Source organism: Dendrobates tinctorius, unplaced genomic scaffold (genome assembly GCF_039654945.1).
Source record: "Dendrobates tinctorius isolate UK_male_01 unplaced genomic scaffold, ASM3965494v1 ptg000133l, whole genome shotgun sequence".
NCBI lineage: Eukaryota > Metazoa > Chordata > Amphibia > Anura > Dendrobatidae > Dendrobates > Dendrobates tinctorius.
This window is the reverse complement of record NW_027361801.1, coordinates 14,059,659-14,189,249: the sequence shown is the minus strand read 5'-3', so window position 1 is coordinate 14,189,249 and position 129,591 is coordinate 14,059,659. Positions and strand designations below refer to the sequence as shown.

Here is a 129,591-nt window from a genome sequence, read left to right as displayed (position 1 = left end):
TGGGAAGTTTTTTATTAAATTGGAGTTTCAAAAATATAGTGCACTCAGTAATGGTATCAAATAAGGTTTTTTATTACCATAAACAAACAAAAACATTACACCATTTCATCTTGCCAGTGCACCCGTCCTACATCAGAAATAAAGTAGGCCGCAAATTGGTCCCTCATTTGGCCAACTTCAATGGATGACCTGAGAGTGTGCTGAGTGAATTCAGGCAATGGGTTAGGAGCATCATCGTCCAGTTCAAAGGTCGGGTGCTCTTTAGCCATCACAAAGTTATGTAGAACCACACAGGCCTTCACCACCTCATCCACTGTTTCAAGTTTAAGATTAATGGCCGTGCCCAGAATTCGCCATCTGGAAACAAGAATCCCAAAAGCACACTCGACAGTTCTTCTGGCCCTGGTCAGCCTGTAATTAAATATTTTTTTGGTGTGGTCCAAGTCCCGGCTGGAGTAGGGTTTCAGTAAGTTTCCGCACATTTGAAAAGCCTCATCGCCAACCATTACAAAGGGCAGTTGCGGAGCTTCGGTGTGAGGAAGAGGCCGTGGCATAGGGAAATTAAATTGGTTGCCATACAACCTCCGGCCCATGTCTGAGTTTTTAAAAGCCTGTGAGTCATTACCACGGCCAAATGCTCCAATGTCCACTGCTACAAACATACATCCGGCATCCGCAATCGCAATGAGTACTATTGAAAAGTACTTTTTGTAATTATAGTACTCAGATCCCGTTCTTTGGGGTTTGATGATCCGTATGTGTTTACCATCAACAGCTCCCAAACAGTTGGGAAAATTGCATACTGTCCAGAATTTGTCAGCAATTTCCATCCACTTTTCAGCGGTGGGCAGGGGCATAAATTCTGGGCAAAGAACATTCCAGAGAGCCCGGCAGGTGTCAGCAACAATTCCAGACAAGGTAGAGATTCCAATACGGTACTGGAAGTGTAGTGAAGATAGGGTTTCTCCAGTCGCCAGGAATCTGTGAACAGACAAAGAAGTAAAATTAATATTTATGTATATTATTTTAAAAAACTATAAAATAAAATATTAGTACATTCACGAAAACTAATTACCCACGGTTTTGAATACTAAATTTAAAAAAAAAAACCATCAGACCGCACCCCTTGGTTTTTAAAACATACCGTAATGTCACCAGTAGCCGTTCCTCAGGAGGAATCGCACGACGGAGCTGTGTGTCCTGTCTCCGGATGGATTGTTGGACACGAGCAAGCAAATCCATGAAACTTTCGTGGGACATCCTGATATAATCTGTAAATTTCTCCGGGTTTGCCTGTAGCTCGCTGTAGAGGGTGTGGTATGCCCCACGGCTCTCCCGGAGTTCAACAATCGGATGTATCCACATACGCCGCCGTCTTCGCTGCCTCTCTCTCTTCCTTTGTTCATGGCAAGCAACTGCATACGCCTGAGCCATCGCGATGTCCAAATCCAAGTTGAAGTGAAAACTCTTCCAGCGCAGATCCATGGTCACGAGAAGAATCAAGCAAATGTGAAGAATACTGTAGACAGGGTCTATATATTAACATACCACACCCACAATGAAGTCCCATTGGTCTTGTGTGTTGTTGAATGGTTGTTTTTTCATTTTTGTGGGGTTTTTCCAAAATCTGTAAAAAAACGCAAACGCACAAAAAACGCATACAAACGCGCAAAAACGCTGCGTTTTTTTCCTGCATGCGCATAAAAATGCTTGAAAAAAACGCAGCGTTTGTATGCATTTGTATGCGTTTTTTTAATGCGTTTTTTTGCGGGAAAAACGCGCTGCAAAAAAAAGCAAGTGTGAAACTAGCCTTAGTCTGTAAAAGTAGCAAAACATAAAAAAATATAAATCTGGTATCGCTATAATCGTACCTACCCGACAAATAAATTGGTCTTATCACTTTTACTGCACGGTGAATGTTGCAAAGAATATAATTCAATTGCTGGGTTTTGTTCATTGTGTCTGGAAAATCTGAATAAAAAGCGATCAAAAATTATTATGCTCCCCAAAAATCTGCAACTCTTCCTGCAAAAAAGCCCTCATACAGCTGTTTGCCAAAAACTAAAAAAAAAAGTTACAGCTTTCAATATGGCAATGAAATAAAACTACTTTCTATAATATAGCATTTTTAACCCCTTTACCCCAAGGGTGGTTTGCACATTAATGCCTGGGCAAGTTTTTACAATTCTGACCACTGTCCCTTTATGAGGTAATAACTCCGGAACCCTTCCATGGATCCCAGTGATTCTGACATTGTTTTCTTGTGACATATTGTACTTCATGTTGGTGGTAAAATTTCATTCATATATCTTGCGTTTATTTGTGAAAAAAACGGAAGTTTGGCGAAAATTTCGCAATTTTCCAACTTTGAATATTATGCCCTTAAATCACAGAGATACGGCACACAAAAAACTTAATAAGTAACATTTCCCACATGTTTACTTTACATCAGCACAATTTTGGAACCAAAATTTTTTTTGTTAGGAAGTTATAAGGGTTAAAAGTTGAGCAGTGATTTCTCATTTTTACGACACCATTTTATTTTTAGGGACATCACATTTGAAGGGGTCTATATGATAGAAAATACCCAAAAGTGACACCATTCTAAAAACTGCACCCCTCAAGGTGCTCAAAACCACATTCAAGAAGTTTATTAACCCTTCAGGTGCTTCACAGGAATTTTTGGAATGTTTAAAAAAAATGAACATTTAACTTTTTTTCACAAAAAAAATTAATTCAGGTCAAATTTTTTTTATTTTACCAAGGGTAACAGGAGAAATTGGACAGCAAAAGTTATTGTGCAATTTGTCCTGAGTACGCTGATACCTGACATGTGGGGGTGGACCACTGTTATGGCGCATGGCAGAGCTCAAAAGGGAAGGAACGCCGTTTGACTTTTTCAATGCAAAATTGGCTGGAATTGAGATCTGGGGCCATGTCATGTTTGGAGAGCCCCTGATGTGCCTAAACAGTGGAAACTCCCCACAATTGACCCCATTTTGGAAACTAGACCCCCCAAGGAACTTATCTAGATGTGTGGTGAGAACTTTGAACCCCCAAGGACTTCACAGAAGTTTATAACGTACAGCCGTGCAATTAAAAAAAATCACATTTTTTCCACAAAAATGATTTTTTCACCCACAATTTTTATTTCTAAAAGGGAAACAGGACACCAAAAGCTATTGTACAATTTGTCCTGACTACGCTGATACCCCATATGTGGGGGTAAACCACTATTTGGGCGCATGGCAGAGCTCGGAAGGGAAGCAGCGCCATTTGACCTTTTTGGCTAGAGTTGAGATCAGACGCCATGTTGCGTTTGGAGAGCCCCTGATGTGCCCAAACAGTGGAAACCCCCAAATTCTAACTCCAACCCTAACCCCAACACACCCCTAACCCTAATCTCAGCCCTAGACCCAACCCTTACCCTAGCCCTAACCCTAACGGGAAAATGGAAATACATTTTTTTAAATTTTATCATTTTTCCCTAACTAAGGGGGTGATAAAGGGGGGTTTGATTTACTCTTTATAGCGGATTTTTATGTTTGGAAGCTGTCATACGCTAAAAGATGCTTTTTATTGTAGAAATAGTTTTTGCATCACCACATTTTGAGAGCTATAATTTTTCCGTATTTTGACCCACAGAGTCATGTGAGGTTTTATTTTTTGCGGGACAAGTTGACGGTTTTATTGGTACCATTTACGGGTACGTGACATTTTTTGATCGCTTTTTATTCCGATTTTTGGGACGTAGAATCAACAAAAACCAGCCTTTCATGAATTTCTTTTGGGGGGTGCGTTTACACCATTCCATGTGTGGTAAAATTGATACAGCAGTTTTATTCTTTCGGTCAGTACGATTACAGTGATACCTCATTTAGAATTTAGTGGAATGGGCTGTAAGTTCCTTTGGTGGAGGAAGGTTCTGGACCTGATATGCCTCCAAGATTGCTCTCTTTATCCAGTTGGCGATTGTGGATTTGGAAGTTTTCTTCCCCTTATTCTGGCCTCGAAGGTGAATGAACAAGTTGTGGTCTTTCCTAATTTCTTCCGTTACTTGAAGATAATGGAGTACTATCCTTCGAACGTCCAGAGTATGGAACTGTTCTTCCCTATTTGTCGGCTCTTGATAGAAGGAGGGGAGAATTACCTCCTGAGATCTGTGGAACTCCAAGACGAACTTGGGAAGAAATGACGGATCTAAATGCAGAACGAGTCGGTCCTGTAAGACCTTCATGTAGGGCTCTTTGATTGACAGAGCTTGTATCTCGCCCACTCTCTTGGCTGTAGTTATTGCTACCAGGAAGGTGGTTTTCCAGGTGAGTCTGTCTACGTCTATTGCTAAGGGCTCAAATGGTGGTAGTGTGAGCCCTTTCAGGACCACAATGAGATCCCATGATGAAATTGGATTCCTAGTTCTTGGACATATGCGGGATGCTGCTGTCAAATCTTTTGATCCACCGGTGGATGACTAGTGTTTGGTCAAAATATGAACTTAGGGCCACCACCTGGATCTTGAGGGTGCTAGGCTTGAGATTAGAGTTGAGTGAAACGGGTCGGTCATATTCAAAAGTCGCCGACTTTCGCTGAAGTCGGGTTTCATGAAATGAAACCCGACCATAGCGTGAGGTCGGCCACGAGGTCGGTGACCAGAGCGCCAAAGTCGCGTTTCAAAAGCTACTTCCAGTGCCCTTTTTGAACCAGTGATGGAGGATGCACACTGTGGGCAATGCGATGACATAGGCATCGGTCACCACCATCTTTGAGAAGGGCATGCAAGTGATTGGCTGGCTTTGTGTTGCGTCACAGGGGCTATAAAAGGGAGTTAACGCCAACCGCCATCTTACATATGCCGATCTTAGCATAGGGAGAGCTGCTGCTGATTCTGTAGGGAGAGCGTTAGGCAGGGAAGAACCAAAAAACTGCTTCTGCTGTTAGCGATTTCCACTTACAACACAACACTTTGTGTGCAGTGACAGGGGAGGCTCTATTTTTGTGCATCAGCTCTGTTGGTTATTAGGCTGCCTTATAAGGCTCCCTGATAGCTGCATTGCTGTTTGCACACTGCTGTGCAAACTGCTTTTTTAAAAGCAAAAATACTTTTCTTCCTCTTTTCAGCACAGTTACGAAGGGTTCATTTTTCCACCCTTTTACGTGTGCACTGTGCAGCAGTCCTGCTTATTAGGCTGCCTGCGTCCATACTTGTCAGCGTCCTCAAATCTCTAGTGAGATCCAAAATCTCACCAATCCTTTAGACACCCTATACCTTGTCATACACCATCCAATTTCAGCCTGTTACATTGAGGTGTAATCTCTACTGGGCCAGAGACAATAGTTCTGCGTCCTCAAATCTATAGTGAGATCCAAATTCTCACCAATCCTATAGGCACCCTACCCCTTGTCATACACCATCCAATTTCAGTCTGTTACATTGAGGTGTAATCTCTACTGGGCCAGAGACAATAGTTCTGCGTCCTCAAATCTATAGTGAGATTCGAATTCTCACCAATCCTATAGACACCCTACACCTTGTCATACACCATCCAATTTCAGCCTGTTACATTGAGGTGTAATCTCTCCTGGGCCAGAGAAAATAGTTCTGTGTCCTCAAATCTATAGTGAGATTCAAAATCTCACCAATCCTATAGACACCCTCCACCTTGTCATTCACCATCCAATTTCAGCCTGTTACATTGAGGTGTAATCTCTACTGGGCCAGAGACAATAGTTCTGCGTCCTCAAATCTATAGTGAGATTCAAAATCTCACCTATCCTATAGACACCCTCCACCTTGTCATTCACCATCCAATTTCAGCCTGTTACATTGAGGTGTAATTTCTACTGGGCCAGAGACAATAGTTCTGCGTCCTCAAATCTATAGTGAGATTCAAAATCTCACCAATCCTATAGACACCCTACACCTTGTCATACACCATCCAATTTCAGCCTGTTACATTGAGGTGTAAATTCTCCTGGGCCATAGACAATAGTTCTGCGTCCTCAAATCTATAGTGAGATTCAAAATCTCACCATTCCTATAAGCACCCTCCACCTTGTCATTCACCATCCAATTTCAGCCTGTTACATTGAGGTGTAATCTCTCCTGGGCCAGAGACAATAGTTTGGCGTCCTCAAATCTATAGTGAGATTCAAAATCTCACCAATCCTATAGACACCCTCCACCTTGTCATTCACCATCCAATTTCAGCCTGTTACATTGAGGTGTAATCTCTACTGGGCAAGAGACAATAGTTCTGCGTCCTCAAATCTCTAGTGAGATTCAAATTCTCACCAATAGTAGATACGCCTTCTACCTTCTTTTACAGTACCATATAGCTGGTGGTATTTTGGGTACATTTTCACAAAAATGAGCAACTATGGTGGAAGATGCCATGGAAGTGGGCGGGGTTTGCCAGCTTGCCCCGATGGTGGTGGTGGTGTTGCATCTGTTGGTAGTGGCAAAAGCACAATAGCACCTAAGGCAGGAGGTGTTGAGCCTGCTTCATCGTCTGGCTCCACAAGGCCTCGAAGGCTCTCTTTTCTGGGACTAGGTAAACCACTTTTAAAGCCGAAGCTTCAGGAACAAGTTTTGGCTTACATTGCTGACACAGCCTTTAGCTCTCTCGCCTTCTCTTCTGAAGTTTCAAAAAATAAAAGCACTCAGTCGTCATTGGAGGCTCCTGGTCAGGAACAACACCTTTCCTTGTGTCCTTTACCCCTACCAAAAGTGAAGGATGTGGCAGGCCACACTACCGATTACTCCATGGAGCACTTTTCACATACCATGCCTGGGTTAGCAAGTCAAATCGTGAATTCCCCAGTCCAAGATGAATCTGACATGAAGTGCACTGATGCACAGCCACTGCTAGACTTTTCTGCTGGTACATTCACTCAGAGCACTACAATGTCCTCGCAGTGTACTGAGGCAGAATCAGACCCTGATGAAACTCAGGTGCCCCTTCCCGCATACTATACCACCTTACACGGTGACACAGAGGAAGGTGCACATGAAATTGAAGAAGAGGTGATGGATGACCCAGTTGTTGACCCAGATTGGCATCCATTGGGGGAAGAGGGTGCCGCTGCCAATAGCTCAGAAGAGGAGGAGGAGGATCCGCAGCAGGCAATGACATCGCAACAGCTGTTATCTGGCAGGACCGTAGCAGTCCAAAAACGTGTTACAAAAACCAAAAGGGTTGCAGGACAGCTTGTCAAGACGGTCAAATTAGCACAGCGTGCAAGGTCTCAAAATGTCTTCCATAGTAGGAAGAGTGCAGTGTTGCACTTTTTTGAACAAAATCCTAATGATCAGGCAAAAGTTATCTGTAAGAAGTGCGCAAAGACCTTTAGCCGAGGGAAAAATCTGAGAAATTTGAATACCAGTTGCATGCTTAGAAATTTAACCACCATGCATTTGCAAGCGTGGACGGACTACCAAACCTCACGTACCACATGTGCACCTGCTCCGAATGAAGGTAGTCAGCAACGCTACATCGCTTCCCCCACTGTAAGCCCACAGGTTAGCACACCAACAGCAGCAAATGTCGAGGTGTCGTCGCAAGGGCAAAGCAGTCATGGAATCACAATGCTATTGCTATGAAAGACTGAATCTAGGCCATCAGCAACACCACCAACACCATCACCAACCCTCTCTCAGTCCGCCATGTCCACCGCTAGTTCCACCATATGCAGCTCTCAAGTCCAGCTCACCCTACCAGAGACTCTGAGTAGGACAAGAAAGTACTCATCTCTCATCCGCGTACATTGGCTTTGAACGCCCACATTGCCAAACTAATCTCGTTAGAGATGATGCCCTACCGGTTGGTTGAAAGCAAAGCCTATGCAGTACCACGCTATGACCTACCCAGTCGGCACTTCTTTTCGCGAAAAGCCATCCCAGCCCTCCACGTGCATGTGAAAGACCGCATTGTCCATGCACTCAAGCAATCAGTGAGTGGAAAAGTGTACCTCCCAACAGATGCATGGTCCAGTAGGCATGGCCAGGGCAGTTATGTGTTCATCACTGCGCACTGGGTTAATGTAGTGGATGCAGGGTCCACAGGGAACAGCGGCGGTGGGACAGTGCTGCCTAGCCCACAGTATAGGAAACAGTTGGCTGTAGGCGTTCGACCCTCCTCCTCCAGAAGTGAAAGCTCGTCCACAGAGCGCAGTCGCACGAGCAATCCATCCGCAGCTGCCAGTGTTGCACACGAGGTGTCCCACTATCGAACAGCTAGTGGTAGGCGTCAGCAGGCTGTGTTGAAGATGATGTGTTTGGGCGACAACAGACACTGCGGAGGTACTGGCCGACTACTTGCAGCGACAAACTGAGTCATGGCTGGGCAGTCTACATCTTGAGGCAGGCAAGGTAGTGATAACAGCCGGAATTTTGTGGCAGCCATAGCCCTTTCAAAACTCAGACACATACCTTGCCTGGCTCACACCTTGAAACTGGTGGTGCAGTGCTTCCTCAATAAATATCCGGAGTTAACACCCCTGCTCCATAAGGTGCAAAGACTGTGCTCGCACATCCGCCGGTCACCCGTACACTCCAGTCGTATGCAGAAGCTGCAGCGATTGCTCCACCTTCCTAGCACCGCCTAATTATCGACGTTGCAACAAGGTGGAACTCCACCCTGCACATGATTCAGAGGCTGTGCGAACAGAGGCAGGCTGTAATTCATTTGTGGGAGGATACATGGGCAGGCAGTTTACAAGCAGACATGGAGTTGTCTGGTGTGCAGTGGTCGAAGCTGAAAGACCTCTGTAAAGTCCTTCAGTGTTTTGAGGAATGCACACGGCTGGTAAGCGCAGACGACGCCATCATAAGCATGAGCATCCCACTTATGCGTCTGCTCAGACAAACTTTGACGCTCATTAAGGAGCAGGCGTCTGCAGCCGAGGAGGAAGAGGAGGAGAGAAGCCTTGATGACAGTCAGCCATTGTCTGGTTAGGGAAGTCTCGTGGACGAGGAAGAGGAGGAGGATGATGGGGATGATTATTTTGGGGAGGATGCTTCGCAGCGGGCAAGAAAAAATGTTGGCGTGGCAAGGTCAGGTACAGGGTTTGTGCGTGACTGGAGGGATGTGGATTTGCCAGAAAGCGCTCCTCCACCCATCACTCGCAGTGTATCATTGACACCTGGAACATTGGCCCACATGTCTGATTATGCCTTGCAGATCCTAAAAAGGGACCCCCGCATTGCCAAAATGATGAACGATGACGACTACTGGTTGGCCAGCATCCTGGATCCACGCTATAAAGGCAAATTCCAAAACATCATGCCACAGGAGAACCTAGAGCTAATATTGGCTAACAAACAAGCAACTGGTAAACCGTTTGAGGCATTCCCAGCACACAGCGGCAGTGATGTTTTTCCAACGAGCCGTAGGGGGCAACATGGAGGTGTTCGTGGTGCACACAGCCGAAGTGGCGTTGGACACAGGGGTTTCATGACCATGTTGTGGACTGATTTTTCAAGTACCGCTCACACGACTGGTAATACTGCATCGATCGAAAGTGACAGGAGACAGCAGTTGTCAACTATGGTAACAAACTACTTCTCCCATATCGATGTTCTCTCTCACCGGTCATTCCCCTTTGACTATTGGGCCAGTAAACTTGACACCTGGCCTGAATTGGCACAATATGCCTTACAGGAGCTCGCTTGCCCTGCTGCTAGTGTGTTATCTGAACGAGTCTTCAGTGCTGCTGGATCAACCCTGACAGAAAAAAGGACCCGTCTGTCGACCCAAAATGTTGATGATCTAACCTTCATTAAAATGAACCATGCATGGGTTTCAAAGGATTTTGTCCCACCCTCCCCTGCTGACACATAGGTTGCCAGAAAAATGGCTTGCTTTTGTCCTCTTCTGTGGACTTCTCCAATTACTCCATTTGCAGCTGCTGAATGTCCAACATCAACATATGCCAATTTTTCCACCTCCCTAATTGGGCTGCCTCCCCCCACAGGGCCAGGGTCACCACCTGGCGCACGCACCCGTGCGAGTGCCGTTGCCCTGGGCAGGTGGGTGGGCACACTGTTTGGCAACGGCACTGGCACAAGGTCACTCATAGTAGAATCAAGTGTCTCTGATGGTGGGGGTGCACACCCGCTGTCAGACACACCGGTGTACTATGTGGGGCCCTGTGCCAGTGCTGTCGCCAACGAGTGGGCCCCCCTGCTTGCTCAGGATCACAGCACTTGCAAAGTTGAAATACTTACCTCTCCCTGCTCCACCGCCGTGACGTCTTCCGCGTTTCCTGACAGTGACATTCTGGTCAGAGAGCGCGATGACATCACGTCTGTACGCCCTCTGCCTAAACAGTCCAAGTGCAGTGAGATGGAAGATGGGGAAGACGATGAGTCCAGACTAGTACAGGGATTCCCTAGCGAGGAGACTTATTTGTTTTCAATGTTGGGACAGCTATTTTTGGGGAGCACTATACTCTGGAGAATGATATATGAGGCCCACCATACACTGGAGCATTCCAAAGGTGGACATCAGACACTGGCGCAGCATTTACAGGGCCCATTATATATGGAGCATTATTTGGGCCCATAAAACAGTGGAGCTTCATCCATGGGGACCAACATATACTGTAGCATTATGTGGAGCTCATCATATACTGTTTCAAACATTTTATGGGACCAATGATTCTGTATGGAGAAATATATATAGGCCTCTTTACTCTGTATAGTGCACTTTGCGGTGGCCATAATACTGTATGGAGTAATATACTGTCCGTTTTTGGAGCTATTGGAGAATTTAAATTGGATATCAGTTATGAGATGTAAGAAGTGACGTATTTTTCATTGTACTATACCGCTAGTTCTCTGCCGTATCAGAGGATCATGAATTGTGGCATGTGTTAAAGGAGCCCATTGACACTCTTTGGCCCTGGGCCCATGAAAATCTGGAGACAGCCCTACCCCCCCCCCCAAAACTTTAGCCAAATAACCCCCAATTTTCAATGCCTATTATTATAAAGTAAATTAAGGTTGACAAGCTTAAGTACTAAGAATTGATGTTTTTGGCATTAAAATGGGCACTGTAGGTGTGTTTCCTGTCCTCCACTCCATGCCGACCTTGGTTCCCCATTGCCTTGCATTGGGTTTCGTGTTTCCGTCTGCCATCGACTTTTCACGATAATCGGCCGATTTCGTTCAACCCGACTTTCTCAAAAGTCGGGTTTCATGAAACCCAACTCGACCCGAAAAAAAAGCAGTCGCTCATCTCTAGTCATCTCTAAATGTAACGTTTTGTGAATCACCTGTAGGTTAAAAATGCTCAGTACAGCCTTAGATGAATTCCTTGAGGGGTCTAGTTTCCAAAATGGGTTCACTTTTTGGAGGTTTCTGCTGTTATTGCATGGTAGGGGCTCTCCAAATGTGACATGACGGCTGCAGAACATTCCATCAAAGTCTGCGTTCCAAAACATCTCTCAGTCCTTTCCGAGCCCCGACATATGACCAAGGGGTTTTCCCCCACACAAATGGGGTATTTGCGTACTCAGGAGACATCGCACAACACATTTTGGGGTCCATTTTCTCCTGTTACCCTTGTGAAAGTAAATTTGGGGCTGAAGTATAATTTGTCAAAAGAAAAAAATTGCATTTTTTTTACTTCTACATTGCTTTAGTTCTTGTGGAGCACCAGAAGTGTTCAAAACCATATTCAAGAAGTCTATTATCGCCTTGAGAGGTGCAGTTTTTAGAATGGTGTCACTTTTGGGTATTTTCTGTCACACAGACCTATCAAAGTCACTTCAAGTGTGAGGTGGTCTCTAAAAAAACGGTTTTGTAAATGGAGAAATTGCTCAACTTTTATCACTTACTTCCTATAAAAAAAAAAAATGTTTAGAAAATGATACACATGTAAAGTAGACATGTGGGAAATGTTACTTATTAACTTGTGTGAAAATTTTTATGCCTTTAAATTAAAGTTTGAAAATTGTGAAATTTTCAAAGTTTTCTCCAAATTTCCAATATTTTCACAAATAAATGCAAGTCATATTGAACAAATTTTACCACAATCTCAGAATTACTGGTCTCTGTTACAGCATTCCAGGATTATTACCACATAAAGTGACACTGCTCAGATTAAAGAGTTGGCCTGGTCAGGAAGGTGAAAATTGGCACGATCACTAAGGTCATCAACAGTTGTGGCCAACATTATTGGCATTCTTGGTTACATATTAAACACATTCAATAATTGATGTCTGGGTACAATCAATAAAAAGTTGACCTGTCAACATACACACATTCATTAAAAAAAAAAGAAAACTTAGGGGCCAAGTCATCATTTGTGATTTAAGTAAATTTTCTTTGTCTTGCGATATTCGCTAATGTTTTTTTTCCATTAATAGAAAGTTACAAAAAATGCACTATCATTTTTACACAAAAAAAAAAATCCCAAAATGGTTTGAAAAGCTCTAAAATTGCTCCAAATTGAAAACTTCTAGAATCGTTACTCCAGGCAGCGCCAAATAATTGTAAAACATTTTGTAAAGGTGACATTTCATGAATCTATCGAAGACAGCTGACTAGGCAAAGTTGTCAAGGTGGTAAAAAAAATAAAGTTAAAATTTAAAAAACAAAAAAAATGTAAGAAGTGTAGAGAAAATAAGGTGCAAACACTAAAGCCACTGAAAAGGAACAAATTGCTCACGAAAACTGGAGAAACATCAATAATGAATCAGGGCCATAGTTTAAGGTATGGACAGGAATAAAAGCACCCCTGCCTAATAATTGGTTGTACAACCTTTGGCAACAATGAAACTCTCCAAAGATTTATTTGAAGACATCACTGAGCCTTCTGCATTGGTCTGCTGTAACCACATCATCCTATCGAGCTCTTGAATGTTCGCTGGGTTCCTTTTCATAGTAAATTACATTTCTTGACAAAGATTTTTATGTAGACCTAGATAAAACTTCTCTTTTAGGCAGTTCAAAATAATGCATTTTTCCTTCTAACCATTGCTGAGTCTATATCCTGCTGTAGGACTGACATTTTAATTAAACGTAGCTTTATTCCACTTGGGGAAGCAATTTAGTGCAAAATGTGTTTCCAATTCTTGGATCTTATCGATTCTGTAACACGTTCCAGGTCTCCAGCCTCAGAGGCAGTAAAGCAGCCCCACAAAATCTTTGATCCTTCACCATGCTATACTGTAGGTAGGGTGCGCTGTTTGTTACACGCTCAACAATTTTCCCAAACGTTTGGCAAAATTCAGTCTTTTATAAGGTTTTCTTTACAAGCAAAAACCAAAGACGTGCTACACTACTTAAAGTTTATTTATTCAGTATGTTGTATGATATATAGGATGAGACCCTCAGTACAAACATGTCCCTTCAGCCTGAAATTCTTTGTAAGTTGTATATGATATCTTTGACAACTTTGTAACTATAATAGGGTTTTCTCGTCTATTATACTTTCTACCACATCCTGGAAAGTTCCTGTTAGATCCAAAAGTAGCAAATTTAACATTTCAGTCAGTCAAAGGTGAGATGCAAAGGTCTTTAGACCACTTGGGATATCATTTTTGCTCTGTTCAGACAGTTCTTTTCTCCTTTCCATTGTGAACAAAAACAGGAAATAAAACGGTCCATTCTTCAGCTTCAAGTCCAACATTCATAGGTTGATTAAAGTCAAGTGAGTGCTGGCAACACCAGGACAAGTCTTGACTAGTTTTTTTAATTAAATTCCATCACAAAAGAAAAATCCAGGGCACTCGCCAAACATTGTAAATCCAATCCTAGCTTTATTGGACAGGTGGTTGACCCAGCCTCAGAGACAGGGGAATATTCAGACCAAGGTTATTCTGTGCTCAGTTGGCACTTCCAAATTAATCACAGGTTCGTCCGATTTTGTCCTTTGTTACAAAGTGTGCCGTTAAGTCCTGGCATGGCGTCCAATTTTGTATCCTTTTATCCTGCCAAGTTTTTTTTGTTATTGCCACTTTTCTGTATTAAATATAAGTTTATATATTTAATCTGGATCATTAAAAGCTCTATTTCAAGAGAAATTGTACATGATCTGATTACAATTCAGGAGTGTGAAAAATGATGCCCACAACTGTATTAGGCCAGGCCAACAGCAATAGCAGTCCTTGACCACATATCTGAGCCCCACAATGAATATATTCTGTGCTACGGATCTTGTGCTTACACTGTTCATAACTGTACGTTTTAGCGGCGATGCATGGCCATACACACTCAGTGGGGAGCAGGGACTGGAGTAGCATTTCTGGCATTTAACACTGGCACTTTTGCTGAACTTGACTGGTGGGTGTAGCCAAAATCCCGATTATTCCTATTTGGGTGGAACAGCTTCAGAACTAAAATCCGTAACATTTCTGTGTGATGTGACTGCAGACTTGTGAATCCTCACAAGATTATGTGGTGCTGGGAGTGGGTGGGCGAGTAACCACAAGAATGTGATTTGCATGTAACGTGCGTATTCACAAGTCTATCTGCAGACTAACCCCAAGCCTTGACAACCCCTTTAAGTCAACATGGTGCAGGAGCAGAGAAGTGTAAATGTGTCAAGTAAATCTAAGAACATTTTTGAAGAGCTGAAAACAAATCAGTCATAGCAATAACAAGTGTCAGATGAAAATGTGTGGTATTAGGCATGCAGTAAAATCCATAGCATATACCCTCAGATGAGATGGGGACTGTACTAGGAATTTGCAAAGAAACATCTGCTTGGTGTGAATGTAGCCCAATCGTTAAACAATTAGAAAAAAAAAAATACAGACAAGTGGATCAGAATTTAAATATTTATTCTTAAACCATTTAAAATCCCCTGAAATATTGAAATAAGCTTACTCTATTAACAGATTTACAAGAGTAATAACTACGAAGGATATATGGGTACCACTTTTTTCTCTTTTTTTTTTTCATTTTTTTTATTTCTATCTGTGAAGTTCTTATAAAGCTTTCTGATTGACCATATTTACAACTTTTAATGTTTATATATTTATAAAAATATTTTATTTTTTTAACGATAACATTGTTTTCAAAAACTATTTTCAGACTTCTCAAGATATAAATTTGAAGTGAGTTGAGTTAGAGAGCAAAAAAAAAAAAAAAAAAAAAAATACAGAAATGGTTCTTTAAAATTAAAAACAAGAAAAAAAGAAAGTGAACTCATTTGTGTAGGCACCACTGAAAATGTTGCTCATTCCTTGGCATTAGCCAGTAATATGTTTTCAAGTGTCCCCTTTAAAGCAGGAATTATGTTGGGGGGCAGGGTGGGGGGGGTTGGGGCATCGATCTACCCTGCAGTGGAAATAAGCATGCTGCAATTTGAAGCAATTTAACTCTCTATATTATGTATATTACATTTATGAGGGCTTTAAATTCTGCAAAGATCATCTGATCGTCTGGGTTTGTGATAGACATACACCAGTAGTACGGCGCTGTAATCTTCGCAGCCCGCCATAGTTTTTTGTCTTTGTGGGCGAATCTCACAACAAAGTCTCAGAACAAAGCTCACTGGCTGCTACAGAACAAGCAACCGCTCCTTTACACACCATTATATATGCACCCAGAAGTTTGTGGATCAACACTGCATATTGCAGTCTAACCCGATATATATGTACAAGGCAAAGGTCACAGCACCTGATCAGTATAAGGCTTACGCTACACGGTTGAAAATGCTGGACAAGGCCGCATGGCATAACTGGCTAAAAAAAAAAAAAAAAAAGCTTTCCGAGTAGCTATTAAGACATTGTGCTGCCAGTTCTTCACAGCAAAAAAGCAGTATGTATGCTGCCAGGTGAATCATCCCTATGGGTGGCTATAAAACAATTACTTGACAATGCAGCATGCTCATTTGCATCAGATACTGGCGGTCACATCCTTTTTAACATCTATCATCATTATAAAATCCCCCAAAAAAAACAAACACTGCAATGGCAATTGGAGTAAAATGTGTGTCGGTCACGCACCGGATACATTTTTTTTTATAGATTTGGCAGATAGTTTGTACGGTGCGTGAGAGACTGGTGGCCGTACACCACAGAGGAGGATCGTGCCGGCAAACGTCTCTGGCACAAGTGGGTATGAGCCCCTTTAACATTTAAAAAAAAAAAAAATTGGGCTCAAATCATAAATGCACACTAACAGATCATAATATTATAATATAGCCATATAACCACATATTATAATATTATAATTACACCACCTTCAAGGAAACAGAAACGTTGAAGTACATGCGGAAGCAATATATATATATATATATGTATATATGTACATGGGACGTCTTGAGACAGAACATCCCATCAAGCAGTACCATAATCTTCCATTTACAGTTCTGCCGGTTGTTTGGAAAGTATTTTTTTTTTTTATATTTTATACTGCCAACCATCAAGACTTTCCCTGGTCGTGTCGGAGACAATCTCTATAATTTAGTTACTTGTATATTAAATGGTAAATACAGGTTTAAAACACATTCACAGGAGTATAAATACATCATGGTGCTGTTCTGCATGAAAAGTCTGGAAAAAACAAAGCGGAATATATTACATGGGACATCTGATGTTAGGGGGATGCTGGTGCAAACCATTGTCTCTGTCCTCTGCCTGTGCAGGTGGAGCGGGCCTCTTTTAGGTTTTTCATGTGATACGTAAAGGCCCGAGCCTTTACCGCGGTAGCATTTAATTTACATTATTTTTATCAAACCAACCATAAAAAAAACAAAAAAAAAAACCTACATCACATTGCTGCAATGCAAAGCAGGCAAAATCTAGAAGCAATACATTAGACATCCTCTGTCTACTCTCGCAAAAAAAAAAATGAAAATAAATATATATTGCTTTAATTCTTCTTAAAGAAAAATAAAGACCCTACACATAGGAGAGCGTTATGTCAAATCTGCGAGACGGCTGCCACATTGCTATTCAGATTAAGTGTCCATTAAGGGCTCAGTAGAGGGTAACCCCTTTAAGTATATTAAAAGGAAGGTGGATGAATACTGAGCAACAGATTCACTTCCACCTATTTAGCTTTTCCAGCAAGTATAGAAAAAGATACATGCGACCCAAGTCTCAGCAGTGCGGTGATATGTCTTTCCATTTTATTACCTGCAACCTGTGAAACCTGTCAGTGAATATCCATTTTTTTTTTTTTATTAACAGGCTCAATTCAGTGCAGAATATTTCTTTGACAGAGCTCCAAATTTCTGCCATTGTACACTGCTGTCTGCAGCCGCCACTAGAGGGAGTTGAGGAGCAAACTGATTAACTGAATTAAGAACACTATGCAGTAAACTTTTAAAGCTCCCTCTAGTGGTGGCAGAAGGTAACCAATCTTTAAAACGCATGTCTTTGCAGGGAAAGTAGCTCTGTATCAGAAAAAAAGCTCCAGCTTCTACAAAGCTGTATTAATCAAAGACTTTTGGATAAAACAAAAAGGACATGTAAAGGAGAGATTCACTATGAAGCTAAAGCCAAAACCTATGGAAAATACAGCCTAAATATAAATTATAGACCAGTGACATAGCACTCATTGGCAAGGTCTCTGGTCCATACCCAAGACTGCACTGTTCACTTTAAAAAAAAAAAAAAAAAAAAAAGCGGCTTTCAACATTTTTAGAAGTATTCTCTAAGTGCCACTTGTCCTGACATTTCTGTTGAAGGCTGGAATGCAGACGTAGCACGGACCACGTCATGTTTCTCTATGGAGCTCCAAGGCCCGATGGTCATTTTTTTTACTTTCATGAACTAGTGCTCAATCACAGAAACTGTGCTGTCATTAGCAAATGCTTGCTGCGCAGAAGCTCCATTGTGCCTCCATGATACAGAACTGCTCTATTTCACATAACTTAGCAATTTCTCATCCTATATCTTATCAAAACATGGCAGAAATCAAATCATACAAGAAAAAAAAAAAAAAAAAAGGACCAGTAGATTTCATCAGTGTACAGTGCAACACAACCACCACAAACATACTGTCGTCACTTGCACGGGTTACTAACTTAGCAACAGCAAGAACAGCGTATCAACATGGAGAATTCAACAAAGGATTAAAGTAGTAAAAGTCTTCAGTCTTTACAAAATAATTTCCAGAAAATATAAAAACCATTTACACCATCACAAAACAAAAATATATATAACAAAAAAAAGGGAGGAAGAAAAAAAAAAAAAGTTTTTGTTTTCCTTCCAAACTTTCAATTATGGTCATGGATGTGTTTTGCAAAGACCCAAAAGGCACAAGGAGCTGAAAATGCTAAGCACGGCCAGGCATGAAGATCTTCTGGTGGGTGTCCCTCTTTTTTTTCCATTTTTCTCTTTTTTTTTTTTTACAGCCATGTCATGGTCATAACATGATACTTAGGAGTCACTGACTGGAAACCTGAAAAACAAATCAAAGAATTATGTAAAAAATTTTTATAACATTACTTTATAAAAAGTTTGAGGAGACTGGAACACACAAGTGGTGTAATATTAGAAATTAGCTGGCATCAAAATGGAGAATATATTTGTGACATTGAAGCCAACAAGAGTAAGGCAGGATTACACATATATCTCCCCCTACGGTGGGTGACCCAAGACAGGGGGAAGAGATGGCAGTGATGGAAACCAGGCCGATCATATCTGCATATTTTGGACGTGACTGGCTCATTCTGCTCATGCCCTTACATTACATGCATTATTTTGGTCCTTGTCTCGGATCTGGAGAGAGCCCAAGGTGTTTTTACTTTTTCCAAGAGGACTAACGGGTCCACTTGGAGAATTGGAAATTGTGGCACGTCAGCTACAGTAGATCAATGCGCTCATAGCATGCAGACCCAAGGGCCTGTGAACACCAGCGATATGTCGCACAGACCAGAATAGTGCATGCAATAGAAAGCAGCTCCTGCACCAGTTTGCCACAAGGAAGCAATTTTGCAGGCATGACTGACTTATGTATTTATGGCTATTTAGGTGTGAACCTGGCCATGGCGTAATTTTTCTGGCTTTCTGCTTTTAATATATGCAAAGTAAATGCAATGTAAAGTGCTGTGGAACATGTTGGCGCTATATAAATAAAATGATCACTACTTATCTAACATCTCAATAATTCCACATTCCTCCACTAGAGGGAGCAAAACACACACAAACCTTCAGTATACAGTGAGGTACTCACCTAATGTGTCCTATACATTAAAGGGGTTGTCTTAATTGATGACCTAGCCTTAGAGCAGCACTCCCACTGATTGGGCAGACATAAGCCATGAACAGGCTGGATGACAGCAGCTCAGTGCCTTGCTTTGTATCCACTGCCCAATATTGTGCTATATCTCAATAAGACCAGAGCCAAAGTACTCCATAGCGGCTACTAAACAATTTACGGAGCTACTGTGGACTGTCGGAGCAGATGTCATCAGATCAGTTGCGGTGCTGGGTATCAGGACCACCACTGATCTCATACTGATGCCCCATCATCTTGCGAATGGGTCATAAATTGTTAAATGGAGTGTTCCCAGCTCCAAAATCCTATTGCAGTATGTAATAGGTGTAATTAGCAAATACCACCAATTAGAAATGTATAGTTTTTCTGATTCGCTTTGTCTCTTTCCTCATGTGCAGCTATTTGAGGACCTTGAGGTATCCATGTTTACGACCACTGAAAGAGAGTTAGCTACTTGCTAGCCGTCGTAACCTTGAATATCCAAGGTCCTGCAATGCCTGCAGATGAGGAGACATAGTGAATCAGAAAAATTATACTACATTTCTAATTGTATGTATTTGCTATTATACCTCAAATATTGGGTTACAATAGAGATGGGAATACCCCTTTAAGTCTTTGACAACTATTTTAAGGAGTTAGGCTAGTTCCACACTAGCGTATCTACACGCAGCGCACGGCGCCGCTAAGCCCCGCCCCCTCCGGTCATCTCCTCCTACTAGCGCACATCGCTGCACGCGATCTGCGCACCATCTCTATAGCATAGGGTGCGCAGACGGTGCGCTAGTAGAATTTTGCGTGCACTGCGTCCTTTTGAGGGTGCGCCGAGCACACCAAAATGCAACATGGTGCGTTCGGCTCACCGTCAAAAGGGCGCAGCGCAAGCAAAATTCTACTAGCGCATGGTCTGCGCACCCTATGCTAAAGATAGGGTGCGGCAGGGGGCGGGGCTTAGCGTCGCCGTGCGCTGCGTGTAGATACACTAGTGTGAAACTAGCCTTAGAATTATTGTTTGTTTTGTTTTTCACTTGGCGCTAAAAAAAAAAAAAAAAAAAAAACAAGTAGGCTTTTACTTAGTAGCTAGCAACTACCTGCCTATCCTACCCGCCTCAGAGTGGTCACTGACCGCGCCTGCCGGCGATTCAGATGCTCCGTATCAACAGAGCAGCTCTTCTTCCGGGCTGCAACTGATGACATTAAAGGGAATCTGTCACCCATTTTTAGCGATATCATGTAAAGATATCACCCAATTTTGCGTCCCATAAGGATTCTATTAGGACTTTTGATTCCCCCCGACCCCGCACCTTTGATACATAAAAACCTTTATTATCTTGGTGGAGAAGTATGGAAACCGCCACGGTCCGGTCCAATGGGCGGAGCTTATTCACCTCCCCCCCCCCCCTCCTCGGTTTGCTGAACGTAATCTTCATCTGTGAATATCACAGACGCCGTAGTTTTCCGCGATTGCGCATTGAAAAGGCCTCCGGCGCCTGCGCAGTATGCTTTGTCCAACTGTGGGTAAAGCATACAATCGGTACTGCGCATGCGCTGGTATTTTTCAGCATGGCCTATGCCCCGGAAGTGTGTCCTGCATGTGAAGACTTCCGGGGCATAGACCGCGCTGAAAAATACCGGCGCAATGGCAGTACCGATTATATGCTTTGCCCACAGTTGGGCAAAGCATACTGCGCAGGCGCCGGAGGCCTTTACAATGCGCAAGCACGGAAACCAACGGCATTTGTGATATTCACAGATGAAGATTACGTTCAGCAAGCCGAGGGGGGGGGGGGAGGAGACTAAGCCACGCCCATCGGACCGGACCGCGGCGATTTGCATACATCTCCAACAAGATAAAAAAAGGTATTTACGCCTCAAAGGTGCAGGGTCGGGGGAGTCAAAAGCCCTAATAGAATCCTTATGGGACGCACAATTGGGTGATATCTTTACATGATATCACTAAATATGGGTGACAGATTCCCTTTAAACTGACTGACAGCTGGGTTCCCAAACAGAAGCTTCTGCTCAGTCGACATGACATCAGATGACAGGAACTGTCTGTGATCAATCTGTGCCAACAGAGATTGGCGCCAGGCAGAACATGCAGTTAGTTAAACAAATACCTGCTGTTTGTTAGCTCTTAGGCCTGCAGTAAAAAAAAATGTATATATTGTTCCGGACAGCCCCTTAAAAGGCTTTTAAAAAAAAAAAAAAAAAAACTTGACATGACATAATAACTCTACTCACTTTTGGAATTTTTCCATGAGCTTCTTTACCATCTTGTCAGTAATTCCAGGATAAGTCTCTTCTGCCAGGTTCATACTCTTTTCAAGTTCTTCAATTGCATTTTTCCTCACGGTGTTGTTCCTGTCTTGCTGTTTAAGCTGCAAAAAAGAAAAATACATTTCAAGGCTTCAAAGAATTTTACAAAATTAGAACTGTATGTTTCTTCTTTACTAAACCCGAAGCACCATCATCTGGAGAGGCTTGTAACCTTTCCATAAGGCGGACAGATTGTGAGGGTATGTTCCCACGTAGTTTTTAGTCTCTGCGGATTTTGTAGAGAAAACCGCAGGAAATCCGCAGGACAAAGTGCTGCGGTTTTTCTGCGGATTATCTGCGTTTTTTCTGCGGTTTTGCCCTGCTGTTTTACACCTCATAATGGATGAGGTGTAAAACCGCAGCGTTTCTGCACCAAACAATTGACATGCTGCGGATTGTAAACCGCAGCAAAACCGCGCGGAAAAAAACGCAGCATGTGCACAGCTTTTTTTTATTTCCATAGGAAATAAAGGTACTGTACAACGCAGCAAAATCTGCTGCGTTTCTGCAGAGCCAAAAACGCTGCGGAAACGCAGCAGAATCCGCAGCATGTGCACATACCCTGATTGAGGTAGGCCTCCGCCAATGTCGCCTATTTAATGAAAACAGAACAATGGCAGAGATTGTTGAAGAGGGGAAGATATCAGAAGTTCAACGGCACAAATTTGTTTCCATGGTCCTGATGATGCTGTAGAAGTTTGATGAAGTTACAGAACTGGAGTGGAGAATTTTTGGCCATTTTTGCGTACACAAGTTTGCATTTAATTATAGGACATTATTATTTTCCCTTATATATCACACATTACTACAAGTTATATATTGTAGCTGAATGCAATTTTTTTTTCAAACTATTAATACGAACAGGGAGTCATACAGGATCCCTTCTCTTGACACCCCACAAGTATATACGGTGCATGTACAGGACTGCATGGTATATAGAGGTCTACCTAGGCCATTATGCGAAAATGAGCATTACTCAAATTATGCTTGTACTAAATGCAATATGAAGTGATAAATGTACACTCTGGGCTAATAAAATCTAGTAGGATGGGTCAAAAAGCTTCCAGGATACACTGTTTGACCCTCTCTGTAGCCGTTCGTGCCCATGAAACAGCAGAGCGATGGCCATATTTCAATCATTTGCATCCAGATGGCAAAATTGTACTAACCGAGAATCCTCCATTTTTCAATTGAACTTAAGTGGGAAGAGGACTAAAGGCACATTCACAAAGCATAATCATCATTCCTAGGAACGACCTTTTCATGATTATTGTGCAGTGTAAACAGGCTGCCGATTACTCGAATGATTCTTGGTTTCTCGGCAGCGCATAGTCCTGTGTAAACAGGACGTGTGCTGCCAAGAGCGATGGCAGCCTACGTGCACTGAATGTATCGATCGCTTAGTGCGCATATGAAGTGTAAACAGAGTGGCCCACCTTGCAAGAGACTATAGAAAAAAGGTGTAATAGTGGTGTCACTGAAACCTACAATATGAGAACCAGAGTACCTATAAAACACCTACAACTTGGAGACCATACCTCAGAAAAAACAGGGGCTATTATTGCCGATATAGAGCTCAGCGTTTTTACAAGGTCTTGATCCTGTAACAAAAAGCACACAATTTGGTTAGTAACGCTACATAGACACATGTGGCTTGTGAATATACTAACAGACCAGACTCTTCCAGGAATATGCACATTACAGATGTGAGGGGGAACACAAAAAAAGAAAAACCGCTGTAAAAAAGTTTGTCACCAGCACTGGTAATGAGAGCAGACAGGATATCTGTAAGTAGGTAAGGCACCAGAATACAAACTGCAGCGTGATGAACTTGGAGCATTTTGTACTGGAAAATGTATTTCCAAACCACAGGAACTTAAAAAGAAAAAAAAAAAAAAAAAAAAAAAAAAGGAGTGACCATATAGGGCTGAAGTTTGACACCAGACTCCTATGGGCACTTACTGTTCCATTTTGCAATTTTTTTGCATCCGGTTTCTTCCGAACTGTGGTGAAATTCCACTCTGGATGTGTATTGTTCTCCTTATTGCTGGGCTCCCTGTGAGTGAGGACATTATATAAGGTTCAGTCTTCTTGCATACTATTCTGCTTTACATTTTGACCGTAACCCTCAAGGCGGCCATACATGATAGCTGACGGGTAATTGAGCTCTTGGACACCCCCACCCCCCATGTACAAACATTTAGCCAAGGGCCCTTTAGATTGGACCTTCTGTATCTGTCTAGTAAAATAAATTCCTGAATATAACCATACATCTGTAAGCCGACAGCGTGCAGCAGAAAATTTACTGCAAAATAGGCTATAAAACTTAATCAGTGAGTGAGTACTTACGTATCGGAGTCGTCAGATTCGGAGTCGCTGTGCCCTTCTGCCTTCCATCGTTTATACCTGTCGATCAACTCTGTTAGGTAAGATGTCCGCTTGGCATTTTTCACAATAAACTTGTGCTTGAGAAGTTCTTTGGCTGTGGGTCGCTAGGAAACATAACAGGTTTTATTTTACCTTTTCGCAACTCATAGGCAGGTGATTAACAGCATTACACAACTGCAGTGATTGGGGACACAAGCCACAATACAGACATCGTAAATCACCGTCACTGTTTATACAAAGTACATACGCCCGTGGATCTCCCAGAGAATGGTAATAAGTCGTAGTAGTCAAATATTACTAGTTATGACATCTTTTAGATATTAGCATTTCTCTGTTTTGGCCGTGGTGCATAAATGTCTTTTTGTCATTGTACTGATGATGCAAATCTTTCTGAGAAGCCAATTCAAGACTCACAATATATAGGACTGCACTTTCTATTGCAACTTCTGCCAAAAAGGCTGCCTAAGGCCTGTTTCACACTTGCTTTTTTTTGCAGCGCGTTTTTCCCGCAAAAAAACGCATTGAAAAACGCATACAAAAGCATACAACTGCTGCGTTTTTTTCAAGCATTTTTATGAGCATGCATGAAAAAAATGCAGCGTTTTTAAGCGTTTGTATGCGTTTTTAGTGCGTTTTTACCGCGTTTGCGTTTTTTTCCAACATTAGGTGGCCCCTCACACTAACCCAAACCATGACTTTACTAACCCTAACCCTGACCCTAACCCTTAACCAAACCATACTTAACCCTAACCCTTAACCAAACCATACTTAACCCTAACCCTAACCCTGTCCCTAACCAAACCATACTTAACCCTAACCCTGACCCTTAACCAAACCATACTTAACCCTAACCCTAACCCTGACCCTAACCCTTAACCAAACCATACTTAACCCTGACCCTTAACCAAACCATACTTAACCCTAACCCTGACCCTAACCCTTAACCAAACCATACTTAACCCTAACCCTGACCCTAACCCTGACCCTTAACCAAACCATACTTAACCCTAACCCTGACCCTAACCCTTAACCAAACCATACTTAACCCTAACCCTGACCCTAACCCTAACCCTTAACCAAACCATACTTAACCCTAACCCTGACCCTAACCCTGACCCTAACCCCCTTAACTAACCCTAACTTTACCCAAACCCCTAAATTCCATTGTCTAAACTAATGGTAAAAAAAAAAAACGCATGTGCAAAAAAACGCATACATAAGCATGCCAATGCGCACATATGCTCACCATAGACTTATAATGGGTGTCTTGCTGTAAAAAAACGCATTGCGCGCGCATGCGTTTTTTTGAGGCAAATCGGACGCACAAAAAATGCAACAGGTTGCATTTTGTGCGCCCGAGCGCATACCGCAAAAAAACGCATGCACGGTAAAACGCGTACAAACGCATTTGTATGCGCACATAAGCGCATCCCATGCAAAGTATAGGAAAAAAAACCGCATGCACTAATTAGCGCTAAATTACCGCGAAAAAAAAACGCAAATGTGAAACCAGCCTTACATCGTGATACCCTAGGCATATCAGCCTCTGTATATAATGGAATCCCCCGATGCTCTACCGGTGTCCGGCAGAGGATTTATCAGAGGGATCCTTTGCTACGAAGATGAGTATTTTCTTCCCCTGTGTGTGTGTGTGTGTGTGTGTGTGTGTGTGTGTGTGTGTGTGTGTGTGTGTGTGTCAACAGAAATTTTAGATCTCAACACACAGTTAAGGTGCCACACAATGACCACCCATGATCCAGGTCTGATGAGTAATGTCTCCGGTACACCCCCACCACATTTCCATCAGTCGGGCAACTTCTGTTTGGCTTCCACAGACTTGTTACAGGCATGAACATTCGCTATAGAAAGTTTGGGTGATCTGGCTTTTCAGTAAAATCAAAAAAGGGCTAAACTATTAATACATTTTATATAATAAAACACAATCAAGTAAATAAGATAGATTGACGAGTTCTCGCGGCATACATGCAAACAGGCACCAACATCTCGTAGGTTACCTCCTACACCTAGGAATACTTACAAAGGAGGGGTCTTTGTTTAAACAGGCATCTATGAACTCTTTGAAAGGTTTACCAAAGTCCCCTGTTAACGTGGGTGGGTTATTTTTAGGAATGAGAAATAGGACCCTCATCGGATGCATGTCAGAGTTGGGTGGTTCACCTTTAGCTAATTCGATAGCAGTGATTCCCAAAGACCAGATGTCAGCCTGAAATACAAAGAGGAACACGTCCAATTTAACCAAAATGCAATGAATGATAGGAACAATAGGCAAAAAAAGAAAAACACCATCCATGATAAAAGGGCAACACCAATAAGATTCAGCATTAACCTTAAAAAGTCACAGTACCAACCAAACCTCTACTCTGAAAAAGGAAGTCCATCTGGTGATCAGATGATGGCAGATTTAGGATCCAGGTCACATTGTCAAGAGACTTTCCATCAGTAAGTGAAACTTTCAGGCCTGAATTCATTGAGTTTTAAGCAATGTGCTTTTCTTTTGCCTTTCTTACATTACATTCTTCAAAATGGTACACAAAGTTTATGTATTTTGTCCAACATCACCAAAAGGTTATTTTTCATTTAACTTTATTGTGGCTTTTTAATACACAAAAAAAAAAGGTTTCAAATTCTGCAAAATAGTGTCAATATCTATCATACATCAAATAACTCCAAAAGGGAGTGCATGTGACAACTTTAACTTTAAAAAGTAACTATTGGTGAAACAGCCAAAAACATCAGGAAACCTTAAACCCAGCCCACATCATCAAAACACAGGAAAAAAACTCTACCCAAAGGCTGTAAAAAATAGTCAAAGGTTAAGAGAGGAAGTAAATGTTCCCAGGTCTGCATTTTTGCTGCAAAATAACACTGTACCAGAAACGTGAATAAGATTTCTGAAATCACAAGCAGCTTATTTTTTCCTTGCAGGTATAAATTTTTCACCTCTTCAAATGAATTGGAGAAACAAATACAAGCAAAAACAAATGCATTTTAAGCAGCGTTTTCTCCAGCCAACACTCCAGAATTTGCTAAAGTTTCTGCTGCAAATACTGAACATACAAAGAAAAGAAAATTAACTAAAATACAAATCAAGCAAAATACTTCTGCCACCTAGGGTATTTGGAATAACCTCCGAATCGCTGGCGGCTCTTCACTGATCCTGAGAACCAGGACTCTGGAGAGTCGTGGCTGAACAGATTAAAGGTCAACCCGTTAATCCTAATAGGAGTGCTGCTCATCATCCATGCACTGTGCTCAGCAAACTCCAGCACTCCAAGAATGAATGAAGGAGCGGCAGAGCGCATGATCCACCTCTGCTCCATTCAGCCGGGACTCTCCAGAGCCCAGTTGCTGGGATCCATGAGCACCAAAGAAATACAATCTTCAGCAATTGGTAACATTTAGCTTGTTCATCGGGTGACTGTCAGCCTGTTTGCACTGCACGATTATCGGGAAACACGAGAATCATGCAGTGTAAATACACAATAAGTTTTTGATCAATAACTTCACACCATCCTGATTTAGACCAAGCTGCCATTTGCTGCATATAATCAATCGGTTCACTACAAGAGTTAGCACTTTCTTAATTTCCACCATCATCGAATGGGCTGTCTTTTAAAATACACAACCTGTGCTATTGCAGAATTGCAACTCCCAGCATGGCCGGTCACAGCATGCTGAGAGTAGTAATGTCACAGCTGGTTAAGCGCTGCGTCAGAAAGGGTTATTATGTACCAGTTACAGGCCCCTTTAATACTTTATCCTACTATTGCTTTCTGATAGGTTAAAAGCTGTACATTTCTTTCACCAGATACTTGTATTTCTCTTTCGAGCTATTTTGTCGTGCATTTTTATCACCTGCTGAGCTCTTTATTGCCTTGGGACAAAACACAATGCTGCGCTCTAGATAAAAGATCTAACATCCAGCCAGCACAGCAGAACACGGTCTTACAATACAATGAATACATAAAAAAATAAATCCTACATGAAAAGGCTCAGCAGGAAGCTAGGCAGTAAAATCAATGCATGAAAGGAAATGTAACCTATTCTTTCGTACATAAAAACCGATGGGTTTCAGAATGTGTACTTAACGCTCCTGTCATGTCTATTTTACTACACACTTGTATTAGTGGTGATGTTCCTCTGTTACTCCCCTTGGAACAACCGTGTGTTGGTGTGACCCCACACTGTGCAATCAGTACTGACAATATGACACTGGGGGGGACATTGCTGACAAGAGGAACTGTACGACTCCGTATAAAATGGACTCAATATCCAGCAGGAAAAACACAGGATTCCGCCGCGGAAAAAAGCGCAGCATTAGCACAGCATGTGCGGAATTCCATAGGAATGCATGGGGGGCGTTCTGTACACGATTTTTAAACGTTTTCGCGCCGAAAATCGCGGCAAAAACGCTTAAAAATCGCTACGTGGGCACACAGCCTAAAGTCATCCATTTGCCCATTATATCTTGTTATGGCCTCCATAGTCGTTGTAGAAAAACAAAAAAAGCTTTTGGAAAAATATATTCCACCCCCCCCCCTTCCACTCCCCCTCTTGGCAGAAAATGTAGTGGAAATTCCATGCTTTTCTGTGCGGATTTCATGCAGATTTATTAGCTAAATAAAGATTTATTATTTGAAAAGTCATTTTCAAGTCCAACCTCCATTGTTGATGTGCTTCAACCAAGATAGGTTCTATTCTAGGTTCTCTGCCCACAAACTCTTCCTTCTTCTGACATCATGTCCTTTTAACATATCTGCTGCGTTTTTGGCACTGAATCCATATGAAATCCGCACTATATCAGCAAACCTTTTTTCATCTGCGTTTCTGCTGCAGATTTCAGAGACTCAATGGAAGTCAATGGGTGAAAAACGCTGAAGATGCGCAGAAAGAACATACTGCGGAAAATAAAACACTGCGAATAAGGATGGAATTTCCCGCATCATATGCGCAACAATTCTGGATTCTCATTGATTAATCTTGCTTTAGTAATCCTTTGTGTTTTTGGTGCATTTCTGGGCAGAAAAAAGACTTTCGGAAACACAACAAATCCGCAACATGTGCACATAGCCTAAAAGTAGTGTCACCCTTGGACGGCCAGTGGTAATCATGTTCATATACATTTATACTCAGAATGACTTATCCTACGTCTACAAATGCTCACTATACAAGTTATGTAAAATAAGCAGACACAATGTATCACAATTATTTACCAGTTACTGTATGTCGGCAATCACCCTGGCCTGGCTTACAGTGATAGCACATAGGGACACGGAACAGCAAGGATCAAAACAAGTGGGGACGCTACTCAGCAATTACTAGAATGCTCAGTGCATCATTTCCAGCGTCCAAAGGGAAAACAAAGACTTTATTTTAAAAATGCCTGGAGCAAATTTACCAAGTCTCCTGCTGAAGGACACACTGTTTCCAGATTGCCTTTCCTTTTTTTTTTTTGCTATGCAACAATATATGTATAATGTATCAAAGAAACGCGTAGAGTCAAGTCGTCACAGCAGAGTTCAGATATGAACTGACCGGGATATGTACATAGCAGATGGCAAAACTGCGACTACTGATTCTAGAGGATTATAACAAAAAGTTGTCCAAAAAGCAGTAAAACGCAGCACACGCGCCTCTCGCCACATACAGGGATTCCCAATATGGTCCTTTATGTCACTGCAGCAAACATACTTCGTCCTCTTTAAGTCAAGATCGCACTGCACAGAAATCGGCCTACATACACCCACCAATTTCAGTGGCAGTGGACCAGTCGACCATATGATGTGCACATGGGTCAGATGCTGAGGCGGCCGAAGGCTATGTGCGGAGCACTGTAGAGTGCCGAAGGGGCAAAATCCAGGAAAAGTCTGAACTGGTCTTTAACGCAAAACAGATCCAATTAGGGGCTCAGAGTATAAGACTTCGCTGAACAGTGTACGACACAGGAATAAACCTTTTTCCTTCATACCCATAGACGTTCATTGCGAACAGATGAAAATTTGCTTTCTCACCTTTGAGTCGTAAGCAGACTGTTGTATGACTTCAGGCGCCATCCAGAAAGGAGTCCCTACAAATGTATTTCTTTTAATCTGTGTATCCGTCAGCTGTCCGGCCACACCAAAGTCAGCAAGTTTGACATCACCTTGTTCTGAGAGCAGGACATTGGCAGCTGTAAGACATACGACAACGTGAGATGGATGGCAGTCAGCCCAGCTGCAGTCAGGGGGTAAACTTCACAAAAACCTGTCATGGGCCTACCTTTGATGTCCCTGTGAATTTTATTCTCTGAGTGCAGATAATCAAGACCTTTCAAGATTTCTTTCAACATAGTCGCAATCTGGAACTCATCAAAAGGTCCCACTCGTAGCTAAAAAGAAAATAGTATAACAAAACTTAAGAAAAAAAGTTTAAGGACAGACGGGACGTTCCAAGTTACAATACGTCCAGTTTTATACAGCAAATTATGCTATACCAAAAAAAGCAGCACTGGATTCAGCCAACACTTTATGCTCAGTCAAAATATAAATGCTTTCAGCTCATCCAATTTTTGTCTATGATATACAGCAAATGGCACTTCAAACAAACGAATCTACTCCATTTCAGACTAACACCATCACAGCCGAATGAAGAGCACCATAAGTGTAAAAAATATATATATATATATATATATATATATATATATATATATATATATATACATATACACACACACACTCACTGGCCACTTTATTAGGTACACCTGTCCAACTGTGTGTTAAGACTTAATTTCTAATCAGCCAATCACATGGCGGCAACTCAGTGCATTTAGGCATGTAGACATGGTCAAGACAATCGCCTGCAGTTCAAACCGAGCATCAGTATGGGAAAGAAAGGTGATTTGAGTGCCTTTGAACGTGGCATGATTGTTGGTGCCAGAAGGGCTGGTCTGAGAATTTCAGAAACTGCTGATCTACTGGGATTTTCACGCACAACCATCTCTAGGGTTTACAGAGAATGGTCCGAAAAAGTAAAAAAATCCAGTGAGCGGCAGTTCTGTGGCCGGAAATGCCATGTTGATGCCAGAGGTCAGAGGAGAATGGGCAGACTGGTTCGAGCTGATAGAAAGGCAACAGTGACTCAAATTGCCACCCGTTACAACCAAGGTAGGCAGAAGAGCATCTCTGAACGCACAGTGCGTCGAACTTTGAGGCAGATGGGCTACAGCAGCAGAAGACCACACTGGGTACCACTCCTCTCAGCTAAGAACAGGAAACTGAGGCTACAATTTGCACAAGCTCATCGAAATTGGACAGTAGAAGATTGGAAAAACGTTGCCTGGTCTGATGAGTCTCGATTTCTGCTGCGACATTCGGATGGTAGGGTCAGAATTTGGCGTAAACAACATGAAAGCATGGATCCATCCTGCCTTTTATCAACGGTTCAGGCTGGTGGTGGTGGTGTCATGGTGTGGGGAATTTTTCCTGGGCACTCTTTGGGCCCCTTGGTACCAATTGAGCATCGTTGCAACGCCACAGCCTACCTGAGTATTTGTTGCTGACCATGTCCATCCCTTTATGACCACAATGTACCCAACATCTGATGGCTACTTTCAGCAGGATAATGCGCCATGTCATAAAGCTCGAATCATCTCAGATTGGTTTCTTGAACATGACAATGAGTTCACTGTACTCAAATGGCCTCCTCAGTCACCAGATCTCAATCCAATAGAGCATCTTTGGGATGTGGTGGAACGGGAGATTCGCATCAGGGATGTGCAGCCGACAAATCTGCGCCAACTGTGTGATGCCATCATGTCAATATGGTCCAAAATCTCTGAGGAATGCTTCCAGCACCTTGTTGAATCTCTGCCACGAAGAATTGAGGCAGTTCTGAAGGCAAAAGGGGGTCCAACCCCTTACTAGCATGGTGTACCTAATAAAGTGGCCAGTGAGTGTATATATATATATTAATCCAGATCTAATGACATCACATAAGATAATGTACCAAAGCATATATAAGGTACAAGGATTTAATCATAAGCAGCATCAGAATATCATTGTATATATCAATCACAGGAGTATAGTGGGTTTTTTTTTTAGTAAAGAACACAATCCAAAGTAAAGCTGCTAGGATGAAAAAAAAAAAAAAAAAACACATTGCAAGCTGCCCAACAATTATAGCTAGAAGATTTTTCATGTAAATTGCTAAATTACAGACAGTTAAGCTAAGTTAGCGAAAGTATTAGCATAGGCCTCTTTCACACTTCAGTTTTTTGCATCAGTTCAAGTCCGCCAAAAAGTCAGACAAGCGGATCCGTTCTCAACTGATGTGAACGGATGCCACAGGATCCGTTTTTAGACGGATCCTGAAAATGAGGAAATTTAAAGGAAAAGAAAGAAAGAAAGAAAGAAAGAAAGAAAGAAAGAAAGAAAGAAAGAAAGAAAGAAAGAAAGAAAGAGAGAGAGAGCGCGCACACCCAGAAAGAATTTGGGGTTAAATTTGTGTTTGGAGGATCCGCCAGAGGAAAAAACGTTACAAGCTCCGTTGTGAAATCTGTGAGGATGTTGACGGACAGAAACTTTTGGCGGATCCTCAAAAAAAACGGATACAACGGACAGCAATCCGTCACAATCCGCCATTAATGAAAGTCAATGGGGAAAAAAACGGATCCTCAAAAGAAAAATGGGGGTCCGTTTTTTTTTTCAAAACCTGGCGGATTGTGACTGATTGTAAAAAACTGAAGTGTGAAAGAGGCCTTAGCAAATTGAGGCACACAGGATGGACGAAGCATCACCCCGAGGCACGTTTCGTAATCAGCTTATTCCGGGGGCGTCGGGGAAGTAGCAGATTGCAAAACGTGTGTCGGGGTGAGGGGGCATGCCTAGTCCATCCTGTATGACAGACCTCCATTTGCTAACTAAGGTAATACTTAAAAATTGTGTTGGGCAGCCTGCGATGTGTTTTTTTATCCAAGCAGCTTTAGGGTACCGTTACACAACGATGTCCCAGCGATCCCACCAATGATCCGACGTGGATGGGATCGCTGGGACATTGTTAGCTGATCTCTGGTGAGCCGTCACATAGACAGCCCCTCCAGCGATCAGGACCAGCGGGCACGCTGGTTACCAACATATAAACATCGGGTTTCTAAGGGCTGCAGGGCCCTTAGAAACCCGATGTTTACGTTGGTAACCAGCGTGCAGCGTCGCTCATCGCTGGCTCCTGCTGCTACACGCAGTGATGCGCGGTGGCCAGCGGGAGACCAGCGATGAAAAAACGGGCCAGGACGATCAAGCACGATCAGCGATACACCGTGGGGGTGTGATCGCTGCTGGATGTCACACACAGGCCCTTTACTAACGGGCCCTTTACTTTGCATTGTGTTCTTTACTAAAAACACTATACTCCTGTGATTGATACATATATACAATGCCAATATGATGCTGCTTATATATCTATAACTCAGGACCCATCAGTAACACCCCACACCCATTCCCACTGGGTACTCTGCTACTACATGAATCTAGCCTTTGTTACTTTGGTTTCATCTAAGACTTATTAAAGATTGTTTCTTACATTTATGGTTCGCTTCACTCGATGATTACATGGTAGTCCGAAATTGAGTAGATTCAAAATAGAAAACACTGCAGTTTATGAGTGATTTATTGATTGGGGGGGGGGGTTATCAGAGGGGAGAAACTCGTCAAGGTTCTGCTCAGTTTACTTTAACAAAAATAACCCACAGCAAAAAGACTATGTGCACGTGGCCATTACAGGGCCTGTAACAGATGTGGGGGATTTCTTCAATGAATTTTATAAATTGCAACATGTGAAATATATGGCTAAATCATCAACAAAAATCCATAATGAAATTGTGTGACACAGGTTTTTTAATTTTTTTTTTTACTGATTTCCAGCCTGCTTTAATAGTTTAGCCAGATATAGGATTTGCAACTGGTGTTCAAGCTTTATATTGATCCATAGAGAAGTCCTAACTTCTGAATTTGAAAATTATCATTTTTCCTTCAAAATACACCATATTACAGTACAATTCAGCTGCTGTGAGGTCCAACGGGTTAAGCAGGAAATGATGTGCACAGAAATACATCATAGGTTCGCACATGAAGAGCGGCATTAATACAAAGTGCGTTGGACTTTAGTCCGATCTTTAGATATCTGCAGGGCTGTTTTATGAGGCAACTGGTTAGTCCTCCCAGACAATAAAACCACAAATAGAAACCATTTAAATACTTGTTTTTCTAGGAGGAGCTAAACAGAGAAACAGTGGGGAAACTGAATCATGCATCATGGGAGCGGTGTCTTAAAGGGGATCTGTCACCCTTTTTTTTTTTGACTATTAGCTGCCGGCATTGACATCAGGGGCATCTACAGAATTCTGTAATGCTGTAGATAAGCCCCCGGTGTAACCTGAAAGATAAGAAAAGAAAGTTAGATTATACTCACGGGGAGGGGGGGGGGTCTTGCGGTCCGGGTCCGGTTTTGGTCCAATGGGTTTTGCGGTCCAGCGCCACCCATCTTCATACGATGCCATCCTCTTCTTTCCTTCCGGTCGTGGCTCTGGCGCAGGCGCACTGCTCTGCCCTGTTAAGGGCAGAGCAGAATACTGCAGTGCGCAGGCGCTGGACCTCTCTCGGCACCTGCGCACTGCAAGACTCTGCTCTCAACAGGGCAGAAGAATGCACCTGCGCCAGAGCCACGACAGGAAGGGAAGAAGAGGATGGCATCGTATGAAGATGGGAGGCGCCGGGCCCGACTGCGACACCCATCGGAACTAAACCGGCCCCGGAACAACCCCCCCACACGGTGAGTATAATCTTTTTCTTCTCTTTTAGGTTACATCGGGGGCTTATCTACAGCATTACTGTTGTAGATGAGATAAGCCCCTGATGTCGGTCCCGGCAGCAAATAGTCGAAGAAAAGGGTGACAGATTCCCTTTAATGAAGCAATGGCAAGGAAATTGTGTCATCCATTTTTTTTTTTTTTTTTTTACTGTTTCCCCCAAGATGAGAGCCAGGTTCTACAAGCTGCCAGTCATGATACTTGGTTTTCACAAGTCTCACTAAATGTTGGGCACATGTATAAAGGGAATTTGTGCTCAGAGAGAGTAAATGCAAAATCAATGACTTTTGGGTAATGCAGGAAATTGCAGCCTAGCCCATAGGAAAAAAAAAAAAAAAAAAACTACAAGAGAAACGCTGAAGCACCCGTTGGAGAGACCAGTCATAGCGTGAAAGAGTCTTTATTTCTTCAGGTATGGTGAGCCAGGCACATGGAAATAAGCTCACAGTAAACAAAACTATAAACCTAATTTTGATTCCTTTCCAGTCTTAAAAAAAAAAAAAATGCAATTGGCAAGATCTGGATGGAAGAATGGTGTAAGGCGACCTCCACTGCCTCACACCAAACAAGTCCACTTGTGTTCAGTGCCTGGAAGGTCTCTAGGTATGGAAATCACAGGCCGATGAAAGGCAGCTTTGTGACATCTTCCATGTGCTCAGTGTTTCCTATGCAGAAGAGATCAGAGTGCTGCCCCAGACTGAAAGGAAACGCGCCCTGATTCAGCCCAACACCAGGAACATACCGTATGTATTTTGGCATAACAAGAATACGGACGTTCATATACGTGTCGGCTGTGTTAGTCAGGGTTCTGGTATAGACGTGCACTATAAATATAGGAGGCGGCCTTACCTATGTAACACACAGTTCACTTAGTTTAAAGGGATCCTGTCACCTCCAAAAAGGATACTTACCTGCAGATGTACAGGTAATCTGCAAGCACGTACCATTTACATCATATATGATTGGCCGGTTTACAAGGAGAAATGAGGCTATACCTTCTTGCAGCAGCTTGCTAGTAGTCATAGGGGCAGAGAGTGGTTACAGTCACTGCTCACTGTGCAGCGAGTGAGCTGTAATCACTCCCCGCAACACTCATTGGCAGCCGGTTCCACACACACACACACACGTGCTGCAAAGCAGGCTGTCAATCACTGTGCCTGGCAGGGATTACAGCGCACTAACTGGATTGAAGCGGCTGCAGGGAAACTAAAACCTAAACTTTCTCCCCGTAGCTGCATTTCCGTCAGCCTGCCAGGTCATGAAGTAAACAGTATTTGATTGCAACTATCTGCAGATAAACATTTTGGGGGGGCGGTGACAGGCTCCCTCTAAAGTATGTTTTGTAAACTACTGCACAGGGGAATGCTAATTCAGTTCTGTCTTCTGTTGCATCCCTATATTGATGCAAAAAAAGACAGTTTTACAATTCAGGAGTCTAAAAAGCTGGGTGATTAATAGGAGAACTATGAGGCTGTGTGCACACGCTGCAGATTTTTCCACGCGGATTTTGCAAAATCCGCAGGTAAATCTGCAGGTCAAAAAGCCTGCGTTTTACCTGCGGATAAGCCTGCGGTTTGACACCTCTACAATGGAGCAGGTGTGAGACTGCTGCGGATTCCACACAAAGTAGTGACATGCTGCGGTATTGAAACCGCAGCAAATCCACGCAGAAAAATCCGCACCATGGGCACTGCGGTTTTTGTTTACCATAGAATATAAAGGTACTGTACACCACAGCAAAAACTGCTGAGGATCCGCAGGGCCAAATCCGCTGCAGATCCGCAGCGTGTGTACACACCCTTAGAGAGGACACATGCTGCTTCCCACCCAGCTTTATAGGCCCCATTATGCCACAAGGATGCCCTTGAGGAGGGGGTCCTTGGCTGGAGACTAGTAAGAGCTGTTCTGACTCTGAAGGACCTGGTCTATTCGCACATTAAATGGTCACCCATTTTATTTTAGAGGCTGACATTTCACTGCCATCGGCTTGCTTTCCATGACCATAACTGGCTAGGTTCTGATTTAAAGGCAGCATTTAGGATTGAAGAGTGCAGCCTTGCAGCGCTGCGGTCCAAAGTTCAAATCCCACCAAGGACAACATCTGCAGGGAGTTTGTATGTTCTCCCTGTGTTTGCATGGGTTTTATCCAAGGTCTCCGGTTTCCTCTCTCACTCTAAAGACTTACTGATAGGGAATTTAGATTGTGAACCCCAATGGGGACAGTGCCGATAATGTGTGTAAAGCGCTGTGGAATTAATGGCGCTATATAAATGAGTAAAATAAGTCTGCAATATTTGTAACTTCTCTCACCAAGAGATAAGGATCTTTAAATGTGGACCACCCGCCTCACATCCCCAAATACCACAGAATTATTCAGTAAATGAGCTGTACTTGTGCTCCTCCATATATGAAGGAGCTATGAAGAAAATTACGAAGCAGAAAATGAGCTCCCTACAGCTCCGGCAGCGCTGCATGCCAGCAGCCGATGACCGGCGTCTCCATTTATTTCACTGCGTATCAGCAAAGAACTGCTGTTCCAAGCTGCTCCATACACTACCGAACCCAACTAAAGTTGTCCGTGAGATCATGTATCCAGTGAAGCATGGCAAATGTATATTACCAGTGAGATTTTTTTCATCTGGTCTTCTATAAGCTAGCATTTGCTTCTAGCAAAAAAAAAACCAGCATTTGTTATTTGGCTTTATACCTTAAGGTGACCTTCTCCAAAATATTTAACTCCTTTTAAGACCTACTGACAAAGTATTAGGAAGTTTTCTGTACACAAATCTCTTTATCTGCAGTCTCTAATCTGAACTGCAGAAGTGATAATATATGTAGATACCAGTAAAAGAGGATCGGAATATTCCTTTCGTTTCTTATTATCCGCCATGCATTTACAGAAGTTTTATTTTTCTTATTTGATGCAAATGTTTATGGTCTTTACCAAGTGGGAGGTGCTTACAGAGTACAGAGTAGTTTAAACACCACCCCCAGAGAATCCTGTGAGCCACAACCTCTTGCACAGATCATAAAAATTAACAGTAATTAGAAAGTCCCAGACATATGAAACAGTATGGAGGATGGAAAAATAAAATAAAAATAAAAATCCCAGGAGCAGCTGGAATAAAATCAGAGCAAAAACTGACCACTTTAGACCGGGTGACCGATCCTCTTTAAAGCCCCCACTCCCTCCCACTTTATAACTGTAGTCACGGGTCCCAAATACCCTCAAAGACGTTAAAAGAGATAATTATTTAGAAAAAGTCAAGTGCCTTTCTGCAACTCACCAGGTCCAACGCTGAGCCTCCTCCTAGGTATTCCATAATAATCCATAGTTTTGTGCCCTGGAAAGAAAAATTAATAAAGTCAAATATGTACTCTATGCAGCACCTACACCCATTACCTGCCAGCAAATTAATGCAATTCCTTTAAACTGCAATGTACAAGTAGACATAAGAGTATGAGTTTATTTTCCATATGTGAATCCAGAAAAAGGGTTAAAAACAGTAACGTGCAGCCCTACCATGCACCGTGGCGTGCAGCCCTACCAGCCACCGTGGCGTGCAGCCCTACCAGCCACCGTGGCGTGCAGCCCTACCAGCCACCGTGGCGTGCAGCCCTACCAGCCACCGTGGCGTGCAGCCCTACCAGCCACCGTGGCGTGCAGCCCTACCAGCCACCGTGGCGTGCAGCCCTACCAGCCACCGTGGCGTGCAGCCCTACCAGCCACCGTGGCGTGCAGCCCTACCAGCCACCGTGGCGTGCAGCCCTACCAGCCACCGTGGCGTGCAGCCCTACCAGCCACAGTGGCGTGCAGCCCTACCAGCCACAGTGGCGTGCAGCCCTACCAGCCACAGTGGCGTGCAGCCCTACCAGCCACAGTGGCGTGCAGCCCTACCAGCCACAGTGGCGTGCAGCCCTACCAGCCACAGTGGCGTGCAGCCCTACCAGCCACAGTGGCGTGCAGCCCTACCAGCCACAGTGGCGTGCAGCCCTACCAGCCACAGTCGCGTGCAGCCCTACCAGCCACAGTCGCGTGCAGCCCTACCATACACAGTCGCGTGCAGCCCTACCATACACAGTCGCGTGCAGCCCTACCATGCACAGTCGCGTGCAGCCCTACCATGCACAGTCGCGTGCAACCCTACCATACACAGTCGCGTGCAGCCCTACCATGCACAGTCGCGTGCAGCCCTACCATGCACAGTCGCGTGCAGCCCTACCATGCACAGTCGCGTGCAGCCCTACCATGCACAGTCGCGTGCAGCCCTACCATGCACAGTCGCGTGCAGCCCTACCATGCACAGTCGCGTGCAGCCCTACTATGCACAGTCACGTGCAGCCCAACCATGCACAGTCACGTGCAGCCCTACCATGCACAGTCACGTGCAGCCCTACCATGCACAGTCACGTGCAGCCCTACCATGCACAGTCACGTGCAGCCCTACCACACAGTAACATACAGTTAGGTCCATATATATTTGGACAGAACATTTTTCTAGTTTTGGTTCTAGACAATACCACAATGAATTTTAAACAATTCAGATGCAGTTGAAGTTCAGACTTTCCGCTTTCATTTGAGGGTATCCACATTAAAATTGGATGAAAGGTTTAGGCGTTTCCGCTCTTTAACATGTGCCACCCTGTTTTTAATGGGACCAAAAGTAATTGGACAATTAACTCCAAGGCTATTTCATGGACAGGTGTGGGTAATCCCTTCGTTATGTCATTCTCAATTAAGCAGATAAAAGGCCTGGCGTTGATCTGAGGTGCTTGCATTTGGAAGGTTTTACTGTGAAGGAAACATGCGGTCAAAGGAGCTCTCCATGCATGTGAAACAAGCCATCCTTAAGCTGCAAAAACAGAAAAAACCCATCCGAGAAATTGCTACAACATTAGGAGTGGCAAAATCTACAGTTTGGTACATCCTGAGAAAGAAAGAAAGCAAGCACTGGTGAACTCATCAATGCAAAAAGACCTGGGTGCCCACGGAAGACAACAGTGGTGGATGATCGCAGAATAATCTCTATGGTGAAGAGAAACCCCTTCACAACAGCCAGCCAAGTGAACAACACTCTCCAGGAGGTAGGCGTATCAATATCCAAATCTACCAGAAAGAGAAGACTGCATGAAAGTAAATACAGAGGGTTACTGCACGGTGCAAGCCACTCATAAGCATCAAGAATAAAAAGGCTAGCCTTCACTTTGCTAAAAAAAACATCTAAAAAAGCCAGCACAGTTCTGAAAGAACATTCTTTGGACAGATGAAACCAAAATCAACCTCTACCAGAATGATGGAAAGAGAAAAGTATGGCGAAGGCGTGGTACAGCTCATGATCCAAAGCATACCACATCATCTGTAAAACACGGTGGAGGCAGTGTGATGGCTTGGGCATGCATGGCTGCCAGTGGCATCGGGTCACTAGTGTTTATTGATGATGTGACACAGGACAGAAGCAGCCGAATGAATTCTGAGGTATTCAGAGCCATACTGTGTGCTCAGATCCAGACAAACGCAGCCAAACTGATTGTCCATCTGTAGTATGAAACGACGACCAATGACCCAAAACATAAAGCCAAAGCAACCCAGGAGTTTATTAAAGCAAAGAAGTGGAATATTCTTGAATGGCCAAGTCAGTTACCTGATCTCATCCCAATTGAGCATGCATTTCACTTGTTAAAGACTAAACTTCAGACAGAAAGGCCCACAAACAGCAACTGAAAACCATCGCAGTGAAGGCCTGGCAGAGCATCAAAAAGGAGGAAACAGCATCTGGTGATGTCCATGAGTTCAAGACTTCAGGCAGTCATTGCCAACAAAGGGTTTTCAACCAAGTACTAGAAATGAACATTTACAATTATTTAATCTGTCCAATTACTTTTGGTCTCTTTAAAAACAGGGTGGCACATGTTAAGGAGCTGAAACTCCTAAACCCTTCATCCAATTTTAATGTGGATACCCTCAAATGAAAGCTAAAAGTCTGAACTTCAACTGCATCGAAATGGTTTTGTTTAAAATTCATTGTGGTAATGTCTAGAACCAAAATTAGAAAAATGTTGTCTCTGTCCAACTATATATGGACCTAACTGTGCATACACTACATGGAATATTTGAAGTTCGCAAGCTTCTAGAACCTTTCTTTTAATATGTAAAATCTGTAAAGTGAAAGCCAAATGCCCCACTATGCGTATTGGGCTTGAGCCATATAGCAAAGTGTTCTGTGAAGTCATGTTGTGACAGTCAAAAAGGTTTCAAAATGAGTTGGATTTTCTGTTGCTAGTTGAAAATCACATGCAACACACTTGCCATAGAAAGCAAGTCAAAGACAATTTACTCAAATGTTTGTTACTCAACAGGGCAGAGCAGTGTGCCTGCGCAGGAGCCATGACGGGAAGGAAAGAAGACGTCACCGTTAGAAGATGGGAGGTGCCGGACCAGACCATGACACCCATCGGACCGAAACTGGACTGCCCCTGGGTGAGTATAATGTAACTCATTTTTTTTTTATCTTTCAGGTTACATCAGGGGCTTATCTACAGCATTACAGAAAGCTGTAGATAAGCCCCTGATGGCGGTGCCGGCAGCTGATACTCGAAAAATGGGGTGACAGATTCCCTTTAAGAGATTTTCCAACCCTATATATTATTTTTAGTATGGTGTAAATGGCAATATCAGTGTGGAACCGCTGCACTGCAGCCAATTAACGACTGGATGCAGTGCTCACATAAAGACAAGACTAGCGGAGAAGGAAAGTGTTAGGAGACCCAGTCAATGATATATATTAAATAAGATGGACAGAACTATTTGAAGTCGGAGTTGGGGGTCTAAATCTGCAGTCTAGTCTAGATACTAATAAAAAACCATTTATTGAATACCCCTTTAACTATAACATAAGTGGCTAAAACAGCTGATGGTAATATAAGAGTGTGAACGCACTCCCGATTATAGAGCATGGGAGACCAGTTAACCCGAGACCCCTGCTATCAGCTCTGGGATAGTGGGCCTCATGAACTAAATGGTACCAGATGGAAATTCTGATGCCTGGATTACACAATCTAAGATAAACTGTACCATTTGTGCTCCACAACACACCAGCACAGCAGTGCATCCTTTCATGGCATCTCACAGGCTGATCGCATACAAATCAACTTCTTACACAAAAAGGAAATTAAAAAAAAAAAAATTACCTTCAAATAAGATCCATAGTACTTTGTCACATAGGGGCTGTCGCACTGGCTGAGGACTGTTATTTCTTGCTGTATATCTTCTATTTCATCCTCCGCTTCTTCCAGGTCAATGATTTTAATAGCAACCACATGTTGAGTCCGGTTATCAATGCCTTTGAAAACTTCTCCGAAGGAGCCCTTTCCAATACGCTCTAGTTTTGTGAATAATTCTTCAGGATCAGCCCGATGGTTCTAAGAACAAAAAAAAAAAAAAAGGGGGGGGGGTGTAAGTCTTCTTCATACAATAAGTAATGATTTTGGTTGATGCAGACAGCACACGTTACCAGTAAACATGGCAGTGTAGCACATGCTCCTAGTATTGAGAGCCATTCCTTCTAACATTTCTGCGACTTCAGGTGACTGCGCAGAATAAGCTGTCCTGAGTGTACAGGGGCATGACACTATTTGTGCAGTATGACTTACAGCCTGTATCTCACCAGTATTCCCCTACGCAGAATCCAACTATCAGTTTTCTCTGAACTAGTGAGTGAAAACTATCTGAAGTCTCCAGTACAGAGCACAGATATGAAGACTTCCTACCCTCCTGTCTCTAGGTAGTGTCCTTAGGCTTACAGGAAGCTTTATATGACCCCGTAAAACTTCTGGAAACAACTGTGACCACTTTACTCTAAGTAGTCAGGGGAAGAAAGCCAGAGTGAGTTTGTACATTTCTTTTGGCGGCTGCAGCTTCTCTCAGCTGAGGGGATGCCGAGAACATCAGCCCATCAGCATGGTGATTGCATTGGGAAATCGGGTTGCCTTCAATAAGAATCTAAGTAAAAGAACATTTTGGGAAACTTTTGCACTCCTTGTTGGACACTATAGCCATGATCATAAACCACTGCAATTTCAATTTACTACAATGGAGAGATGGCTGCTTTTATTTCTGTCAGTAAAGCGCATAGACTTCAAGGGAGCGGTAACAGCCAACCTCCTAACTAAATTGTATGGAGTGTAGGGACCTGGAAATCAGCAGACCCCCATTTCCCCAACAGTCTGAAAAGTCAAAAGTGGGAATAAAAAAAAAACAAAAAAAAAACCCACACCCGTATAATTCGAGGAGAAGCTAAAATAAAAGTGCACAAACTGGCCACTTTTGATTTAGTGGTCGGTGCTCTTGGAGTACCTAAATAATTCATTTTTCATGCACCACATTTTTACCAAATCAGAAGGGCTCAAATGACCAGTGAGAAGTGTGCTGCTCAGGAGGCAGGAGTGCATTGCTCTCTATTGAACGACTACACAAAGCACAATATGGATGCAATAAAAAATCATATGCCTTCTACTGAATCTGCACGCCTCTGTGCTCGCTCAGGCAGGAGCTATGTGATCGCGGCTCTCAAGCAACACACTTCTGTGGTCTTTTGAGCGATTAGTGGGGATCTTTAGACCTGGACCTCCACGGATCTGCAGGCATAAACATGTTTTAGTGAATCTTTAAGGGGCAGATTTAACACAGTAAACAGCTTAAACATTCTACAAATGCCATTAGCTTTTTGACTGTTGGGACACCCATCCCGCACCAACCCAAGGTAAGAAGGTATTACTAATTTTCCCTACCTATGGACCTGCAGCCAGCTGTTTACTTGAATGGGGTCACTGTGTGATTCCCAACATAAGTGGGTGGCAGGGGGCCAGCATGCAGGGTACAGGGGGCCACGGTACTACATCAGTTCCATGCTCCCTTCATTCTACAGAAAAACACTTAAAGCAACGTTCACACATTCAGTATTTGGTATTTTGCACCAGTTTTTATAAGCTAAAACCAGGAGCGGAACAATCGGAGGAAAAGTATAAGGCCGGTTTCACATTTGCGTTAAAGGCCGCAGCGTCGGCAGCGCTAGCCTCCGGGCGCATGACGCTGCATGCGTCATGCGTCCCCTATCACTGAGGACGCAGGCCGTACACAGTACGCGTTTTAGCGGCGCCTGCGTCCTTTTGACGGTGTGCCGACCAGCGCCAAACGCAACCTTTTGCAATTTGGTTGTGCTCGGCGCACCCTCAAAAGGACGCAGGCGCCGCCAAATGCATACTGTGCACGGCCTGCATCCTCAGTGATAAAGATAGAGGACGCATGCAGCGTCATGCGCCCGGAGGCGGAGCTACCGGTGGAGGCGACAGGGGGCGGGGCTTATCGGCGCCCGTGCGAAGGCCGACGCTGCGGCCTTTAACGCAAATGTGAAACCGGCTAAGGGTGTGTGCACACGCTGCAGATTTGGCCCTGTGGATCCGCAGCAGTTCCTGCACGTTGTACACTACCTTTATTTTCTATGCAAAATGAAAACCGCAGTGCGCATGCTGCAGAATTTTCCGCGGTTTCAAATCCGCAGAACGAATAGCCATCTGCTCCATTGTAGAGATGGAAAACCGCAGGGCAAAACCGCAGGCTAATCGGCAGATAAAACGCAGGACTTCTGACCTGCGGATGTTACAAAATCCGCAGAGCATTCCGCAGCGTGTGCACGTTCCCTTATAGAAACACGTCACCACTTCTGCGTTTATCTCCCAGTCCTGGTTTTGGATTACAAACACTGATGTAAAATACTGAACAGACACTGAACGTGTGACCGTGGCTTAATAGAAACAATGTTTCCACTACAAAAAGAATCAAGAAATCTGTGCAGAGCTGTGAATCTATTCCAATACAAGGGTGGACTTAAGAATAGCAGAAAAGTGTACGTTGTTCTGCTGACGTATCAGATACCGCTGCCATAATGAACTAATGTGGGCATTTACGCCTCCAGGGAAATACATTATAAAATAAAAACGAAACAAAGAAACTACGCAGATACCGATGAAACCTGAGAAACGAGAGAGTACGGAGTACGTAATGCTACAGAATTAATAGCTTGGAGGCTTTTTTCAAAGCCAATATTTGAGCACAATAACCAAGTAAAACACTATGTAAAAGGGGACAAGCTGGCACTGTTTTACAAATGGAAGTAGTGGAATGGGTTACATAGGTTTGGTTTTTCTACAAAAATGATATTTTTTTGGAGAGATCTGTTGTGTCAGTCATGAGAAATGTAGTGTAAAAGTGATAAGCAAATGAGGCTGGAAATGCACTGGGGGGCGTGTCAAAGCACTTGCAGGACTTTTAACCGACACGCCCATAGCCTGATTTGCATATGGCTTCTACACTAGTTGTCATGACTGGCACAATGAAGCTTTACATAAAAGGAATTACCAGACTTTCTACAGGGTTTTGGTCACACTTCTATACAATGACTTTCACATATAAAAACATGCAGACAGGTTCACGAACTACTTGCTGTCTGCATAAACCAGCACACTTAACCCCTCATTTTTTGACAAACTTTTTCTTCCCTATAGCATGAGATGTGATAAGCAACTCTGAAATTGCAAGAAATATGTCTAATTCCATTAAACGCGCACATCGAATTCTGATGAGTTAGCATGTTAAATATTAAGCATTTATGTCCACTTTGCTGGACAGCGAGAAGAAAAAAAGCCCGCATTCCATATACGCAAACAGCCAAATCCCATAATCCTTAGCAACTCATGTTAAAGTGACTGCAGACCAGAAGCCCTGAAAATCGACCCTCGTATCAAATGCCAGGGAATAAGAATTTAAAAAAAAAAAATTAGAAAAAAAAAAAAAGGAAAAATGTACTCGAGTGCTAGTAGACTGGTGAATCAGTGCCATGCGGATCGCTGCCCCCACAGTCAGACGCAGAGACAAAACAGTTTTAAAGCTGCAGCAGGTCAAGAGAGGTCAGAAGTAAAGGTGCTGGGATGGAAGCTGGTTCAGCAGCTAATGACTGCCTTTCAAAAAGGCTCAGAAAAACTATGTGTAGTGAAATGTCAAAAAAGGAAGGGGAAAAAAAAGTACACGTTCCATAAATTAAAGCCTTAGACGTGTCGCCATCAGCAGCTTTGTCTATTCAGAAGAACATTTCCACCCATAGGAAGGAGAATCACTAGTGTAGAGAAATCATTGACTGTTCTTGTTAAATCTAGCAGACAACCAACATATCCACCATTATTGCTGTGGTCGCTCAGATTATCGACCAAGACATATCTACTTCCCTAATGACATTTCCCAGAGGAAAACGCTTGCCACTGTTGTCAAAGAGGTTAAACCCACGGAAGCAGTTCAGTCCTATTGGGCTACGTCCCCACAGTCAGTAATTGGCAGTGCTATGGATGCGGCACATGTCTGCTCCGTTCAATGCGCTGACAGCTTTTGAGCGCAGGTGATTCCGCATGTGTTCATTGAACCGTGCGGAATCACCGCGTCCAATACATTGTATGAGTAACTATCTTGTGGAGACTCGCATTTCCGCAAGATAAACTGACATGCTGCGGTAGGGGAAGACGTGCCGCATGTCCGTCTCTGCAGGGACATGTGTCAGAGCACATAGTGGATATGGGATTTCTTGAAATCCAATCCACCCGCAGCATTTACTGACTGTGGGAACATACCCTTACTGATTCTGAGAAATACTGGACTCACGCATTTTATACAAGCAGTTTTTTTTTTATTACTGTGACTTAGAGTATACAGCAACATACGCATGGCAATATAAAATCATCCCGCAAGTGTCTGTCCAGAAAATGCCAACCCCCGGATTATACGGCCCTCTATATAAAGAGATTATGGTCTGAAAAATGTGTTCTCTGTCCCAATCACTGTGTACTGCTCAGCTATTTATAGTGGATTATTCATGTAAAAATGTAATACTGTATTATTGTTCTTATATCTGATTTATGCTCCTTTCAACAATTTCTTCCAGTGTAAATAAACCCTCATCTTTAGGTGGGGTTCACACAGACGAGTTTTAGGGTATGTGCCCATGATCAGGATTTGCTGCAAATTTGATGCTGTGTATTTAAGCAGCATCAAACCAGCAGCGGCCAGATGTTACACCATAGTGGATGCGATATCTGGAAATCCCATGTTTACTATGAGTGTATGTGCGCCAGCGGATCACCCGCGGAGACAGACATGCAGCGCGACTATCAAGAACGCAGCATACCAATTTCTCTAGCGACTAGCGTATCTGCAAAAGAAATTTCATCAACAGAATGTGTTGGATGCGGTAAATCTGCATAGTTCAGTGATCAAATTGCTTCTACTTCCAGATAATAGCCTAATGGTTCAATCGTTGTCCCATAAGCCAATAAAGGCAAGTATGAGGCTGGTGAATTGTCAGGAGCAGGGCTGTGGAGTTGGAGTCGGAGCTCATTTTGGTGGAGTCGGTATAAAATGGTCTGACTCCTAAAATATATAATAAATTGGGTACAGTAGTACAATGCACAATGTGCTGAATATTTTTTCATAGGAATTTGGGAAAGTTATGAAATGCACTATAAATGGCTGTTCTATTCCTGATCTAAGGCTACATTCACACACACAGCGTTTTTCCTGCGTTTTTTGAGGATACGTTTTTCAGTTGCAAAAGCAGATCAGCTTTTTAAAAACCGCATCACCTGAAAGGTTTTTGAGCTCATAGATAATGTTTTCAATAGCAAAAGCAGATTAGAAATCTGCTCTATCCATTTATCCATATCTGTCTATCCATATCATATCTGTACCAAAAAGAATGAAAGCCAGATAGCACACAGACTAACACTCCTTTTTTTTTTAGCACCAGTCAGGTACACCTCATAGCTGCCCAAAAGGACGCCCAGGACAGGCATTGCTCGTCTTCAGTAACACATCAACATCAATTGATAGCTGGAATAAATAGACTGCATTCATCACCACATCTTCTTAAGGTGCAGGCTTTATTTTCAAGTGTAGGGGTGTGCAGTATGAGGTTCTGCAGCAGCTGAGGTGTGCAGTATGAAATTCTGCAGAACATTATGAGGCTCTGCACCCCCCCCCCAGGTTTGATCCTGGCTACGCCCATAGTGTCAATGTAGCCTGAGGAGCTAGGCTTTGTCTTAGCAGAGATAGGTCATAGTGTGTGTGAGAGTGTGTGTGTGTGTATGTGTGTGTATGTGTGTATATATGTGTGTGTGTGTATATGTGTGTGTGTGTGTGTGTATGTGTGTGTGTGTGTGTGTGTGTGTGTGTGTGTGTGTGTGTGTGTGTGTGTGTGTGTGTGTGTGTGTGTGTGTGTGTGTGTATGTATGTGTGTGTGTGTGTATGTATGTATGTGTGTGTGTGTGTATGTGTGTATATATATATATATATATATATATACACATATATACACACACACTAATTTTTTATATATATATATATATATATATATATATATATATATATATACACACACATACACACACTATAATTTATATATATATATATATATATTTATATATATATATATATATATATATATATATATATATATATATATATATATACACACACACATACATACACACAGTACAGACCATAAGTTTGGACACACCTTCTCAATCAAAGCGTTTTCTTTACTTTCATGACTATGAATATTGTAGATTCACTCTGAAGGCATCAAAATAACATATGGAATTATATAATTAACAAAAAAGTGTGAAACAACTGAAAATACTGTATGTCTTATATTCTAGGTTCTTCAAAGTAGCCACCTTTTGCTTTGATTACTGCTTTGCACACTCTTGGCATTCTCTTGATGAGCTTCAAGATGTAGTTACCGGAAATGGTTTTCACTTCACAGGTGTGCCCGGTCAGGTTTAATAAGTGTGATTTCTTGCCTTATAAATGAGGTTGGGACCATCAGTTGTGTTGTGCAGAAGTCTGGTGGATACACAGCTGATAGTCCTACTGAATAGACTGTTAGAATTTGTATTATGGCAAGAAAAAAAGCAGCTGAGTAAAGAAAAACGAGTGGCCATCATTACGTTAAGAAATGAAGGTCAGTCAGTCTGAAAAATTGGGAGAACTTTGAAAGTGTCCCCAAGTGCATTGACAAAAACCATCAAGCGCTACAAAGAACCTGGCTCACATGAGGACTGCCCCAGGAAAGGAAGACCAAGAGTCACCTCTGCTGCAGAGGATAAGTTCATCCGAGTCACCAGCCTCAGAAATCGCAGGTTAACAGCAGCTCAGATTAGAGACCAGGTCAATGCCACACAGAGTTCTAGCAGCAAACATCTCTACAACAACCGTTAAGAGGAGACTTTGTGCAGCAGGCCTTCATGGTAAAATAGCTGCTAGGAAACCAATGCTAAGGAAAGGCAACAAGCAGAAGAGACTTGTTTGGGCTAAAGAACACAAGGAATGGACATTAGACCAGTGGAAATCTGTGCTTTGGTCTGATAAGTCCAAATTTGAGATCTTTGGCTCCAACCACCATGTCTTTGTGCGACCTACAAAAGGTGAACGGATGGACTCTACATGCCTGGTTCCCACCGTGAACCATGGAGGAAGAGGTGTGATGGTGTGGGGGTGCTTTGCTGATGACACTGTTGGGGATTTATTCAAAACTGAAGGCATACTGAACCAGCATGGCTACCACAGCATCTTGCAGCGGCATGCTATTCCATCCGGTTTGTGTTTAGTTGGACCATCATTTATTTTTCAACAGGACAATGACCTCAAACACCTCCAGGCTGTGTAAGGGCTATTTTACCAAGAAGGAGAGTGATGGGGTGCTACACCAGATGACCTGGCCTCCACAGTCACCAGACCTGAACCCAATCGAGATGGTTTGGGGTGAGCTAGACTGCATAGTGAAGGCAAAAGGGCCATCAAGTGCTAAGCATCTCTGGGAACTCCTTCAAGACTGTTGGAAGACCATTTCTAGTGACTACCTCTTGAAGCTCATCAAGAGAATGCCAAGAGTGTGCAAAGCAGTAATCAAAGCAAAAGGTGGCTACTTTGAAGAACCTAGAATATAAGACATATTTTCAGTTGTTTCACACTTTTTTGTTAATTATATAATTCCACATGTGTTAATTCATTGTTTTGATGCCTTCAGAGTGAATCTACAATTTTCAGTCATGAAAATAAAGAAAACTCTTTGAATGAGAAGGTGTGTCCAAACTTTGGACTGTACTGCATATATGTAATCGATATTACATAGTGTATTACATATTTACAATTTATTACAGTTTTTTGTGTTGTAAAGTTGTATTCCAATAAATAGATATGTTCTATCTAAATATCTTGATTATTCTATCATAGAAATGATTACATGTCTGATGTTCACATTGTACTACAATAAATTTTTCACTTAAATATAAGGAATATATGTGGGAGTCGGAGTCATGGAGTCGGAGTAAGGGAAATTGAGGAGTCGGAGTCGCAGGTTTGGCTTACCGACTCTCCACAGCCCTGGTCAGGAGACCATGAAACTGATGTGTGAAGCTGATTTAAGACCCCAACAGTGATTTCCACCATTACTGCTGCAGGGGGAAGTCATTTTGAAGCTTGATGTTGGAACAGGAAAAAGTATTTTATTTGCAAGCCATATTTGAGGCCAAATTAGTTTGCATTTCCAACTGAAAGTGATCGCCCTTGTTGCCAAAGTGTGGAAAACCCTAGATTAGGGGCACAAGGAGATCTGATTGGCAAACAGCTCTAGAAAACTACAACTACCTACACTAAACAAAGTATCATGTACAGCGCACTGGAGAAACTGTGTACACACTGATAACGTAATGATTACTAAAAACAGAACTCAGTGAAAAGCAGAACGCCATCAGGCTCTGAAGCCATTAATAAAAGGCAGCATTTCAAAAAGCAGGACCATGTAAAAACAGGCAGCCACCTGTGGCCAGTTCCATCTAGAGGCTCAAAGCAAATTTCTACATGGAAAAAACAAATGACAGTAACATATTCCAGAGAGACAATGATGTAGCAGGTGGCACCGGGGTCTGGATTATAGAGCGGTTATAGGACCAGGGTGTCACGCCAATATCAGAGAGGGGAAGATAAACGCCATCTTGATGAGCACTGAACAGAGGAGACCAAGGATGAGAACAGACTCTTTATTTAGACTGTGCGTTTTGGGACCATTCTGGCTGCTTCATTAGTAACCTGATAAATGAATCAGATCGGCCCTGAAACGCATAGTCTGAAAGCATCCGTTCTGGCAGCACTCATTAAGACTGTTTTTTATCTTCATCTATGTCTTCTGTGTCCTGGTGTTTGACTCCAGGGCTTTTCGGACAGAGCTTCAGCCGTTAGGAGGGAGAGCAATCACGCTATTTTCAGTGTTGTGGTTCCCACACAACACTCCCAGGTGAGTTTAACCATTCACAATTTATTTTACTCATTTATCTAGCACCATTAATTCCACAGCGCTTTACATAATTTCCACCCACCTTCGCCCTTGTTGATCGCACAAGGCGCGCTAATCCATATTTTCTTACATGCCAATGACAGTGTAACCAAAAATTAAATAAGTTTCATGTGTACCTCCAGCAATGTTGACACATTACATAAATCCACAACTGCTGCGCCCAAGCAATCACTGCACCACTCGTCAGATGGAGTGTCTGAAGGAAGTTTCATCAGAACCCACACCAATTGTGTATTTTACTGACACATGTTGGCACAGCGTTGCACATGGCCATCTTATCACTTAAAGGCGTTAACTAAATATTGCTCCCTTGTTTCCTGGTATCCAGCTTGCCAAGGGATGATGAACTAACTATCCAGACCAGCGGCATGGCTAACGCCTCTCGACGAAAGAGTGAACTCTGCAGCAAGCAGGGAAAGTTTTGCCTCTGCAGCAACACAGCAGTGCAACAACCCTGAAGCTGATCCAATCAGAGAGCCTACAAACTACCAAAGAGCTGCTAAGAGCTGAGCACACTGCCCACGAGTCCAGCCAATGCTGGCAGACTGCAGAATTGGCCGGTAACCCAAGCAACAAGCAGTGACATTAAGGCTGAGTTCACACGTGGCGTTTTTTTTCGCGTTTCCGCGGCGGTTTTAACCGCGCGATTTTGCCGCGAAAACGCGAAAAATAAGCATCCCATGCATTCCTATGGGATTCCGCAATGCTGTGCTAATGCTGCGGTTTTTACCGCGGCGGAATCGCTTCGCGGTAAAAACCGCAGCATGCTGATTAATTTGCGGAATCGCGGCGATCCCGCACCCATAGGAATGCATTGTTCCGCTTATTTCCCGCATGTGGCTGTGCACACCATGCGGAAAGTAAGCAGAACAATTGCGGATGGTACCCACGGTCCGGAGGAGAGAAGACTGTCCTCCGGGCTCTGGGTACCATATCCCTGTAAAAAATAGAATTTAAAATAAAAAATATTGTTATTCTCACCCTCCGACGTCCCGCGCAGCCTTCCCGCTTCTCTCCATGCTCTCGTTCCCAGTAGTCCTTTGCGAAAATGCTCGCGATGACGTCCCTTCTCGCGGGATCGCGAAGTCTCGCGGTCATTCGCGCGACGTCATCACGAATGACCGCGAGACGTCGCGATCCCGCGAGAACTGACGTCATCGCGAGCATTTTCACAAAGGATTACTGGGAACGGATGCGCGGGACGTCGGAGGGTGAGAATAACACAGTTTTTTATTTTTTTTTTACATTCTTTTACTACTGATGCCGCATAGGCGGCCTCAGTAGTAAAAAGTTGGTCACAATCGTCAAACACTATGTTTGACGAGTGTGACCAACCTGTCAATCAGTTCTCCAAGCGATGCTACAGATCGCTTGGAAAACGCTAGCATTTTGCAAGCTAATTACGCTTGCAAAATGCTAGTTTTTCCGCGGGAAAATCGCGGGAATTTAAAATGCGATTTTCCCGCAGACTGGAATTCCGGAATTCTCGCGGTAATTTCAGCGAGAGTTCCGGTACGTGTGCACTTAGCCTAAAAGTCACACTGACAGTGAAGGTAAATTTCTAATAAGTAAATGGCAGAGTTACTTTTTTTTTCAGAGTAATTTTAACAATTTCTCAGAACGAGAATAAACTTAACTAAAGCTGGGTTCAAGCCAGGCCTGCACTCATTCACAACTCTGCCGTCCCAAATTCTCAAAAAAGTCACAAAAAACTGTTGCCAAAGATTTGCACCAAAACATGAAGCTTTGCACTCCGCTTGGCAAAAGCCACCTTTTTAGCCAAACACAATAAAATAATCTGAACTCTTCCTACATATTTATAAAGCGCCATTAATTCCATGGTGCTGTACATGAGACGGGGGTTACATACAAAGTTATAGATATCGTTACCAGTAAACAAATTTACAATGACAGACTGGTACAGAGGGGAGAGGACCCTGTCCTTGCGGACTTACATTCTACATCTGAGTGTAAATTATATCTACAAAAGACAAGATCCACTCAAAAAAGGAAAGAACAATATAGATCAATGGTGATGAGTGAACTTGATTGTTACTCGAGTTTGCCGAAGGTCATCAGGTATGCACAGAGTATCACGGGTACTTGAGCGACATGTCCACGTCCCTGCAAGTTTTGCAGTTGCTAAACAGATTGCTTTGTGGCTATCTAAAAGCCGCAAAACATGCGGATGCGGGGGTCGTGAACACGTCACTTGAGCACTCGCGATACTTTTACATCACAAAAATACAAGACCAGCTTCTTGGAAAACCTTAATATATATAACGTATGTATTGAAGAGAATTGTGGATCCTTAACCAACACAGGAAAAAGTTCTCAAAAATCTCAATGTCACACCATACCAATGTAAAATAGCATGGAAAAAGCTCAGAATAAAATTATAAAACAAAAACCTGAGCAAGTATTTATGTTGGTAGAGATAAAGTAAAACTGGCTGTTATCTCCTCAATGCAAACATCTCCACCATGTCCCACCCAACAGCAAGTGGAGCAACACAAAATCCAGGCCTACTGCCAATCCGCAGCTTTGGGAGCCGGACTGCACGGTGCGCTGACATAACAGTCATCTTGAAGACAAATGCACGCGCTTCAGTGAGGTTTTGTCGTCACTTTAGGATTGGGACATGCAAACTTCTTGGAAATAGTTTGAGCTCTTAGAAGTAAAAAAAAAAAAAAAAACCTTCAGTCTATTAAAATATGTAATATAAAAGTACAATATATGGTTATTAGGTTTATAACCATTTACATCACAGCCTGGGCCAAGCAGGCATCTAGCAGTCCAATTCTGAGTGACTGACTGTGGTCTGCATCTGGCTATCCACAGGGGTCTGAAGATCTAAAGAGGACGGTACACCATAGAAATGGTTGCCTCTGTGCACCCCATGATACATTGGGATTAAAAGCAGGAAAAGGTGACATAGCAACAAGAATATAATCAGCTATACACAAGACAATTTCAGATGTAGTAGCATGCTTCCACGGCACATTTGGACATGGGTTATGAAACCAGTTAGGGTAGACCTTGAAAATTGGCAAAAAAAAAAAACACACTAAAATTTAAAGGACAGATGAAACATGTGAATACAGTATTTTAATAGCTTATTTCCATGTAAAAAGTTAATGTGACCGGCTGAGTGTACTCTATAGTGAATGGGATGAAGGACTTGCACACCACAAGGCACATGGATAGGCTTAATTAGGATTTACTCAGAATCCACCGATTACACTGCCATCAGTATAGCAAAAAGGTACAGATTCAGGTAAATAACCTTCATCCGATGTGTCTGTTGCGACAAATGCTCTCAAAATTGCAAAGGTTCAGGGTTTGGGGTGGGCTTCCCCAAAGCAAAAAGGCAAACCAGAACCAAGTATTGTCTCCTCGTTGGCCTTTTTTCTCTAGGAAAACCCAACCCAAAACCTGGACCTTTCTAATTTTGAACGCATTTACTGCAACAGACACATCTGATGAAGGCTATTTACCCAAAAAGTTACATTTTTACATTCACTTCCATCTACAGGAGATCAGTGGTTGGCTCCATACCCTATACTATAGCACCCTATACTAATTCACACATGCATTAAAGAAGCACTCCTCCTGCCAAAGTTTTTATCCTCTTTACATATTGCAATCATATTATTCAGCACTTTGTACTTACAATTGCTCATTTTGCCTTTCTACTCAGCCAATTCTTCTATTTTCTCTGCTCTATGTAGAAACAGGAATTGTCTTGTCCCTGCATGAATCTTTCCCTTCACCTCCTGACCCAGTTGCTCCCTCCTGCCAGGGATTATGTCAGAGTTATGTCTCAAGCAAGAAAAATATACCTCCCGTTTCTACATAGAGCTTAGGAGGATTCACCTACTTGGTTATTAATCACATGATGGACAAGAGAAGAATTAGCTGGGTAGAAAGGCAAAATGAGCAATTTTAAGTACACAGTGATACATAATATGACGACTGCAATAAAGTAAGAGGATAAAAACTGATGGAACGCATCTTCAAGGATGGGCCACCTACCCTATTTGTGGCTCAGTCTTCTCGTCAGCATACCAGATTAGTAAGCACTGTAGATCGGCCACATTTCAGGCACTAGTCTGGTCCATAAATTGAGAGTATGCTGCCATTTTTCCCCACACAGACCTGAGGTCCATGTGGGAAATAGTGCGCTTGACAAAACATTGGTCCTGCTACTGTCGGTATTCGGTATGACCAAAATTAAGCTGATGAGAACTAATAATGTATTGAAGTGTCCTTTCTACCTTTTATCTCACACAGCTTTGTAATGAGACCTTGTGTGGCCGTGATGTTGAATGAGAAATCATGGTAGAGTCACCAGAATAGCTCATTGCTGCAGCCTAAGAGCCCAGTCACATATAGCGACTCACCAGCGATCCCAACAACTATATGAACTTGTCAGGATCGCTGGGGTGTCGCTACATGATCGCTGGTGAGCTGACAAACAGGCAGCTTCACCTGCGACACGCGGGTAACAAGCGACGCACGTCACTTAGTTACCCACTGTGTATGTTAGAAACCAGCACGCTGGTGCAGGGAGCTGGTAACCAAGGTAAACATCGGGTCTCTAAGTGCTGCGCGGCGCTTAGAAACCTGATGTTTACCTTGGTTACCAGGTCGCTGATCGCTGGTCTCCCGCCTGCCACACGCAGGGAGACCAACGATCAAAAAAATGTCCAGGCCATTCGAGCACGATCAGCGATACCCGGCAGGGGGGGGGGGGGGGTCGGTCGCTGATAAGTGTCACACACAGCGATATCGCTGGTGAGATCGCTGTTGTGTCACAAAACTTGTGACTCAGCAGTGATCTCGCTAGCGATCCCGCTGTGTATGACGGGGGCTTAAAGCCATCATGCTCGAATGGCCTGGACATTTTTTTGATCGTTGGTCTCCCACTGGCCAGCACGCATCGCTGCGTGTGGCAGGCGGGAGACCAGCGATCAGGTAACCAAGGTAAATATCGGGTTTCTAAGTGCCGCGCGGCGCTTAGAAACCCGATGTGTACGTTAGACACCAGCGCGCTGGTGCAGGGAGCTGGTAACAAAGGTTAACATCGAGTTTCAAAGCGTCACGCGGCGCTTAGAAACCCGATGTTTACCTTGTTACCAGCGCGCTGGTATCTTAACGTACACTGCGGGCAACTAAGCAACTTGAGTCGCTTGTTACCCACGTGTCGCTGTCCTGATCGCTGCTGAGATCTTCCTGTTTGGCAGCTCACCAGCGATCCTGACACGTTCATATCGTTATTGGGATCGCTGGTGAGTCGCTATGTGTGACGGGGCCCTAAGTTTTGGGTCTCTTCATTGTTTTAATACAACCATTTAAGCAATAGATTTTTAGGCTGCACAAGGAACATTACAAAAAATGCCTTTCTTTTTGGAGAGGACACCGTGTACGCCTGCAAATAAGTACAGACCAAAGACAAAGTTACGCAGGGTTTAGTGGAAAGCAAAATCTATAAGCCAAATGTCCTGAGAGCAGCCGTAACATACGGCAGGGGTGATGAAGCACATACTTTACTATAAGGAGATTGGACTAGATGCACTTATTACTTTAATGGAAGGTAGCAGGATCAGACAATGGCGTCAGTGAAATCACATATTAGTCATGCAAGCTGCTGAGTGGGTGAAATGGGAAGGCTCTTGGTTTAATTGTAGTACAGGATAAACCCATGAGAGAGAAGGAAAAAAAAAAAAAAAAAATCACATACATGTATACAGTGCATGAAAGGCAGCTTCCATTCACAAAATTCCAACCACACAAAGTAGTTTTCCGTACGGAAAACAAAAAGGAAAGTTGTAAATATAGAAACAATTTACACCTAACTTTTTAAAAACGCAGTTTCAGCACCGATTATCCAGTCTTCCTCGGTCAGTCTGAGTTTTCATTGCGGGAGACCCAACATATGGCACACGACAACTGCGGCATATGGCTGCTCCTGTGATAAAAACACAGGTGGATGTGCAGCAGTGCCATATATCAGCTCATGATCAATTCTGCTGCACTCAGATGTGGAGACCACGTTCACCTGGAATTGATGGGGACTTTCCTTAGATTTCAGACTAGAATCAGTGATGAAGTCCAGATCCAACAAGTGGAAACGGGGCTTAAAATATTGAAAAAAAAAAAAAAGCCTAAACCCCCCCCATTTTAATGAAAGCAAATAGTCTAATCTTTTATACACATTTATACAGTTGTGGCCAAAAGTATTGACACCCCTGCAACTTTGTCAGATAATATTCAGTTTCTTCCTGAAAATGATTGCAAACACAAATTCTTTGGTATTATTATCTTCATTTAATTTGTCTTAAATTTAAAAACACAAAAAGAATTGTCCTAAAGCCAAAATGGATATAATTCCACACCAAACATAAAAGAGGGAACAAAAGTATTGGCACTGATCGAAAAATCATGTGATGCTTCTCTAATTTGTGTAATTAACAGCACCTGTAACTTACCTGTGGCACCTAACAGGTGTTGGCAATAACTAAATCACACTTGCAGCCAGATGACAAGGATTAAAGTTGACTCAACCTCTGTCCTGTGTCCTTGTGTGTACCACATTGAGCATGGACAAAAGAAAGAAGACCAAAGAACTGTCTGAGAACTTGAGAAACCAAAGGCTACAAGTCCATCCCCAAAGACCTGAATGTTCCTGTGTCTACCGTGCGCAGTGTCATCAGAAGTTTAAAGCCCATGGCACTGTGGCTAACCTCCCTAGATGTGGACGGAAAAGAAAAATTGACAAGAGATTTCAACGCAAGATTGTGCGGATGTTGGATAAAGAACCTCAACTAACATCCAAACAAGTTCAAGCTGCCCTGCAGTCCGAGGGTACAACAGTGTCAACCAGTACTATACGTCGGCATCTGAATGAAAAGGGACTGTATGGTAGGAGACCTAGGAAGACCCCACTTCTTACCCCGAGACACAAAAAAGCCAGGCTGGAGTTTGCCAAAACTTACCTGAAAAAGCCTAAAACGTTTTGGAAGAATGTTCTCTGGTCAGATGAGACAAAAGTAGAGGTTTTTGGGCAAAGGCATCAACATAGAGTTTACAGGAGAAAAAAAGAGGCATTCAAAGTAAAAAAACACGGTCCCTACAGTCAAACATGGCAGAGGTTCCCTGATGTTTTGGGGGTTGCTTTGCTGCCTCTGGCACTGGACTGCTTGACCGTGTGCATGGCTTTATGAAGTCTGAAGACTACCAACAAATTTTGCAGCATAATGTAGGGCCCAGTGTGAGAAAGCTGGGTCTCCCTCAGAGGTCATGGGTCTTCCAGCAGGACAATGACCCAAAACACACTTCAAAAAGCACTAGAAAATGGTTTGAGAGAAAGCACTGGAGACTTCTAAGGTGGCCAGCAATGAGTCCAGACCTGAATCCCAAAGAACACCTGTGGAGAGATCTAAAAATGGCAGTTTGGAGAAGGCACCCTTCAAATATCAGGGACCTGGAGCAGTTTGCCAAAGAAGAATGGTCTAAAATTCCAGCAGAGCATTGTAAGAAACTCACTGATGGTTACCGAAAGCGGTTGGTCGCAGTTATTTTGGCTAAAGGTTGTGCAACCAAGTATTAGGCTGAGGGTGCCAATACTTTTGTCTGGCCCATTTTTGGAGTTGTGTGTGAAATGATCAATGTTTTGCTTCATTCTCTTTTGTGTTTTTTCATTTAAGACAAATTAAATGAAGATAATACCAAAGAATGTGATGGCAATCATTTTCAGGAAAAAACTGAGTATTATCTGACAAAATTGCAGGGGTGTCAATACTTTTGGCCACAACTGTACATGGGAGGGGGAACTGTGTCCATGAGCGAGAATTTTACATGACCGTGCATACCAAACACTTGCCAGACATTACGTCTGTGAAGACAGGTCAGTGGTCTGCCTGAACAAGACTCATGAGGACCACTATTTTATATATACATATTTAAGAGATGAGAGAATAAGGTTTACACACACTATGTGTTCATACGTACACACACACACACACAATATATATATATATATATATATATATATATATATATATATATATTATATATATATATATATATATATTATACATTATACATACATATATACAAACACACAGCACTCTGGCAAAAGTTAAGAGACCACTTTCAAATGTTCAGTTTGTCTGATTTTTCTCTTTGTAGGTATATTTTTGAGAAAAATGTAAATTGCTCTTTTATTCTATAAATTACTGACATGTCCGCAAATTAACAAGCACTAAATTTTGTATTTATTTTCAGAAAATGAGAAATGGTCAAAATTAATTAAAAGAACCAGTGCTTGCAAACCTCAAATAATGCTAAGAAAACAAGTTCATAATCACTTAGAAGCAACAATACTAATGATGTTTTAACTCAGGAAGAGTTCAGAAATCAATATTTTGTGGCATAACCATGATTTTTAAACACAGCTTTCGTGCATCTTGGCATGCTTACCACCAGTCTTTCACACTGCTTTTGGGTGACCTTATGTCACTCCTGGTACAAAAATGTAAGCAGTTCTTTTTTGCTTGATGGCCTGTGACTATCCATCTTCCTCTTGATTACATTCCAGAGGTTTTCAACAGGGTTCAGAGGTCTGGAGACTGGGCTGGCCATGACAGGGATTTGATGTGGTGGTCCTTTATCCACACAATGATTGACCTAGCTGTGTTGCATGGCGCATTGTCCTGCTGGAAAACAGTCCTCAGAGTTGAGGAACATTGCCTGAGCAGAAGGAATCCATTGTTTTTCCAGGATAACCTTGTATGCGGCTTGATTCATACGTCCTTCGCAAAGATTAATCTGCCCAATTCCTGCCTTGCTGAAGCATCCCCAGATATCGCAGTGGGTGCAGGACACTGTGGCTTGTACGGCTCTCCAGGTCTCTGTCTAACCATTAGACGACCAGATGTTGGGCAAAGCTGAAAATTAGACTCAGAAGATTACCTTACCCCAGTCCTCTATGGTCCAATCCTTATGTTCTTTGGCAAACTTCAGCCAGGCTCTCCTTTGCTTCTCATTGATGAAAGGCTTTTTTCTAGCTTTACATGACTTGAGCCCTGCCTCTAGGAGCCTGTTACAAACTGTTCTTGCTGTGCACTTCACCTCAGCTGCCATTTGCCATTCCTTTTGTAGGTCACTTGATGTCATCCTGCGGTTGCTGCGTGACATTCGAATAAGATGACGGTCATCCCGGTCAGTGGGAAGTCGTTTTCACCCTTTCTCGGTCTGTAGCTTTGTTGTCCTCAATGTCTGCTGCTTGACCTTGCTGTAATGGACTGGAAATTTTAAGGATGGAGGCAACATGATGCTCACTGTATCCCTCTGCTAGTAAAGCCAGAATTGAGCCCTTCTTTTCCTCACTCAAGACTGTTCTTTTCAACTCCTTTGGAATGGTTAAAGTTATTTTTTTTCATTCCTATTACTTTTGGGATGTTACTAGCACTTGTTTTGCCATCCAGCTTGTCCTATTGCAAGAGGATTGTGAACACCACAGCAGGGTTTTTTATACTTTACTTCGTTAAATAAGATTTGGTTCAGGTGATCACCTAATCAGAAGCACATTAAGTAGAATGTGGTGTCCTCTGGTTGGAATTCAACTGACACTGGAATGGAATGGCTGTCAGACATGTAGAGAAGCTGATTTTTATAAAACTATGCAGTGCAGTGGTCTCTTAATTTTTGCCAGAGCTGTGTATACATTCAATATCTCTTTTTGGGACATGTCCCAACCTCCAGAGACCCTTCCAAATCTCAGTGCTGGAGCAGTCGCAGCGATCAGGGTTGTAGATCTTGTCTAGGTGCGCAGTATCTGACGCTATGGAGCCTAAGTGGCGGTTTATACAGCTATACATTTCATTTACTTACCCTTTTAACAATATGGTACATACCAAAACTACTGATGAGGCAGCCTCACCTTACTAAGGGTGCGCCTGCAAACGTACTGTACAATTTCGAAGGATCAGTATACTGAAGTAATATTAATCTGAGAATTTATTAAGCGACTAAAGTTGGATCCGTTAAAAAAGACTGAGTCAGAAAATCACAGAAGAACGCTATTTATGCCGGCAACAACTTCATACGCGATGTTGCTCTTCTCTTCATGAAATAATCTCACTCATGTCACACTTATTGTAGGCTGGTTATTTAACATAAGTTTCTAGTAAACTTTTATATTAGACATTAAAGACCTGTCAGACTTCATAAACTGCATATATTAAAAAAATGCTCTTACACCTGATGTATTTACTTTGGAAAATCTGCATTAGAAAGACTGTATAAGCCAGATATAAAGATGAGCATGTTAAGTAGAGCTATAGGAGGAAATGTCTCATGAATGAAAATGTATTGTCTACGCTTATCCAGCCTGACAGCGGCAGCTTCTACTGAGCTGTGCAAGATCTCAGCAGCAGCAGGGAGGAAGGACTTTGAGGTGTTATTAATCAGGCTAGGTGGGTAGACACTTTCCCATGGTGCTGAGGTCACAGGATTTCATGCCAGCAGGGAACACAGACTCAGTGACGTCACCGCTCGTCACCAAACCATGTGCGCGCTGTTTCCCATTTATTCTCCAGTAGTTTACAGCCCAAGTGGTCGCATTAGCACCGCTCTGGCTGTAAACTGATTATCCCCAGATATGAATTGCGCAGGGGGAATGACTGTACGCCGGACACATATGGTATATATATATTTTTTTTTTTTTACACACAGGAGAACGAGGGACTCGAGATGGAATTAGCAGTGTAATAAAGAAGGAAAAAATGTGTGGTATTATTTAATTAAAAGACTTCTTACTGTGTTTATTTAACCCTTTACTTACTGTAGGATTAGTAATTGATAGGTCTCTTATTGACACCTCTCCATTACCAAGCTGGGCTTAATGTCTACCTTACAATAGAAAGGTGACATTAACCCCTTATTACCCCACTTGCCACCACTACAGGGCAAGTGGGAAGAACCAGACAAAGCTCCAGAATAGGCGCATCTAATAGATGTGCCTTTTCTTGGCAGCTGTGGGCTGCTGTTTTTAGGCTGGGGGGGGGGGGGGGGGGAACCTATTCATGGCCCCTTACCAGCGTAAGAATAGCAGCCCACACCTGTTATTTTTTTAATCAACCCGGCAAAACTAAGGGGGACCCCATGTCTTTTTTTCATTCATTCTTCCCAGCTCGTGCTGTTGCAATACAAAGTCTCTGAAAACTATGCCAGGTTAGGAAGTATCACCAATGGCCAGCATCTACACAGCCAGCCAAGACTATTCAACAAGATTCATGTGTTTTTCAATGGCTCCTACATTATCAGCGCAGCATACTCATTACATGTAACATTCAGCCATCGTTGTGCAATGAAAAGTATGTGAATTACCAAAGACATAATAATGTTGATAGGTAATACAGCAGCAATGTGTATCAGTCACGGTAAGCCTTCCACTAAGGTAACCAGCACAGGTGTGGTCATGTCAAAGGGCAACCAGGATTAGTGCACCGCAACTGGATAGACTGCATTCTCTTCTATTGTGTCACTTGGCCTTTAATCACAGGCTCAGCAGAGACTTCCTAGTGGCGACCAACTGTGAGACCATGCAGCAGGACAATAAAAGGAAAGGCTCTGTTTAGAAAGACACCCTGGGCTCAACTTTCAGATTTTTTTGGAGGGTCTTTAGAGCACAAAGCCAGCATCAAGACTGGATGGCTAGTGTCTGATATATTTACATGCTTTGCGACATTTCTAAAGCGCATTTATACTGCAAGATAATAGTGAATGAGCATTGCAGGGGAAAAAAAAAAAAAAAAACTTGATTCAAAATTATGTTAAGGCCCCGTTACATTTAGCGATGCACCAGCAATCCCAACCACGATACGATCCGGTCAGGATCGCTGGTGCATCGCTAAATGGTCCCTAGTGAGCTGCCACACAGGCAGATCTCACCAGCGATGCAGCAGCGGTCGGCGGTCGATACTTACCGATGATGTCTTCTTCCGCCCGTGTCCATGGCTCGCTCGTCGGTGCCAGCAGGAAGCCGGCGATGAGAAAATGGACCATCCCGTTCTCACGCGATCAGCGATAACCAGCGGGGGAGCCAGTCGGAGGTAAGTGTCACATGTAGCGTGATCGCTAGTGATATCGCTGCTGAGTCACAAAATCGGTGACGCTTTAGCAATATTGCTAGCGATATCGCTATGTGTAAAGGGCCCTTTAGAGTGTAAACAGGCTTCTGATTAACGAGTAAAACACTTGTTCATCAGATGAAGTGATATTTTCTGCTGCTCAAGACAAATGTTTTCGTCAGGCATATTCCTATGTAAATAGGACTCACACTGCCGAAAACAAAGGCAGCCTAGGTGCAATGATCCACCTGATATAGTCTAGTAACTGTATTGGGCTGTGATATGAAGCGATTTTTCAGCCATGCGACCTCTGTAGCCAGAGCCTTAAGGCTATGGGCCCACGTAGCGTTTTAAAACGCACAGTGAAAACCGGACTCCTTCCCAGAAATCGCGCGATTTTTCCGTGCGATTTCACCGCGATTTTCTCAAGCACTTTCCAAGCGATTTGAAGCATCGCATGGAAAGTGATTGACAGGTTGGTCACACTCGTCAAACATAGTGTTTGACAAGTGTGACCAGGTTTTTACTATTGAGGCCGCTTATGCGGCATCAATAGTAAAAGATAAAATGTTAAAAATGATAAAAAAAAAAAAATAAATAAATTAAAAAAAAAAAAAAAAAAAAATCGGGGTACATTTACCTTCCGGCGTCCCGCTCTGCCATCCCGGGCCTCAGTGTTCCCAGTAATGCCTTGCGAGACCTGTGATGACGTTGGTCTCGCGTTACTATAGCGATCTTGCGAGACCGCTAGAGTCACGCGAGATTACGTCATCACAGGACCTTGCCGCAAGGCATTACTGGGAACGCTGAGGCCTGGGACGCCGGAAGGTAAATATACCCCGATTTCTTATTTTTTATTTTACTGGGGTATGGTACCCAGGGCCTGGAGGACAGTCTCCTCTCCTCCACACCGTGGGTACCAACCGCACATGAGACGCTTAACTTCCCGCATGGTGGGCATAGCCACATGCTGGAACTAAGCGATTCTCATGCTTTCCTATGGGTGCGGAATCGCGGCAATTCTTTGCGATTCCGCACAAAAGAATGAGCATGCTGCGATTTTTTCCGCGATGCGATTCCGCAGCGGAAAAAAGCGCAGCATTAGCACAGCATGTGCGGAATGCCATAGGAATGCATGGGGGGCGTTCTGTACTCGATTTTTAAACGTTTTCGCGCCGAAAATCGCGGCAAAACCGCTTAAAAATCGCATCGTGGGCACAAAAGCCTAAAAGGATCAATTCACACATGAAGCATTTGCTGCAGAAAATTTCAGCAGCAAATCCATGAAAAAAAAAAAAACAAAAAAAAAAAACACTACATTCACCTTTTTGACTCTGAAATATTCCATGTCTCTCTCTTCCATAGGAATCACTGCAGGCTCTTAGGGTCTGCTGCGATCACATAAGACCACCATCGTCACAGGAGAGAGGTTTATATAGGGACTGTCCAGGGAATAAATCAATGGAGCCACAACCATGTGGAAAACGATTTTTCTGTGTTGCTGTGGATCTTTATGTAATCAGCATCAAAATCATCCTCAACTGTGGATTGTTGAGGATTTTGATCAGAAGTTGATGAGAGGCTTTCACAAAAAAAAATAAAAAGTTATGGTACATGCAGCATGTGGATGAGATTTGTCACAGTTTCATGCACTTACGGTAACTGGCAAAAATGCAGACTGTAAAAAATGCTTAAAGTATCAGAAAATTTAAATATTTCCAAAATCTTGGGCACAGTTTTTTTTTCTTTTACTTGTGGACTTGAACCAGTGTTTTTTTTTCCCCCAAATCTGCAGCAAAATAAAAAAATTCTATCAGCGTTCTTGCAATGTTTTTCACCCAAATGAATAGAAAAAAAAAAAAAAAAAACACGCTTATTTTAAGCTGCATTTTCACTTCAGAAAAATCTGCTGCCAATACTCAAAGTGTGCTCATACCCTTACTTTATGAATTTTGCCCCATAAATAGACAGGCTACACACATAAAAAGTTGAAATTCTCACACCCAAACACATTACAGTAACACTTTGAGGCCAGTAAGGATGATCAGGAACACGTCCCTCCTTACAAGTTGCCGACACGTCCGTCATGGTGATGGCGGAGAGTAAAGACAATCTGCAGAGTTTCTGGATAACCACCAGTTTTTACGACACAGTTAAACCGATCATTTGTCAGTAATACAAGTCTCTACAAGGTCATGTGTGAAGTGCGTCACATCATAAACTGCGCGCTCAGCTGCTTGCTGACTAAAGTCCCCTTTACATTTAGCGATGCACCAGTGATCCCGACCACGATACGACCCGGTCAGGATCGCTGGTGCATCGCTAAATGGTCGCTAGTGAGCTGCCAAACCAGGCAGATCTCACAGCGAAGTAGCGACGGTCGTTACTTACCTTTCAGTGTCGAATATATTCAGCTCACCTTTTTTATTTGTCACGTTGGAGGCAGTTCTTTGCTGAAGGTGCTAGGAAATGTCACAAGCTGACAAATACAAGGATCCAAATATTCCAGCACATCTTCTTACTTGAAAACAGAATCTTTATTGAGAAATCTTCATTAAAAATCCAAAAGCAGGATACAGGTTAAAAAACCATGGTGAAGACAGACATTTACAGGTCTTACTCATAATGACCACATACTAAAAATTCCCAACCATATACTGTATCCTGCACTTGGAACTGAAGACAAATCAGTATGCATAAAAATAAAGGATCTAAGTTTTTTTATATTGAAATTTTTTTTTTTTTTTTTCCTCTTTGTTTGGGTCTCATACGTTACAATTCTGTTTATAATATATACTGGGTTGGTTGCCTTTATATATAGATGGTTTGATGGTACTCTTTGCAAGCATATGATCTCGAGTTTATTAGCGGTTCACATGGAGTTAATTCATCAGGTGCATACTGATTTGTCTTCAGTTCCTAGCGCAGGATATATGGTTGGGAATTTTTAGTATGTGGTCATTATGAGTAAGACTGTCGAGTCGAAATGCGTAAATGTCTGTCTTCACCATGGTTTTTTAACCTGTATCCTCCTTTTGGATTTCTAATGAAGATTTCTCAATAAAGTTTCTATTTTCAAGTAAGAAGATGTGCTGGAATATTTGGATCCACTTACCTTTCAGACGCAGCGATCCTGACGTCCTCCCGCCTGTGTCCACGCGTCGCTCATCGGCGCCAGCAGGAGGCGCCCGACGAGAAATGGAGCTGCGCGATCAGCGACAGACAGCGGGGGAGCCGGTCGGAGGTATCACACGTAGCGATATCGCTAGCAATATCGCTGCTGCGTCACAAAATCGGTGACGCTTTAGCGATATTGCTATGTGTAAAACCCCCTTTAGGGTCCTATTAAGGGAATATGTGTTTTGTAAAATGCTTATGGAGGAAATTCCTAATCAAGATAGAAAGAAAGCAAATTCCCTCCATAAACGAGACTATCCATACGACTATGGGCATGTACCACCCTGTATACTCTCTAACCTGAGGACTACCCAGCAGGAGCACCAGCCCAATGACACATTTGATAATGCATATGTGCATATGAATCTTCACTTTTGTGTCATGAGGATCCACATGTGAAAACGAGGCTGACAAGCTGCATTTCGACAGGTCAATTGCAATGCACCATTAACGAGATCAAAAAGACTATATACATGGCAATCGGGGCTTGTTTACACAACCCAAAGGACAATAATGGGGACAGAATGATTGGCAATAATACACATACGGTATAACAGGATCGGCAATCTTTCTGTTCTCCCTGTGTTGGCATAGGTTTCCTCCCACACTCCAAAGACAGACTGATGGGTCATTTAGACTGTGAGCCCAGCCCTAATGGGGCAGTGATGGTGATGTCTCGACAGCACCATATAAGTAAAATAAATGTGCTGCATATATATATTTGGCATAACATGCGTTCCAATCATCCAACGAATAAGTGTATTACTGGTACATACTGCAATCCGCCATGTTTACGTAGGCTGGTAATCTGGGATGAACGTTCCTACATACCAGTGTTTGCCGATTATGTACTGGCCTAAATCTACCATTAGATTGCTGATGTAGATGTGCCAGTAGATGCAAACGAGGACTAGCTAATCTCTTTTTTTCACATTGAATTCACACAAAAAATGAATGTGCTCATTTCTCTAGCAAATAATGATTTTCTGTGCGTGGACAAAACAAAAAAATACAAAATAAACCTGCTTGCACTGATGGCAAATTATAAGCAGATTTGCTGTTAACATGGGCAATGGGAACTGTGCCGATACCCTTATTTAATAAGACAAGTGCGAACATGCCCTTATTGACGTGCTATTAAAGGATTCGGTCTCCAGTCATCTATAAGCTGCTCATATGAGGTTTTCGTTGTACTACCAGCGTCATATTAATCCTCCACCATAAAGTTCAATGTGAAACCTGCTTAGGTCTGATCCATATCAGACAAACCGCAAGTACAGCGGCTCTGTACACACAATGCCGTATCACGCATGCAGATAGCAATATCCCTTTACAGCTGCACATATGCAAGGCTTGCCTGCAATAAATATAGATCACAAGCTGGAAAACTGATGGTTCCTTGTCGGACACCATTCTGGCTCATCGTTCGCACTGGCTTGTCATAGGATCTCTTTGGATTGGTTGCACAGAGGGAGCAGTAATGAGTGAAAACAGCCGGGGCAGACTATGACTGGGCTCTAGGAAGCATACACCTTGGCTGGAGAATCGAGATAAGGCGTTCTCTTAAAGTGGTTTTCCATTTACTTATTAACAGAGAGCGATATAGAGTTACAATTACTGTGTTACCGAGCAGGAGATATGAGGCCTGGCCTTGTCATGACAGTTCGCTAAAGAATGTCAATGGAACCATAAAAGGAAACAGATTTGCAGTCCACAAATAGCACAGGTCAGGCCGCAGCGAACGGCGCACACCACTTATTGCCAAGCCTCGCAATCACCAGCTGCACTGCGATCAACTGTGACCTCCAGATACATGGTGCTCCCACTAAACTAAGGGAGTAAGGGTGTAATATGTAAGGAGGGGGTCCACTTCTGTCCCCATTTACTATCTGTATCTTTGTGCAAAGAAAGCACGGTTATGGCACATCAGTGTAACCACAGGACGGCACACAATCCTTATGGCTCTGTATTAAAGCGCTAATGTGTGAGGCTTCTGTATGGTACCTTATTTCCCCTAAAAATCCAATATTTCTATAGAAAACCACCATTGTAATATACAGTAACAAGCACAGACTTGGATCAGGGCTCTCCTTGCAGGCTAAACCTGAAATTGGCATTTCCATGTGTGGTTTTACCATAATTCCCAAGCTATCCCACCACTCCCCACATCGGATCACTAGCTCATGCCACCTGCACCTTGAAAACCAGCTCTAAAATTCAACATTTTCTTACCTTTGACTTACTGTATCTGTTATTTATTGTCGTCTGGACTATTGCAACACCCTACTGATCAGTCTCTTCCTCTTTCTACACTCTCCCCTCTCCAATCCAAATTGGAAGTGTCAGCCAGGATCATATTCCTGTCCAACTGCTACACCGATGCCTCTGCCCTGTGCCAGCCATTGCACTGGTAACCCACATAGAATACAATATAACCATATCACTCTTAGGCACTAAGCTCTCCAGAGTTTTGCACCACCCTACATCGCATCACTCATCTCCTTCACCCTACCCGTGCCTTCTATTGCGCTAATTACGGTACCCAAGACTTAAATCTTCAATAATCCAAACCTCACACTCCTATCTCTAGGACTCTCATGCTGTATCAGTTCTCTAGTATGTGCAGAGTTGTGCGTTACCTTGTAATGTCTGATATTGTCTGTAAATGTCCTCTGATTTGTAAAGTGCTGTGGAATATATATTAAATGTGTAGTTTAAAGACAAAAAAGCACTTTCTCCCATCCATATAAAATTACAGGCATAGTGGATACAATATGGGTTCAAATTTTTCTTTGACATTATTGATCCATCATACAGTGTGTAACCCTGCATAAACCTATCTGGACATGAGGTTTTAAAAACTGGATTTCATTAAAACTTGAGCCTTCAGTAGCCTATGTGTTGCACAGTCTACTGCTGGCTGCTGAATGAGTATACTGAGAATCCGTCAGTGAACTCATTCTGACAGTCCAATGGGACAGTTTTGTTTTAGCTCTCATCTGATTTATGATCACGTCAAAGATGACTGTGCAGGGAAAGAGCCTAACAGCGAAACTTTAAAGAAACCAAATAAATAGATATACCATGATAAGTCTCAAATACATGCAGTTAAGTAAAAAAAAAAAAAAAAAAATCCTTAAGGTGGACAACCCCTATAAAAATAGAGTCAAATCCTGATACCCGTTAAGCATAGTGGCAAAGTGTCACTACCCGAACTCCTGTGCATGAAAACTTACATGACTCGGGGAACAATAGCAGTGTGCCCTGGCATCTGCCCAACCATGCCAAGTGCAAAAAACCCAAACCAAATTTGGTTATGTGCCTACGATTAGGAACTGCTGTGGATTTAAGGCTGCGTATTCATGCATTATCAAACCCGCAGCGTCCAGATGTTACATAGCTTAGTGGATGTGATGCCAAGAAATCCCATTACCACTATGCATCCAGACTCCTGTGGATCACCCGTAGAGAATGACATGCGGCGCGTCTTTCCAGACAGCAGCATGTCAATTACATCAATAGAATGTATTGAATGAAGTAAATCTGCACGGTTCAGTGATCACATGCGAATTCACTGTTCAATAAACAGCAGCAAACATGAGCTGCGTCCAAAGCTATCCTACGCACGGATCGTGAGCACCCGGGCCTTGTAGTTTTCGCAAGTAATATTTTGGAGGTAAAAAAAGGACTTACACGAGTCATACGGCATTGTTTAGATTGTTATGGTACCCCTGGTGTGTATTTTAAGAACAGTTGCTTCTGGTTTAAACTACCAAATACCCATTTTACCTAGATGTTTACATAAAATATCTTAGAAGTGTAAAATTAGCTTTTCTTAGGTGGATTTTTTTTTTTTATATCTTTGTACACTTTTTTTTTTTTTTTTTTTTTTATAGTCCCACAATGGGGCATGTGACTCTTCGATCACTGCCTTCTGCTTGTCAGACTGGCTTCTAGGAGGGAATACACAAAGCACACCGTGCACGATATGGCGGCACAGAGCACCTCCAGCCTCCTAGAATGTATCTGCCTGCACCCAGCTTACAGAACCCTTTGTCTTGCATAGCATTACTTGCGTACCAGTTGGCTTCATACGAATTATTTTTTTCTCTTTAATCACATGGCGTGTATGTACAAGTCCTCTATTTTGCCAAAGTCAGCAGACATGTCTAGTCAGAGAACTGGCCCAACTCCACGATTGTGAGTGAATTTCAGATTTCAGGACAAGACACAAAATTGCCGCCAGTTTTGTGAATGCCATCAGTGTGGCCATCAGAAGACGACTCTGCACATGTCCTTGGAGCCCTAAAAGCCGTAAGTGCACATCCTATGTACAGGTGGAACACTCCACAGTCTAATATTTCACTGGAGAAACTCTGGCTTATTTTTATGTTTGGGGAGGATTAAGATTTCCAAAACAAAATATCCAAGTCACACAATGTTCATGTTAGCAATAAATATTGCAAAACCGCCTGGGAAATGTAAATTGGGACGGCTCCCACACGATTCAGCAAGACACCTCTCTGGCCGGTACTTCACTACAAAACTAATCCAGTAATACGGGAGAGCAGATTCATAATCTTGTTATGCGCTTGTCTTTACAGCCGCACAGATCTCACGTCTTATTCTTCATTTACGTTAAGCAAATAAAAATCTGCGTGATATGACCCCGGTGTCTACAATATGCCCACGAGCAAAGCCGTACAAAGCAAACGAGTGGTTCTAGTAGTGATGTAAAAAAAATGAAATGCTCCTACTCTTGTCCATGGGCTGGTTTTGGTATATTTTCTTTCAAATCTGATGAATCCATCCATCTGTATGTCTAATCCTAGTCATCTGCATTTGTGCTACAATATAAGAGTCTATTGGCGCTTGTTTACTGGCACAAATACCTATAGAAACCGAACAATTGTTAAAACATGTTGTATGGGGATTAAACATTTACACGTGCCGACGGTGATTACTTTTATGTGGCTATGGAACATCTGATCCCCTAAGAACAAACGTTTTGCTCATCTATTGGGTGGCCGTCAATACATTTGTATGGTTTGAAGGTCAGGAACAAGCTTTCTTGGCCACGTTACGCATTTGCAGCAGGAATTTCTTCACCATTTCTGTATCTCTTGGCATGAAAAACTGCGTAAAACAGGAGTGTTTGTGCCTAGTTTTTTTTTTTTTAACAAGCATTTTGTTGCAGATATTTCCGCACTCATTAGTATGAGTGAAATCTGCAGCACAAATGCTGAATGAATTGATATGTTGCAGACTTACATCTGCAATAAAAAATAGGGAATGTGTCCATGAGACTTCAGAATTCCTATTCACTGCTGGCACTAAAATACTTCAGGTATTGACAAATCTGCAGAAGAAAACGCAACAAAACCAAAACACATGTATAGACCCTAGAAGCGGCAAAAAAGCATTTATTTTACACCGTGCTTTTCCTGCCAAGAGATACAGAAATAATGCAGAAATTTCTGCTGCAAATACTTAAAGTGTGCACATACCATAAAGAAAACAAGACTGAATTCAGAAAAGGTCAATTCTTGCATTACAAACTCACTGTAAACAGGAAGACACATCTGTGTCTCCATATACTACATGAAATTATTTAAACTATTGTATTTGACAGTCAAAGAGACCAATGGTGGGAGCAGCAATCTGACTAAAGCCCCCGTCACACATAGCGATCTCGCTAGCGAGATCGCTGCCAAGTCACAAGTTTGGTGACGCAACAGCGATCTCACCAGCGAAATCGCTGTGTGTGAGACTTCTCAGCGACCGGCCCCCCAGCCGGGTATCGCTGATTGTCCTGGAATGGCCAGGACATTTTTTTTGATCGCTGGTCTCCCGCTGGTAACTAAGGTAAACATCAGGTTTCTAACCAGCGCTTAGAAACCCGATGTGTACCTTAGTTACCAGCGTGCTGATGCAGGGAGCTGGTAACCAAGGTACGCATCGGGTTTCTAAGTGCCGCGCGCCGCTTAGAAACCCGATGTGTACCTTGGTTACCAGCTCCCTGCACCAGCGCGCTTGTAACTAAGGTACACAGTGGGTAACTAAGCAACGTGCGTCACTTGTTACCCCGTGTCGCTGGTGTTGATCGCTGCTGAGATCTGCCTGTATGGCAGCTCACCAGCGATCATGTAGCGACACACCAGCGATCCTGACAAGGTAATATCGTTGTCGGGATCGCTGGTGCGTCGCTATGTGTGACAGGGCCCTAAGACATACTAAAGGAAATGCATACAATTGTAGGCAACCAGGGCTGTGGAGTCAGGAGTAATAAGCAGACTCCTAAAATATAGAATAAATTGGGTACAGTGCAGGATGTTCTGTAAATTTTTGTCATAAGAGTTTTGGAAACCTATAAAATGTCCTATAAATGTCTGTTCTATTCCTGATCTAAGGATCTCTTTATGTACATGCTCAGTAGTGACCAGTGCTGTGGAGTCATAGATGAGATGAATCTGTGCTGCACTTTATGTACATGCTCAGTAGTGAGGTAGGGCTGTGGAGTCATAGATGAGATGAATCTGTGCTGCACTTTATGTACATGCTCAGTAGTGACCAGGGCTGTGGAGTCGTAGTGGAGATGAATCTGTCCTGCACTTTATGCACATGATCAGTAGTGACCAGTGCTGTGGGGTTGTAGATGAGATGTAACTGTGCTGCACTTTATGTACATGCTCAGTAGTGACCAGTGCTGTGTGGTTGTAGATGAGAAGAATCTGTGCTGCACTTTATGTACATACTCAGTAGTGAGGCAGGGCTGTGGGGTCATAGTGGAGATGAATCTGTGCTGCACTTTATGCGCATGCTCAGTAGTGAGGCAGTGCTTTTCAAGTGACAGATCATTCCCCATACAAAGACACAAAATAGACCTGTCACTCAATGGGAGCGAGGTGGGCGAAGCAACTGAGGACCAGCCATTTGGACTAGTCAGTGCAGCATGGCTCCTGTCGGGCTGGTAAATGTAAGTGCTTCTAAGATACAATGAGGTTTTTCAGAGTAAAAGATTTGTGATTGTAGAGATTCACTCGTTGCAGTCCCTTGGGATACCAGATAGTCCATTTCTCACTATGCTTCAGCGTTTTCCTTGGCTTTTTTCAATTGCTTGATGTTCATTCATGTGTCATTCTTTAAGGTATCCAGTCATAGGGCCTTTGGTCTGAGTAGCATCTCCTTTTATAATAAACTAGCTGAAGAGCCCGGCGTTGCCTGGGCATAGTAACCAACTGTGGTTAGTTATAACAAATTATAATGATTATATTGCACAAAAAACGTGTATCTAATCCTATCCTGTGTGATACCGTCTGCTGAGCTGTGTATCTAATACTATTCTGTGTGATACTGACTGCTGAGCCGTGTATCTAATCCTATTCTGTGTGATACTGACTGCTGAGCCGTGTATCTAATCCTATGTGATACTGACTGCTGAGCTGTGTATCTAATCCTATTCTGTGTGATACTGTGTGCTGAGCCGTGTATCTAATCCTATACTGTGTGATACTGACTGCTGAGCCGTGTATCTATTCCTATCCTGTGTGATACTGACTGCTGACTGTGTATCTAATCCTATCCTGTGTGATACTGGGCACCCCCTGCAGTCTGTGTCAGAGGGTGGTCTGTGTTGGCACGGTAATAAATTGTGTTATTTCCAGCTTTACAGAAGGACGATAACACCATAGAAATGATGAGAATAATAGGCCTCAGTTACCACAACTGTCTACAAAGAAAACTGTTGCTGATAGCAACCAATCACAGCTCATTTTTCATCTTTTAAACAGCTCTGGGACAGCGTGGCGAGTTTTGAGTGGCGACTTTTGTGTTTCGACTTTTATGTGGCGAGGTTGGTGTATGTGTGGTGAAATGTGTGCTGATGGTGGTATATGTGTTGAAGCACGTGGTAGTGTGTGGCACATTTTGTGTGTGTTAATAACCCCGTGTGTGGTGAGTATCCAATGTCAGGGCCCCACATTAGTAACTGTACGGTATATACTCTTTGGTGCCATCGCTCTCATTCTTTAAGTCTCCCTTGTTCACATCTGGCAGCTGTCAATTTGCCTCCAACACTTTTCCTTTCACATTTTCCCCCATTATGTAGATAGGGGCAAAATTGTTTGGTGAATTGGAACGCGCGGGGTTAAAATTTCGCCTCACAACATAGCCTATGACGCCCTCGTGGTCCAGAAGTGTGACTGTGCCAAATTTTGTGGCTGTAGCTGTGACGGTGCAGATGCCAATCCCGGACATACACACCCACATTGAGCTTTTTATATCAGATTTGACCAAATCACATGTCCAAAATAGGTCAGTTTGTCTGGTGACCTTGCTTTCAAGGAACATCTTTGGGTTTATTTGATCAGCATATTTGTTGGTGCTGCAAGCTGTCCAGGGGATACTACAAATCTTTAGCTGTCATTGCAGCTCTTGGGACTGGTTTGAGCAAGTCTGTAGAGATAGCAACAACGCCAGGTGCTCTGATATTTGGCAGAGGACATAGTCCAATTGGCAGTCCATTGGCCAAATCCAGGTGTAGAGATGCAGCTTCCGCTGGGTGAAGGCCATGAACAGACTTGGATGATTCAGAGGTTTCCTTCAGGTGCCCCCAGTCATTGCTATACTGGAGGGCTATGTACGCATCATGGGATCCTTTTGATGGCCAAAATAACTCCGTTTCTACTTCATTTCTGAGAAATAAATATTGTGGTTGTCAGAGCCGAAGGCCCCAGATCCAGTGCAGTTAACAAACTCCCCACTTCATTTCTGTCTTGATACTGTCCAAGTCTTCTAATGTTCATCTTTCTTACGGTTTGATGGAGAGTAAAAACACACTTGGCTGAAATGATAGAGCCAGAACAAAAAACAATTCTGCAAAAACTCGGACAATTTGTCAGCATGGTGTATCCCAGAGGAACAACAACTTCTCACACTAATGCAGAGACAAGCCAATAGCTCTTACAAAAGACAGATCCAGAAGCCGCATATTGTTTTGGTTAGGAATGATGACTAAAAGTGAATAGGATAAACCACTTCACAGGCAAACAATCTGCGAACAGAACAGCTAATAGAGGAGGAACGCTTCTGGAGGTGGGAAAATACTACTCAGTCACACATATACAGGCAACCCACGAGTTTAGTTTCCAACTACAGCATTAGCACAGCTACCGGGCAATAGAGGCCTATGGTAATTATAGAAATGGAAAAAGCTTGGACTAGATTTGTATAACAGCCCTGCGCCTGTGCTATGAATAGATCCACCTTACCCTAATAGCACTTCCTCATTCACTCAAGTGCACTGATGTTCCTGCCATCATGAAAAGTACAAGAAAACCATTGACTTGGACTACACGGCAGGCCAAGCAGGCGGTCTCGCTGGGACCCGCGTCATGGGTTATGTCAAAGCCACAGAAACAGACACAAGTCTTCTATGCAGCTTCATAATGTAATATTCACACCGAGGTGCAGAACAAAATCTGCTCTGAAGGACTTTATGTTTATAAAGCTGGAATAGAAAAATAAATAGAACAAAAAGTAACTGGAAGTGTGTGATTTCTATCCACTCAGGAAGTGGGAAAAAAAGAAAAAAAAAAAAAATACCTTGTCGAACATTTAAAGAGACAAAGAACAGCAGCATGGGATGGTTACTTGTGTCCTGCAATATATCTGCTCTCTCAAAAGCGGAGACCTTCAATACAAATTATAATATTTATTCCATGCCCAAGGTATACAACGATTTGACTAAGGCCGGAGTCACACTAGCGAGAAAAACAGATAAGTGCTGTGTGATAAAAAAAAAAAAAAATAAAAACACATTGCACTCGTTGCAGTGTTAATCTATGGGGCAGCTCCCATCATCCGATTTTTTCTCACCCGTTTTAAACGGGCTGAGGAAATCGCAGCATGCTGTGATTGCCACCGATTATCGGAAATGACTCGCCAACGCAAGTCTATGGGTACGAGAAAAAAAAAAAAACGCATTACACACGGACCACAAGGGTGACTTGTGAGAAATACGCACCGGTGTCCTTTAAGCCAGCAATTCAGTGCGCGAACACCTACATGTCCAAAATTTTACACACATACCCTAATCCAGGGGTGGGGAATATTTTTACCATCCTTCGGGGGCCGTACAAACTCCGCCCACAAAGTACATCCTGACTGACACTGGTGTCAGGACGTAATCTTTCATTGCATGCCCTTCAGTGTTCATTAGTGAACACTGTGTGCTAAGAGAGCAAGAAGAAATTATTGAGCTGGTCAAAATACAGCTCCCTGCCCAAGAATTCGTTCCCTGAGAATCTGCTTGAGGGACGGATAAAAGGTCATCGAGGGCCGTAAATGGCCCTGGGGCCTGAGGTTCCCCACCCCTGCCCTAATCTATTAGTCAAAGACATAAAAAAAAAAATAAATGAAATGGTTTACTGTATATAAACCATGTGTCATTTCATTTCGGGTTTTGTATTGATTTTACAGAAGCCGGCAATTGATTTAGCGGCTATTCTGCTATGTAGAACTCTATGAAATATGTATTCTATGTGTATATGTATATATATATATCTATTCTTTCGTTTGTGTTTTAACCTGTCATTGGGAACCTTTCTGACCTTGAGAGCCACATACAGCTTAGAGAGAGGGTCACGAGCCACATTCAGCACAGAGAGGGTTGCGAGCCACATCCAGCTCCCACCCCCTTCAAAGTAGTGTCAACCAAGGCCCCCATTCCCCCATTACAGGTATAATGATAACTAGAGATGAGTGACTGCCTTTTTTAGGGTTGAGTCGGGTTTCATGAAACCAGACTTTCATAAAAGTTGAGTTGAACGATATCGGCCGACTATCGGGAAAAGTCGAAGGCCGACTGAAACACGAAACCCAATGCAAATCAATGGGGAGGCAAAGTCGGCAGGGAGTGGAGGACAGTAAACACCTACATGCCGGACCGCTTTTTTAAAGTGCGCGAAATCGCTCTCCCTCTCTCTACGCTGCACATGTCATCTCATTGCCCACAGTGTATGTCCTTGCTCAGTGGCTGAAAAAAGTCACGTGCAAGCAGTCTGGGAAATCCGACTTTGGCGCTCGTTTTGCCGACTGCATGGCCGACTTCACGCTGTGGTCGGGTTTCAGTCGGCGACTTATAAATCTGGCTGACCTGTTTCGCTCAACTCTAATGAAACCAAAGCTTTTCCACAGAAATCACTCCAAAGCAGTACACTGAGATCCAGGGGTTCCCACAATACCCCCATTCAGTATTCTCCCTTCAAGGACTCCGAACACACTGTCACATCCAGCTTTGAGCACCTCCTCTAGCAGGTAGTACCATCCCCCAGCGTACCATACCTAAAACATCTCTAAACCCCTAAGACCAGTATATGTGCATCCACATCTGTTCTTCTGTGCAGGGCTACTCACAAAATTCACTATTTTGAGATGTGCTCTTCATACCGGTTTGCTAGACCTGGAGCTAATGCACCAAGCTGGCAGACAGTCACGAGCCGCAATCCATGGAACCGCGAGCCACATGTGGCTCCAGAGCTACAGGTTGGGGACCCCTGCACTACAAGAAGGGAGGAAATCACTGGATACTGGAGTTTGAGCCAATATTCAGATCGCACCAAGCCATGCAAGCTAATGAGTGATGTCATCCGACTGCTGTCAGATTTCCGCAGACTCACAGAATGAAGATGACATTTTTTTTCTCTATCTTCTCATCTGTGAGAATTGGAGCACAATGATATCTCTGATCAGAGTGTCATTTGCATAATTGGCCCATTTCTCTAGAATGAGAGAATGCACGGTCATCTGCCCTAATGCTCCACCTGCCCCTCTTAAAGATAAGCAATAGCCGGCTTCTGGGGACCCGCATACACAGCAGCCATCAATTCCTGATGAAGGAGGTTGTGTAAGGGCCCCGTTACACATAACGATGTCCCAGGGATCCCACCAACGATCCGACATGGATGGGACCGCTGGAACATCATTAGACAGCCCCTCCAGCGATCAGGACCAGCGAGCAAGCTGGTTTCCAGGGTAAACAGCAGGTATCCAAGAGCTGCGCGGCTCTTAGATACCTGTTTACATTGGAAACCAGCATCACTGGTCTCTCGCTGCCACACGCAACGATGCGTGCTGACCAGCGGGAGACCAACGATCAAAAGACGGCCCAGGACGATGGAGCGCGATCAGCGATGCCCGGCAGGGGGGCCGGTCACTGATCCATGTCACACACAGCGATATGGCTGGCGAGATTGCGGTGGCGTCACAAAATCAGTGATCTCGCTGGCGATATCGCTGTGTGTGACGGGGCCTTTAGTGTTCTTATGTATGTATACACTCCATTCATCAACTTTAATCTTGGATCACTCCCATTAGCCAAATGACAATATTCTACCGTTAAACTAAAAAAGCATTGGAGCAGTGCCCATATGTACAGAGGGCAGCACAGTCTTTTATGAACGGTGGCTTTAAAGAGAATCTGTCACCAGGTTTTAGCCACCTAATCTGAGTGCAGCATAATGAAGAGACAGACTAATTTCAGTGTTGCGTCACTTACTGAGCTGCTTGACGTTTTGATAAACAGTAGATTACTACTAGAGGACTAGTAAATCTGCTGCCAGGTAGTCCTATGCCTGAATAACCCCACCAGCAATTGTCCACTTACTGCCTATGCACAGTGCATACAAAAAGCTGAAAATCAGTGGTGGGGGGGTATAGAGCTCCGCATAGTACTAGTTGTTGATCCGCAGCAGATAAAACAGTGATTTTAGCAAAACCACATTAAGAAACAGCATAGAAATGGCACAAAAAGTGACATATCGCTGGAATCGGGGTCTCTGGTGTAGCAAACTGGTGGCAGATTCCCCTTAGCAGTTTCAAGGACACCATTATATGATGCAGATAGACTGGCACATGAGCAAGGACAGGTAAAAAACTTAAAAGGCCCAGTCTGCACAATAGCGCAGGAGAGCTCACCAAGGACATTGTCCAGCATTAGGAGTGAGAATATGTTATGTCAGGACTCCAGGAAATCACAAGAAATGCTCTTATAAATGGCCAGGAGAGGGTCCACAGTGGCCACAGGAGAATGCTAGACCTTCCTGAAGTTCACCTTATTCTTTGATGCCTTGCAGCAGCAGGCGGTGACCTGCGTGTTTCCTCCCAGTTACATGTGTGGCTCTGTGGACTTTGGTTATGTCCTCCGTGTCGTCATGGCAAAACACATCCTAGGCCGACAGGAATGCTAGAGATAAGGGAATTATGAGCAGCAACACCAAGGAATGGGCTCCTATTTACTATAAACTAGAGTCACCTATGAGTATGCAGAAAGATTACTAAGGGATAGAAAAGAGGAAAAAAAAAAGTTGCTAAAAACTATCGGTTGGCTTCGGCTTCGATAGCCAGTTAAGATCCGCTGTGGCCATGAGAGAAGATTTACAAGTTGAGACAATGACAATTAGGCCTCATTCAAACACCGGTGAATAACATACGTGTTTATAACTAGGGATGAGAGAATAGCTTCATCATGAACCTGGATACCTGGAGCGATCCCGATAATCAGCTGTTCGGTGCCACAGCTGCACGTATCGCGGCTGTGTGACAGTCACACCACATGCATGTGCAGCTATTCGGTAAGCACTTATCCAATGAAGCTATTCCATCATCCCTATTTATGACGTATATTGCACGCAACCAGTACAGAGTAACTAAATACAATTCTAGCTGTTTTTTCCTCTTTTTTACAGATTAGGTTAATTTTATATATCAGACTTTTACAGATGCCGATTCCAAATATTTGCAATTTTTTCAATTTTTTTTTTACTTTATTTTTAGTAGTGAAAAAGGAGAGAGGGTTAGATTTTCCTTTTCTTCATTTTTTTTTTTTTTTTTTTTTTTTTTAACAACAATTTTTCAGTTCTTTAAGGGAAAATGATCTTGCGATTTTCCAATCACATATATATTGGAATACCACAGCATTAGGGCAGAATCAAACAGCTGTATAAATCGTAGCAAGATCGGATCGCAGTGCATGGACTGGTCGGCAACTCTCCAGACCCAAATGTGACAGCTTCATGTATATCTATGCAGCCGTGCATTATTTTTGGACATACTGTGTATGCATATTACAGGTGGACACTCAGATGCAGTCCACTATGGCTGTGTCCGGCTGCAGTAGGTGTAAACGCTCAAGAAGGAGGCACGGCAGAGTGCACGGCTGCTCTCCCGGCACCATTCAAGTCTATGGCACAATTGGCACATACGTTCGAATCCCATTTTGCGGGGGGTGGCGGCGGCTCAGACGTAAGCCTCAACGGGGCCATCATACTGGTGCTGGAACGCAATGTGAAAACACCCTTAGAGGAAGATGAATGATGGCTGTGTAATACAGCCAGAGTCTGCAGGCAATGATGCAATCTCACCTACTGACCTGGGAAAAAAAGAATAGGACATGATATATGATGTAATGGTACATCATATGTCAAGATGAGGCTAAAGAGGACCCATTACCAGATCAATAGTGTGGTCTTTATCTACCAAAATATATGTTTTTTTTTTTTGTTTTTTTTTTTAAATTCTCCCATACAGTCCCACAGATGGTTTTTTCTATTTAGTGTTATTTTGTTTAGAGTCTTTACCAAGCTAGCACTGTAGGTGGATTATAGCAGGAAGTTACCGTAAGTGGAAGGAGAGACTTGTCTATGAAGGAGGCAGATTTCTGTGTGTATACCATTTAACGGGAATATTTTGCACAATTATACAAAGTGTTAAGGCCCAGTACAGGCAATGGGACATCACTGACAAAAGTGAAGCAAATTCCCAAGAGAAGCAATGTTCCCTGTTGCAGGCCAATCATGATAAGGATTACAATGGAGGACATGAAGCTGTGCTGAATTCAGAGTAGAGAGGATCCAGACAGCAGGCCAAGGACACTGCTGACTTCTATGGGAATGTCAGGGTCCCAACAAGGGTCCATATTAATCACAAGGAACAGAAATTAACAGAAGTAGCAATGGAGGCCCAAAGCATCTTCTCTCCATAGCCTCATCTGAAGGCAGAACATCCAGACAATCTAATCTCCTTCACCTAACCATTTTAGAACAAGAACAAAATACAGGACTGTGCAATGACAGTAGAACAGGTCAGATATAAAAAAATTCACTTTCCAAAAATGCAAAACAATCAAAAGCCTTTTAAAATAAATACCAAGTAATACAAGTCAGACATTGAGACATTAAAGGGCATCGGTGGGTGAGGGTTTCTTATTTGGGTTTCTTAGCCTCCATTGGCCATAGAAGATAGCTGCTATGAGGATCCGGCATAGCAAAGTACTATATTTTCAACCATTTATACCACCATGATATTTCATTTTTCCTGCGGCAAAATGTAGGCAGCCACAGCAACTAGAATGCCACCATGCTATTGAAACAGGAATCGTTGTAGTCAACCAAGGGCCAGGTTGTAAGGGTCACTCCATTAAAAGGGTTTTTCCACCATGTGAAGCAATTAGAGTTGAGTAAAAAGATTTGAAAGACCCTGGCTCAGCAGCAATGACAGCTCATCCTCACATGAACACACCCTCTCCTCTACTACTCAGAAGAGTCCCTGGGGATGGCGGAAAGTGAGAGACAGTTCTCATGGCGCTTGTCCGGTGGCCACGGACTATATCGGATCATAAGTCTTCATGCTGAACTCTAGAAGTGATATCTTTCTAGTACATGTCAATCTTATGCTCAGTGGTCTTCAACCTCTTCAGTTCTCCAGGTCCATAGGAATCCCAGGGGAAAGACCCCCATCGGCCGATCATAAAGCAAACACCATCAGTTTATAAGATAATACCACTTACCGTAGTTATACATTTCACACCTGCAAATACCACTTTAATGCCGCTCTTGCTCTTCTCCTAAAATCTTCACTACGATGTATGATTGCAACATACAAGAGCAAGACGACAATGTCTGAGGCAGTTGCCGGACACAGATTTACCAAGGCTAGCTGAACCATTAAATGTGAGGATAAACCGCTGTTCTGCAGAACTGTAATGCTGCAGTGCTCGGAATTTGCCAAGTTAGGAGGACACGAAGCAAGCTTTGGGGAATTGTACAATGCTCGCAGTCATGATAGCGCCCTCATAAGGAAAAAAATAATGTTTAATTAGTAAGAAAACATGAACAGCAGGGACTTCTGCATCTCCCCACAGCAGCAGAGGGAAGCTGCACATTTTGCTGACTTCATTACACTTTTGACAGCTCATGAATTCTGAACTTAAAAAAAAAAATAAATAAAAAAAAAAAAAAAAAATTAAATAATCGAAAAGCAAGTGACTAAAGTCACAAACACTAAGTGCACCAGGTGTAAAAAAAAACCCACAAAAAATACAACTCCTTTGCGGCAAAAAAAAAAAAACAAAAAAAAAAAAAACAGAAACTCACATTCTTCTGTTCTGGCTGAGTTGGAAGATGACCAAGCCAACTAGCTGATATTGCTCTTACTGTATATGTCATTTCAGAATTGTGACCTTGGAAAAACCAAAGAATTGAGGAAATATATCAGGTAATCAACACGGCTCAACATTTTCCAATGCCTAAGCAGTTTCACTAATACGCCGTAGTCTTTGCCATCACCTCTGTTTGCAGGCTTGAAGCTTGTACAAGCTGAACCTGCAGGAAGACATTGCATTGCTGACCAATAATCGTCACTTACAGGTGCATCACTTAAGGTTCATCCTGGGCCTCCTGGTTCACAAGTACAATGCAAGATCTAAAGAGTTCCAAAAACTATTGTAACACTTCTAAGGGTTTGTGAACACATTATATATTCTTTGCTTTTTTTTCCTGAGCAGAGGTCACAAAAACGGAAGTATTTCCTAGTACCAGCAAAGTGAATTAGATTCCTGAAGCCTCATACACACGTTGCTTATTTTTAGTTTGCAAAATTAACGTTTCAAATCTGCAGCATGTCAATTCGTTCAGAGTTTTTAGCAGTATTTTTCACCCATTCCACAAGGGCTGCAGTAGGAAGATGTGAATAGTTAATACAGATGTCGTGGCCATTCTGGAAAGCTGGATCTCAGGTCCTCCTTTTGAAAGGCTGTCAGGAAAAAGTAGCAAAGTTCTCAAAACATTGCGGATTTTTCCGCGCAGATTTGTCTAAATCCGCAGGTCAAAAGATCTGTGGTTTATCTGCGGATTTGCCTGCGGTTTTCCCCTGCTGTTTGACACCTGTCATGGAGCAGGTGCCAAACTGCTGCGGAATCCGCACAAAATAGTGACATGCTGCGGATTTAAAACGGCAGCAAATCCACGCAGAAAAATCCGCAACGTGTGCACTGCGTTTTTCATTTTGCATAGACTTAAATGGTACTTACAATTTGAGACATAAAGGGATTGTGTACTTAAATCCAGCAAACGCTTTAAACCTAGAGCTTGTGTGGGGAGAAGAAAAAAAAAAATATCACAAAGACCAGTATATTGCACCCCCTTCTTGCCAATAAATCCCCCATGCACAGACACAAAATGTGTCCTATGTTTCACAGATGTAGGCAGTAGAATACACATGCTTAGCGCATGCACTGAAAGTGGGATGAGAGTCAAAGTATCATGTGACCACCACCATTTGCATCGTATGGATGCAAAAAGCTCCACGTCCATTGCATATACAGCAGAAAGATGGGCAGCCAGGTGCCTTTATTGAGAAGGCAACGGTGAGGAATGCAGGAACTTCTGTCTTTTGCAGAAAGGTTTAAGATGAATGCATTTGCTAAAGTTTGCCCATAAAGTGGACAAGCCCCATAAAGGAGTTTACTGCTTTGGACAATTACGACTTGTAAGAAGAATCTACTGTCAAAAAGCAGTAAAGGGTCCTGGGACTCCTGGAGATCAACTAATCTGTAGAGGAACCTGTCAGTGCTCAATGTCCTTGAAGCTGCATTACATCCAAAACAGTGGTTGAAGCTGGAAATGCAATGAGTCATAAGTCATCCAAAACGCATTGCATTTCGGGGCTTTTGTGCCTTGCCCGTTTTTTATGATTTAGATAAAGACGATATTAAAAATCACATTGGATAGTGGCAGCTGAAAATGTTTTGTCCTTTCATTTGCTGCACACAGACTCATCTGTGCACCTAGTGTTGTGGTAGTTGGATTTTATTCTTATTAGTTTTTGAAACTTGGTTACAGGAGCAAAAAAAAAAAAAAAAAAATCAACTCCTGCAACAGGGTCCAACAGACTAGAATGACTTTAATTGACTACAATGTGTCCATCCTTTTAATACTGCTCTTTTTTCCAGGTAAAAGTAACGGCACTTGCAATGGAGCCTCCTAATGAAAGCTTCAGTGCAAGTGTGAACTTGGCCTTGAAATGATGGTAATTTATAATAACCTCTTTTAAATATGGTGCCCCAATAATAAGTTATCTGGGACTTCGCTTAATTTTTTCGCAGGTGGTGAACTACCTGGACATCTCTGTTGGCTCAGAGGAGTCACCTGGCCATTCTGCCCGGTGACAATCTCTGTTGGCTCAGATCAGTCATGGACCACTCGGCCAGAGATTCTCCTGCTTCCGGTGAGGTCACGTCTACAGAGCAGCAACTTCTCTTGCACTCTGTTCTGTCAATGGATTGTCACTTCCAATGTCATGCTGATTGACAGCCTGCTCCCTGATGACTCACTGCAGGGAGCTTGCGGTCAGTCACTATAACGTTAGCAGTGACGCCCCATTCATAGAGTAAAGCGGAAGAGAAAAAGCGGCTCTGTTGACGCACGATGGCATCAATGGAGAGCACGCAGACTGGATCAGCTGCACGACCATGTCACTGGTCTGAACTGTCAGTCATCAAGAGATGAGAAGAACCCGAACTCTAGATCTTATCAGGTAGGCGCTAATTGGCAGGATTTTGTGGGAACAGTATGGTGGCACCACTATTATGGAAGTATAACTGAATTTACACCATCAAAGAATTAAAAAAAACTCTGTCAAAGACATTTGAAAAGGGGATACAGTTAAGCCCCCATCACACATAGCGATCTCGCTAGCGAGATCGCTGCTGAGTCACAAGTTTTGTGACACAACAGTGATCTCACCAGCGAGATCGCTATGTGTGACAGCGATCAGTGCCCGGCCCCCCTGCCAGTATTGCTGATCGCTCTGGGAAGCCTCTGGACTTTTCTTTGGTCGCTGGTCTCCCGCACACATCGGGTATCCAAGGGACGCACGTCCCTTCGATACCCGATGTGTACGTTAGGTACCAGCTCCCTGCATCAGCGTGCTGGTAACTAACGAACACAGCGACGCCGCGCGCTCGGCGTCCCTGTGCTGATCGCTGGTGAAGCTGTCTGACAGCTCACCAGCGATCCTGACACGTTGATATCGTTGTCGGGATGGCTTGTGAGTCGCCATGTGTGACGGGGCCCTTACACTAAGGGTAAGTGGTGTGAAAGTAATATAATATTGTGACAAGGCTCCAGGGGACAAGCATTTACCTTACACTGGAGAAATTACTACATTAATGATACCTTGTACGCATGCCGTATTACAGGAGATAACAGATCCATCGCAATATACCGTACATAGTGACAAACGGTATTAAATACAGCTCCAACCAGACTCCATGCAAAATATTTCAAGACACAAACCTCAAACAATGACGAAGCAAAAACGCTAAATATAACAAGCCCCATAAACACACAGATCCTGATAAGGCGTGTGTGACCAGGAATGAGTGACCACAGAGAGGCACGGCCCCCCCGCAGGAGATATGTGCACACAAGGACACCACCACAATTCACAAGACACAATCCAGACCTGCGCAACACAAAAACTGGACACTAAGGAACCAGTCAGAAGCCATAAAGTATCTACAAACATTTGAGGTCATTAGACTACAGGTGAACTCAGGAGGGATCTACATGCAAGCACGGTCTTCAGTGACACGTCTGTGCGTTCATATACCATGATGACACAGTTCCAGCACTCGAACGGATCTTCAGTGCCCCATGGCAACAAAATAATACTTCCTAACAATGGAAATATGAGCCAGAGGTTAGAAACGCCAGCACAGAAGCTTCAAAACTTTTTTTTTCTGTTGTTGCTGCTCCCCAGTCATTGATGTCAGTCTGAGATCATTTCCACTTCTCTAGATATTATTTTACAACAGGGCTTGTCCACGGACAAAGAAAATCAGAGCCCGGCCTGGGGCAAGACAGAAAGAAAGTGTCTATGAGCCATGAAAAGTAATCGTTACATTGCGCCTCTCCTCCCTCCATTGATAGCATGACAGAAGAACACCCCATACCTCTGACAACCCCTACTAAACTTTCCCAGCGCTTTATGCAACTTAGCGCTTAGGAGTCAGTTGGGCCTTAACGGCACAAGAAGTTTGGGAGGGAACTATGCCTCATCTACCCACAAAAAACATGCACCAGGTGAAGGTGTATAACAGCACCAAGGCCAGCACCTGGCGCACCCAAGAAAGCATTGGCCTCCACCGTGCCCGGTGGCCCCCTTTACCCAGGTTTCAATTGGCAACATCCACCATACATCTACACCGGATGGGTGCACTGGGCGTATGGCATTGGCTCCGGAGCCGACGCCGCTCCATACCACGAAGGTGGTGCCTGTGTTTTACAGCTGGCACCAGAGTCTAACTGCAGTGATCTGAGACCGCAGGAAGTTAACCTGTTAGATGCCGCCACGAATAACGACAGCGGCAGTTAACGGGTAGGAAATGGGGAAAATTTGTGACCGTCAGCGCTAATAATGTAACTTTTTATCACATCTAGTAAATGCAAAAATATATATATCTCGTCATCGGGATTCCAAGCAATAAAAGCCACTGCTTGTACCAAAAAAATAAAGCTTCATACAAATCAGCCAAGAAAAAACCTAAAACAATGAGGAACCCTGTGACAACGGAAGTCTCGCATGGGCCTGGCGCCGGCCCTGACCAGCCCAGGTCCAATGTGCACCAACCACACAGCCGAGGAGGAAAAGCGGATGGAAACGCGGTGATGCCGGTATACTAGCGCGTCTGCTTCTAAAGAATTACAAAAATAGGGGGCAGAGATATTAAAAATCGTTTTGAGAGTAAACTAATGCGACAGGTTCCGTAAGTGATGCCCCCCTCGCTGACAGATCAGAGGACGGAGCGGATCCTGGAGCCCGATGACTACAAGGACCAGACTGGGGACCATAAGCCCGGACCCATCTGTCAGGGGTCATTACTGGGTGCTCGCCTTTACATCCCATGACATGTACCAACAACAAGCCAGAAGAATACTGGGAGAGTGGAACTCCCCTTTAAGGCCAGGTCTGCCAACACGGAAGCCTAATAGCAGTAAGAACGCGGGCGCTGGTGTGTGCACAGTCACACTGCGTTACACAGCCGCTCCGGCCCTCTCACCTGCATCCCAGGCACTTGCACGGCTACCGGGGAATGAGCCATGGCGGCGTTGAGGCCTCCTGCTCCGTCTACAGCCGAGAGGAGGGCAGTCTCCGGGGGCTCCGGGCCCGCGCTGCTTCCGAGAAACCGCTGCGCTGCTAGCTGCTGCCGCTATCCGGCTGTGAGCATGTCTCGGTGACCGGCGGGGACGGGAGGAACTGGGAGAGCTCAGCAGGCGAGCGGCGCCATATTGGGAGAGGACGGGAGGTTGCGGCAGTTTCTTGTGCGCAGGGTGGAGCCCGACGGCTAAAGCCGGTCACGTGTTGCGCCGGTGACGTCAGCCGCGCCCCGCCCTTCCCATGGTACGTCGTCCTCCAGCATAGGAGGTAAAGGTGACAGTGCCGGGAGGCGGCGGCCGTGTTTGCTCCAGGTGCGGTCAGTGGCCGGCCCTCACCCACACTGCATACGTTCAGACCAGCACGTCACCGCACACAGAAAGCGCACGGACCCGTTATTAAAGCCTGTGTGCAGTACACATGGCTAATGTTCGTGGGAGATAACTCAGTGTGCACATGGACCAGACTGAGACGGCCAGGCTGCACTCTAACGCCACGTTCACACGCTCAGTATTTGGTCAGTATTTTACCTCAGTATTTATAAGTCAAAACCAGGAGTGGAACAATCAGAGGGAAAGTATAATAGAAACACGTCACCACTTCTAGATTTATCACCCACTCCTGAAATACAAATACTGATGTATGTACTGACCAAGTACTGATATAAATACTGATGTAAGTACTGACCAAACACTGATGTAAGTACTGACCATATACTGATGTATGTACTGACCATATACTGATGTAAGTACTGACCATATACTGATGTATGTACTGACCATATACTGATGTAAGTACTGACCATATACTGATGTAAGTACTGACCAAACACTGATGTAAGTACTGACCATATACTGATGTATGTACTGACCATATACTGATGTAAGTACTGACCAAATACTGATGTATGTACTGACCATATACTGATGTAAGTACTGACCAAATACTGATGTAAGTACTGACCATATACTGATGTATGTACTGACCATATACTGATGTAAGTACTGACCAAATACTGATGTAAGTACTGACCATATACTGATGTATGTACTGACCATATACTGATGTATGTACTGACCATATACTGATGTAAGTACTGACCAAATACTAATGTAAATACTGACCATATACTGATGTAAGTACTGACCATATACTGATGTAAATACTGACCATATACTGATGTAAATACTGACCATATACTGATGTAAATACTGACCATATACTGATGTATGTACTGACCATATACTGATGTATGTACTGACCATATACTAATGTAAATACTGACCATATACTGATGTAAGTACTGACCATATACTGATGTAAATACTGACCATATACTGATGTAAATACTGACCAAATACTGATGTATGTACTGACCATATACTGATGTATGTACTGACCATATACTGATGTAAGTACTGACCATATACTGATGTAAATACTGACCAAATACTGATGTAATTACTGACCAAACACTAAGGCTAAGTGCACACGTACCGGAACTCTCGCGGAAATTCCCGCGAGAATTCCGGAATTCCAGTCCGCGGGAAAATCGCATTTTAAATTCCCGTGATTTTCCCGCGGAAAAACTAGCATTTTGCAAGCGTAATTAGCTTGCAGAATGCTAGCGTTCTCCAAGCGATCTGTAGCATCGCTTAGAGAACTGATTGACAGGTTGGTCACACTCGTCAAACATAGTGTTTGACAAGTGTGACCAACTTTTTACTACTGAGGCCGCCTATGCAGCCTCAGTAGTAAAAGATAAAATGTAAAAAAAAAAAAAAAATGGTGTTATTCTCACCCTCCGACGTCCCGCGCATCCGTTCCCAGTAATCCTTTGCGAAAATGCCCGCGATGACGTCAGTTCTCGCGGGATCGCGACGTCTCGCTGTCATTCGCGATGACGTCGCGCGAATGACCGCGAGACTTCACGATCCCGCGAGAACGGACGTCATCGCGAGCATTTTCGCAAAGGACTACTGGGACCGGAGCGTGAAGAGAAGCGGGAAGGCTGCGCGGGACGCCGGAGGGTGAGAATAACAATATTTTTTATTTTAAATTCTATTTTTTACAGGGATATGGTACCCACAGCCCGGAGGACAGTCTTCTCTCCTCCGGACCGTGGGTACCATCCGCAATTGTTCTGCTTACTTTCCGCATGGTGTGCACAGCCACATGCGGGAAATAAGCGGAACAATGCATTCCTATGGGTGCGGGATCGCCGCGATTCCGCAAATTAATGAGCATGCTGCGGCTTTTACCGCGAAGCGATTCCGCCGCGGTAAAAACCGCAGCATTAGCACAGCATTGCGGAATCCCATAGGAATGCATGGGATGCTTATTTTTCGCGGCAAAATCACGCGGTTAAAACCGCCGCGGAAACGCGAAAAAAATGCAACGTGTGTACAAAGCCTAAGTACTGACCATATACTGATGTAAGTACTGACCAAATACTGATGTAAGTACTGACCAAATAGTGATGTAAGTACTGACCATATACTGATGTAAATACTGACCAAACACTGATGTAAGTACTGACCAAATACTGATCTAAGTACTGACCATATACTGATGTAAATACTGACCATATACTGATGTAAGTTCTGACCAAATACTGATATAAATACTGACCAAATACTGATGTAAGTTCTGACCAAATACTGATGTAAGTACTGACCAAACACTGATGTAAGTACTGACCATATACTGATGTAAATACTGACCATATACTGATGTAAGTACTGACCAAACACTGATGTAAGTACTGACCATATATTGATGTAAAAACTGACCATATACTGATGTAAGTACTGACCATATGCTGATGTAAGTACTGACCAAATACTAATGTAAGTACTGACCATATACTGATGTAAGTACTGACCATATACTGATGTAAATACTGACCATATACTGATGTAAGTTCTGACCAAATACTGATGTAAATACTGACCAAATAGTGATGTAAGTACTGACCATATACTGATGTAAATACTGACCAAACACTGATGTAAGTACTGACCAAATACTGATGTAAGTACTGACCATATACTGATGTAAGTACTGACCATATACTGATGTAAATACTGACCATATACTGATGTAAGTACTGACCATATACTGATGTAAGTACTGACCAAATACTAATGTAAGTACTGACCATATACTGATGTAAGTACTGACCATATACTGATGTAAGTACTGACCAAATACTGATGTAAGTACTGACCAAATACTGATGTAAATACTGACCAAACACTGATGTAAGTACTGACCATATACTGATATAAGTACTGACCAAATAGTGATGTAAGTACTGACCAAATACTGATGTAAGTTCTGACCATATACTGATGTAAGTACTGACCAAACACTGATGTAAGTACTGACCAAATAGTGATGTAAGTACTGACCATATACTGATGTAAATACTGACCAAACACTGATGTAAGTACTGACCATATACTGATGTAAATACTGACCAAACACTGATGTAAGTACTGACCATATACTGATGTAAATACTGACCAAATACTGATGTAAGTACTGACCATATACTGATGTAAATACTGACCAAATAGTGATGTAAGTACTGGCCATATACTGATGTAAATACTGACCAAACACTGATGTAAGTACTGACCATATACTGATATAAGTACTTACCAAATAGTGATGTAAGTACTGACCATATACTGATGTAAGTACTGACCAAATAGTGATGTAAGTACTGACCAAATACTGATGTAAATACTGACCAAATACTGATGTAAGTACTGACCATATACTGATGTAAGTACTGACCAAATAGTGATGTAAGTACTGACCAAATACTGATGTAATTACTGACCAAATACTGATGTAAGTACTGACCAAATACTGATGTAAATACTGACCAAATACTGATGTAAATACTGACCAAACACTGATGTAAGTACTGACCAAACACTGATGTAAGTACTGACCAAACACTGATGTAAGTACTGACCAAATACTGATGTAAGTACTGACCAAATAGTGATGTAAGTACTGACCATATACTGATGTAATTACTGACCAAATACTGATGTAAGTACTGACCAAATACTGATGTAAATACTGACCAAATAGTGATGTAAGTACTGACCAAATACTGATGTAATTACTGACCAAATACTGATGTAAGTACTGACCAAATACTGATGTAATTACTGACCAAATACTGATGTAAGTACTGACCATATACTGATGTAAATACTGACCAAATACTGATGTAAGTACTGACCATATACTGATGTAAGTACTGACCAAATAGTGATGTAAGTACTGACCAAATACTGATGTAATTACTGACCAAATAGTGATGTAAGTACTGGCCAAATACTGATGTAAATACTGACCAAATACTGATGTAAATACTGACCAAATACTGATGGAAGTACTGACCAAACACTGATGTAAGTACTGACCAAACACTGATGTAACTACTGACCAAATACTGATGTAAATACTGACCAAATACTGATATAAGTACTGACCAAATAGTGATGTAAGTACTGACCAAATACTGATGTAAGTACTGACCAAATAGTGATGTAAGTACTGACCAAATACTGATGTAAGTACTGACCAAATACTGATGTAAGTACTGACCAAATACTGATGTAAGTACTGACCATATACTGATGTAAGTACTGACCAAACACTGATGTAAGTACTGACCAAACACTGATGTAAGTACTGACCAAACACTGATATAAGTACTGACCAAATACTGATGTAAGTACTGACCAAATACTGATGTAATTACTGACCAAATACTGATGTAAGTACTGACCATATACTGATGTAAATACTGACCAAATACTGATGTAAGTACTGACCATATACTGATGTAAGTACTGACCAAATAGTGATGTAAGTACTGACCAAATACTGATGTAAATACTGGCCAAATACTGATGTAAGTACTGACCAAATACTGATGTAAGTACTGACCATATACTGATGTAAGTACTGACCAAATACTGATGTAAGTACTGACCAAATACTGATGTAAGTACTGACCAAATACTGATGTAAGTACTGACAAAACACTGATGTAAGTACTGACCAAACACTGATGTAAGTACTGACCAAATACTGATGTAAATACTGACCAAATACTGATGTAAGTACTGACCATATACTGATGTAAGTACTGGCCAAATAGTGATGTAAGTACTGACCATATACTGATGTAAGTACTGACCAAACACTGATGTAAGTACTGACCAAATACTGATGTAAGTACTGACCAAATACTGATGTAAATACTGACCAAACACTGATGTAAGTACTGACCAAATACTGATGTAAGTACTGACCAAATACTGATGTAAGTACCGACCAAACACTGATGTAAGTACTGACCAAATTCTGATGTAAGTACTGACCAAACACTGATGTAAATACTGACCAAATACTGATGTAAGTACTGACCAAACACTGATGTAAATACTGACCAAACACTGATGTAAATACTGACCAAACAGTGATGTAAGTACTGACCAAATACTGATGTAATTACTGACCAAATACTGATGTAATTACTGACCAAATACTGATGTAAGTTCTGACCAAATACTGATGTAAGTACTGACCAAATACTGATGTAAATACTGACCAAATACTGATGTAATTACTGACCAAATAGTGATGTAAATACTGACCAAATACTGATGTAAGTACTGACCATATACTGATGTAAGTACTGACCAAATAGTGATGTAAATACTGACCAAATACTGATGTAAATACTGACCAAATACTGAACGCTGCGCTTTACCTGTTTTTCAATATAAAAAAACTAACTGATGATGGTGAAAAAATACCTGGTAGTGGACATGTGTATAAATCAAGAAAAGTAAAAAGGCAATAAATTGCTTTAATAAAAGGCCTTTATTATTGGATTAAATTTGGCCAAACAACAACACACAAATATAAATTATTAAAATTAGTACTAGAGGCAAAAAAAACGCTGTAATGTATAAGTTTAACAATATATGGAATCAATCCAAATTATAATCAGATAATAATCATCTCCCTACCACATGGGTCAAAAGATAGAATAAGCCCATGTTAAGGATCCATGTAATAGTAGCAAAAGTGCAAAAATAGTGCTAAAAAATAGTGCAAAAAATTACCACAACAATATAGAAAGATAATAATAAATAATAATATGTGTAGATTATGCACAAATGACCAATGATGATATTAAGGATATACAAAATGTGTACCAAGAATAAAATGTGCAAAAAAAGTTCCACAGTGAGAAAGTGTGCACTATTTAAAAAGAAAAAGAAAAAATGCATGAAATGTGCCAAAAGATATCACAATGGTGAAATATGCGCTGCCTAGAAAACATGAGTCAAGAAATGAAGCCACAGAGCGCAATGATATGCACTGCTAAGAAAACATGGGCCAAAAAATCATGATGTAAAATAGGGCTAAATACCTGAAGGTCTGACCCGAGTAGAAGAAGCGGTGCGAGAAGCGGTATGCCAATAGAACGCGCCCCGACGCGCGTTTCGGAAAGCTCCTTCGTCAGGTATTTTTTCACCATCATCAGTTAGTTTTTTTTATTTTATACCGGATGGTCTGCCATCCATTTTTTTTGAAAGGGGCACATTGCCTTCTTAGGCATTTTATTATATTTTATTAAAGTACATAGATATCTTTTATTGTGTTCCCCTTTCCTTTCCCTTCCTGTTTTTCAATATGGCCGACATCAAGAACGGACCTCTGGAATTCACATGTGAAAGTTACCCTCTGTCCCCGGGAGCAGATTGATATTGCCGGGTCGGTCTGTTTTCTTGTTTTTTTTTTTATAATGGAAGTACGCTCAGGTTTCAGCACAGGTCTGACGACATCCGTCTGAGCAATGGGATTCATTTGTGCCATTTATTAGTCGTCATTCAGACATCAGTTTTTCATGGACAGAACCGTTACCTATCCTAGTCTGTAGAGCTGATCACATGTCTGTATATTTTTGTGGACCAAGTGATCAGCTCAAAATCACCGAGACGTGTCCTGTTTTTGTCAGAGTCACTCATCAAAATTACCCATGGAAGTCTATGCAGGCCCGGATTGGTAATCTGCCCAACCGGGCATTTTCCCGGTGGGCCGCTATTAGCACATTGTGGGCCGCAGACTAATGTGGCGGCCGCCAGCCTCTTTTACCCGCCGCCGGCCCTTTAAATTTGCAGGCACGGCGGCGGTTTCAAAGGAGATTTTGGGGTGGCACTGGCACCCTAGGGGTTAAGAACGCGCGGCGACATGAAACTGCACGTCGTGGCGCGTTCTTTGAGGGCGGAGCCGGAGAGAGCGCACTGTGCCGTCAATGGTTGCCTGCAGGGCAGGCAACGCCTACTCACATCTCACTGTGTCGCGTCCTATCATCGATGACGGCGTCCAGGGCGGCAGCAGGAATCCAGGAGCGGCTGCTGTTGCGAGTCTCCTACCCCCGCACGCTGGTTCAGGGCAGGCTTCAGGACACGTCCAGACTCCAGTAAGTTGGCCGGGGTGGGGGTGAGTTTAGTTATAAAGAGGGCCTGGGGGTGGGGAGGTCGGAAGGCGGGCGCCATCTGCCTGAGGCTGGCTGGGGGTCCGCAATCTGCCTGAGGCCCTGAGCTGAGGCTGGCTGGGGGGCCGCAATCTGCCTGAGGCCCTGAGCTGAGGCTGGCTGGGGGGTCGCAATCTGCCTGAGGCCCTGAGCTGAGGCTGGCTGGGGGGGCCGCAATCTGCCTGAGGCCCTGAGCTGAGGCTGGCTGGGGGGCCGCAATCTGCCTGAGGCCCTAAGCTGAGGCTGGCTGGGGGGCTGCAATGTGCCTGATATGTGTGGGGTCAGGAGGGGTTTACAGGATAGATGTAGCAGAGTTGTGTGTGTATGAGGTGTACGGAGCGGAGCCGCGTGTGTACGAGGTGTACGGAGCGGAGCCACATGTGTACGAGGTGTACGGAACGGAGCCGTGTGTGTATGAGGTGTACGGAACGTAGCCGCGTGTACGAGGTGTACGGAACTGAGCCGCGTGTACGAGGTGTACGGAGCGGAGCCGTGTGTGTACGAGGTGTACGGAACGGAGCCACGTGTACGAGGTGTACGGAACTGAGCCGCGTGTACGAGGTGTACGGAGCGGAGCCGTGTGTGTACGAGGTGTACGGAACGGAGCCGCGTGTACGAGGTGTACGGAGCGGAGCCGCGTGTGTATGGAGTGGAGCCATATGTGTACGGGATGTATGGAGCGGAGCCAAGTGTGTACGAAGCATACAAAGCGGGCTTTTCCCATGGACACAGGAGTACACGGCGGAGCCCCGAGGAGCATTTTAAAACTCACACATGACGTTCCACCGGAAGTGATATGCTGGAAGCTGACTGGAAATTAGATAATTTCATGAGGAGATTGTGACGGAACTAGGAATGCTTCAGTTCCATCACCATGTCCTCCTCCGACAGCGCAGACAGCAGGATTGCCTTGGAATCGGGGATGCCGGCCATGTGAGCGGATCATGATGTGTCCTGCACCGGGAGGCTCAGGTGGGCACTACAATGGGAGCCGGGCTGCTATAGTATCTTTATGGAATCTTTATTTCATTCTCTCTTTTTCTTTCTTTCTCTGTTATTTCTTTCTCATTCTCTGTTCTGTCTTTCCCTCATTTTCTTTCTCTCTCTCTGTTCTTTCTTTCTCTCTCTAATCTTTCCTTTTTCTTCCTCTCTCTCGCTCTCTCTGTTCTTTCTTTCCCCTCTTTCTTTTTCTTTCCTCTCTTTCTCTCTGTTCTTTCTTTCTTTTCTTTACTTCTTTCTTTCTCTCTGTGTTCTTTCTCTGTCTCTCTCTGTTCTTTCTTTCTTTCCCCTCTTTCTTTCTCTCTCTGTTCTTTCTTTCTCTCTCGCTCTCCTTTCTTTCTCTCTGTTTTCTTTTTTCTCTCTCTCTCTGTTTTCTCTCTTCCTTAGTGCCAGTAAGTATACCCATAATGCCAGCCACTGTGCCCTCAGTACCAGTCAGTGTGATCAGCAGTGCTAAATGGGTGCGGTTGGGCGTGGACATGGGTGTGACTAGTTGTGAAATGGATGTGGCCGGCGCGTGGCCTAAAATTTGCAGCGGCACACTGTGCGCGCCGCTGTCTTTCTCCCTCTTTCCCATCTTCAAAAGTTGGGAGGTATGATAGAGGCAGCTATGACCAGGGGGTCTGGTTGCCCAATGGATAGCAGTTCTGCCAGGAATTTTGTCACCGTGCGTACAAAAGGGGACAGAGCTTTGGGAAGAGTACTGTACCTAAAAGCAATAAATAGGACTGAGCTGAAATACTGGGCACAGCTGTGACTACATGTTATATAGTGTTAATCTCCTCTCACTTCTTGTAACCTACAAGTGTACAAAGATATTATATAGTCACCATGTGACTAGTGGGCCTGTGTAACTTCAAATGCCAGGGCTGAATTCTATTTAATATGAAAGTTGCCTTTTGGTATGCACCTATTCAGACTAGTTCTAGATGTGCCGTCAGTTTGTTTTATTACTTGTATACTATTTTTCTGACTGAGCACTCCGCCCTTCATCCAGTGGTGATTTTAATCGCATTCAATCACATGTTTGGTTCCTATCGTCCTATATATACAGGCTTTATCATGTTACTAGCCAGAGGTCAGTTCACACCAGGCAGTCAGTATAGGGACCCATTCAATCTGAGATCACCTTGTCGCTGGTGAATGGGCTCACATCTTTTGGCCAAATTTTGTGCTAAGTATCTCATATGTTTTTCAAGATTGCAAAAGCCATTATGCTATTCATATTTCACTTATTTCATATTTGATATGCCTTATAAAAGCCATTATGAAATGTATTACTAAAGCCATTTTGCTATTCGTATTTCACATATTTCATATTTGGTGTGCTGCCATTTTCTATTTAATAGGGCTGAATTTTAGTCCCAGTCCGGTCCTGAAGTCTATGGGTCTGTAAGGAGGTGGCAGAGACCCTCGTTTGCCCCTCCCCTGCACGGGACCTATGCGACCCCTTTTTATGTTATGTCTCGTACATTTACTGTGCATGACAACATATATACTGTATATGACAATATATGTTACATATTCTTATTGTATTATGCTGTGCTCGTACATTATAGAGACAGGGACAGTAAGGTGTTAAAGAGTGGGCTGGACTAACAATTTCAGGAGGACAGGAGTTCCTGTGGTGAGCTCAGTAGCCCCGGGCACATTTGCCCTGGGCAGGTGTGCAGACACAGCCTGGGCATTGCCAGACCCGGTAGTGGGATAGACTCTGTTGCCTCAGATTTAAGGACGGCAACACAGGCATTGCCAGACCCCAGGAGGGGGATAGAATCTGTTACCCAGGACTCCGTAAGGGCCCGCCGAAGGGACTTTAAGAGGCCAGATTTCGGCCGCCGTGGCAGTTGTGGGTACGGCTATGGATGAAGCTGGGGAGAGCAGGAAGCCAGTGTTTATACTTTATTCATCTCTGTTATTAAAATTGTTCTCCTTGTTGGATTGCAAGCCATGCCTGGGATTGTGTCTGACCTGCCTATTTCTATACAAGGTGCCGGGGTGCATAGTGACTGTGACTTAATTGACTCGGCTGGGACTACCACCCAGGGCCACCTTGTTACAGGTCCATGAAAAAAAAGTGTATCAAATAGGGATGAGCGGGCCCGTAGATGTCCAGGGTCGTCAGGTTCGACCGAACTTTAGTCCAAAGTTTGGTTTAAGTATCAGACCTCTACCTGAACCCGAGCCCCATAGCAGTCAATGGGGACCCAGACTTTGGTGCTTTAAAATGGTTGTAGCAGGGGCAAGGGGGCTGCCAGAGGAAGCAGAGCGCCCCACAGAGTCTCTCTATAATAAAACGGCCCACAGTTCTCTTGTCAAATTGAGCAGGAAGAGGAAGTCAGGGATCAGCTGCAGTGACTTCCTCTTCATGTTCGATTTTCCTTAAGGCGGAGAGAGTGATGCCAGCGCTGATTGGGTGCTGACGTCACGTGTCACAACAACCACACGAGAACCCCAGGACCGCAAGTGCCAACACCGCGGGAACAGCCCCGACACAGGAAGTGAGTGTAGGCTTAATTATTTTATGGAGGCCAAACATTTTGATCAAAAAGGGGTGGTCCTAGTAGTAGAAAAACCCTTTAAGTCTATGTTAACACATCCCTTTCACTTATTCCTGTGCTGTCGTTTAAGACGGACACTCCACTGACACTTAGAACTTAGTGGAATTCTTCTTGGTAATTTACCTCTTTAACCAAAAAACAACAACAATAGTCTCCTCTTTTTCCCCTTGTTCATTCAGCGCAGGTGGTGTACCTATCCTGCCGATCAGTGGCTGCAGTGCTCGTGTGCTGTGTTTTACTGACTTCACTGCTCAGTGCTGGACTATCATTTATTTTTCTTGGATATGATAATGCATATTGCAATTTCATTTTATGTTGCACATTTTTATAGTACAACTTGGAACACACAAAAAAAAAAATAACGCATCTACTATATAATTGTCTAATTCTGTCTGTGTGTCTGTAATGGAAAACCCACCTCGCTGATTGGTGCGGCAGTTAGGCCACGACCAATCAGCGACAGTTGCTTAGTGGTCATGGCAACACGGCCGCATTGCTTATTGTACAGGCACATTACAGCCGTTAAAGGCATCAGTGCTGCATTGCTCATTACACAGGCACAGTCCTGTACATATTTAGGAGTACAATACATTAGGTAACAGCAGAACAGTGATTGCAGCTCTGGGTGTAACTTGCGTACAATACATTAGGTGACAGAAAAGTGAAGGCAGCTCTGGGTGTAAGTGGAGTATAATACATTAGGTAAGAACAGAACAGTGACTGCAGATCTGGGTGTAACTGGACTACAATACATTAGGTAACAGCAGAACAGTGACTGCAGCTCTGGGAGTAACTGGAGTACAATACATTAGATAACAGCAGAATAGTGACTGCAGATCTGGGTGTAACTGAAGTACACTACATTAGGTAACAGCAGAACGGTGACTGCAGCTCTGGGTGTAACTGGAGTACACTACATTAGGCAACAGCAGAACAGTGACTGCAGATCTGGGTGTAACTGGACTACAATACATTAGGTAAAAGCAGAACAGTGACTGCAGCTCTGGGAGTAACTGGAGTACAATACATTAGATAACAGCAGAAAAGTGACTGCAGATCTGGGTATAACTGGAGTACACTACATTAGGTAACAGCAGAACCGTGACTGCAGCTCTGGGTGTAACTGGAGTACACTACATAAGGTAACAGCAGAACAGTGACTGCAGATCTGGGTGTAACTGGAGTACAATACATTTGGTAAAAGCAGAACAGTGACTGCAGCTCTGGGATTAACTGGAGTACAATATATTAGATAACAGCAGAACAGTGACAGCAGCTCTGGGTGTAACTGTAGTACAATACATTAGGTAACAGCAGAACAGTGACTGCAGCCCTGGCTGTAACTGGAGTACAATACATTAGGTAACAGCAGAACAGTGACAGCAGCTCCGGGTGTAACAGAAGTATAATACACTAGATGGTGGCCCAATTCTATTGCATCGGGTATTCTAGAGTCCCTGTTAAAATAAAAAATAGTTATATACTCACCTTCCGACTACCCCCGGACTCTGTCCCTCCTCTCACCACGCTCCCGGCATCTTCCGGTCCCAGTAATGCTTAGCGAGAAGGGCCGGAGATGACGTCACCCTCGCGAGAGTGCGACGTCATCAGCGGTGTTTTGCACAAAGCATTACTGGGACCAGAAGATGCCGGGAGCGTGGCGAGAGGAGAGAAAGTCCGGGGGCCGTCGGGAGGTGAGCATTTTTTTTTTTATCTTAACAGAGACTCTAGAATACCCGATGCGATAGAATCGGGCCACCATCTAGTAACTTTATAAAGAAGACAAGTAAACAAAAAAAAAATCAAAACCCAGGGTTTTTAAAACTCAAGGAAAAAATGTAGCAAAAAATACAAGGCCATCTTTTTAAAAGAGTGTTTATTATTTTTAAGTAGGGTCCAAGGGGTAGCGTTACTCCTTGTGGAGGGGGACATGCCAGGCCTAGGAAGTCAGAGTGAGGAGACTTAGGGTATGTGCACACTTTGCGGATTCTTGTGCGGATTTTTCTGCGCGGACTCTGCAGAATCCACAGGTCAAAATGCCTGCGTTTTACCTGCGGATTTAGTGCGGATTTCGCCTGCGTTATTACACCTGCGGATTCCTATAATGGAATAGGTGTAAAAATGCTGCGGAATCCGCACAAAGAATTGACATGCTGCAGAAAATAAACCGCTGCGTTTCCGTGCAAAATTTTCCGCAGCATGTGCACAGCGGTTTTTGTTTTCCATAGGGTTACATGGTACTGTACACCACAGTGCCAAATCCGTTGCTGATACGCAGGTGAATCCGCAGTGTGTGCACTAGGGTGACCGCAAAAAATCGATGTCGGAATTTTGTCCGTCTGGACCCCACAAAACGATTCCCCTTTCCAGATATTGAGATAGCCCAAATTTGAGCTCGATCAAACGACGTTAACCCGTGCCGCTCGTCGCTCAAAGTTTGAAAAAATCCAAATTGAGGTATTTTAAGATTTAGGTATTTTGCATAGTCTGTTAGACTATAAAGAATGTGACAACAACATTGCAGAAATAGCCCTGACCACATTTTCGAACCATTTGTGGTATTTGAATGCAGAGTTGGTGGGATTATCGTTTTTTGATCCCACCATTACAGACAATGAAAAGTTGTTAATGGCTAATAAATTGCTCAGTAGCACAGATGAACCATCAGAGCACGCTAGGGTTGTAAACCCAAAAGTTAGGAAAGAAAAATTAAAAGAGGTAGGAAGTAACCGACTTTAACGACCTTCTGACAAAAGATGAAGAACAAAAGCAATATGTCCTGCAAGTTGTAAGCAAATGCCGAGCATTATATTCTGACGTTTCAAAAACTACTTTAACAAAAGCTCTAGAATAGATTAGATAACTATGTAAAATTATCAACTCATGTAGGTTAGCGTGCTCTGATGGTTCATCTGTGCTACTGAGCAATTTATTAGCCATTAACAACTTTTCATTGTCTGTAATGGTGGGATCAAAAAACGATAATCCCACCCACTCTGCATTCAAATACCACAAATGGTTTGAAAATTTGGTCAGGGCTATTTCTGCAATGTTGTTGTCACATTCTTTATAGTCTAACAGACTATGCAAAATACCTAAATCTTAAAATACCTCAATTTGGATTTTTTCAAACTTTGAGCGACGAGCGGCACGGGTTAACGTCGTTTGATCGAGCTTAAATTTTGGCTCTCTCAATATCTGGAAAGGGTAATCGTTTTGTGGGGTCCAGACGAACAAGATTCTGACATTTTTTCCCCCCCATATGAGATCCGGTCACCCTAGTGTGCACATAGCCTTACACTCCATGCAATGCTCCACTGGGAAATTAAATATGCAAATTGTCTCTTCAGAGAGGAAGAGGACTAGAATTCTAGTGCCACCTATTGGAAATAGCAATCCTAAAAGTCAATATCAACCCTTTACCAAGCTTGTCACTCTCCACAAGGAGATCTGTAAGGTTAGCTTCACATTGCGTTATGGGCATCCGTTTATTGCAATTTATTTGTTAGTAAGAAGCCTCTGTTGTCTGCTAGGCAAAGAGCTCTGCCCTTACAAGCTGCTGTACATAGGGCTGTAGTCACTGCTCTGACATTGGACAAATCGCTGGATCGCGACAGTTTCAGTGCCCTTTCTCTCCTCCAATTCAGCAGAGGCAAAGCCTCATATAGTATGGAAGAGTGCACAGTTTGGGCTAGCCTTCTCCCTAAACTGTCATTCATGAGGATCACTCCATCACACAGTATATACAGTCATGGCTGAAAGTATTGGCACCCTATAAATTGTTCCAGAAAATGAAGTATTTCTCCTAGAAAATTATTGCAATTACATGTGTTTTGTTGTACACGTTTATTTCCTTTGTGTGTATTGGAACAACACAAAAATTGACAATCCAGAAAAATAAAAGGCAAATTGGACATAATTTCACACAAAACCCCCAAAAATGGGCAAGACAAAATTGTTGACATCTTTCCAAAATTGTGGGTAAGCAACTTTATTTCAAGCATGTGGTGTCACGATCCATTTTTTGGATCCGTGGCAAATCTAGATTCTCACATTAAAACTTTTTTTCCTTTCAGGCCATCGGGGGTTAATATAAGTTTTTTCCCCCCTGGTGGCCGCTTGTGTAACTACATTGCTGTTGAATTTGCTGATGCAGATGGTGATCACTCCCACCATCCTTTAAAAGGTCACCTGATGCATCAGCTGACCGTCGGTGTTAGAGGTCATTCTTGTCACGCCGTTCCGACATACTCACCCGGTCTCCGCTCCCACGCCATCTCTGCATACTCACCCAGCCATCGCTCCCACGCCGCAGCCCCTCGCCGCCCGACAGCCACGGTGGTCACCTCTGACAGGCACGCGGCCGACTGCGTCTTTGCATGCAATACGCATGCGCCATATGCCGCGGCCGCCCCTCCCTTCTGCTTCTTGTGCTCCAGCTATGCCCTGACCCGGAAGCATGCCCTGACCAATGGCAGACCAGACAGGGGCATATCAGGCCGCTTCCCCCTGAGGGAGGTGCCTGATCGTTGTGTTTCCTAGCACACTGGGCCTCGCTTCTTCGTGTGCTCTCTGCAGTCTCACAGTCCCGTTCTCATGTGCTCCCTGCAGCAGCCTCGCAGTCCAGCTATCCCTGTTCCCTCCTGCTCCAGTCCTGCCGTCCTACTCCAGTCCTGCCTCCGGTGATCCTGTTCCATCCTGCTCCAGTCCTTCCATCCTACTCCAGTCCTGCTTCCAGTGTTCCTGTTCCATCCTGCTCCAGTCCTTCCGTCCTACTCCAGTCCTGCCTCCGTTGTTCCTGTTCCATCCTGCTCCAGTCCTTCCATCCTACTCCAGTCCTGCCTCCATTGTTCCTGTTCCATCCTGCTCCAGTCCTTCCATCCTACTCCAGTCCTGCCTCCGGTTTTCCTGTTCCATCCTGCTCCAGTCCTTCTGTCCTACTCCAGTCCTGCCTCCGGTGTTCCAGTTCCATCCTGCTCCAGTCCTTCCGTCCTCCTCTAATCCTGTCTCCTGTGTTCCTGCTCCAGCCATCCCTCCACGTTCCAGTCTACTGTCTTACTTTACGCCTGTCTCCAGTGTTCCAGCCCTGTTCTGTCATCTACACTTCAGCCCCACACTCCTACTCCAGTCCATCCTGAGCTGCCCCTCTCGGTGCCGGCTACCGTGGTACTCGAACCCCTGGGCCTGCTCCTAACAGTCCCTGTATAGGGGTCGGTTCCACCTGGCAGCTCGCCCGGGGCCCCTCGGTGCCACGGCCCAGAGGGTCCACTCCTGGAGATTCCGGCTCAAGACCAGCCACGCTAACAATTCTGCAGTGATCACTCTGGGAGAAGGAGCTTGCTGGGAGCGGTGGTACCACAGCTGTTCATGGTGAATCTGGTGTCGTGATCATGTTGTGTGGTGGTGCTTTACAGCAGAAAGCTAAGTATTGCATTTTTGTTACCCTGTTCCTTTTACTGTCTGTCTATCCTTATCTTGTGTTGTATTAGTGCAGCTGTGGGACCAGTGTCCTCACTTGCCAATTCCCTACTTAGGGATAGGTGCAGGGCAAGCGAGGGCTAAGGTAACCTGCTCGGCGACAAGTTGAAAGAACCTATATAGGGACGCTAGTATGGGCAGGGCACATCCTTAGGAGAATGCAGGAGGTGTCCATTTCTCCGTTCCCTATCGCAGTGCCCACTGTTGTAATTTTGCCCCTGGTGTTCCCTTTTTTTTGCTGTTTGGTGACCAACCAATTATTGGGTCGTGTCGCACTGGTCAGTCACTCCGTGACATGTGGTTCTTGTTCAAATTCACCTGTGGCAAGTAACAGGTGTGGGCAGTATGAAAATTATACTTGAAACCAGATAAAAACATGAGAAGTTGACTCAGTCTTTGCATTGTGTGTTTGTGTGCCACACTAAGCATGGAGAATAGCAAGAGGTGAAGAGAACTGCCTGAGGACTGGCTTGGAGAACAGCAAGAGGAGAAGAGAACTGTCTGAGGACTGACATGGAGAACAGCAAGAGAAGAGAACTGTTTGAGGACTAGAGAACCAAAATTGTTGAAAAATATCAAGAATCTCAAGGTTACAAGTCCATCTCCAGAGATCATGATGTTCCTTTGCCCACGGTTCACAAGATAATCAATAAGTTTACAACCCATGGCACTGTAGCTAATCTCTGGACGTGGACAGCAGAGAAAAATTGATGAAAGATTGCAACGCAGAATGGTTTGGTTGGTGGATAAACATCCCCAATCAAGTTCCAAAGAAATTCAAGCTGCCCTGCAGGCTCAGGGTGTATCTGTGTCAGTGCAAACTATCAGTCGACGTTTGAATAAAATGAAACGCTATGGCAGGAGACCCAGGAGGAGTTCACTGCTGACACAGAGACATAAAAAAGCTAGATTGCAGTGTGACAAAATGTATATGAGTAAGCCAAAATCCTTCTAGGAAAGCATCTTGTGGACAGATAAGACCAAATTAAAGATGTTTGCAGCGCTGGAGTCCTGGGTTCAAATCCCACCAAGGACAACATCTACAAGGAGTTTGTATGTTCTCCCTGTGATTGTATGGGTTTCCTCTGGTTTCCTCCCACACTCCAAACTCATACTGATAGGCAATCTAGTGTGGGGACGGTGATGACAAAGCACTGCGGAATATAATGGTGCTGAATAAATAAGTCAAATAAATATTTTGTGCCACTTTTATAAAAAAATGTTATACACATATAATAATATTGTAAAACAATGTTTTCTACAGTGCAGGGGTATCATATCCAAGATTCTACATCCTGACCACACTTTGCTGAGTGTATGTGATGCAGCAGTATAACAACTGGGAATGCTGATAAGCTGCCATTTCTTTTCAGGTCTTTTGGGTACATTTGGATAAAAATACCACATGCTGAATTACCAGCCAGCAGACTGTGCTCCAGCAGATTCAGTACTGCACCACACAAGGATCTATCTGCATCCAAAAGCATTTCACATGGTTTAAATATGAAGACTTTAGAGGAACGTGACAGCTCATTTATATTTCCAATTGAACTTATATGCCCAAAGTTTTGGGATGATCTGGATGGGCCAAATGCGCACAGATAAGGCAGTGCCGTAAGGAACAAGATGGGGGTTAGGGTGATGGCGGCGCTGGCCTGTAAAGTTTGTATAAGGAAACAACACCTGTCAACGCTTGATGTGCTGTAGCTGCAGCCTCGTGGCTGGAGGAGAATATCATCCACTTAACAGTGTGTGAAAATGAATATTATCACGATGTGTGGGCTGCGCTCACAGAATAGTGGGATCCGGACAGTAAAAGCAAGGTTTTTTATTCATACCAACACATTTTAGCGCCATACCTGCACTTTTCCTGAGGCACGCTTGTTTTTTTTAAATTAAAAAAGGTGCCAGTTCAGCACCGAAATGCGTTGGCGTGAATAAAAAACCTTGCTTCTACTCTCCGGATCACATCCTTTCCATGAGCTCAGCCCACACATTGTGATAATCTTTGCTTTGCCAAAACAAAGTTTTTTAATGTTTTTTTTCATATTTTATGAAATTTACTAACCATCTATTTTGTACTCCTTTTTTTCTTTACATGATTATGGGGTCAGCCATCTTGCCTGAGCTTATCCATAGACTTATTTTAAACTATTGAATGAAATAACGCTCAGTCATAAAACTGCTTGTTTCACTCTTTCCATAAGTCCCAACAGCGCTGGAACATTTTTTTCTTATATCTCTGTGTTGTTTAGTTCCTCTGTTATTCTTTCTAGAAATTTATGGACAAATTGTCAACTGGGCGTTACCATTTCTGATGTTGAAGGGGCGTGTCTCTACATCGCCCGACACTCTCCGCAATGATTGGACAATGCTTCTCTGGACAGAGACACCCCGCCAACTGATAACACCTAGTTGTCAGTTTCTTTAGAAATGTCTTAGGGCCCTGTCACACATAGCGACGCACCAGCGATCCCAACAATGATATGACCTTGTCAGGATCGCTGGTGTGTCGCTACATGATCGCTGGAGAGCTGCCAAACAGGAAGATCTCAGCAGCAATGAGGCCCTGCGACAACGCGAGTAACAAGCGCGCACGTCGCTTAGTTATCCGCTGTGTACCTTAGATACCAGCGTGCTGGTGCAGGGAGCTGGTAACCAAGGTAAACAGCGGGTTTCTAAGCGCCATGCGGCGCTTAGAAACCCGCTGTTTACATTGGTTACCAGCTCCCTGCACCAGCACGCTGGTATGTAAGGTACACAGCGGGTAACTAAGTGACGCGCATGCTTAGGAACCTGCGGTTTACCTTGGATACCAGCTCCAGCTCGCTGATCACTGGTCTCCCACCTGCCACACGCAGCAATGCGTGCTGGCCAGCGGGAGACCAACGATCAAAAAAATGTCCAGGGCTTTTGAGAACGATCAGCGATATCCGGTGGGGGGGGCGGTCGCTGATAGGTGTCACACACAGCAATATCGCTGGTGAGATAGCTGTTGCATCACAAAACTTGTGACTCAGCAACAATCTCGCTAACGATCTCGCTGTGTGACACATACATTAGGCTACTTTCACACATCAGGTTTTTTCCGACAGGCAGGATCCGGCTATTAAAAAACCGGATCCGGCGTAAATTTTGAAGAACTGAAGAAACGGATCCGTTTTTCTGCCGGATCCGTCTAACAGGTTTATATCTGTTTCCTGGGGGCTGGCCAATTGGATCTGAGCATGCGCAGACTTAAAAAAACCGGAAGTGCTGTCCGGTTTTTCGCCGCAGACAAAAAACCTTACTAGAGATGTTTTTTCCAGAAGCCGGAATGAAACATTTAGCCGGATCCGGCGAAAACCGGAAGAAACGGAAGGCCATGTGGCACGATCCAGTTCTAATACAATTCAATGAGAGAAAACTGAATCTGGCAGCAGCTTTCGCCGGATCCGGTTTTTTAACAAATAGCTGGATCCTGCCTGTCGGAAAAAACCTGATGTGTGAAACTAGCCTTAGAGAAGTAACAGAAGAACGGAAGTCCAAGAAAAGATCCTAGAGAATTAGTTCTATTATGGCAAATAAATATTTACTGTGCAACAAATATTCTGTTCTTGTTTTGCAGTCCTAGGTGTCATTTGGTGCGTCTGGTCCTGGGTATTTCAGCTCACACAGTCATTCAGAGGTGATAGAATGTGTATTTCATCAGCAGTTATTTCATCATACCATTAGCACAAAAACAAAAGCCGCGGCATGCTCTAGGCCAGTAGGAAATAGCAGCTTCCTCTGCCACTCACTGAAGCTTGCGGAGGAAAACCTCAGAAAACATCTGTTCTTCTAGTTATGAGCCACCTGATAAAGTCCTGTATTCTTCCCCAGCAGCCCCGTAGCTGTCTGTTCTCTGTTACTGGCAATCGCTCTATGGGTTTTGTTGCAGAGCAGTAGAACCATTACATATAGTGCAGGAGAACTTAAAGGGATATTCGAGCTTTAATTCATATTAGTGTAAAGGCTTGCAATTGGCACAAGACCACTGATCCCCTTGATTGGCTGCAGTGGTCACTTTGGTTGTGACGTCATTGCTGCAGTCTTGTCCCTAATGTCACAGGGTAGTGTACAGACACAGTGCTGGAGTGGTAGGGATTAATTGATGCTGATTTTAACTCAGACCACACTTTCACACTAAAAAAAAATAAAGCTGGAAAAGTTCTTTAACTGATCTTTAAGCTCTCCTGAAGGGTCATATTTTCGGTCCAAGTACGATACGACAAAACATCCGATCACAGTCAGACCAATGTTATTCTATGTATGATTTTTCTCCTTGGACGGAATCTGTCCAAGGAAAAAAAATTGCAGCATGCACAATTTGCATCCGATATTCGGATTGCACTCGGCCATGCAAGTCAATGGAAACAATTGGAGTTTACTTGGATGACATCTGAGTGCAATCCGGTTTTCATGGACTGGAAGAATGGAGGAGATGGAGAAAAAAAATGTTCCCATCTTCTCCTAACCCAGTAAAATTGGATCACACTATGATCAGAGGGTGATCACAGTGTGGTTAGCATAATCGGAACAATTTTCTTATATATAAATGTGTGCTGTTGTGACCATAGCCTTATAGTAAATTCATTTCACAAAATAACAATGCTTTTCTTTAATATTCTCAGCGTGCCATTCCTCTGTTACTCCTTTGGAAATTTATTAATACATTAACAAATACTTTACCATGCTTATCAATTATTTGTGTCTATGCATTATCTGAGTAATAATAGGGCAACGGCATATAAGAGCTTGCAAAAAGGGTGTTTCACGCTTGTTACTTCTGGGTATTCAAGAATTCATAAAAATGGACATGTCAAGAGAGGTGATAGGTCGACTCTAAAGGATTTTCCTGTAAAAAAAGAAAATTAATGAAAATAATACATTACTGCAAATGAATTGACAAATACGCTAGGGAAGCGATTATCTGAGTAATTTATTACAACTAGAAGGAAAAATAGCAGCACAGTCCTAGGTTGTGGGTGCAAGACGTCCGCGAGAAACCAGCCAAGAGGCCTCCAAATGTGGAAAAAATGGATTGGAAGTAGCACGCCAATGGAAATCAGTGAAAAAAGTGGCCTTTTTTCCACAGATACATATGACGTATTTCTCAAGCATTACTTTATTTATTATTTAATTCAAACAGCAAAATACAGAAAGAAAAATTTGTAAGATTACCACGTTTCTTAGAGTATCCACAACTAAGATCGCACTTAGAACCAAAAACAGGTCAGGTTGTTCTACCACATGGGAATACTTGTTTAATGTATCCAAAACAACTATTCATTATTCTACCAGGGGAAGTACCGACTTTTCTCACTTTTCTTCTAGGAAAATACAGGATTTAAGTATTGGACCATCCCCGGGAGAGGTCCAGCGCCTGCGCACTGCACTGCAGTAATCTGCTCTGCCCTCATCAGGGCAGAGCAGTGCGCATGCGCCAGAGCCGCGACGGGAAGCAAGGAAGAGGACGTCATTGCTAGAAGATGGGAGGTACTGGATCGGACCGCGACACCCTCCGGACCCGGACCGCCCCGGGTGAGTATAATCTAACTCTTTTTTTCTTATCTTTCAGGTTACATCGGGAGCTTATCTACAGCATTACAGAATGCTGTAGATAAGCCCCTGATGGCGGTGGCAGCATCTTATAGTCGAAAAAATAGGTGACAGATTCCTTTTAGTGACCACTCATTAGATGGCTGATTGACAGCTAATTTTCACGAGCCCCTTTATGAACGCTCATTTGCCAATTGTTGAGACCCTACAGAACACACAAATCCTAGAGATGGACAAACACAAGTTTATTTCCTCTTTAATACTATCTTTCATTTCTAGGATTTGTGATTCGTTCAGATAATTGGATGATATTTTACCCAAACAGTAGCGAGGACCATCAGTTCTTCCTGTCTTCTATTGATTGCTGTTTCACACTCTGTATTATTTGCTGAGCTAATCTTCTAATTTACCAGCATCAACCGGCTTTATGTCTTTAACCTCAAGATTAAGTGCTAACCTCAGTCTTTGATGCAGAGACAGATCCACTCCTACTTAATAGTTTCATTTCCTTGTGATTGTCCTCCTCCTCCTAAGCAGACCAATGTTGGTAAGCAACCATTGCTTAGAAAGTCACATCTTCACCAGCGAAATCTAAAGGAGCAATTAAGTATTCTTTAGGGGCCTGCCATGTTTTACAGTTGAGCCACCAGTAATGGAAAGGTATTAAATATTTAGAGTTGCATGTTAAAGCAAAAATGAATAATCAGGGCACAAATGAATGTAATTTCTTTCTGAGACAGACTACGAGAAAGACTAGTGTGAGAGGTCAAGGAGGTAACTGTGCAGGCGATATGTCATCTATGAAGCACCCATGTATATGGCTTACAATATGCCGCACCTACAGGCTGGCAGATTTAATGTACTATAACAGCAATGGTTTTATAGTTGTAGGGACGTAATACTTGCAGGATGCAAACCCCTTTTTACAATCACCACGCACAGAGGGAGTATAGCAGCCTCTCTCATCTTCTGCCAGCGTGGTTTGAGTGATTTACGTCGTTGCCAATGTAGCCAGGAACTTTGCGGCAATAATGTGTAGCCCAGAATGCTAAATTTGGGACGTTTAAAGGGAACCTGTCAGCATATTTGTTGCTATGTAATCCGATAGCAGCATTGTGTAGGGCCAGAGACCCTAATACCAGTAATGTATCACTTAGTAACATAGTAACATAGTTATTAAGGTTGAAGGGAGACTTTAAGTCCATCTAGTTCAACCCATATCCTATCCTAACTTGCCCTAACATGTTGATCCAGAGGAAGGCAAAAAAAACCCATGTGGCAACAGTAAGCTTCACATTGGGGAAAAAAATTCCTTCCCGACTCCACATACGGCAATCAGACTAGCTCCCTGGATCAACGCAATATTAAGGAAACTAGTGTATATACCCTGTAATATTATACTTTTCAAGAAAGGCATCCAGTCCCTTCTTAAATTTTAGTAGTGAATCACTCATTACAACATCATATGGCAGAGAGTTCCATAGTCTCACTGCTCTTACAGTAAAGAATCCGTGTCTGTGAGTATGCTTAAACCTTCTTTCCTCCAGACGTAGAGGATGCCCCCTTGTCCCCGTCACAGGTCTAAGAGTAAAAAGATCATTAGAAAGGTCTTTGTATTGTCCCCGCATATATTTATACATTGTAATAAGATCACCCCTAAGCCTTCGATTCTCCAAACTAAATAACCCCAAGTGTAATAACCTGTCTTGGTATTGCAGACCCCCTAGTTCCCTAATAACCTTGGTCGCTCTTCTCTGCACCTGCTCCAGTTCAGCTATGTCTTTCTTATACACCGGAGACCAGAACTGTACACAGTATTCTAAGTGTGGTCGCACTAGTGACTTATATAGAGGTAAAATTATGTTCTCCTCATGAGCATCTATGCCTCTTTTAATGCATCCCATTATTTTATTTGCCTTTGCAGAAGCTGCTTGACTCTGGCCACTAAATGTGAGTTTGTCGTCCACCCATACACCCAGGTCTTTTTCAGTGACTGTTTTGCCCAGTGTTTTACAATTAAGCACATAATTATACAACTTGTTCGTTCTACCCAAGTGCATGACCTTACATTTTTCCCAATTAAAGCTCATTTGCCATTTATCAGCCCAAGCTTCTAGTTTACATAAATCCTCCTGTAATATAAAATTGTCCTCCTCTGTATTAATTACCCTGCAGAGTTTAGTGTCATCTGCAAATATTGAAATTCTACTCTCTATGCCCCCTACAAGGTCATTAATAAATATGTTAAAAAGAAGCGGGCCCAAAACTGACCCTTGTGGTACCCCACTGCTAACCGTGACCCAGTCCGAGTGTGCTCAATTAATAACCACCCTTTGTTTCCTATCCCTGAGCCAGCTCTTAACCCACCTACACATATTTTCCCCTATCCCCATTGTTCTCATTTTATGTATCAACCTTTTGTGTGGCACCGTATCAAAAGCTTTTGAAAAGTCCATGTACACCACGTTTACTGCATTCCCTTGGTCCAGTCCAGAACTTACCTCTTCATAAAAGCTTATCAGATTAGTCTGACAGGAACGGTCTCTTGTAAACCCATGTTGATATTGGGTCATAAGGTTATTCTTCTCCAGATACTCCAGTATAGTATCTCTTAGAAAACCCTCCAGGATTTTACCCACAGTTGAGGTTAAACTTACTGGCCTATAATTTCCAAGTTCAGTTTTTGTCCCCTTTTTGAATATTGGCTCCACATTTGCTATACGCCAGTCCTGTGGTACAGACCCTGTTATTATGGAATCTTTAAAGATTAAAAATAGTGGTCTATCTATGACTGTGCTTAATTCCTGCAGTACTCGGGGGTGTATCCCATCCGGGCCCGGGGATTTGTCAATTTTAGTGATTTGTAGACGCCGCCGTACTTCCTGCTGGGTTAAGCAGGTGACATTTAATGGAGAATTTTTATCCCTGATCATGTTATCCGTCATGGGATTTTCTTGTGTAAATACTGTTGAAAAAAAGTCATTTAGCATATTGGCTTTTTCCTCATCCTCATCCACCATTTCACCCAGACTATTTTTAAGGGGACCAACACTATCATTTTTTAGCTTCTTACTATTTATGTAGTTAAAGAATATTTTGGGATTATTTTTACTTTCTCTGGCAATGAGTCTCTCTGTCTCAATCTTTGCTGTCTTGATTTGCTTTTTACAGAATTTATTTAATCTTCTGTATTTAGTTAATGCCTCATCACTACCTACTTGCTTTAATTCTCTAAATGCTTTATTTTTGTCACTTATTGCGCCCCTTACAGCTCTATTTAGCCATAGTGGTTTCCTCCTATTTCTCGCATGTTTATTCCCATACGGTATATATTGTGCACAGGTCCTATTCAGGATGCTAATAAATGTCTCCCATTTTCTTTGTGTATTTTTATGTCTCAGGATATCGTCCCAGTTAATTGCACCAAGATCATCTCTCATCCGTTGGAAATTTGCCTTCCTGAAGTTTAGTGTCCTTGTAACCCCTCTACTACACATCTTATTAAAGGATACATGAAAACTTATTAATTTGTGATCACTATTACCCAAGTGACCCTCAACCCTTACATTTGATATGCGGTCTGGCCTGTTGGTTAATATTAGGTCTAGCAGTGCCCCCCCTCTTGTTGGGTCCTGAACCAGTTGTGAAAGGTAATTGTCTCTCATCGTTGTCAGAAACCTATTACCTTTGCTGGAACTGCAGGTTTCGGTTCCCCAATGTATTTCAGGGTAGTTGAAGTCCCCCATAATAATGACTTCTCCTTGAGTCGCTGCTTCATCTATTTGCTTTATGAGGATATTCTCTATAGCTTCCATTATTTTTGGAGATTTATAACAAACCCCTATCAGTAATTTATTATTTTTCCCCCCTCCCCTTATCTCTACCCACAGGGACTCTACATTTTCATTAGATTCATATATATTATCACGAAGGATGGGTTTTAAGGATGATTTTACATATAAACACACGCCTCCCCCTCGCTTATTTGTACGGTCATTTCTTAACAGACTATAGCCCTGTAAATTAACTGCCCAGTCATGGTTCTCGTCCAGCCATGTCTCAGATATCCCCACCATGTCATAATTATGTTCCAACAACATTAACTCCAATTCCTCCATTTTGTTGGCGAGACTTCTGGCATTAGTATACATGCACTTTATGTATCTCTCTGTACCTCTATTCTTTCTTAAATTATTAACTGTTCTAACCCCACCCCCCATGCCACCCCCACCCCCAATGTCATTATTTGTGCCCAGGTCTCTATCTGCACTGTCTTCCCCTCCTATAAAAGGAATACCCTCCCCCCCGTCCCTAGTTTAAACACTCCTCCAACCTTCTAGCCATTTTCTCCCCCAGCACAGCTGCACCCTCCCCACTGAGGTGCAGCCCGTCCCTAGCGTAGAACCTGTAGCCAACTGAGAAGTCGGCCCAGTTCTGCAGGAACCGAAACCCCTCCTTCCTACACCAATTCCTGAGCCACTTATTAAACTCCCTAATCTCCCGTTGCCTCTCTGGCGTGGCACGTGGTACAGGAAGTATTTCCGAAAATACCACCTTGGAGGTCCTTGCTTTAAGCTTACAGCCTAATTCCCTGAAATCATCTTTAAGGACCTTCCACCTACCTCTAACTTTGTCATTTGTGCCAATGTGCACCATGACCGCTGGATCCTCTCCAGCCCCTCCCAGTAATCTGTCAACCCGATCAGCGATGTGTCGGACTCGAGCGCCAGGTAGGCAGCACACCGTTCGACGATCCCTGTCTTTGTGACAGATTGCCCTATCTGTTCCCCTAATAATTGAGTCTCCCACTACCAGAACCTGTCTGGCCTGCCCTGCTCTCCTATTTCCCCCCTTACTGGAGCAGACACTCCTCCGGCTTTCAGAGGACATGCCTTGCTGCAGCAGTGCTACTCCTGCACTAACACTCCCCTCATCTGCCAACTTAGCAAACTTATTGGGGTGTGCCAGATCAGGACTAGCCTCCCTGGTGCTCTTCCCTCTACCCCGCCTTCTAACTGTCACCCAGCTAGCTGCTTCATTGTCCTGCAGCTCCAACCTAGCATCCCCCCATCTATCCCATTGAGCGTCTGCTCAGTGAGCAGAAGACTCCTTTCCATATTGTCTATGGATCTCAGTGTTGCCAGCTGCACATTTAGATCCAGTATCTGGGCTTCCAAATGCACAACATGCTCACATCTCGCACAGCAGTATGCACCCTCCACCGGCTGGTCAAGGATTTCATACATGCGGCAAGACGTGCACTGGATGGCATTGGCAATAGTGGAGCACATCCTAATGGGGATTGCACCAGACAATGAGATAAGCAAAAATAAATTTAAAAAAAAAAAAGTATTAATATAACAGCAATTCAGTAAGACCTCCCTTGGAAACTCCCTGAATCTAAAGTCACTGAATTTCAAGTCACACACTTACCACAGTTCGCACTTACACTCAGGTCACACTCAGCTCGTTCACACTCACTCAGGAAGAAGATTTAAAAGAGTTTTTTTTTTTTTTTCCCCTTTCACCAGCACACCACCTTGCTGCTCAATGCACTTCCAAAAGGAGTTGAGCCCCAACCAGCTGCCCCTTATAAACCCTTAATTACTGTATGAACTCCCACCCTTAATTAACCCCTTGTGAATATAGTTACACCTCAAGATTTAAATGCAATATAGTTTACCCTTAAAAACACAGATAGTAAAATAAGAGATTAACCCTGAAGAGAGAAAATATAGGTTAAACAAGCCCCCAAAGCCCCGCAAAAATTGAACAGGTAGAAAGCACTCAGCAACTTACAATTCAGCAACTCACACAGGTATTTGTTATAGGTTTTCCAAATACCTCTTCACTGAATTTCAAGTCACACACTTACCACAGTTCGCACTTCCGCTCAGGTCACACTCAGCTCGTTCACACTCGCTCAGGTAGAAGATTTAAAAGAGTTTTTTTTTTTTCCCCCTTTTACCAGCACACCACCTTGCTGCTTGCTGCACACCACAGTTGCTGGTCTGCATGCTGTCATTTTGATACAATCCCTGTTTTCTCTGCTGCAGACCCAACAGAGCTCAGAATGCTGAGCTTTGTATAACCCCGCCCCCACCACTGATTGGCTGCTTTCTGTGTACACTGTGCAATGACAGCTGCTAATCAGTGGTGGGGGCGGAGTCACACAGAACAAGTTGACTAGAAGGCACGAGACACCTAGTCCCGTAGTCATAATCTCCTGCTGCTAAAATACTGATTTTATTGAAACTACACTAAGCAGCCCAGTAAGTGACATATTGCTGGAATCAGCGCCGGTGTAGACCTAGAAATAATGAGAATCTGTGATGGAATAATAATTGTGATCATGATGATTAGAAACCTCCATACAATCCGTACAGTGCTGCAGACCACGCAGTTGGCGACTTAGAGGAATTGTTTAGTCTTGTGTAAATCAATTTGTCTTTGCCCCTACATCATGCTGCTGTCAGATTACATAGCTAAAACCGTCTGACAGCATTACGCATATAGGCAGAGGCTTGTCAGTCACTGTAAATGTAGAATAGAAAAAGAACAGCACTCAGGTACTTCTTGTTTGGCTGTGTCCTGATCACGTCCCTTCTTATCAGACCAAGTGACGGTGAAAATTTGCAATCAATAGTTGGTGCTCAGCATGAATCAGGGGTCAGGTTCCCTTTAAAGGGTTACCCCTCCAAAAAAACAAGTTATGCTCAGGACAACTTCAGAAAACTATAGCTCTTCCTGCAAAAAACAAAACCTCACGCAGAAAAAAATATATTGCTCTTCAACTATGACAAAATGTTTTTTTTGTAAAGACTTTTTTAGTGTGAAAAAGTAGTAAAAGTAAAACATAAGAAAACAATATAAATGTAGTATCACTCTAATTGTACAAACTCCCAGAATGAAGTTAGCATGTCTAATCCTCAGCGGCCTCTGCCCCTAGGGTGCCGGGTCAAAGAGCCAGCCACAGAAGCGAGGAATGCCCTCGTCTGGCTGCCACAGAGCATTGAACTGGATGCCAGACCAGGACAGCATGGATGTTTTTTGCTACACTCTAATGGAAAAATATTAAAGCTGTGGCTCTGGAAAGGTGGGTAATGAAAAACTAAGAACAAATAGCAATTGTGAGCATTTTCCTCCAGCACAGTAAGTGTTGTGAGGATTAAACAAAAGTTGCATAAATGGGCTAGTTTTATGTGGACATTCATAGAGCGGGTGGGAGACTGTCCAACTTATCTCCATCTGCAGAGCAAGCAGCGCCGTGTGCTGACAGGACCTGTGTGATGTCACAGTCATGTGATCAGTCACATGGTCTGGGCTTAAATAGTTGAACTCCTGGGGCAGTCGGGGTTGTTGAGTGCCTGGAGAGGAAGATTCCAGGAAAGTGTTTGTGCACGTGGTGCCTGTTAAAGGACATTGCTAACCCTGAGTGGGCTGATCCCAACTAATACAAGGACTACACGTTTTGCCCAGAGGACCGTGTTTATTTTGTGTTTAAAGGGAATCTGTCACCCCATTTTCGGCCTATAAGCTGCAGCCACCGCCATCAGGGGCTTATCTATAGCATTCTGTAATGCCATATGTGCAGGAGCCACGGCAGAAGTAAGAAAGAGGACGTCATCACTGGAAGATGGGAGGCGCCAGACCGGACTGCGACACCCACCGGACGCCGGGGTGAGTATAATATAACTTATTTTTCTTATCTTTCAGGTTACATCGGGGGCTTATCTACAGCATTACAGAATGCTACAGATAAGCCCCTGATGGCGGTGGCCGCAGCTTATAGGCCAAAAATAGGATGACAGATTCCCTTTAAACTTTGGTTTATGCTGTAAACAATAAACAAAGTGCATCCTTAAATACGCAGTGTTCCCGTGACTTCCTCCGTGTGCAGCCCAGTGAGCCGATCCACCTCACAATATATAAAGACGAACACTGACTGTAACAGTAAGTGCCTAATACACATTAGACTATTGTCGGCTGAACCCGCTGATATCGACGGGTTCCACCGATAGTTTAATGTGTATTGGATACCAAACAGTTAACTGTCGGGGCAGATCTTGATTGGGCATGTGTGATTTCAGGCTACCAATCACTTTGGTTTTCAAGAGGTAAGCTGATGATGCCAGAGTTGTCTGGCGACAACTATCTCATATAGAACACAGGAGCTCTCGACTGAGCGAGCATTTGTGTATAGGACATATGGGTGCCACCAAATGATCAGCTAGTAGACATCTAATGCATATGGCAATCTTTAAGCTGGCCATACATGCTATTCGCCCAACAGCCGACTCAGCCAACTCTCGCATACATGGGAGCTCTCGTTCAGCCGAGCACTCCTGTGTTCCTAGTGAGAAACCCACCAAAGGACACGATGGCCGGTGGCTTATGAGATCAGCAGTCTGAAATCAGACATGGGCAATCAACATGTCTCCACAGCTGGCCGAAAAAACGTTGAGATCAGCGAGTTCAACCAGCATTAGTCTAATGTTTATGGGGGGGTTGTTCTGTTAACTTTATCAAGTCTGCATTTCTTAGAAGTTCTTTTTCTTTTTCTTCTAACACAATCACATTCTTAATGCATGATAATATACAAGGCTACATAGTTGTGTCTGCCTCGTAGATCCAGTGCAGTATATAATCTTGTGTTACAACATCATTCATCTCGCCTGGTGCATTTACCAATGGCTAAATATAGAACCCAAAAAGCTCAAACTGGGATCACCCCCATGTCATTTGCAAGGATTCATAGTGTGGTTTAACCAGCAGTGTACTATTATATCAGTAGAGAAATTATAGCTCACAGAACTGCATGCTGCCAAAGCACTCAGTGTCGAAATCATAAAGATCCATACACTATTTTTGTGGGGGGAGACATACCGTAGTTTGGGCTTTTTCTTGCAGTTTCTCAATAGTTAAGCATTAGAAACCATTTTCTGCGCAATACTAAACTAACTCTGTGATCAGATGTAAAATACTTATTGTAAGACACACAATACATGGGATCATCTTTCCTCTCCAGGTAAATATGGCAGCATAACAGATTAGAGACACAGATTAGATATTAGAAAAAACTTTTTGACAGTTAGAGTGATCAATGAGTGGAACAGGCTGCCACGAGAAGTTGTGAGTTCTCCTTCAATGGAAGTCTTCAAACAGAGGCTGGACAGACATCTGACTGGGATGATTTAACGAATCCTGCTTTGAGCAGGGGGTTGGACCAGATGGCCCAGGAGGTCCCTTCCAACTCTATGATTCTATGATTCTATGATTCTGAGTATCATGGATTTTAATATGCTGCTATATCGATATCCTGTTTTACTGCAGGATATTTCTGCACAATTGTCACTCTGTGCTCTTTGTTTGTGTTTCAGTCAGTGGGTGGTATGAACAGTGTCCTACCGACTTGTTCATATGTGTGCATGTCACATGTGTTTTTAATCCAGTTTTTTCCGTGCCTATGCATGATTTGAGAGACCCCACCCCTCTCTTGTGTGACATGCACATAAAGAGCTGGCTTGCACCACAAGCCCATACTAGGAGGCGCCTGTCTTCATCCTGTTCATTTAGACACTGTTCACATGTTCAGGTTTTAAATACATTAGATAGGGACTGCTTCAATACGGGTTACCTTGACGCGGTGAGGCAGCTTGGTATACATTTTTTTGCAAAAAAACGTATCGACTAAATACCTTGTATTTGTTATCATCTTTTTATCAGCACTTGCTGACTACTGTTATATGTTTTACTGCAGGATATTTCTGCACAATTGTCACTCTGTGCTCTTTGTTCGTGTTTGAGTCAGTGGGTGGTATGAACAGTGTCCTACCGACTTGTTCATATGTGTGCATGTCACATGTGTTTTTAATTTTTATATTGATAGCCTGTAGAAAAAGATGCAAAGATACCCCGATTATTCAAGGAACACCCTGATACCCCTACTCACTGCAGGACTGGGGTCTCCCCACAAATGAAATTTTAGACAATATGTTCAGACCCAGCATTGCTTATTGGAGCAAATCTAAACCCAGATTTACTGTAGAAATTGTTTCCATTTTTCGCTCGTGAGCTCTATAAATTACCCAAAGCCTATAGAATGCTTAAAAAATAATATGTATCTAACAAGTTTCCGCAGCACACACCTATAAAATGTGATCAGATGTAAAATACTTATTGTAAGACACACAATACATGGGATCATCTTTCCTCTCCAGGTAAATATGGCAGCATAATGTGATGATTCAATTCTACAGGCTTCTATTGAATGAAACTAAAAAGATAAAAATGAATTTATTTTAGGATTCTGCTCTTCAGGCACATGGGAGTGATAATTTGGTAGGTACCAGAGCAATCTTCGTGCCGTGGCACGTATGCTTGCATTATTTGATAAAAATGTGGTCTTACAACCTCCTTTTTTAAAATCTGGTAAATATAGCAACAGGGGTTTAAAAAAATTCTTTTTCATGGAGTCGAACTTTTACCGCCTTTTCTATCTGGCCCAGGCCAATATGACAACTTCTCCAACCAGGAATCGTCTGCAGAATTTCACATTCTCACTTCTCAGGTGCTTCTCACAAAATAAGAATATCATCAAAAAGTTAATTTATTTCAGTTCTTCAATACAAAATGTGAAACTCCTATATTATATAGAGTCATTACAAATAGAGTGATCTATTTCATGTGTTTATTTCTGTTAATGTTGATGATTATGGCTTACAGCCAATGAAAACCCAAAAGTCATTATCTCAGTAAATTAGAATAATTAACAAACACATGCAATAACACTGACTACAAGTATATGCAGGTACACTTAGAATTAAGTTATATGCGAGCAAAATACAATGCAATTAACCCTACCTATGCATAAATCAATAAAACAGTACTGTGCCAGTACTTTAGTAATTGACTACTCGTAGCAGTTTTCAAAGTGTCTCATACAGAAGAGGCCTTTTCTCCTAACTAACTGGACCTCTATAAGGCTATTTATATATGTGCATATAAATTCAAATGTAAGATGGTACTTGTATGTCCTGAAATAGAAGTAGAAAGATCCTTGCTGGGCTGAGTCCCAAATAATCAGAAACACCATCTTGAAGCTCTTAGGGAATGCCAATCGCTCCAATTCAGGGCTTCCTTAAGTCCTTACAGATAGAAACACTGTCTTGAAGCTATTAGGAAATGCTGATCTCTACAACCTAGACCTTCCCTAAGTCCTTAGAGATAAAGCCTAGCGTGGCCTAGCCCAAGGTGCTGTTTACTAGGCTGTCCGAGTTGGCAAGCCGAACAACGAGTCCTAAAGCCACCAACAACAGATCCAGAGTCGCACTGCCCTATCCAGATTTTCTCCAAGAATGCACAGCTTCACTTCCACACAGACTCTCCTTCGACTCCTTGCAACTGCCCACTACTTCCAAAAACCCCCACACTCCGACTCTGGCCTCTCGCTATTGCCCTCTACTGGCCAGGTCAAATATGACATCACAAATCTCCAACAATACAGTAAACTGTGATTCACCCTTACCCCTCAACAACGCCTTTTAAATGGGCTTTAACACTATTATACTAATCATGATCTATCCTTGAGGATGAGTCCTGCATCCATATAATTTGGACAGGGATAGCAATGCAATGCTCGGACTGGCTGGCAGCTCTCCCGACCCAAGCATGACAGCTACATAGAAATACTGTATAAGCTGTCATCCTCGGGTCAGGAGAACTGACTGCCAGTCCAAGCATTGCGTTGTGATCCCTGTCTAAGTAATACGGTCATGTGACTGCACCCTTAGGATCAGTCATCACTATCACACTGCTACCAATCTGATACTGATAACTGCACCCTTAAGATCAGTCATCACTATCAGATTGGTGGCGGTATGACACCTGACACCTCCACCAATAAGCTCTTGCAGCGCTGACAGATATTGGATGTAAAACCTTGAGACAGAGCAGAACATCACTGTCACACTGTTTAGTACCTGCTGCTAGGTACTGGGGATCAGTTAATATTTAGGCAACAGGAGCTGATCTGTGCTACCTGGCTGCAGACACTAAGAAGTGTGATGAGCGTTGCTGTTTGGCTCCCGCACACTGTTTACATCTGACCTCTGCTAGTGCTGCAAACAACTAATTAGTGAGGGTGCCAAGAAATGGACCCCCAATAATCTAATACTGATCACCTTACCAAGGAATTAGGTCATCAATATTATTAAATTGGAAAACCCCTTTAAGGCCCACTTGGCCATCCCACATATATCTATAATATAACGCTACAAGCGTCACTCTGTCCGAAGCCTTTATAGACAGCACAAGGGCGACGCGCCCGCACAGTCTGGCTCCAGACAGAAGAAGGCATCCAGTGGTTACAGTTAAGAGGAATGTGCATGGCGCCGAAGATCGCGGTACGCGTAAACACTGAATGCATACTGCGATCTCCGGCGCCATACTTACATACTAGAGATGAGCGACTTTACCTTTTTTCGGGTCGAGTCGGGTTTCGTGAAACCCGACTTTCGCAAAAGTCGGGTCGAACGAAATCTGCCGATTATCATGAAAAGTCGAAGGCCGACTGAAACACGAAACCCAATGCAAGTCAATGGGGAAGCAAAGTCGGCAGGGAGTGGAGGACAGTAAACACACCTACAGTGGCCATTTGAAAGCCAAAAACATCAATTTTTATTACTGAAGCTTGTCAACCTTAATTTACTTCATAATAATAGTTACGCACTGAAAAATGGGGGTTATTTGGCTAAAGTTGTGGGGGGGTAGGGCTGGCTCCAGGTTTTCATGTGCCCTGGGCCAAAGAGCGCCCCTTTAACAAATACCACAACTCATGATGCTCTGATACGGCAGAGAAATAGTGGTATAGTACAATGAAAAATACTTCACTTTTTATATCTCATGACTGATATCGATTTTAAATTCTCCAATAGCTCCAAAAACGGACAGTATATTACTCCATACAGTATTATGGGCACCGCATAGTGCATTATACAGAGTAATGAGGCCCATATATTTCTCCATACAGAATCATTGGTCCCATATAATGTTCCATACAGTATATGATGAGCTCCACATAATGCTACAGTATATGTTGGTCCCCATGGATGAAGCTCCACTGTCTTATGGGCCCAAATAATGCTCCATATAAAATTGGCCCCATTTCTAATGCTCTAGTGTATAATGGTCCCTGTAAATGCTGCTTCAGTGTCTGATGTCCACCTTTGGAATGCTCCAGTGTATGGTAGGCCCCATATATCATTCTGCAGAGTATAGTGCTCCCCAAAAATTGGTGTCCCAACATTGAAAACAATTAAATAAGTCTCCTCAGTAGGGAATCCCTGTACTAGTCTGGACTCCTCGTCGTCCCCATCTTCCATCTCACTGCACTTGGCTGTTTAGGCAGAGGGCATACAGACATGATGTCATTGCGCTCTCTGATCAGAATATCACTGTCAGGACACGCGGAAGACGTCATGGCGGTGGAGCAGGGAGAGGTAAGTATTTCAACTTTGCAAGTGCTGTGATCCTGAGCAAGCAGGGGGGGCCCACTCGTAGGCGATGGCACTGGCACAGGGCCCCTCATAATACGGCGGTGTGTGGCGGTGTGTCTGATGGCGGGTGGGGTGGAGTGGGCCCTCCCACCTGCAGACACTTTTGCGTACTATGAGGGGCCCTATGCCAGTGCCGTCGCCCATGAGTATGCTCCCCCCACCTGCTCAAGGAACCTGCACTTTCATCTGCACCTTCTTTGTCACCGTGTAAGGTGGTATAGTATGCGGGAAGGGGAACCTGAGTTTCCTCAGGGTCAGATTCTGGCTCTGTAGAGTGTGAGGGGAATGTAGTGGTCTGGGTCAATGTACCAGCAGAATCATCTAGCAGTGGCTGGGCATCAGTGCACTTGTGGCGTCCCCAGGAGTACGGTCACCACAGTGGCATTACCTTCCTCCTAGGGAGTGTGATGTCATGCTTGGGAGCAACGAAGGATCTCTCTAGCAGTTAAACCAACACACAACACATTTCCCACTCCAGGCCAGCAGGGAGACCTCTGAACCTGACTGCTGAGGAGCTGCTCTCTGTGGTCGGGAGGAGGTAAGTTAGGGCACTCTGTGCAGGGAAGGGGAAGTGTGTGGACGTGAGAAGGGGAGCTGGAGGATGAGCAGAGTTAAGGCTCACTCCTAGCTGGAGCGCATGGTCCAGATTCCGGTCTTCGAGTTTGTAGGGACCCTGACGGTCCTGCAGCAGAAACCGGAGGAAGTAGCAGCTGTAAATGCTCTGCACCCAACTAAGGCTCGGTGGCCCCAGCATCGACGTGTGGGAGCCAGAAGGAAAAGGCTACGGCTGCCTGCCATACGAGAAAGTTCCAAAAGAGAGTCAAAAGGGGGAACTTCATTGAACTCAGCACTGCGAGTACCTCAGATAAGCGCTAGAACGGAGGCCACACTACTTATCTGCAGAGAGAGAATTCGAAATTGGCTTCCAGGCTGACCAACTCCTTCTCCATCTGTACTCTGGGTCCTGGACGGCACTGACCAAGTACAGGTAAAGGAACTGCACGACTGTGTCTGTCATCTTTCTCCTGCGCCAGGCACACGGCTCTGCTACATCCTGCACTGCACACCATCTACCATCTCTTTCATCTGCCCTGCGACTACGGCCCTACCTGTGCAGGGCTTCTACATCTTAGCTGCATCACAACATCTGTCCCAGAGAAGTGACACTGCAGCGCTGGTCAATCTAATCAGAAACCACAGGTGGCGTCACGTGTCATTCACCTATAAACGTAATTCACCCCCTTGCATGGACGCCCAGTGCCACGGAAAGGGTCACCACCACCGTGACACATCCCTGTGAGACACCGGCCCGGTACCGATTAACTCCACTGCCCTGGCTGGCCACCCACACTCCATGTCAGATTCATCTTGGACTTGGGAATTCACGATTTGACTTGATAACCCAGGCATGGTATGATAGAAAGAGCTACCTGGCCTAATGTGAAGTGTGGCCTGCTGCATCATTCACTTTTGGTGGCGGTGAAGGACACAAGGAAAGGAGTTCTTCCTGACCAGGAGCCAGCACTTGACGACTCAGTGCTTGCATTTTTTAAACTTCAGAAGAGGAGGGCATATTTGCTGGAGTCTGTTTCGGCAATGTAAGCCAAAACCAGTTCCTCATGCTCCGCCTTTAAAAGCGGTTAACCTACTCCCAGAAAAGGTAGCCTTCCAGGCGTTCCGGAGCCAGACCATGACGCAGGCTCAACACCTCCTGCTATTGTGCTTTTGCCACTACCAGCAGATGCACCACCACCATCAGCACCAGCTGGCCCCCCCATGCCCACGTCCACGGCCTCTTCCATCAAACTTCAAAATTTTGCAGAAAATAGACCCAAAATAACATCAGATATATGGCACTGTATCAGAAGCGTAAAGCTCTATTCAGTCAAAGGATAATTGTCAATCTCCCTATATATTCCATCAGTCACACAGAGACGCTCACAGGCTCAGTATGGATTAGACAAGAATATAAAAATTAGACAAAGTGTAGAGTATCATCAGATAGCAGGTATATATAGTATAGTTTAAACATTCTAAATCTCCGTAGATATTTGAGGAGGCACACACAAACACTCTCAGGCTCATTATTGGATTACAACACAATCTAAAAAGCCGTAAAACGGTAATGGATCTCAAGAGTACAGCTGTACACAGTGTAGGTGTCATTGTTGTCAATCTCAGTATTTATTTCCACAGTCAGAAAATAACTCTCACTTGGTCAGTTTGGATTAGACCAGAATATAACAAGCAGTAAATGGGTAATGTATCACAAGCGTAGAGCTGTATACAGTGTTGGGGTAATTTTTAAATGTACATCTAAATTGCAGGAGTAACCCATAGACACTCACACGCTCAGGATGGATCACACCACAATATAACAAGAAGAACCGCAAGAAATAATCACACATGTGGGACAATGTTCCAGGTGTCAATGATACACTTAGAGTGATGGTTGGATGAGGACTTCCTGGCAGAAAGGGTACAGATACCAGGTATATAGCATAGTTTATACATTAACAATGTACGTCTATATATCAGGAGTAGTGTTGAGCCACCCTGCTAGTGTTTTGGTTCGTCACACAGGAGGCAAGTTCGTCAAATGTTCGTCGAACATTCGACGAACACCGTCGAACCCCATTGAAAACAATGGCAGGCAAACACAAACACATATAAAACAATTACAAAACACCTTAAAAGGTGTCCCAAAGCAGACAAAATGCTCAGAAGACAAAAATAACATATGGAAAAGGGCAACTACATTTAGAAAAGAGGTGGATGAGTAAAAGGAGGAGGTGGAGGAAACACAGATATAGGCTTGTCATGCCCTTATGAAGTCAAGAAAGGCTGGGATAAAAATGAAAAATACAAACAAAAAAAAAAAATTTCTGAAATCGAACACGATCTTCGGAGTTCCCACCAATAAATTATGCCAACTGCCGATCGGGCGGTGTTATTCCCACGAACCTCCAAAGAGCACCCATGAAGGCAAAGTGTTTGGTTTCCGGGGGCAGTATGATTGCAAAGCTGAACCTTAAAGGAATGTCCAAAAGGGCACCACCAGGAGTGGAGCCTGTAGCTTCACTGGACTCCACCAGGGAAACCACAACCATGCCACCTAAAGAAAAGATGCACACATTGAAAGCTTTGTCGATTCTGTGTGTGGTGTGTCCGTTTGTAGTTGTGATAGCGATTTCTCAGCTTTATTCCGTTAACGACCGAGACTCCGGCATGCCCCCGCGTTACGCGACAAGCTTACTAGAGGGATACGCGAGGCTCTGGCACGCGAGATCGAGCAAAAACAGGTCTATCATGCCCTTACATGTCCAGAGCTAAAGCGCGCTACACTGAAGGACCAGCTTTTGTCGCTTACAGGTGCAGATAACCCGCTGAACACCGTTAGTGATGGGGATCTGGGATTCCAATTATTCCCCGCGAACGATGATTTCCCAGTAAGTGCAGGTCAACCGCAATTCCGGAATTAGGCCTAACCGGCATTCCTGAAAAAATGACGTGTCCAAACCACAGGTGCTGTAGCTTGCTTAACAGCTCGGCAGCCGTTCTGAGGCCCAGTATTGATTCTACAACATTGTAGAAAGTTGATAAAGGGTACAGTTTCACCGGATAACACGTATATATGTAGCATAGTTTACACATTAAAAACCTATGTCTATAGATCAGGAGGCAGGCTCAGACGGTCTCAGGCCCAGTATGGATTAGACGTGATTGGACAATGGTGACAAAGGTTACCGTATCACTGGATAACAGGTATGTATAGCATAGTTTACACATTAAAAATATATGTCTATAGATCAGGAGGCAGACTTAGACGTTCTCAGGCCCAGTATGGATTTGACCAGATTGTACAAAGTTGAGAAAAGGTACCTTATCACTGGATAGCAGGTATATATAGCATAGTTTAAACATTTAAAATCTCCGTGTTCTCAGTATGCATTAGACAACAATCTAAAAAGTAGAAAAAAGGAAATGTATTTGAACCGTACACCAGTATACACTTTTGGTGGTATTTTTAAATCTTCATATATATTTCTGTCTCAGTCAGACAGTCCAGCCTCTCCGCAATAGGAAATGAGATGCATACAATTACTGACATAAAGTCTAGTGATTGCAGAAATCTAGGAATTACTAGTCACGGGAAAAACTTCCGTCACAATTCTCAGAGGCGATGCTGACCCTCAATTAATTTGTGTGTGGAGACAGCGAAGACATTTCTTTGTGAAGAAAGTGTTGCTGTATCGCAGTACCGTTGATCCCATCACCGTTACTCATCTCCATCAAATTTTGATCACAGGGTGAGATGTAAACATGGTGCTCACTGCCTATCATGATCTGTCACGTAACTTTGGAGTGCAAAAGACAGAAGCCACAGGCCGGAATGTCACACATCTGTGAGTAGGAAAACTGAAAGCTGATGATAAACCACCACTGCATGTCATTGTGAGTCGACGTCCATAAGAAATGGAAGCCATTGATCATCTGAAGCTAGAGCCCGGCCAGCGGGACAGGGCATAGCTATGTCTTAACCATCATCTATCAGTTCAACAAATTTGTAGTGGCAGTCCCAGTGAAGGATTTGACAGCCCAGACTACACAGCGGAGGAGCAGGGAGAGGTAAACATTGCAAATGCTGTGGCCCTGCCCAAGCAAGGGGGGCACACTCGTGGGCGTCGGTACTGGCACTGGGCCCCTCATAGTACGGCCGTGTGTCTGACGGCGGGTGTGCACCCCCACCGTCAGAGACACTTGATTGCACTATGAGGGACCCTGTGCCAGTGCCCGCGCCCAAGAGTCGGCCTACCCACCTGTCCAGGGCAATGGCACTCGCACGGTTGCGTGCGCTATGTGGTGACCCCAGCCATGGGGGGGAGGCAGCCCAGTTAGGGAGGTTTACAAAATGGCATATGTTGATGTGGGACATTCAGCTGCTGCTAAAGGCGAAATTGGTCAATTCCGAGGAAGAGGAGGACCAAAGCAAGCCATTTTTCTGTTCACCTATGTGTCATCAGGGTAAGGTGGGACAAAATCCTTGGAAACCCATGCATGGTTTATTTTAATGAAGGTTAGATCATCCACATTTTGGGTCAGCAGACGGGTCCTTTTTTCTGTCAGGATTGATCCAGCTGCACTGAAGACTCTTTCCGATAGCACACTTGCAGCTGGGCAAGTGAGCTCCTGTAAGGCATATTGTGCCAATTCAGGCCAGGTGTCCAGTTTAGCGGCCCAACAGTCAAATGGGAATGACCTGTGAGGGAGAACATCGATATGGGATGAGAAGTAGTTTGTAACCATAGTTGACAACTGCTGTCTCCTGTCACTTTCAATCGATGCAGTATTACCAGTCGTGTGAGCGGGACTTGAAAAATCAGTCCACAACATGGTCATGAAACCCCTGTCTCCAACCCCACTTCTGATGTGTGCACCACAAACACCTCTTCCAAGCTGCCCCCGGCCCCTACGGCTCGTGTGAGAACCATCACCACTGCTGTGTGCTGGGAATGCCTCAACCAACCGGTTTACCAGAGTTGATTGTTTGTTAGCCAATATTAGGTCAAGGTTCTCCTGTAGCATTATGTTTTGGAATTTGCCTTTATAGCATGGATCCAGGATGCTGGCCAACCAGTAGTCATCATCGTTCATCATTTTGGCAATGCAGGGGTCCCTTTTTAGGATCTGCAAGGCATAATCTGACATGTGGGCCAATTTTCCCGGTGTCAGTGATGCACTGCGAGTGCTGGTTGGAGGAGCACTTTCTGGCAAATCCCCATCCCTCCAGTCACGCACAAACCCTGTACCAGACCTTGCCACACCAACATTT

The 129,591-nt window shown here is 43.4% G+C and overlaps 1 protein-coding gene across 1 annotated transcript; it reads right to left on the bottom strand.

The window, feature by feature from the left end:
• Positions 1–14,770: 14,770 nt before the first annotated feature.
• On the bottom strand, positions 14,771–88,213 carry STK26 (serine/threonine kinase 26). The gene is made up of 11 exons (XM_073543491.1): positions 87,908–88,213; positions 41,934–42,164; positions 38,033–38,089; positions 30,164–30,272; positions 29,917–30,074; positions 25,923–26,108; positions 23,846–23,988; positions 23,459–23,552; positions 23,035–23,097; positions 21,422–21,558; positions 14,771–18,361 (listed from the first exon to the last, which is right to left on the bottom strand). The coding sequence occupies exons 1-11, from the start codon at positions 87,947–87,949 to the stop codon at positions 18,340–18,342; spliced, it is 1,242 nt and encodes a 413-aa protein (XP_073399592.1). The 5' UTR covers positions 87,950–88,213; the 3' UTR covers positions 14,771–18,339.
• Between the last annotated feature and the right edge of the window lie 41,378 nt (positions 88,214–129,591).

Bases quoted from the DNA above. Each gene is read 5' to 3' on its own strand.
- STK26 (XM_073543491.1), bottom strand. From the start codon at position 87,949: ATGGCTCATTCCCCGGTAGCCGTGCAAGTGCCTGGGATGCAG. The intron at 23,989-25,922 runs GTAAGTATTCCT...TATGTTTCCTAG, and splicing joins TAAACAAAGACCCCTCCTTT to CGACCCACAGCCAAAGAACT. The intron at 23,553-23,845 runs GTAAGTACTCAC...CCTCACTCACAG, and splicing joins GAATCTGACGACTCCGATAC to GGAGCCCAGCAATAAGGAGA.